The sequence below is a fragment of the Adiantum capillus-veneris genome, chromosome 23, assembly GCF_014529385.1.
Source record: "Adiantum capillus-veneris isolate H3 chromosome 23, ASM1452938v2, whole genome shotgun sequence".
Classification (NCBI taxonomy): Eukaryota; Viridiplantae; Streptophyta; class Polypodiopsida; order Polypodiales; family Pteridaceae; genus Adiantum; species Adiantum capillus-veneris.
In genome coordinates this window covers 55356482-55500660 of record NC_140953.1, presented here as the reverse complement: position 1 = coordinate 55500660, position 144179 = coordinate 55356482, and the positions used below count along the sequence as shown (strand labels likewise).

The 144179-nt window shown below is 42.3% G+C and overlaps 2 protein-coding genes across 2 annotated transcripts; both read left to right on the top strand.

Annotated features, from left to right (window-relative positions):
- The first annotated feature begins 1615 nt into the window (after positions 1-1615).
- On the top strand, positions 1616-2236 carry LOC147427808 (uncharacterized). Its single transcript, XM_086496775.1, has one exon. It carries the CDS (start codon positions 1616-1618, stop codon positions 2234-2236), a length of 621 nt encoding a protein of 206 aa, XP_086352901.1.
- Positions 2237-31895: 29659 nt separating this feature from the next.
- Positions 31896-70890, top strand: LOC147427807 (uncharacterized). The gene is made up of 4 exons (XM_086496469.1): positions 31896-33831; positions 68251-68339; positions 68429-68466; positions 69961-70890. Exons 1-4 carry the CDS (start codon positions 32446-32448, stop codon positions 70884-70886), a joined length of 2439 nt encoding a protein of 812 aa, XP_086352595.1. The 5' UTR covers positions 31896-32445; the 3' UTR covers positions 70887-70890.
- The last annotated feature ends 73289 nt before the right edge of the window (positions 70891-144179 follow it).

Below are 144179 nucleotides of genomic sequence, written 5' to 3'. Positions count from 1 at the left end.
ACATTCTGATATATTCTCAGAACGAGGCCGATCATGAAAAACACGTTCGTAAAGTACTTGATCTTCTTCGAGAGCACCAACTTTACGCTAAAGTGAGCAAGTGTACCTTCTACTCACCAAAGATCAATTATCTTGGATTTATCTTATCGGCCAAAGGGATTTCAGTGGACCCAGATAAAGTCAAGGATATTGCTGATTGGCCTCAACCATCCACCGTCAGCAAAGTAAGAGGATTTCTTGGATTAATGGGATGGTACAGGATTTTTGTCAAGGACTATGCACGTATTGCTGCACCTTTGATGGAACTTCTGAAGAAAGGAATGAGGATCGAGTGGAAGACCGAGCATGAGTCTAGTTTTTCTAAGCTAAAAGAATTCTTGGTCTCAGCTCCTATCTTAAAGCTTCCAAATTTCAGTAAGGAATTTGAAGTAGCGACCGATGCTAGCAAATTTGCTTTGGGCGGAGTTCTTACTCAAGAAGGAAGACCGGTGGCGTACACTTCACGAAAGCTGAGGGATCATGAGAAGAATTATCCTACTCACGATTTGGAACTTTTAGCGGTTATACATGCGCTAAAGTTGTGGAGACATTATCTTCTCGGACGCAAGTTTCAGCTAGTTACAGATCACAAGAGCTTAAAACGGATTTTTACTCAACCTATTCTCAATATGCGACAATGGCAATGGATAGAACTCTTACAAGAATAGGACCTTGCATAAAATATAGACCAGGGAAGGAAAATGCCGTTGCAAATGGACTTAGCCAAAAATCTTTTCTCGGAGCTATCTCTATTCCAAATAACCCTATCTGGGATAGAATTAAAGAAGCATCTTTGGTAGATCCAGAATACCAACGTATAGTATCATTAGTCCAGCAGAATAAGATGCCTGAAGCTAAAGATTACTCTCTTATGGGAGAATGTCTTTTCTTCAGACATAGACTTTGTGTACCCAGAGACCGAGATTTAAAGAAGACTATTCTGTATGAAGCACATGATAGCCCTACATCAGGACATCCAGGTTATGCTAAGACTCTTCATGCTATCAGGAGGAGTTATTTTTGGTCCGGAATGAAAGGAGACATACTTGGCTATGTGAGGCAATGTCTTTCTTGTCAACGGATAAAAGCCAAAAGAATCAAGTTACCAGGGAAACTTCAACCTCTTGACATACCCCAAATGAAATGGGAATGCATCAGTATGGACTTTGTTATAGGATTACCTTCTACAGGATGTTATGACTCTGTATTTGTGGTTGTTGATATGCTCACAAAAGTGGCTCATCTAATACCTGTAAAGACGACCTTTACTGCTTTGGATATTAGTCGAGTATTCATCAAGGAAATTTTTAGGTTACATGGTTTACCCAAACGTATTGTCAGTGATAGAGATGCCAAGTTTACATCAAAGTTTTGGACTTCTCTTTTCCAATCTATTGGGTCACAATTAGCCTTCATCACAGCATATCATTCGCAGACAGATGGGCAGACTGAAAGAGTAAATCAAGTCATTGAGGACATTCTCAAGGCCTATTGTTCGCAAGAGCCAAAGAAGTGGTTACAATATCTTCCTTTGGTAGAATATGCTTCCAATTCTTTTGAACACAAAAGCATTGGAATGTCACCCTTCAAAGCTCTTTATGGACAAGACTATTTAGCACCGCTTAACTTTTCAGACCCAACCATCAGGGTAGAAGTCTCTAAGAAGATGCTAGAATACATGGAAGCTCAGACTAAAGCCATTCGCCAAGATATTCAAGCTGCTCAGGATAGACATAAGCATTACGCAGATAAGAATCGATCAGAACGGACCTTCAAGGAAGGAGAAAAAGTTGTTCTACGAGTCCGATCGAAGAAAAGCAACTTATCATTAGGAAGGTACAAGAAACTAAGCCCGAGATATTGTCGACCCTTCAAAATCACTAAGGTTATCAGTCACCAGGCCGACAAGCTCAAGTTACCCGCAAACGTAAAGGTTCACGATGTATTTTACGTCAGCCTACTCAAACCCTACATTCCTAACCCCAATCAACTCTTGGACTCATATCAGATAGTTATGCCAGCACAAGGAGTTCTTGAACTAGAACCTGATTACGTCCTTGAATCAAGGGAAAGAAAGCTACAAAACGGGACAATTATCGAGCACCTTGTGAAGAGGAAAGATTATGTTGAAGAAGACGCTACTTGGGAGGACGAACCAACTCTCATAAAGGATTATCCTAATAAATTCTTGAGATGAGGACATCTCAAATTTTTCACGTTGGGGAGGATGTAAGATCTCTAACCCCGAGCTAAAGAGCTCCCCTTTACTACAAAATAATCATACTACAAAAAGTTACTATTTTTGGCAGTTTTTCTATATCTATCGGTGCCAAGATGTTTAGAATGTTATAGGGCTTTCAAAAATGAATAAAAATATTTTTTGTGAAAATTTTCCTAAAATAGTAATTTTTTGGTCACTCGACCCGTCTAGTTTTGACCGGCTCGACAAACTGCACCCGTACCCAGAATTTAAAAAAATGCATTTTCGAACATCGGGAGCTGCTAAATATGGCAGGTACTCAAGATGATGAACCTTAGTTCCGTCTTAGCACAACAAGTTTTGGAATTAAAATCCAAGCTGTAACGATCGTCTAAGATTAAAAATAATTTTTTTTCCAAGGCTAGCGAGAGCACCAGCACTCGGGGGCTGGTGTGTGCACAGGCTCTAGGCCACTGGAGGCTTGCTTTAGCAGCTAGAGGGCGCCCCCACTCATCTAGGAGCTTGTGGGAGAGTTACCAAGCATGAGAGAGAGTGTGAGAGGCAGTTGGAAAAGCTAACTGGACACTTTGCAAGCCATGCACCCAAGCTGCCTATGCAAGACCAAGTGCTCACTCAGATACATTTAGCAGCAGATTTTGATTTGCATGAGACTAAGCACGATATAAGGACCTGCTTACACACACACACACACACACTCCCTCACACACACACCTTGGGCGACGTGCTGTCGGCATACACAATCTCTAGAAGCGGATTAAGAGGAGGAGGTGCTGCCAATCTCTCGTCAATTAGGCTTCATCGGATCAGCATTTCTGGCCTAATTAGCTCCATTTAAGGTAATCCACAGTCAATTTTATGTTTTCATCTCGATTTCTCTTTGAATTCCTCATCTCCCACTAATTCTATGCAAAATCTAGCTACTCTATCTAGTAGTAAACTCTCTAAATCACATATGTGATTAATCTATTTCACTATCTTAATCCAATTAGTTAATTATGCATCAAATCAACTTCCTTAATCATCAATTAATCCATGATTAATAATAGTGAATTACCAGCTAATTAGATCAATGCATGAATGATGGAAATAAGTTAATCTCTAGCAAAGTAGCAATTTGAACGACTTCAATAGGTCATTGCATTAGGAATAAATTTAATTAACAAGGATTAAACTCTAATTACAAGAGATTAATGTGTAAATTAGAAAAATTTATCACCCTCTTAAATTATTGTCATTATAAAAAAGGAAATTCTTCCGCATGTGCACAAGTTAATTCTGTACTTTTTTGTTCATCTTAGAGAAGCAATTAGTATAGAAAATTCATCATTCATTACTTTGATTAAGCAAGAAATCATGGAAACTGAATTTTCCAATTTCGGAGCTAAACATCTAATTTTAAGGCCAATTCTCATAAGATCATGTGAAGATGCTGTCAATGTAATAGAAAACTTAGATCAGCTAGTGTTAATCTAAATTTTTTCCAAGATAGATTATGATAGAGGAGTAATTATCATACCCCTGAATTGATTCTGTTTCTTCCGTATAAGAAGAAATGCTTGTTAAAGTTAATCATGTTGTTATCTGACCAACTACACATTGTCATGGTATACCGTACTCTAGTCTCTTTTGCGAAATCATTTTCTTAAGTAGTGAGTAAAAATGGCCCCAAAGAGGACCCGTTTTGGTGGATCTCATGACCATGAGGCCGGGACAAGCAACACCAACGGAAAGGGGAAGGCTCCCATGGTCGAGCAAGTATCGGTCATCTCACAAAGCAATGAGGAGGAAATTATCGAGGTAGACCTAAATTTTAATTCAAATACAGTTTAATAACATTGCATTTTGGTAAGATAGGAAAATATCATTACCTCAAACATGTTGGTAATCCAACGGAGACCACGGCATTTTTAATTAGTGTATTTAAATTCAAGTGGGAAAGAATGTTTTTGGAATAAACTGTTTGAAGTAGGAAAGACTGTTTGCTAGGGAAAATTAACTTGGCCAGTTCATTTTTAATTCCAAAGTTGATTTAGTCATGATCCCCCTCTTGATCTCACAGGGGGCTGCTCGCGAGGTTCTCGCAGTAGCTAGGATTACCTAGCGTAGGGCTTTGATCCACATCGTGCGTTCTTTGCGGTGGATACCCACGACTTGCATTCTTTGCGGTGGGATGTCCATGTCGTTCTTTTTATATGGTGGACAAATCTAGTTGTATGGGCAACTAGGTGACAACAGGTGGAGTTAACACTCGTTGGGGGATTTCATGCCTCCAGGACATTACTAGTTTAAATGAAATGAGTTATTCAGTGAATTTTTACTAGAAAGATTGTTTTGGTGCCGCCTGAAAAACTGTTTGAAGGGCTGTCTTAACACAACCTGTGAATCAGAATTAATCAATGAATATATATGTTGAACAAAAAATGTGGTAGTAATTAGGACACACAAGACAAAGTGTGAGTATGGGGGTGGAAAGTGGGGGCTTGACTCGGGTTGCCAATGCCTATGAGAAGGGTGGTCCCGATTGGTTGGGAACTCTCTGTCCTCATAGTACCGTAAATGACGCTAGAATTGCTCATTGCACCAAGAGCAGTGAAGTCCCAAGTGTACGTGCCTCTGAAAGCAATGGGGAAAAAGGCACTCGAGACTTCTCACCTTCTGGAAGGTCTTAGGACCGATAATTGGTTAGACACTCTTTCCCTTGTGGGGTGGAACTAGATCTCGTTGCTAGTATGCTCGACTCAATTCACTTGGTGATGAGAGCTCGTCCGCTAGTTGATCCCTTAAACCACTTTGTTTGCTTCCACTATAGATCTAGTGGCCACCAGGTTTACCATCAGAACCGTCGTTTGAGATGACGGGGTGGGGACCTCACAGTGACCATGGATGAGAAAAGAAGGCAAAGGAGACCAAGGAAACCAAGAGGACTCGACGTCGTATCAACCTCCAAGACTTCCCACTTGGACATGGTATGGCTCCATACAACTTGTTGGAAGACATGAGAGGTAAGGGTCATGATATGTCATGGCCTCAGTTTCTTGCATTATGCCCACAAGTTAGGAGAGATTTAACGAAAACAGTTAGCACTAGGAGAAAGATAAAAGACAGTGTGCCTGTTGTAAAAATTGCACATGCTGAAATGAATGAGGATATTAAACATGTGCTAGATTGTTACATCAAAGGAAGATTGGTTAGGAAAGGTTTAGTGGATGGGGGTGCACAAATTTGCATCATGACAGAGGGACTCATGCAAAGACTAGGCATGCACATCCATGAAACACCTGAAATTAAAGTGAAAATGGCAAAGAATAGCAAGGCTAGGTGCATAGGCATTTGCAAAAAAAATTTGTGGAGGCCTTTGGCATTAAGAAGGCGGCTGATTTTTATGTTATCTCGACCAAGGGAAGTGGCTATCCATTTATCCTAGGAAGACCATGGCTAATGAAAATGCGAGCTTTGCACGATTGGAAAAGTGGAAAATTAATTTGTAGGAATGACAATCATAAGAAGGTTGACTTTGACATGAAGGAGCAATGCCAAGAGGAGCTCCATGAAGAATCAACTCAAAGTGAGACAGAAGAAGATTGGACCGATAACACTTCAGAAGAAGAAAGTAGCGGCAGCATTACTGAAGAGGAGTCTTCCATCGAAGTCATGGGGTAAGGTTTAAGCCAACCAACCAAGAGACCTCTTGTCAAGGTTTGGAGGAGGTAGGTTCCCAAGAGAACCAAAATGTGGAAGATGAAGGAATGTTAGAAGGTATGTTGTCTACAACACTTACAAAGGATGAAAGAGAGGAGTTCAAAAGTGTGTTAAGGAAATTTCCTAAGCTTTTTGCTAAAGACTACACCGATGTGCGTGGAGTAGATGATGTTCAACACAAGATCGAGCTAAATCCAGAGGCCAAACCTAAAGCTCAAAATCTACAAAGGCTAGGAGTCATCAAGGAAGCGGGCTTTACTTAGGGAGGTAAGAAAGTTTCTAGCAACAGGTTTCATTTATCCAGTGGAGAATTTAGAGTGGGTCTCTCCCGTTGTTGTCACTCCCAAGAAAAACGGCAAAAGTGGAGGGTGTGTGTGGATTACCGTCCACTTAATGAGGCAACAAAAAGATATCACTTTCTCCTCCCATTTTAGGATGAGATACTAAATGAGGTAGTTGGTCATGAGAAGTACATTGTGTGTTATAGCTACTCAGATTACTTTCAAATAGGGATTTCATTGGAGGCCCAATTGAAAACAACCTTCATCACTCTTTGGGGTTGTTATGCTTTTAGAGTTATGCCATTTGGCCTGACAAATGCTCCTGCAAATTTCCAACGTTTCATGAACATGGTGTTTCAAGCATTCTTTGGAAAGTACATTAGGGTTTTTATTGATGATTTTTGCATTTATAGCTCAAAATCATTGCATTTACAAAAGGTAGAAGAGGGTTTGAAGAAACTCTACAACATGGAAGGTCAACTCAACCCCGACAAGTGCCACATAGGTGAGGATGAAGTGATCTTACTTGGTCATAAAGTTTCTTAGAAAGGCATCGAGGTGGATCCTTCAAATTCAAGGGCTCTTATTGAGTTACCGTCATCGAAGAGTTTTAAGGAGGTCATCTCATTCATTCAAAAGGTGAAGTATATGTCACGCTTCATTTACTTAGCCTCAAAGTTACTTCGCCCTTTGCAAAATTTGAAACAACAAGTCGAGTTTGTTTGGTCTGATGACCTTGAAGAATATTTTTGTAACATCAAGTCATTCTGTCAGAGCTACCAACACTCATGCCTCCTTGTTGGGAGTACACATTCTTTGTTAGCTCTAGTGTTGGGAAAGAAACAATTGGTGTTGTTTTGCTATAACAAGATTCCCACAATACCAGGATGCGACCCATCTATTTTGCTAGTAGGGTCATGAATGCCTTGGGGAGAGTTTGCACAGAGGCAGAACTCGTGATGCTTTCTCTCAAGTTTGCGGTGAGAAAGTTTACATCCTACTTGCTACCAAAACCTTTTGTAATTCTCACTGCCGAAAATTTGTTCCCTTGGGTGTCATCTCAGATGAATCTTAGTACTAGGATCTCAAAGTGGATTATGGAGTTGCAAGAGTTTCAATACTCTTTCAAGGTAGAAGATAGTGTACGTGCACAATTGGCAGGGATTCTCACTTATAGGGTGCATGAAAAGGAGATTAAGGTTCCTGAAGTAAAGACCCTACCATTGCCACCACCTAAAAGTATTCCTAATTCTTTTACCTTGTTCTTTGATGGAGCTTTTCGACGAGTCACAGGAAAAGCAGGGGGAGGGATTGTGTTGCTCAACCCAAGTGGGGAGGTGGTCATGAAAGAGAAGTTCAATCTACCAAGTTCAACTAGCAACAATGTAGCAGAGTATGACACACTAACACTACTTCATGGTTTGAGGATATGCATTAGTCAAGGTATACAACATCTCATGGTAAAAGGGGATGCACTTCTCATTGTGAAGCAAATCTTAGGCATTTGGGCATGCAAGAATTAAAGCCTAAGGACAAAGGTTCATGCCATTCGTAGGTTGTTTAATCAGTTTGAAGAATTGCAACTATATCATATTCCTAGGAAACAAAATGAGGATGCTGATTTACTTGCACAACAAGTAGTTACATGTGTTGAGAAAGAAGTGCAGGTCATCATGGTGGCAGCAGTTGTCAAGGAACCAAGATACCAGGGATTGGAGTCATTGGCTCCCATTATTGGCTACATTTTGGAGGGTGAGTTTCCACAAGACTTCACAAAAGCTCAGAAGAGGAGACTCATGAAGAAGGCAAGTTTCTATCACTTCCTAGAAGGATCCCTCTATCAAAGAGGAAAGGATCAAGTGTGCAGAAGAGCACCAACTATTAAGGACATTCCAACCATTCTAAAAGGTTTGCATGGGAAGCATGTGGTGGTCATTTTGTCCAAGGGTTAACTGTGAAGAAGATTTTTCTTGCGGGGTATGCCATGGCCAAGCCTGCATGTGGATGTCCAACATTGGTCTAAAAGCTGTCACAACTATCATGTAAATGGAACTAGAAGACTGGTCCATGGTCCGAGGCAAATAGTGCTTGCAAATGGACCCTTTGAAAAGTGCGGCATTGATGCTATGGGTCCTCTACCTAGAACAAAGAATGGTAAACTCTACATTCTAGTGGCTATAGACTACATGACTAGGTGGGTAGAGGCTCAAAGTGTGACAAGGGTGAATGGGAAAACAGTGAGCAGGTTTGTCTACAGTAATATTTATTGTAGATTTGGCACACCTCTAGAGATTGTTTCGGATAATGGTCCAAGGTTCAAGAAGGGTTTACTACAAAATTTTGTGAAGAGCTTCGCATTCTACATCGTCATAGCACACCCTACTACCCGCAGTCAAATGGTTTAGTGGAGAAGGCTAATGGTGTCATTGCAGGCATCATTAGAAAGATGGTGCAAAACAAGACAAAGTTGTGGGATGACTTCTTGGATGGTGCCTTGTGGGCATATTGAACCACATATAGGGAAGCCATGGAATTCACACCATTTCACTTCGTCTATGGTCAAGAGGCTTTGCAGCCTATTGAGCTCAACATCCCAACATTATGGCTTCATGGCAGAGGTGCACAAGATGATCAAGAGGTATGGATGGATCGACTTCTTACACTAGTGGAGCTTGAGTCGAAAAGAGAAGCAGCTTACGAGTGCTACAAAAGAAAAGCTACACAATCAAAGGAGAAGCTTGACAAGAGACTCAAGGACAAAGGCATCAAGGAAGGAGAGCTTGTGCTAAGGTATGACAATCGACTTGACAATCGTTTTGATGCCAAGTTTGAAACTAGATGGCAAGGGCCATACACAGTCAAGAAGGCTTTCAATTCAAGTTACTATCAGCTTATGGACTTGAATGGTAAAGAGCACTCCAAGAAGGTAAACAGGTATTGCTTGAAGCCCTATTTGAGTCGCCTTCTACCAAAGGATCCACCGAAAGACTATCGGAAAGCGACTATCTCATGTAAGTTCTAATGCATGAAGCATGAGTGAGACAAAAAAACACACAATGAAAATCATGTCAAGGGACCAGATATCATAGAGGACTCAAAAGCACTCTCTTTAAGAAAAGATGCTTTATGATGGTACATGAATATACCATCATCCTGGGGGAGGGCTAATGATAGCTGTTTTTTGGCTCTCCGTAACTGCCATAGTGAGTTACCTCACCCTACCAAAATCACCTAAACACTGTGGCTATTCTTACCTTTTCATTTTACATAGGCGTGTGTGAATTAGGGGGCTTTTCCCATATCTTCTTAAAATCCTCAGCTAGCTAGTCACTGGGCTAGTTGAGCCAAAAAAATAAATAAAATCAAAAAACTAAAATATATTATGGTCCATATTGTGTGTATATATTTCATTGTACATAGGACCTAAATATAGGGAATTTTCATAATTATTTTGGTATTTATTTAAATATTTCTACTTATTTTCCTATGTATGCTATGTACATTGACTCACCATTACCATAATCTTTCTTACCTATGTATTCTATAAAAAATCATTTCATGCAATCTTCTCTTATTTTAGGGCGAGAATCCACTCAAAAGAAAAACCTCAAAAATACCTTTCACCATCAGTCATTGCCTTTCACTAAATTTCTATTTCCTAGAGGCATTTTTTCTTATCTCTTGTAAATAAATATACTTCAATAAAAACAAATGAGAGTCCCCTCATTTGATTCCTTATATTTTCATATATCTCTTTTTTCCATTTTATATTTATACATAGGTGACACTATTGTAGATTCCATGAATTGTTTATACACTAACCTGTTTTTTTCATCATATCCATATATTATATCTATGCATAATCCATAACCATGCATATTTTCAAACCCCTAAGAATTAATTAGGTCGTATTCTCATGCAAGGAGGGGCTCACCTTTGGAGCCATATGCAAATTCAACAAAAGGGGGGCCACTGAAGACTTTTTGTGAAGAAAAATAAGTATTTTGGTGAGATTTTTTATATCCATCTCCACTCTAAATTTGAAGCGGCAGTCACAAGAGAAAATGTGGACCAAGAGCTGAATAATTACCTCAAAAATCTTGGTGATTTTTGAACCAACCACCGGTGAGCTAGGATTTTTTTAGTGGACCCCAGTCTGTCCACTTTTCTCATAAGTAGCCCATAGTCTTCTCTCACTTTCTTCCACACTTCCACGCGCGCACACACACACACACACACTCATTCCTCTCAATCCCTCACTCAAACCTAAACCTTTCATGGTTTCTCTCACCTTCTTCACCATTAACCTCCCCTCTTACTCCCATAGCTCACATATAAGCTCTCGATGTACATACACCATCTCTATGTCTCTCTCTAATACTTCCAAAGTACAATTCCATCTTACCCCTTCTCTATATACATAAAATTTAGCATGTAAACCATGCTTAGCCTCTGCAAATAAAGAGATCTCATGAACTAAATTATCATTTTCATCGCGATAATCAAGCTTGGCGGCGGTGGCGTAAAGAAGAGAAGACGAAGAAGAAGATCGATAGTCATTTTGAGAACCTACACAAGTAAATTAAGAACTTCTTCAAGCTTCACCATCACAAGGATTTCCTCACTTCATTCAACCATCCACCCCATTCTACCCATTGTAAATATATCATTAAATTTCTAGTGATTACTAACACCAACCACTAACATACTAACACAAAATAGCCATTGACCTAACCATAAAAGACACCTCACCATAAGACATGTGTATAGTAACTCTCTCTCTCTCTCTCTCTCTCTCTCTCTCTCTCTCTCTCTCTCTCTTCCTTAAAACTCTACTTTCCCCTTATTTACCATCAACAATGCTCTCTTTTGAGCCCACATCCATGACTCAAGCAGACAAAGAAAGCTCGCAATGTTTTGATATTTACAAAAATTCATAATCCTGACTTGTTAGCTTGTAAACTAGGATTTCCAATAATCTTAGCGAGCTGTCTCCAACCTATAAATAGGCCCCTCTCCTTCTTGTAAAACAACCTCCAATATCTCACATAGCACCCCAACACTCTATGCGTGAGGAGAGACTTAGACGTAGCAACCACTTTGTCAGCTTCACGTTTGGTGTGAGAGAAGCTTTCAAGATACACATTGTAAGTGAGAGAGCGTGAGTTCAAAATCTCAAAATTACTATTGTATATGTTTCTCCATTGTCAATAAATTGAGGTTTGGTGCATCAAAGGCCTGATTCGATTTGAAATCTTCGTCCTTCCACTTGTGCAATACGGTTTGGTGAATTCAAGCTGACTTGTGTATTTTAAGTTTCTATCATTTGATCTTGTTTGAGAAAGTGTTTTAGTGTGTTTTCATTGCCAGTTTTGTGTCCATTGTAAAAGGGTATTGTGGTGAGAGGTCTCCCACACCCTAAGACGGTTGTGTGTGTGTGTGTGTGTGTGTGTGTGTGTGTGTTGGCAATGTTTAGCATTCACTAAGCATTGAGTTAGCTTTGTACAAGGTCTATAATAGCATCACAACAAACCATGTCCATTTGAAAGTCACAAACAAGGTATTATGCAAGCTCCATTCCTCTGTCTCTCTTCCCTTTTCTCTAGCTCTCTCTCTGCTCCATTTGGTGTGTCTCTTGGTGTGACATTGTTTCTGTGTGTTTTGTGGCGCATCTTCTTTGTTGTGAAAAAATCTCTCTTGCGTCCTAGTTCGCATACCATAACTAGGTGGTACTCCTATCTTGTTTGTGTTTGGCTGTGGGTCTTTTGTTGTGTTGTGCTTATGGTTGCCCTAGTCCCAATTGAGCAGCACGGGAGCCTTGAGGAGTGTTTAGAGGTCGCCTCTCTTGTTGCCTGCCCCGGACCACCTCAATAGCATTATCTCCAAGAGGTTGATGTCTGTTGAAATCTTCAATATTAAACTCACCTTCTTGTTTCTTAAACAACTTGACTCTTTTTCCTACAATAGGCACCTTGAGCTCAGTGCCATCAGCTCACATAGCTTATATGTTGCATTATCATAAACATGAAGTACTACATATGGTCCAAACAATCGTTTAACCATCTTTCACATAGCAGTGTACTGGTTCTCTAGGGTACTGTCATATACAAGGACCCAATCCCCATCTTTAATAGCATGAGGTCGTAGTCTGTGCTTACCATCAAATGCTACTTTATTCTTTAACCTTGCTTCCTTAAGGTTCACTTTAGCCTGTTCAATATCTTCCTGACGCATCTCAAGCTGGCAAATATGCAAAGAAAGCAAGTCTTCTCTAGTCGTACCTTCTTCCCATGGCATTATGGCCCAAGAAATAACCGCTTCCTCTGGGTTTTTGCCCATACATTAGCTCAAATGGCATAAAACCTATAACACAATTGTGTGTAGTACGACCATCCCATAAAGCAAATGGTAAGATCTTAGGCCAATCACCGATATTCCCTTGACATGCCTTTGCTAAGGCTTTAAAAATAGGTTGATGCTCTCTTTCACTTTTTCCATTCCCTTCTGGATTATATGATGAAGTGAGAGCTAGTTTAATGCCCAAACGAGCCAAGATATCCTAAGCTTCATCTGCATCTAGATTTCCTCTATCAGCAGTAATTCTACGAACACATCCATACCTGGAAATAACATCCTCAAACAAGAACTTGCATACAAAACTGGTAGCTTTGTTACGCAAAGGTCTACCTTCAATCTGGTTAGTAAGATCTTCTCTGGTAAGAACAATATACCTCATTTGCCACACTCCTATTGGCATTGTAATAAGGTCCACCACCCACTTGTAGTGCATAGCCAGTGGATATGTGGGATGCAATCCATCTCGCTGTCGCACATTAGAATACTGTTGGCATATTAAGCATGTCTCCACAAACTGAGCCACATATTTATGCATGCCTTTCCACCAGTAACGATCCTTAATCTTGACAAAAATTGCCTACACTCCTCTATGTCCAGCCCATAAACTTTCATGAAATTCTTTGATAACGTGCTTTTGAGTCGCTTTATCACAAACAACCCATTGCGGTTCCCCTCCTGGGTGCTTTGGTTGCTTCCATAAATGTTCGTCCTTCAGGAAATAGTAGTAAACCTGCTTTTTGATCCTTTTATACTCTTGATCAGTCCACCCTTCATGCTTAGTAAGAGTGTTAAGGTAGCGACGGATCAAAAACCACTCTCCATCATAGAACTCCTCAAAAAATACATCAAAAATATGAGAAATATTCCCACAATTTGCATGTAGATAAGAAGACGTGTATAACTTCAAGCCAACATCATCACTTGTGGTCTTTATCACTTCTTCATCTTCAAACCTAGCTCTTGATAACATATCTGCAACAGGATTATCTCTACCTGCAATATGAAAAAATCCAGATTAAGAGACTTATATAGGCTATCCATCGTAGCATATAGCAATATCGCCGTTTGCAATCATCCATATCAAAGGCAAGCAATCCAATGCCCCAAAGTTCTCTCTTGACTTGTGTGTAGCCCCTTTGGTGAGCATTGAGCACTTTTTCTCCAAATTGAGCCGCATACATGTGCCCTTCTTTATCATCCTGACCTATAGCCCATCATATACCTGTTGGGCTAGTGTCTACTATTAAAAATTACTGGCCTTCCACATTTGTAGTCGACTTTCCTCAAGGTAGGAGCCTCGAGAAGCATCTTCTTTAACTTCTTGATGGCTCGTGTGTGAACTTCTTCCCAAACAAATCTTTTGCCTTTTCTCAACAGTTGATAAAGCACTTCTGCAACATGAGCAAAATGTGGCAACCAAATAAGGTAGAATACACATGCGCCTAGAAATCGACGAACTTCAATAACTGAAGAGCACGTTTCCTTCATCTTTTGGATAGCTTCAACTTTAGCTGGACTTGGCCTTCTACCTTCTGGACTGCACATATACCCCACAATTAAAACCTCTTTAGCACCAAGAGTTAATTTTTGCCATGAAAGTGTTAAGTTAACTTATTCGAGCCTGGATATAGCATCACAGTCAGCAATATGTTGAGCAACAAACCGTCGGCACCCCCTCTGATCTTTTACCTAGTCTTTGGATCCTTCTTCACATCCTTTAATTGGTAGGTCATCAATGAAAGGCATAGTAACATGAGGGATAAATTCCCTTAATACCTTATTCATGCCATTCATCCTATGAGCTACAGAATTAGTTGCACCCTATGGCAGAGTGCACATCCTTACCAAATCGAGAGGAGTGTGCATCATAGTATCCGGCTCTCCAAAGCTAACTAAAATTGATCATATCTAGAGTAAATGCTCCACAAGACAAGCACTTCAGGTCCATGCACTTACTTCACCCTTGACCCTGCATCTGCACATGCCCAATCCGATACAGATCTACAATCGACTCAAACTTCAAACTGACATAACTTCCTCATCGTAGCTCCAATTGATGAGCTGCAAAGACAAGCCGCTAGAACACTTCAAGCACTACAATTCAAGATCATAATCTCCCATCTCCAATCACTTCAAGCATACTCCTTTTTAGCATCATCAAGGCATCTATTGGCCCTTTAAAGCCACATCTGACATATATTATATAAAGCCTAGGGTAGCTAGATGTTGGGATCCTCCTCCCAACCTCCCATTATGTCAGATTTAAGCTTATACGAGGGTCCCTTGGGCTTACCTTGCTTTTTTTCCTTTGGTGCCTCCTCCATAACCACTTCGGGAGCGGGCTTAAGAGCACGCCCTTCCTCTTTCTTGCTGCTGGATCTCGTTGCCCTTTTTGATGTCCCAATAGCATCTTCATCCCTTTTCCGCTTCTCTTCCACCAAAGCCTCGTTCGCTTGGGACTTAGCAATAAATGCGTATACTGAAAGAGACTCTATTGGATCGGTCCACCAAGTAGTTCCCCGAATTGAATTCCCTACCTGCCGTAGCTTCCCATACGTTACCTTACCTGCTTTTGCTGTCTTTAAAGAATACAGCCATAGTTGGCCCTTTGGACCTATAACTTCATCATCTCCCTTACCACAAACCTGCAGCCCATATGTAGCTGCTTTCACAAGAGCAACATTATGTTGTATTTCTTCCACTAGCTTCTTCATGCCGCCCCTCCCAAATTTAAAGCGAAGCATCTCTCCTGTTGCCCTGAGATGAATCTTCATGTCTTTCCAGAAATCCACATTCTTCTTGTAATCTTAATCAAACTTATCACACTCTTTCACATATGTATGGTCTTCACTATCTCACCCCATGCATTGATTATCCCAATTTTTACATGGTGGTTGTTGCTGCTTAGGTTCGGAAGTAGACGCCTTTGCAGCTAACCCTTCAAATTTGACAGTTTTGAAATTTAAATTTAGCTCTTGAATACCTTTCCAGATCGTCAAGAACACGCCCCTCCACCTTGGGTATTGTTGGGGGTGATTGAATCTCTCTAATCTCATCTTCAACGTCATTTATTACCTCGACCACGATCTGCATGTCAACTCGCTTCTATCGTTTTACAATCATATTCACCGCTTCAGTGACTATTTTCCAATCAGATGTCAACCCAGTTCTCCTACGGGTCCTCCAATAATTGCACCAAATTCTTTGGAAGTCTTGGATCAGTAGCTTGAATAAACAATTCCACCTTCTGATCCTTCAAGGAATGTTGTCCTACTCATGACAACTGATCAAACTTCTTTTCAAATTCTCGTAATAGCATCGTGCAGATAAATTTTTACTCTTCTTCTGAATCCACTTCATAAAACTCTGTCTGGTCACCCTCTAAGAATCTTTGAGAAAATATTCCTCTTACAGCACCTTCTTACAATCCTTCCAATTTGGTCCTTGAGCCGCCTAAATTTCTTTAATCCGGGCCCTAAGTTTCGGCACTGCACTCAGATGAAACCCTTCCACTGAGTTCTGGTCTTCGATTCTATTATCTTCCATAGACTGGTCATAAAAATGTCAAAATTCTGAAATATCTCGGCCTTCAAACCGCTGCAAATTATTTGTAACAGTTTGTCTAGCTTTACGAATCTGCTCTTGCAGATTATGTTGTTGTTGGGCAGCATGTTGTTGTTGCATGTAGGTTGTAAACTGCTACATCATTTGTTGCATGGCTGCCTCTTGCGGTGTAGACATAGTCTTCAACTATTTTCCCACCCTAGCTCGGTTTCACATCGGATTGACTAGGTTGTAGGGGGATATGGGTTCCGAACGTGAGCCACACCGAGCTGCTAGCTGTGGGAAAATTGAGAGCCAAGAGTTGTCGCACTGCACAACAAGGTAGTTATTACTTACTTGGTAATGCTAACGACACACAAAAACTGCTTGAAGATTGTTAACACTAACGAATTGTTGCACGATTACTGAAGCGGTGCCGTTAACAACACTTGCTAATTAATTCAAGCAATTCAAACTTTTTTCGAGCCATTAACGGCTCTGTGATTCATCAAAAAGATTAACTAAACCTAAGTTGTCGCCGATGAACAAAAATTCTTCTATGTCGGATTTCTAGAATTGATTGTCGTTCACATTACGTCTTCGGTTACCGTCGTTGACTCCCTTCTTTTGTTGCTTACTGAGCTCGACTCCCTTCAACAACTCCCCTTACCGAGTCTTGCTTACCCCTTTCCGACAAAGAGAGAGGAACAGAGAGCGAGGGAGAGAGAACCTCCTTGAGGTCAAGCGCGAGAGCAAGAGAGAAAGAGCCTCCTGCTTAGCTTCAAGAACAAGACAGAGAGTCTCATTGATTGCTCCTCCACGAGAGAGAGAGAGAGAGAGAGAGAGAGAGAGAGAGAGAGAGAGAGAGAGAGAGAGAGAGAGAGAGAGAGAGAGAGAGAGAGAACCTCCTTGAGATCGAGAGTGAGAGAGAAAGAGCCTCCTACTTAGCTTCCTTGCTTAGATTCAAAAGCGAGAGAGCGAATTCCAAGCGAGTAGAGAGAGAGAGAGAGAGAGAGAGAGCGAGCGAGAGAGATTTTGCCTTGTTAAGTCGAGAGGGAGGGAAATAGCTTCCTTCCTCTCCTTCTCAAAAGCCGAGTGAGTGAGAGATCCCCGAGTCGAGAGAGAGAGAGCAAGATTTGACCGCTTCCTAGATGGCTTTCCCCCTTCTCCTCGAACCCTCTTTTCTTTACTTTGTAACCCTTTCCCCCTCTTCTCTCCTTCGTTATGCCCTCTTCCACCCATGATAAGCGCTTTTCCTTTGTTCCTTTTTGCGTCAGCCCATCAGTAGCAGTGCCGTGACTGATGTGGCACATGAACCCGCGTGATGATGTGGCAGACGATTGGATGGAGCCGCACGAAAACCAGCAGGATTAGGACCAAAAGGCTATGTCACGAGCCGTTGAGCATGTTTTCTCTCATTGACGACTGCAATCAAGCTCTATACGGCCCTCTGCGAGCTCCATCGGCATCACTGTCGCCCTCGTACGCTACCTGCACGACATCCCTCCTTTTTCTTTTTCCCTTTTCACATCAAAGCCCTTCAAGTTGGTTTAATTTGGGCCCAATTCGGGTGGCCGTTGGCTTTTGACACGGGCGGCCATTGCTTTGGCCCTTGGACGGCCTCCCACATTTTGTTTACATGTAACCAAGGTATTGCCTAGCACGGTGATAGCATTTGGAGAGAGACCCTCATTCACATCCACTTAAAGAGCTAGAGATTCTTTGCAACAGCTAGGTTGGGCATATCTTGCAATTGATGTGTTCCAAGAGGCGACCTTTTGAGTTGAAAGCTCATCAAACATTTCATGTGCTTCCGTAAGGGCACCACATCTGACATACATAATGATTAAGGCAACATTGAGCATGACATGTTTCCTTTATAGCTCCGCTTGCCCTTGCCATATCTGGCATAATATCACACTCAATTGTAAAGAATGAGGATGCAAGAGAGCTACACAAGACAAGCACAAAGCACACAGAGATGGAAAGCTTCTTCTTCTTCTTCACAGAAAAGAGAGTACAAAATGACTAAGTGCTAAAGCTGAAAAGTAGCACATATGTACATGCGGTCACTAAGTGTGAACTCGCTAGAAGCGTACTAGGCTGGCACTATAAGTGTAGTCCAGCTGTAGAATCACTGGCAGAGATCCTCCGTGTCGGTCACCTAACGCGCCAGTGAGTAAATGTCGTAAGCGGCCAAGACCCGTAGTGGATGCCAGCTCAAGGTGTAGAGCTCGACATCTCAACACTCCCCCTCGAGCTCTGCATGTCGCAGAGTCCAAGCATAGTCCGGAAACGTCGAAGCTTCTCAGCTTCGAGGGCCTTGGTAAAGATATCCGCTATCTGCTCCTCTGTGCTAACGTAGACCAAGTCGATGTTGCCCGCAAACACTCGCTCTCGAACGTAGTGGTAATGGACCTCTATGTGTTTGGTCCTGGCATGGAACACTGAGTTCCTAGCCAACTGCATGCTGCTGAGGTTGTCACAATGGATGAAAATCTGTTGGTCCACCTGCACTCCCAAGTCCTCAAGTAATGTGCGTAGCCAAGCTACCTCGCACGCCGCAACTGCTGCACCTCTGTACTCGGCCTCTGTGCTCGATAAAGCAACCGTAGGCTGCTTTTTGCTGCTCCAAGTAACAGCAGCACTCCCAAAAGAGAACATGAAGCCACTCGTAGATCTCCTATCAACAATGCTACCTGCCCAATCTGCATCTGTATACCCATACAATGCTAATGGTGCATCTGCTGCATAGAAAAATGCGTAGTCAAGAGTACCTTGCACATACCTAAGTGTGCGTCGGACTCCATCCAAATGTGGCTTCCTCGGAAGCTGCATGAACTGACTCTCCAAGCCTACTGTGTAGCTCAAGTCTGGCCTCGTGATAGTCAAGTAGATTAGACTACCCACAATCTTCCTGTACATGTTGACATCCTCAACAACATCACCCTTCTCTGCACTCGGCTTTGCATTCACATCCAAGGGAATAGAAATTGGCTTACAATCAGCCATACCATACTTTGACAACATGTCCAAAGCATACTGTCTCTGTGATAGCCATACACCCTCTGGAGTCCTGATCACCTCAATGCCAAGAAAGTAGCGCAACTCGCCTAAATCTTTCATTTCAAACTCCTGTTTGAGAAGACCCTTCACATGGTCAATCTCCATAGCATTGTCACCAACAATAATAAGGTCATCTACATATATGGTAATGACCACAATCCCCACATCACTCTCACGTACATAGAGTGAATGATCAGCATGAGCTCTCCTAAAACCAATACTGACAAGATACTTGGCAATCCTGTTATACCATGCTCTAGAGCCCTGCTTCAAACCATACAAAGCTTTGAGAAGTCTGCATACATAATCTTGGTAACCTGGATCGACATAACCAGGTGGCTGATCCATATACACTTCCTCTTGCAACTCACCATTCAAGAAGGCATTCTTTACATCCATTTGATGCATAATCCATCCTCTCGATGCAGCCACTGCTATGACAGCTCTCACAGTCGTCATCTTTGCCACTGGAGCAAAGGTCTCCTCATAGTCTATGCCATACATCTGTGCATAACCCTTTGCGACCAGCCTTGCCTTGTGACGCTCAATGTTACCAGCAGCCTTATGCTTGGTTTTATACACCCATTTACAGCCAATAGCTTTCTTGCCACTTGGCAATGGCACCAACTCCCATGTGTCGTTTGCTTCCAATGCAGCCATCTCTTCATTCATTGCATCATCCCAATGCACATTTCCAACTGCATCCTCAAAACATGTGGGCTCCACATCCTGTATCACCTTAGCCATGTAGGCTTGGTGATGCGCTAGATACCCATCATAAGTCAATTTCTGAACTGGATTTCTGACTCTATTAGATCTGCGCGGTCCTGGGTCACTCCTTTGCCTTCTAGCATCTTCTTGTACTTTCCTTACACCAGGTGTCTTGACAACCGGAATTCCAAATTCCTCATCAAGACTTTGTTCAAAACCATCTGAATCCATGTCTACATGTGAAAAACCTGATGATACATCAGCCATAAAGGGAGGTTCATCAACATTTTCCTTTCCTTTTCGTGATACATTCCCTGTACCTATTGGTGGAGTAACCTGCGTACGTAGTCTACCATTCCATGGTTTCTCAACAGAGCCACGAGAAGAGGACTCTTGTGGTCCACTCAAAACCTGTGACTGTGGCCTCACATTTTGTACAACCACATCATCTTTTACATCATCCCCAATAGTGCCATGTGCATTACTGTACCAACTGCTCATCTCATCAAAGACTACATCTCTGCTCACTCGTAATTCTCGTGTAGTAGGATTGTAGCACCTGTACCCGTTTTGTTCAAGGGAATATCCCACAAGAATACATTTCTCTGCTTTAGGATCCAATTTCCTACGCAACTCATCTGGTACATGCACGTAAGCTATGCAGCCAAACACTTTCAAGTGTGCCAAATCAGGCTTTGTACCTGTAAACTTTTCCTCAGGTGTTACATCATGCACCGCAGCTGTAGGTGTCCTATTCATAATGTACACAGCTGTATTTACGGCTTCAGCCCAGAAATGATGAGGCATGTTCTTCTCATTCATCAATGCACGTGCAACCTCTGCAATGTGCCTGTTTTCCCTTTCTGCGACCCCATTCTGTTGTAGAATATATCTGCATGTAAACTACCTGCGTATACCATGCATTTGCAGAAAATCTGAAAAATCATTGGAGAAGTACTCTCCCCCTCCATCTGACCTCAATGTCTTGATTTGCATATCTGTCTCCTTCTCAATCATGACTTTGAAGTCTTGAAAGTGACCAAACACTTCACTTTTGTTACGCATGAAGTAGACCCATACTTTCCTTGTATGGTCATCAATGAAAGAGACATAATACCTGCAACCATGTATACTTGCAGTATCGGTTGGACCCCAAACATCTGTGTGCACCACCTCAAGTGGCTTTTTACATACATTGCGCTCATGTGGAAATGAGCCCTTTGACTGTTTTCCAAACTGGCATGCTGCACACACTTTATGCATACCATCCACCTTGAATTTGGGCAAACCTTTTACAATCTGTTTTGATTGCATGCTACGCAATCTCTGCTCATTGACATGGCCAATGCGTTTGTGCCAAATTTCAACATCAGCCACAACACCTGTGCCCTGTGCAAATAATGCAGCTTTTACCTCAGGCATGTCTACATTCAGCGTAAACATTCTGCCCACACATTTTCCCTCTGTGATCAGCTTACAGCCATTCTGGAAATCTTCTACATAACAGCCATTTGGATTGAAGCGAACCTGCAAACCCTGCTCAACCATTTTTCCAACAGAAACAAGATTCTTTGTAATGTTTGGGACATGAAGTACATCTGCTAAGTACTTTGATTTCCCACTCTTCGTATTTAGAGGTATGTCCCCTACATGAGAATTGGGGTGAGTTGTGTCATCTCCTGTCTGCACATAGCCTGACACATTTGGTTTGCGCATATCTCTAAACCACTCTCCACGAGACGTCATGTGATTAGAGGCATCTGAATCCACATACCAAACATCATCTTGGGTGGAATTCTCTGCAGCCATTGTATTCATTACATGCTGCATAACAAACATGCGCTCGTTTGTGCTGTCATCTGCATCTCTGCTAGTAGATGCATAGTTGCCATGTTCTCTCTTTCCACTTGCTTTTCCCTTTGGACAGTCACGTGACATGTAACCTCTTTCACCACAAGTCCAACATTCTCTGCTATCTGGAGTATGTTGCTGCCTGCTTGATCCTGCACCACGACCTCTTTGACTCCCCCTGCCTTGAGACTGGTTTCCCCTGCCACCTGTATTGTTTTGATTTGATTGACCTTCCAGAAATTGGCCCCTGCAACCCCTTGGGCCTCGACCACGACCTCTACCTCTACCTCTGTTGGAATTAGAATAGAAGGCATGTTCAGAATTATTTCTGCCATGAGAAGAAGATATGTCAAGGTTCTTCTCCTCAAGAATAAGCATAGAAATCAAATCTTGGAACACGGGGATGTCGTCTCTTGTATTCATGGAAGACCTAAAATGTACATACTCATCTCCTAGACCATCCAAGCATGCACGGACAATGTCATCGTCTTCCACTCAGACTTTAATAGATCCAAGAGCCTCAATGATACTCTTGATCTTCAAGGCATAATCATTGATTAAGAGGTTGTTCCTCTTAACCTGATTTAGCTCCGACTTTAGTTGAAGCTTCATGGCCTTGGTGTTCACCTCGAACACTCTGCCTAAGTTTCTCCATGCAATGGCGGGGGTTTCAGCATCCTGTAGATAGCCCATCATGCCATCTGTGATGCTCATAGAAAGCCAATACATCACTTTGCTCTGGCCTTGTTGCCAGTCCCTCAAAGCTTTCCTTTGTTCTGCTGTAGCATTTGCCTCGGGAATCTCTCGTTCCTTTTCATTGTCTCCTTCTACATAGTCCCAATAACCTTTTCCTTTTAGGAAATTTGTTATTCTGAACTTCCATGCAGGGTAGTTATTTTTCTCAAGCTTCTCAGTAACAATCTGACTGAAACCGTCAGACATCTTGAAGCACTAAGACAAAATAGCTGCAATCTGCAAAAACCTGCAAATCTGCTGAACCTGCTATTGTGGTACCTGTAACGCTTTCTACACTCAAGAGTGTCCACAATGAAGTGTACATACAACCACTGTACTTGTACAGTAAATCTCTGTATACTGCACTTTGGAGACCTGTTCAGAAACTTGTGCGAAACACCCCTAAAATTTTTTTCGCTGCGTGAGGCGCCTTCGGCATTTGGTCGTGGATTGCGAACGAAGGGATTGTGATGCTCTTGCTCTCTTAGCCTCTCTTGCCTGCACCAGGCTCTGATACCATTTAAAGAATGAGGATGCAAGAGAGCTACACAAAACAAGCACAAAGCACACAGAGATGGAAAGCTTCTTCTTCTTCTTCACAGAAAAGAGAGTACAAAATGACTAAGTGCTAAAGCTGAAAAGTAGCACATATGTACATGCGGTCACTAAGTGTGAACTCGCTAGAAGCGTACTAAGCTGGCACTATAAGTGTAGTCCAGCTGTAGAATCACTGGCAGAGATCCTCCGTGTCGGTCACCTAACGCGCCAGTGAGTAAATGCCGTAAGCGGCCAAGACCCATAGTGGATGCCAGCTCAAGGTATAGAGCTCGACATCTCAACATCAATAACTCCTCAAACACTTGTTGCACTCTTAAGTGCGCATTATCTGGCATGCATATCATTTAGAGCATTGCCCAATGCACCATGTTTGGCCTAGATATTGACCAAAGCAGTTGACGAGCACAACTCTGCATCATACCCCGCTATGAATGCACTGCATGAGATGACATTCCGAACAAGATTCCCCTTCACAACTTCTTTCCCTATTACGTCACCGCATTCTAGAACCTGGTCACACTCACCGAGGCGACCAAACTGGTATGGAACTGGCCCTCGCGGAAACTTAAACTGCAAATATCTTGGCAGCCAGAGCTCTGATTGCCAATGTGAAAAGACTGACGTGCTCCACAAGATGGGCACTTCAGGTTCATGCACTTACTTTACCCTTGACCCTTCATCTACAGATGCCCAATCTGGTACAGAGATCTGCAATCGACTCAAACTTTAAACTGGCATAACTTCCTCACCGTAGCTCCAATCGATGAGCCGCAAAGACAGGCCGATAGAGCACTTCAAGCACTACAGTTCAAGACCATAATCTCCCATCTATAATCACTTCAAGCATACTCCATTTTAGCATCGTCAAGGCATCTGTTGGCCCTTTAAAGCTGCATCTGGCATACATTAACCGTAAAACTAGCTCGTTAGCAAGCCTTAACACTGATCATTAATCATGTAAGTTTCAATTAAGCTCGATGTGTTGGGTATATTTGCACGGGTATCAGGCAAGGTATATTCGCACAGGTAAAATCTAACATTACGTTATAGATATGCAAATCGCAGTGTACTCTGTCAGTAGAGTGAGTGGCCGCAAAGCCATCAATCAGAACATGTAGAATAGCTAGCATTTGCTCAATCACTACTTTGAGACATGGAGTTTCTATCTTTGAAAGTTGCTGACTTGCAGATGGCAAATTCTTCCAGCCATATTGAAGTCGATTCATGCAACGCCTAAACGTGCCTTGCAAGAAGGGCACTTGGCACATCAAGTCTCCCAATGAGCCCCCGTTGTAGTATGGGAAGAGTGTGATCCAAGGGGCCTCTGTAGTAAAGCCGATGCATCTAACAATAGAGGGGTGCAATGTCTACATGCCCTTCTCTGTTTGAAAGCTATCAAACTTTGCTTTTGTCCCTCCTTCTCGTAGCATTTTCCTACGTAAGTGATATGATCTGGAAAGAATGATATGATTTTAATTGTATATAATTTGTAGACACCAAACGAGCCTGCTCCAATCCTAGCATCTTCGACCAAGGCTTTGTGACAAATGCCTATTAAATGTGCGTACTTGGTATTCAACGTTGTGCACATGAATGTACCGGTGCCGCTAGCATCTGATCGGCCACCAATGGCCCCTTGCGCATCTTGCACCATCTTGATTTGCTTCGCCAAAGTGGACTGACCTTGGACTTTTACTCGCTTCTTCTTCACCTTTTGTTCCTCCCATTGTTTATCCCACAATTCTATTTTGGCCATATTGCAAGTGGGAGGTAGGTCTTCTTTCAAATCTCTGCAACACACCTTCATACTACCAAGCACCATTATGATTTAATGATGCGGGTCAAATTCTCTAATTCCTGTTGGTATAAGTAACTCATACTGATCTTCTCCACGCAATCTACACTATGTGTTCTCCCAAATAGTGATAATAAAATCTTTAATAAAGATGTCACTCTCATTTACTTGCTGGATTCAGGCATCTGCACACGAAGAAATTGCATGTATGCACTCCTTCCAAATAGCCCGCATAATAAATTTCCTTTCTTCATGCGTCATTTTTGCATTGGACAATTAGAAAAACAATCTAAATACATATAACAATTCAAAACACTATTTCAAACGATTTAAATACAACTGCATAGCATGTTGACGATCTCACACATGTTAACTATCAAAAATTAGATTAAAGACATATAACACTTCAAAACACTATCTCAAACATAAAAATCATTAAAAAATATTGCAATTTTAACAAAATTTCATACATTGAATATAATTTCTCATCAAAAGAAGATTTTGCATAGATATCAAGACAAAACTTAAGGTTTGTAATGCATCTATCATCAACACCCATTAACTAAGCAATTTTCAAGGTTTCTAACTCACAATCATCTTGTAATTTAAGCCCATTTAAAAAGACTTATAGTGCAAGCTTTCTTGAAAGAAAACATTTCCATGAAAAATTAATGAACGTGTATATCTGAATTTCCTAATTGTGTCCATATGAGGTATTTGTATACAAATTTGTGAGATGAATGGAAAATTTCAAAAGTGGACTAAAACTAATCTTTGATAAATGAAAAATACAACATGCATAGTTAGTGGGATATGACATAAATCAATACATATGGCTTGCATAACCATCCAGTAGTACCACCTTATGTAATAGACTTGTAGATATTGTATATATGCAACATAAGACATTGCAAATTTAGATAAATTAAAAGTTTCATGCGGATACCACTTCTAGTAAAACATCAACTATTGTTTTGTGAAGCTGCTTTTCATAAGTATAGATACTATTGAGGGTACTCTGCTATACTTCCTCGCAGAGCACGCTCCCACGCGACCCCCTCACTCCCTCTCTCCTCTCGACGTACCTGTAGAGGTAGTCCTCTCTCTCTCTCTCTCTGTGTGTGTGTGTGTGTGTGTGTGTGTGTGTGTGTGTGTGTGTGTGTGTGTGTGTGTGTGTGTGTGGCTCTCGCTCAAAAAATGCCACCCTGTGGACCCGAGAGAGCTGGCCTTTTTATTAATTTGCAGGCCCACCGAGATTTTGAATATTCCCAAGGAGACCGTTAGTAAAGCTTATATTTAATCTCTCGTTCCACCTATGGATGAAAGGGACATATCTAGTGTCAACAATGACACATCCAGTGACGTGATGCGAGAATTTGAAGTGCGCAAATCAAAGTTGTACAAGCAAAAGATATGGAACAATTGGGGCTTTCTCAAGATGGGAAGATGACTAGCACGACTTTAGCATCTCCAAGAAAAAGATCTTGCTCCAAGGTAGTCAAGAATAATCAACAACAGTTGGGATAAGTCATCCAATTGCAAAACAACAAGGTAAGGCAAGGGTTATTGTTGGGAAGACAGAGCTCGTTCTATCATGTCTTTTCTTGACGAAGAAGGAAAAGATGCTCGATATGGCCGACTATTCGTTACAGTTCAAGAAGCCGGCATGAGTCTCTCTTTCTCCATCTTTGAGTTTTGGGTTTCAATTTTTGCTAGGGCATGGATCCTAGGCAAAGTTTTTTTGAGCTTAAGTCAATCAAGACAATTGTACATGGTGAAGCATGGCTTCTATACATATGAGGCATCCTACATAGTCAAACCACACTACACAGTGATACGAATCCCGATGCCAAGGGTGGTGATTCAAGTCTTAGCAAACAAGAGGGCATGTTAAGGACAACAATAATAAAGGCAAGCAAGCCAAGGATACCTGCTATGAGGCATCATTGGATAATTTAAGGTACAGTTTGGGAGTGCAATTAAGAGATACATCAATTGCATGTACTTTTTTGATCCTCAATAAGACATACAATTTGACAAGGTTGATTATATGTAAATGACTGACAAGGTCAATTTTATTTTGCCATGACATCTATATATCGACAGGAGCATCCATTAGTTATGTATGCAAAGGCTCCATCATCTTCTATCATTCCGGTGTACTTATATGAAGCAAAGCTTCAATTTTAGGCATGCATTTATCAAGTCCACTCTCTCAAAGGGGAAAGGGGGACACTTTTCCCAAGGCTAGCATAGTTTCTTGATATGCATCCTGCATGTGATTGGCTAGGCTTGTAGGGGTCCAATCATCTTCTAGCATGAGCTACAAGGGGGGGTCAACCAAGGAAGCTAGGGGCTAGCTTCAGGGATTTACTCCCACACACACACACACACACACATTGTGTGAAGTGCAAAGTGCAAGAATTCCGTCTCCTTCTCCAAGTTTGTTGAGAAGTTGAGAGCCTACACCAACACTCTTGGCTATGAAATGCAAATCCAACCAAGAGCCATGCTCCAATGCTTAAGCTCGCCATCTTCTTCATCATTATTATGCTATTATGCTATGCTATGCAAGAAGAGTGATGATAAGTGAGGAACTATCTCTTTCTCGTATGTTACTTCTTCGTCCTCTTCCCTACACTCATTTCCCGCTAGCTCTCTCCACCTTTGAAGGTGTTTGAGGTTGTGGGACTGAGGCCGAGGATGGTTAATGCTTTTACAAGATTATGTTATGCTCGTGATGCATGAAGCTTTACATCTTCATTGCATCACCTAGGTCACAAGGACCACAAAGATTGTATTGTACCAAGTCTCTCTTGATGGGAGAATCTATAATACAAAATCCTATTGGAGGAGGGACCGGCTCCACATAAATCCGATCCTCAACTGTTGTCAAGTTTGAAGCATTCAAAGTTTGGAATATGCTATGAGCATCCATTGGCTATGAGTACAAAGACTCCATCATGTTCTATCATTCCTGTTTATTTATATTAAGTAAAGCTTCAATTTTAGGCTATTGCATAGAAGCATTCAAAGTTTGGAATATGCTATCATCATACAAACTTGAGGAGAATTTTCAACGTGTCTAAATGGTCCTTCACTATAGCTAGGTGTTAGCACGAACCATGACAAGAGGCTACATGGTACATAAGACAACTCTAAGTATATCAAAATACATGACTACGAGCCAGATTTAAGCAAGAACAACAACATCAGATTGAAATTCACTCTTAAGCAAGCCTTTACTGTTGAAATTCAAGAAAATTATCCATAGAGGGATGACAAGGCTAGACAATTCTAAGTCATTCATGTTTCGATGTATTTTAACCTTTACTTTGGAAAAGATCTTCTGCTTTGCAAAGCAAGGTCTACCCCATGCAAAGGTACTACTCATTGACTTGGGATCAAGGGCAAAGGCAAACAGGTTTTGGCATTGGCAATATGAGGACATGAGTATCCGTGCTAGACAGGTTGTGCAAGACACACTTATGGTATCAGCTCAAATAGTTGAGACCGTCATTGTAGCCAAGGGCCTATCACTTTATATTTATGATTTGCATGCATGGCATGCTAGTAAGGTGGAATTAATTCCACCCCATCATTGTTTATACTTGCACTATAACGTCGGCTACTCTGTCGAGGGCATCCACTCAATGATGTCCACATGCATTGGACTCGCACAATTTTTTACGACAAGGTAAGATCTTATTTATGACCAATGATTTTTATTGATGATTCTTCTCTTGAAGTTGATGCAGGGGTTACCCCTTTATGTAACCTTCTACTCAATAATAGCGAGGATGGTATATTTGCTTGTGTTTGTTGTATATGACTGTAACGGAGGACACTTTACATCATTGGTTATATGCAAAAGGTGCATGCACTATAGATGATGATTTTCATCTATATAGCAGGCATGGCCTTGCTATCAAGCAACTAATTCATGGGATATCGTGAATCTATTAAGAGAATCTCAAGGTAGGTAATCTCTTGTTTTAAAAAGCCAAAGAATATCTAGTATAATTACCTGTTTTTTTGTGTTGGGAATGTTCCTCTTCTTTTCATGGGGAAATATGATTGTTTCCACGTCCGATTGTGAATGAGATTCCAACTTGAGAGGATCGCCTGTTTAGTTTATAACACTGATTGTGCCTATAGAAGTGGTATTTTCAAGGGTATGACCCAACCAATGAAAAATCACTCCATAAGCATTGATGGTCATTGATTGGGTAAGTGTTTAATACATTCACTAATCTCTCTTTGACCTATTAAACACTTAAGGCCTATGCTTGTCTCGGCTACCTTCGTTGCAAAATCTAAACAAGGGGTTTGGATTTCCAAGGCAACACTCAAGGTTATCAATTAAATATTGGTTTAATTTCACTAATCTCTCCTTAAAAATGTTTAATAGGTCAAAGAGAAATACTGTGCCTTTGAGGCTGAAATTTTGGGACTTGTTAAGGTTTTGTTATTGAAATTTGTCTCATTGTTTGTACGTAGATGTGATTCATTTTCACATTCTATTATGGTCCAAATGTTTTCGCAATGCTTTCACGTATTACAAGGGGATGTAATTAGTTTCTTTTCATAGAGCTATTTACGCATGTTATTCCCTTTTTTTTCCATGTATGCTATAAGCATAACATCCGCCATAAGTGTTGGCAACAATAGTCGTGAAAATGATGGTTCGGATCACTTTTTGTTAAATGCGTGCACACTAAGTGATATGGACCGAGTATGGGCCGTAGTGTTTAGTAAAGGCAGATTTGGAGCAACATTCAAATTCATGAAATTGATAGCTTATGAAGCATTTTGCACCAATATCTTTATGGAAATTATTGTGGGTCTATCAATCACCATACAAGGTCATGGCTCAGTATGGGTGCTTATAGATAAGTTGACTAAATTTTGTGAAGTTTATTTAGTTCACTATTCAATCTCGAAAGTTAACCAAGTTGGTTGTTCATAGTCTGTATCGATTACATAGATTATTCAGAAATGCTGGGAGTAATTGGGACCCACGTTTACCAATCATTTTTTGAGGACTGTCTATAAACACTTGGGGAGAAATAGCTCAATATTAGTACTGCCACTTACCTAGAGATGAGTGGCCGATAGCTTGCAAGTATTAATCTGTTGCTAGAGGATATGTTAAGAGAGTACGCTAGCGAGAAGCAACCCAATTGGATAGATTATCTCTCTAATTTGGAGTTTGCTTATCATGATGCAAAGCTTGTTGCGACTAGGTTTAGTTCCTGCATGTTTCTCTCAAGGCTACGGTGAGGTTGCCTACTGACGAGGAATGGCAACAAGTAAAGGACTTAATTTATGCTGATGAGATTTGTCTACAAGTCACTTTCATGGAAAGTTGAGAAGAGGTATTCTTACATGTTCCAACACCTTTAGAAAGTCTAGTCGACATTGGTCACTTGTTTAGTCACCTGTAACTCATTAAAATACTCAAGTGAGTTTTAAATCGAGTCTACACACTATTTTGGAGACAAATTGTTTACACAAACGTTTGCAAAGAGACAACAATGTAGACAATCAAGATGTTCTTCTTGGTTTCGTTGAACCTCCTCCTGAATCGTGTATCGATTAAATGAACCTCCTCCTGAATCATGTATCGATTAAATGGACAGCTGGACCCGTGAGGAGTACCAATGTGGAAAACAACATTCTTCTTGAGAAGATCTCACCACTTTTGTTTTTGAGGATGAAAACACTTCGCAAAGGAAGATTAATGTCAGGCCAAGGGCCAAGACACACAAGCGGTACAAGGGGCCTATATTTAGCGCGATTAAGGGCCTATATATGGCACAATTGGGTGGAGAAGAGCGTGTGGCTGTCCCTAGTCTCTCACAATGAAGAAGACCATGATGAATTTCCCTCACAAGCTTGGTTTCACTATTCCGTAGACAAAAAAAAGAATGTTGAATACATTATAAACTAGAAGTTAGTGAATGAAATTTATTGAAATGGACACATGAGCCAAAAGGACCAGAGTCCATCTACTCTTACCTATGATTATCGATCCCAAACAGACAACTATGAACCTCGCAACACCTCCTTGAGTTTTTATGATTGGACCAAGGACTAGCAATTTGACTGCTTAAACCAATCATCGTTTATATAACACCTTATAACGATTGAAGTGAATAATAGCAAAACATGGCACATGCAAGACATCATCAACAGAACCACGAATCAATAGAAATGAGAGAGATGAAAACACCTAGGATCTCACAAAGAATGAAACTTGTTCAATATACCTACAAAAGTGCAGGTAAAGTTTGTTAATTAAGTTTGGGTCACAACTTTAGAGTTTGATAACACCCAATCAACTACTCCAAAACTAAGGCGTGATCAAATTCACGACATAAACAATGTGTCCGTTATGCTGGTCCACCCACTATTTGAGTATCATATCGTGGCCAACACCCCGATAGTAGCAGACCTTGGCGCTAGGGTTGCCAAAGCGAAGCTGCGATTGTTGTAGCTTGCTTGGGAAGAGGGTAAGCAAAGCAACTCTCTACAAAATGAAGCGCACGTAGGTTTGCATGACAAATTAAGCTTAGCTGTGCAAGAGAGACAAGGACTCGAGGAGATTTCCCTGATCCTCTTCACACAGTACAAGACCTCCAATAAATTATGATAAAATCTATGACAACATAGAGATTAGTTACTGCCATGATGCCTTGTCTCTAAAGCCTACTCAAGAATTTACTACTTCCAGTGTCGTGACTCATAGACACCACTTCCAGTCATAGCTCATCATATTGAAGCCAAAAATCCAATTTCGACAAATAGTGGCTTTTTTTAAAGCACTCAAAATAGAACTCTAAATTTTTACCTGTTTTTCATTATCAGAAAAATAAGCGACCTTCGTCCTTCTAAATGGCCAAAAAGTGGCAAAGTTACCAATTTTCTTCAAGCTAAAAGTTTGCCAGGAATTATCCATTCGATCATGGCAAAATACTCTCTAGGGGTGAACCCTCCGTCCCATGCCACCACTTTATCAATTTGAGGGATAGGCCTGGGATTTGGCTGCTGCCCGAGGGCGAGAGAGAGAGAGAAGGAAGCAGCTGTGGGGATGGCTGTTCATCATGGAGGCCGCAATGTACTCCTCCGTGACCTAACGCATTTAGATGTATAAAATTGGGCTCATTACGGTACGCCTATAAATAAAGTTGGCGTGCCTGCTTCTTCCTCCAACAGTCTCTCTCTCTCTCTCTCTCTCTCCCCCCCCTCTGGTCTGCGTGGGCATCGCTGCTCTGCCTCCCCCTTTCCTCATTTTGCGTTGTTTTGTCTTGGGCATGTTTGCCCTCCGCCACTCCCAGCTTGATGAAGCTTCTGGAGCTTCCGTGACGTCCATTATTTGTCTTCGTTTTCTCCATTTTCCTCTGCTTGCTGCAATGGCAGTCCTTGCATTATCAAGCGATTTCTCCTTGCCCTTCATCGAAAGTAGCCCATCCCCTCCTTGTTAACTTCTCACGATGCCTGTTGGCCCTCCATCTTGTTCTCAGAAATCCAGGATATAAACGCTAGGGTTTCCAGTTTGCGTTTCTCCGTTGTCTTCTATCATTTCAATGAGGATTCGCAGACAACCTCAGCCTCCGTCCGCAACGCAAGTATCTCGAGCAGAGAATTCCAGCAATGGAAGCTTGTCCTCTTCTGCAGTGGCAGAGCCCAAAACCTCACCTGTACCTGAGCGTGATATAGAAAACGTACTGCATGCTAGCATCGAGGACCTTTCTATGATATACTCTGCATCAAAATTTAGGGCCTCTGTGAACTGGCTTGATAGACTCAGAGTTGCAAAGGGATTCCCTGTTGATCACAATCTTGGTGTTGACGAAGTTCTGTCATCGCGAGCATGCTCGCCTGAAGAAACACAGCGTTGTCGTCTTGAACAAGATGGTCCTCCCTGCCCAGAGCAGGAGAGTAACATTGGAGTAGATACGGCAGGGGGCACAGACAACAGGCGATGCAGAATTCCAGAAAGCTCGTCCTGTGGAACGTCTGTTTCCGATATCAGGCATGCGAAAGCCGCCCCCAAGTCCCTTTCTTGCAGCAATGGTGCTACAGAAGTGGAGTCTCTACATAGCCATACATTAGTTGAGCACCCATCAATGCCGCTGCAGGACGTGTCCTGTGACCATGGTGTAACGCAAGTGAATACTCCTTGCAGCCAAAGCTTGGAACACCCACCATCTTTATTGGTGATTGCAACAGGAAATAACACTGCCAGACGTAGTGCTGTGAGCAGAGACAAATGTTCTAGGAGTACTGTTATCCAAAGGTCATCGTGCCAAGATGGCGGCATTGAAACTGCTCTTTCCCAACTTTATTTCAATATGTTCGCAGATTTATTCTGCATGGAATCATGTGGCACAAATTCTCTGATCCAAGCAGATGCTAAGAGGCGTCAGCGAAAGCAAGAAAAGCCCAAAGTTTGTTCAACCTTTGCAGATCTGGATCCTCCGTCCGCTGCTGGCCCTTCAATGCAGCTCCAAACTTGTGAATTTGACACTTATCCTACAGATGCCATCGCCTCAGTGAATCCAACTGGAGAGTCAGAGGTGGCCGCCCAGCCAAAAACAGATGTTCCAAGCTCTTCACCAGAGGTGCAAGGAGCAGAACCCACATTGAGTCAGCTGAAGAAGGCACCAAACAACGTCTCTACAGCTGAATTGAAAAAGAAAAGGAATGTTGACCTGGATGGGGTATCTAAGAATGATTTATTTATCATTGATACAAGTCTTCCGGGATGGAGAACAGAGAAGCTCATATTTAGAAAAGGCAATGGTTGGAGAATAAGAAGTAAGGGGACCATTTTACCTGTTAAGGGGGCCTCCACTGATTCGGTACTGAAGGACACAAAGAAACAGGTAAAGGTGTCACTTTCTAGCAGCAGCAAGGTTGAAGCCACCAAAGAGCAAAAGCAGCGGGAGTCAGACACCTGCATAGAGAAGGTACATTTGGACGGTTTTCTGTCATCACTGCCTTTTACAACCATTAATCCTGTTTTCAGTTTAATACTATGCACTCTGCTCATAACGGCTTTTACTCTTTTGTGATTTTCTATGCACATGCACTTAATATTCAAGGCCAAGAAAAGTTTCAAGTTAAATTTCCAAGCCGTTTTTCCTTAAAACGGTCTTTTTGTTGTTCTCCTCAACACTTGTAGATGATTAGTAACAGTCGTGCTGAGATCAGTTGTACGATCTTCTATTATATAACGTGTGATCTGGGGCACTCAAGAGAATTTTTCACGTAGTTGGTCACGTAGTTGAAATGGCTTTCAAGAAACTTGCTTGTTGCTACTTTATTGCATAGAACCACTAATTTGGCTGCTGTCTTCTAAATACAGTCAAGTCCATAATTATAGTCCACTTTATTGTAGGGATTTACCTTCAATTTTGAGGTGTATAATCACTTCTGAGCACAGAAGTAATTTTGGATGGTTATGTTTGCAATTGTCTCTATATATGTGCTCATTGAATCGTCAAAGAAACCAGGCTTTCTTCATCTTGTGAATAGTTTCATGTTGCTCATGAATTGTGGGAGCTTACGGCATAGAAGCTGATTTGTAATTTTTAATAGTTCTGAAACGAAAGCCAAAAAGTAGGGTTAAATAGCTAAAATGTGCTGTAGTTAGCCGTTCCATCTTTATCTAACTTTTTGTATGTAGCAAGATTGAGAACTTATTGGATGAGGCCTCAGTCTTATTATCATTCTGCCATGTCGTATTGTTTGTGAGCAGATTCTCTCAAACAAACAACAAGATGTTTCTTTGCACTCCTCTAGTGATTGCTCGAAGTAGAGATGTCAGTAAAGAGTTTCAAAAGCTTAAGGTGTTTGTTGTAATGTTTCTGAGGAGATACTTGCAAACAAAAAAAAGGGTGTTTATTTGTGCTTGTGGTAGATAGTGGTTGCTCAAAGTAAGGTTTGTGCTTGTGGTAGATAGTGGTTGCTCAAAAGTAAGGTTGACATCTTGAGGTGCAATTTTGGGTAAATGTAATAGTAAGACACCTTGTCTTTTCGAGGCATCCTCACCGTGCTTACTATCTCCTCCTCCTTATTGAAGATGATGAGGTTTTCAGCTTGGTGACAATCAAGGCCAAGTATACAACCTCTTGCAAAAATGAGGGGGTGGGTCACGTGGTGTGCAATCAATAGTCAACATGCATTGATGAGATCTGTCACAAAATGATGACGCGTACCAGGCCACCCCACCAAATAGAAGAGAGAATGGGGATACGCGTTGAGGCGCCATTGTATAGTACTGCCCGCAATTTGTAGTGAAAAATTCGACGCAAAATCTTGAACCATAGTTTCTTCAAACGCCAATCAAACGGTTAACATAGATGAGTTTGAAAGTATGAAACAAGTTTGATTCGACCCTCTTCGTCGAATCAAATGTGACCTTAAATCTTTTTTATCTTTTTTCACATGCTTCGTAGCATTCAAGCCCAAAACAAGTCTTGAGCATTAAAGAAAAGAGATTTATGACAAAAAAAACAGTTATGTAAGTGTCACAAGTTGGAACTTAGGACTTAAACCTAAATAAAACCACCAAGCATGATACACTGGAAAAAGATACACACGAAACATGGAATCACAGATTAGACAAACACAAGTAGACTAGAGACAAGTTTACAGGTTGCAAACACTACCGCTATAAATTTGTAAACTTAAAAGTAAAGCCAAATCCATCTCTCCCTCCACCTCGTCCTCATGCAAGGAGCCATCTTGATCCTCCTTATCATCATCATAGTCATCATCAACATCATCCAAAGTCCTAAATCCCTAATGGTTGAAAAAAAAGAAAAGAAGGTCAAGTTTGAAACTACATTTCAAACTCCCAACTTTATCAAATGTTTGAAAAACATTTCAAACGAGTTTGAATCCAACTATGTCCGGTACTGTACGTGATGACATGGCACAACTTTTGAATTCTAGAGTTAATAAAGCAGTTGACATATGGCTTTTTGGGGCGACTGTTTTTAGCAGGTTCTACTTAACAATGATTCTAACAACGACAAATTGGTTGATGATCAACATGAAAAATCGTTGATTAAGGTTTCACAAGTTGCAAATCGCTGACAAAATCTGCAAGTTAGCACTTGTTAAAGTGAGTTGTGAAGTATTCGAAGGATCCTAATTTCTAAATATGCAAAATATGTGAAGGATCAACCGATCTCAGAATTCTATGCGAGGTGGTAGAAGGTTTCCAATTTCTCTCAAATAGGCAATGAAAGTAAAAAAAAAAGGCCAAAATCTACTATGAAGTGTCACAAACTGCTGACGTGTCAAGCCATTGAAGAACGGAGCCGACTTGCAGGTCCCGGCCAAAGGGCCTAAACCCTAAGAAGAACAAGCAACAACAGAAGAAGAAGTCCTACCAACTTATGGGACCCCGTCTGATGTGGGCCCACGAGACATAAAGGAATTAAAATAAAGTAGGACGCACATACACTTGCGCAGCAGAGCCGATGACGTGGCTTCCATACGGACGCTCCGGATTTTTTGCTGATTGATGATGTGGCACACTATACGGTTTTTCGCGTTTTTGCGTTGACTGTTGACGTGCAGTTGTACAGATTTTCATAAATCTCGCTGACAGCTTTTGGGCATTGCTTTTTGGACCAAATGCTTTTGAGTTTGAAGCCTTTTTATGTAAACTACTTTTGGGCCTAGGGCCTTTAAATATGAGGCTAGGGCTCATTCTCTGGTATGCTTCGTGGAGAAGGTGCAGAGTCTGGAGTACCGGCTTGTACTGTGTTGATGCTATATAAAGAAATACCGAAAGGGGTGCCAAGGTTTGGGGCCAATACTTTCTGGGGTGGAATACGGCCACTCCGTGTCGGGTGTCGTCTCTCTCTCTCTCTCTCTCTCTCTCTTTCTCTCTCAGTTCAATTGTTATTGAAGTGCTAAAAGTCTGTTCAGTCTGTTCTTTTCTATTGGCAAGTGGTGCCCGTCTTGTGACAGTGGTATCAGAGCATCAGGCGTGTGCTTTTTTGAAAGCATACCGGTCCTACAAAAGAGTAGACAGAGCAACCCAGAGACTACAGGAATTTTATTTGGAGTAGCTCGGTGCTCCGACCCTGGACCTATTAGCCACTCCCACCCTTACTTCATCGTACTTCGGACGCACTCCCGTCTTCATTGCTCATGTCTTACAGGGCATAAGCCATAAAAGATCGCTTGCAAGAGATGCAGATGTTCATGTCTATAGCTACCAAGCCATACACTCCAAGGACTTGGCAAGCTTTCAATAAAATTTTTGCCCGAAGTTATATGGTTTCTGACATCTTCCTTCGGAGTGCAACTTCTGGCAGAGTGGGGTATCCTGAAATGCTTGCCATGGAAACCCTAGCAGATCATAACTTGAAATTTCTCGACATCTCTTAGTAGATGTCTCTTCACGAGCTGATAACCTTGGATGCCCATTGCGATTGCTGTCTTGGGACTACCATCACCGCCAAAGAAACACTGTCTGTTCAATAGCGGATGGACCATGCTATGCTTGGTTACAACCTTATGGAAGGAATCTAACCCTAATTTTTGGTGCAGGTTACAGGATAAAAAGTCAGTCGACATTTCGAGCTCAAATGATGTCAAGATTGCTTTTTAAGTTTGAAATCTGTCTGAGAAAGTATTGTTTGAAACTTTCTTTGAAATTTGTTTGCAATGGATGGTATCTGTTTGAACCTGTCTTGGTGCCGATTTGAAATGTTTGACTCTGGTTTTAATACTGGTTTTTATGATTGGTGATTTTACTCCCGGGTGGAGTAGTGAGAAATGATGTTTGAGAATGCTTATTCATACTCATGGCTCGGACCCTTGCGGTTATTTATGGAGGAAGTATTGAATGATTGAAAAGTGCCGTTTTTACTCATGGCCCGGACTGTGGTTATTTACGGGGGGAGTATTGTTGTTGTTACTCATGGCCCGGACCTGGATGGTTATTTACGGGGGGAGTATTAAGAAGTCTGAGTAGTGGTTACTCTCAGCACCTCGAAATGACGCAGGCTGCGGTCTGGGGGGCGTTTGGTTGTAAAGGCCTCTATATCTCCCGGCCCGGACCTTTTTAGTTTATGCGGGAGGAGTGATGAGGGAGTCATTGAATATCTCTCGGCGCGGACCTTGTTAGGTTATGCGGGAGGAGTGTTCATCGGCGGCTTTATGTTTCTATGTCTTGTAACATGCATATGTGAGCATTTGTGTTGCATTGTGATGTGCCAACCACCGAATATTCCTAATTGGATGAGATTGCATGGGTATGTAATTTTTAGTGCATCAAGACACCCGTGGAAGATGAGTGCCGTCTGGGTGTGATGGCTAATTTTACTACGCCGGAATATCAAGAGTTCCGATCTAGACGAAAGGAGAAGCCAACTCCTTGATCAAAAGAGCCGATAGGAGAAGCCAACTCCTTGATCAAAAAGAGCCGAAAGGAGAGGCCAACTCCTTCACAAAAAAAACAAAGAGCGTCCTCAGAATGACCCTCGGAAATTTTTGAGCTAACTTGAGTTGTTTTGCAGATATGCTGTAATCGCGGACGTTTACTTTCTTTCAAGAAGGGGGGATGTCACAAACTGCTGACGTGTCAAGCCACTGAAGAACGGAGCCGACTTGCAGGTCGCGGCCAAAGGCCCTAAACCCTGAGAAGAACAAGCAACAACAAAAGAAGAAGTCCTACCAACTTATGGGACTCCGTCCGATGGGGCCCACGAGACATAAAGGGATTATAATAAAGCAAGACGCACACACACTTGTGCGGTAAGCTGATGACGTTGCTTTCGTACGGACGCTCCGGATTTTTCGTTGACTGATGACGTGGCAGACTGTACGGATTTCCGGATTTTCGTTGACTGATTACGTGGCAGTTGTACGGATTTTCGTAAATCCTGTTGATAGCTTTTGGGCATTGCTTTTTGGACCAGATGCTTTTGAGTTTGAAGGCTTTTCATGTAAACTACTTTTGGGCCTAGGGCCTTGAAAGTTGAAATATGAGGTTAGGGCTCATTCTCTGATACGCTTCTTGGAGAAGGTGTAGAGTCTGGAGTACCGGCTTGGGTCAATACTCTTTGGGGTCAAATTCTGCCACTCCGTGTCGCGTGTCGTCTCTCTCTCTCTCTCTCTCTCTCAGTTCAATTGTTATTGAAGTGCTAAAAGTTTGTTCAATCTGTTCTTTTCTATTGGCACATGGTGCCCGTCTTGTGACATGAAGTCTTCTCTTTCGACATGAGAGAAAATTGATTGAGCCATGGAGAGCAAGATTAAGTTCAGGAAACACTCTCGCAAGGGACGGAAGTCCGAGTCTTTTCTTCGCTATCTTCACCGATAATCCACTTTTTAGGATTTAGCTGAGAAGGGATCTAAAAGGAAACACCTTTCACGTGTTCGCTTTGAGGACGACTTCAGTTCTTGTTCTCCTTCTTTATCTAATTCCACTCTAGTGTGGAAGAAAGACAATAGTCGAGAAAAACTAAGTTTTGGAGCTGCGGATTAAGAAAGCATCACAAGAAATCACGTTGTTCAGATCCAAATACTCCTCCATCTTCCGTCGATTCTGATGATGAAACTTACACCTTTGGAACCACTTTTGGTATAAAGAAGAATCATTTGATTCAAGAACCGAAGTATGACAATTTGGAGTGGAGGAAGGGCTAGAAAGAATCTAAGGAGGGTGGTCAAAGCGTAAAGTTTTACACTTTTTCGGGCCATAAGGATAAACATAAAGCCTTGTCCTTTATTCAACAATTCGATACTGCTTTTTCACGAGGCAACTACATAGAGGCTTTCAAAGTTAGAAAAGCAGCTTCATTTTTGAAAGGCAATGCATAGACGTGGTAGTGAACGCTTTTGTTGCACGGCAAGGTTCCACGATGATCGGTGAAGTTCGAACGTATGTTTGCAATCATCTTATTGACACCACAATATGAAGCTGATGTATTGACGATGTGAACCACCTTCACATGAAGGAATACGACATCATGTCTACATATAATCAAAGATTTTGGGACACTTTCCTACAAGTAGCTTCTTTCCAGAAGGTGTCGCTAAAGCAACAGATGGAGAGAGTGTTACGGTCTTTCAATATTACTGTTTGAAGCCAAAAGTGGCTAGCATTCAACGACTTATGGTACATTCTATGGACAATTACTCCATTTTTCCTTGTTTTTTGACATATGCTATGGATGATCCAGTGTCCAAAGCTTTAGCTAAGGACTCTTCTAAGGGAAAGAAGGGGGCTAGAAAGATTGTTTATAGAAAGAAATCCACAAACCGCTAGTTATCGGCCGAGTAGAGGGCATAATATTATAAAGCAGGGAAAGTGCTAAAGGGACACATTCTTGCTAAGTGTCTAAAGAAAGAAGAGAAAACTGAAGACAAACCTAAAACTTCAAAGGCGATTGAGGACAAAGCAAAGACAAAAATAGGACTCGTACCAGTTTTCATGGAGAAGCCTCTATATCACGAGGTGAGAGTATGGAGCTCTAGAGAGCATGGGACAAAGGATGAGATTGATTGCATTGTGAGGGTTACTCCACATCATGTATTGGCTAATGTTGAAAATGAATAAAAATGATTTTTGTGCATATGGAATTACTATGAATTTATTGGAACCAATTGATCTAATAAAAGAGGGGGAAGTTAAAACCTAACCCCTAGTGACTTAGAGACTTGTAGAGCATCGGTTGTGCGGCCTAAAGGCTAAAACCCTAAAAACCGAAAGCTTGAACTCCGAGGTTGACTTGTGTAAATTGCGTTGACATGACACATGGTAGGCTGCATTGAATCCTGTGTTTTGCGCTTCTGTGCTGATATAGTAGGGCTATACGGATTTCCGTGTTTGGTGTTGGCTGTTGATGTGGCAGATTTTTGCAGCTGTACGTGGGGCTTTTTGGGAGCATAGGCTTTTGTGTGTTGTGCTTTTAGTATCGAAGCTTTTTGGGGCTTTGCTTTTGGGCATCCCTTGCAAGGTAGGATCCGTACGTACGTACGGGTACGTTTGTACAGTATGGTGCTGTTTGGATTCGTACTGTATGGTTTGGTGTGGTGTGTGTGGAAAAAAACCCCATCGTGTCGGCAAATTTCAGTTTGCCCTTCTTAAGCCTTATCCCAACGCCTTATTTTGCAGACATTTCGGCACAACTTTCATCTGCAAAGCACACATGAATGTCATTGCAGTGGTGAATATAGGAGGGCAAGGGTTCTATATAAATATCGGCCTGTTAGCCACGCTGTAGGTGAGTGTGACTGGTAGGGCCAGTAACCCGGCATTTGAGTAGGCTTGCAGTGTTCATTTGCATATCTAGCGTCATCATCTTGTGTGATCCCTCTCGGTTATTGTCTCTCGTGCCATGTCATCACTTTTGTGACGAGATGCGGTTTTTAATTACTATGCCAAAAAGGGGTGGGGGTTGTGTTTACTATGCCTTCTCTCACTATTGTGTCCTCATTTTTTGAGTGTAGGAAAATGGTAAAGCCTCTAAGTGCAAGTTTTTCTAATGAGCGTCTATATTTGGAATCTGGATCATATTATTACTTGTGAGCGAATTTTTGTTGATATTGTTAAGCTTGAGAGAGTGCAAAACTTGCCCATTCTGAAGAATGTCCGCCAAGTAAAGTTTTTTTTACGCTTCACTGGATTGTTCCGCAACTTTATCAAGGTCTCTTCCAAAGTTGTTGCTCCACTGCCACAACTTTTGAAAGGAGGGATGAAATAACTAAAGAGTTTGGGACCTCATTGTAAAGCTCTACGGCATTGAAACACTATTGCATTAATGGTACCTTTTGTGGACCCTAGCAAGCCATTCGTTGTTGAAATAGATGCTTGTGATTATGTGGGTTGGTGCAACACTTTATCATGATGGATGTACTTGTGCATTTGAAAGCAAGAAGGTTTCTAACGTTGAAGTGCGTTATCCACCTATGAGAAAGAGATTTATACCATGGTTGTGGTAGCATTATTTGTATGGCTCTATTTTTCGTCCGAGTTACGACCAGTTGTTATTGTGTTAATTCTTTCTATCTTTTGTGGTGCGTATGCCCTATCAACTACCTCATCTTTGTGCTAATTTTTCCGATTTAATGCTTCTTTTAGTGCTAGGCTTCATTATGGCTGAGTCTGCCCTTGATCTCCTGAGTCATGACAGAAACTCAGTACGTTGAACTTTGTGTTGATGTATGCTCGTGTGTGTGTGTGTGTGTGGTGTTGTGTTTGGGAGCATATGTTAGTACCCAGTTCTACACCCACTATTGGGCATTGACGACGTTAACGGGGATGTCGTGGTATTTAGTCAATACTATGCATGATGGAGCTGATGGTTATACTGTCTTGTGGGTGACTACCATGGGTCTATACCTTGTACTTTCCTTTATGGGTGAATCTGGGCTTATCCTGGATTCATCTAGGTATATTTTTTAGTTGTATAGCGGACATGCAAACTTCACATTGTAAAGTTTTCGTCCGAGTTACGACCAGTTGTTATTGTGCTAATTCTTTCTATCTTTTGTGGTGCATATGCCCTATCAACTACCTCATCTTTGTGCTAATTTTTCTGATTTAATGCTTCTTTTAGTGCTAGGCTTCATTAAGGCTGAGTCTGCCCTTGATCTCCGGAGTCATGACAGAAATTCAGTACGTTGAACTTTGTGTTGATGTATGCTCGTGTGTGTGTGTGGTGTTGTGTTTGGGAGCATATGTTAGTACCTAGTTCTATACCCACTATTGGGCACTGACGACGTTAGTGGGGATGTCGTGTTATTTAGTCAATACTATGCATGATGGAGTTGATGGTTATACTGTCTTGTGGGTGACTACCATGGGTCTATACCTTGCACTTTTCTTTATGGGTGAATCTGGGCTTATCCTGGATTCATCTAGGTATATTTTTTAGTGTATAGCGGACTTGCAGACTTCACATTGTAAAGTTTTCGTCTGAGTTACGACCAGTTGTTATTGTGCTAATTCTTTCTATCTTTTGTGGTGCGTATGCGCTATCAACTACCTCATCTTTGTGCTAATTTTTCCGATTTAATGCTTCTTTTAGTGCTAGGCTTCATTATGGCTGAGTCTGCCCTTGATCTCCTGAGTCATGATAGAAACTCAGTACGTTGAACTTTGTGTTGATGTATACTTGTGTGTGCGTGTGTGTGTGTGTGGTGTTGTGTTTGGGAGCATATGTTAGTACCTAGTTCTACACCCACTATTGGGCACTGACGACGTTTGTCACAAGACGGGCACCACGTGCCAATAGAAAAGAACAGATTGAATAGACTTTTAGCACTTCATTAACAACTGAACTGAAAGAGAGAGAGACGACACGCGACAGGGAGTGGCGGAATTCCACCTCAGAGAGTATTGGCCCCAAACCTTGGCGCCCCTTTCGGTATTTCTTTATATTTTGCATCAACATAGTACAAGCCGGTACCCCAGACTCTGCACCTTCTCCAGGAAGCATGCCAGAGAATGAGCCCTAACCTCATATTTAAAGGCCCTTGGCCTAAAAAGCAATTACAGTGAAAAGCCTTCAAACTTAAAAGCATTTGGTCCAAAAGCAAAGCCAAAAAACTGCCAGCGTAAATCACGGAAATCCGTACAGCCAACCACGTCATCAGCCAACGCAATTTTCGAAAATCTCCCTGTTGCCCTTAGGGTTAGGGTTTCTATAGTTTTAGGGTTAAGGTCTCCAGAATTAGGGTTTGCAGGTTTTAGGGTTAGGGTTTCCAGAATTAGGGTTTCAGCAGTTAGGGTTTCTGGTAGAAATTAGGGTTAGGGTTTTTGCTCTCGGGTAGCCACGTCATCTGTAAGGTGGCTCCATTCTTTAGGCTTTGACACGTCAGGAGTTTGTTACAACGTTAGTGGTGATGTCGTGGTATTTAGTCAATACTATGCATGATGGAGCTGATGGTTATATTGTCTTGTGGGTGACTACCATGGGTCTATATCTTGCACTTTCCTGTATGGGTGAATCTGGGCTTATCGTGGATTCATCTAGGTATATGTTTTAGTTGTATAGCGGACTTGCAGACTTCGCATTGTAAAGTTTTCGTCCGAGTTACGACCAGTTGTTATTGTGCTAATTCTTTCTATCTTTTGTGGTGCGTATGCGCTATCAACTACCTCATCTTTGTGCCAATTTTTCCGATTTAATACTTCTTTTAGTGCTAGGCTTCATTATGGCTGAGTCTGCCCTTGATCTCCGGAGTCATGACAGAAACTCAGTACGTTGAACTTTGTGTTGATGTATGCTCGTGTGTGTGTGTGTGTGTGGTGTTGTGTTTGGGAGCATATGTTAGTACCTAGTTCTACACCCACTATTGGGCACTGACGACTTTTGTCACAAGACAGGCACCACGTGCCAATAGAAAAGAACAGACTGAACAGACTTTTAGCACTTCATTAACAACTGAACTGAAAGAGAGAGAGACGACACGCGACACGGAGTGGCGGAATTCCACCTCAGAGAGTATTGGCCCCAAACCTTGGCGCCCCTTTCGGTATTTCTTTATATTGCATCAACACAGTACAAGCTGGTACTCCAGACTTTGCACCTTCTCCGGGAAGCATGCTAGAGAATGAGCCCTAACCTCATATTTAAAGGCCCTTGGCCTAAAAAGCAATTACAGTGAAAAGCCTTCAAACCTAAAAGCATTTGGTCCAAAAGCAAAGCCAAAAAGTTGCCAGCGTAAATCATGGAAATTCGTACAGCCTGCCACGTCATCAGCCAGTGCAATTTTCGGAAATCTCCCTGTTGCCCTTAGGGTTAGGGTTAGGGTTTCTGCAGTTTTAGGGTTAGGGTTTCCAGAATTAGGGTTTGCAGGTTTTAGGGTTAGGGTTTCCAGAATTAGGGTTTCAGCAGTTAGGGTTTTTGGCAGAAATTAGGGTTAGGGTTTCTGCTCTCGGGTAGCCACATCATCTGTAAGTTGGCTCCATTCTTTAGGCTTTGACACGTAGCAGTTTGTTACAATGTTAGTGGGGATGTCGTGGTATTTAGTCAATACTATGCATGATGGAGTTGATGGTTATATTGTCTTGTGGGTGACTACCATGGATCTATACCTTGCACTTTCCTTTATGGGTGAATCTGGGCTTATCCTGGATTCATCTAGGTATATTTTTTAGTCGTATAGCAGACATGCAGACTTCTCATTGTAAAGTTTTCGACCGAGTTACGACCAGTTGTTATTTCCTAATTCTTTCTATCTTTTGTGGTGCGTATGCGCTATCAACTACCTCATCTTTGTGCTAATTTTTCCGATTTAATGCTTCTTTTAGTGCTAGGCTTCATTATGGTTGAGTCTGCCCTTGATCTGCGGAATCATGACAGAAACTCAGTACGTTGAACTTTGTGTTTGATGTATGCTCGTTTGTGTGTGTGTGGTGTTGTGTTTGGGAGCATATGTTAGTACCTAGTTCTACACCAACTATTGGGCATTGACGATGCTAGTTGGGATGTCGTGGTATTTAGTCAATACTATGCATGATGGAGCTGATGGTTATATTGTCTTGTGGGTGACTACCATGGGTCTATACCTTGCACTTTCCTTTATGGGTGAATCTGGGCTTATCCTGGATTCATCTAGGTATATCTATTTTTGCTGCACGGGTTGATCATCACTCATTGCGCTATGTTTGTGATCAGGGTGATCTCAAAGGTCAGAAGGCTAGATAGGTTGAACTTGTGCAAGAGATTTGACTTTGAGATCTGCTACGGGAAAGGATTAAGCAGTCGATGCATTCAACATATTTTTGACATTAATTCTTTATTCATGGCTGAAATCTTGACCTATTTTTATCTCTCTTCGTGGGCTATGTTGTTTGATTGTCAAAAGTTGGCAAAATATGGAACAAGATTGAAATAAAAAGTGACTCGCATACATGTTTGGGTGATCAGGACACCCAAGTGAGTCATGTTGAAGAGATGAGATAGAGACAATATTCTATTAGTGGAGAATATTGTTGAGAGATGGTAAAGTATGTGTACTGGAAATTAATGAGGTTCGACAAAGGATTTTATTTGAATGCCTTGATCTTTATAGCGTTGGGGCTCGAGGCAACCAAAGAACTTTAGCATTAGGGTAGTACAACCTTGGCACTCCTCCCATGTAACCCCCTATTTGTAGAAATAGGGACTCCCATGCCATCTTCCCAGAGCTTTGTTGGAATGAGCCATGCTCCATAGGACCCTTGTCCTCACATTATCTGTAATGGGATGGCACCATGTGCCAACCAGAAAGAACAGATTGAACAAACTTTTAGCACTTTAAAGAATTAAAATGGGGAGAGAGAGAGAGAGAGAGAGAGAGAGAGAGAGAGAGAGAGAGAGAGAGAGAGAGAGAGAGAGAGAGAGAGAGAGAGAGAGAGAGAGAGAGAGAGAGAGAGAGAGAGAGAGAGAGAGAGTCCAACACACTCCCTTGGCATGCCAAAAGCATCTCACATGAAAAGCACTGCTTCTAAAAGCTACTGGTCCAAATGCAAGTGCCCATAGGGCTGTCTGTACAACGTTGCGACGTCATTGTAGATTTTCACAATTCTCGAGGTTGTCCATACAGCATGCCACGTCATTAGCTGTCCATGTGAATTGTGTGTGTGAGTGAGTTTTACTTTATTTTAATGTTTAGGCCCCTTGGCAAGCTTCTGTACATTGGTCGGGTTAGGTTTTTTTATCCGAACCCCTTATTTTATCTCTAGGCCACTCAACCGGACTTAGTAAGTTGGAGAGTCTTCTTCTTCTTCTTCTTCTTCTTTTGCTAGGGTTTAGGCTCCTTCGGTCGGGATCTGCAGGTTGGCTAGGCGTAGGATTAGGGATGTCCTAACCCCCTCCATCTTCAATGGTTGACACATCAGCAACTTGATTGTGTTTTGCAAATATAATGCGGACGATTACTCTTCATTCAAGAGGGAGGGTCAATCCGAAGGGTCATTTAGTTTTTGCATTCTATATCAAAGCGCTTGATATTTTGGCGTAGCAAATTTAGCCATCACACCCAGGCTGCACTGATCTTTAAACGGGTATCTCGATTCACTAAAGGTGCATACCTAGGCAATCTCACCCATTTGGAAATATTCAGTGGTTGACACATCAGGATGCAACACATATGATTACAAATGCATGTTACAGGACATAAAAACATACAATCTGCGGAAGAAACGACGACGAGAATTTGAGTAAAGTATCTACATTCTCACAACTGCGCTTTAAAACAAGCTCTTAAATCTGGGGTCTCTATCTTGACACAATAGATTTAGGCCTCCCATGTAATCGAAAGATGTGCGATACAAACAGATTTGCCAAATGGTTGGCCTTAAGGGCATGTTTGTTGAATCTATGTATGATAGTCCAAATGCCATGATGCTCACTTTGAGTCTTGAAAAGATCAATATGGAATTATACATTCCCATTGTCTATCTGGAATACGTAAAGGATGTAAGAGTCTTGTCGCTTTGTGCTTGCCATACTTCACTTTATGATATACCAAACAAATACGCACAAACTCGTCCACATCCTTCTTGAACTGATGCTAATAAAAGTAACTCTCAATTGCCTTGAGCATTGCCTCTAGTCCCCTGTGCCTAATAAAAGGAGGATTGTGACACTTCGTCAATACATTTTGCCGCAAACCGCGTGTAATAGGCAACACGATCTTCCGTATCAAATAACCTTCTTTAGAGAACTGTTTCCCGACTCAACATCCTATCAAATATCTAACCAAAATCTCGGTCCGTAGCATACTACTCTCACATCTCTCGAGCATTGCTGTAACAATGGATATTTGTGGCTTGCGAGACAAAGCATCCGCAAGTTCATTCTTCTTGCTCCTCAAGGATACTATGTGGAAGTGAAACTGTAATGACCTGCTGAATGGATGACTCATCTAAGGCACAAAATCATGACCGAAAAGACTTGAACAAAATCACGACACAAAATCACTTGTACTTCGTAGACAACATGAGAGTGGGGGAGTTTGGCCCTAGAGAGTATTGGCGCTCAAGTCAAGTGTCCCTTTTGATATATCTTTTATATTGATGAAGAGGATTTACAATTGTGTGATCACACACTTGGCCAAAGAGCAACATAGGCTAAAGACAGTCCTTCAAAAAAATTCACTTTTAAATTTTTTTCCCAAGAATGCAAAAGTCAATTGTTTTTAAAACTGGCACCCAAAACGTTGTACAACATCCCACAATTTGCGATAGAAATTGCGGGTCGCTCAGCTGTAGGTTGCATCAAATCCATATCGCTACATCATTGTACTGCCACATCATCAAGTTGTCACATACCCCTCTCCTAAAGAAGAACAATTGCCCACGATTACACGTGCGTACACAAATGCTCAAGCGACATGTTAACAATTTCTTTCCCATGCAGTCATGCGAACAATAGCGAATCATCTGACATATTCACATAACTTCAAGAGAATGTTGAAATCATTATCTTCAACACTCATCACACAAACCACAAAACATAGATCGAGGGATCGTTTGTATCAAGTGTTCTTGTGTGTCCCTGCACGATATATCAATTGTCACAAAGTGACGACGTGGCAATGAGCATGCTAAAGCAAATACTAGATGAGTGATGATGTGGCAGTTGACAACTTAAAACAAGCTACAATTCACGGAACATGATGTGGCAGTTGGCAGTGTAAAACACACTGCAATTCATGGAAGGTGATGTGGCATCTGAGCCGCAAATAGCAGGGGTGTCACAAATGGGTGATGTGGCAGCAGACCTGGACACACTCACCGAGTGGCCGGTAGTACACGTGGCAGACAATTCGGCAATTCCGAAAATTCCGGCCAAAACCCGCTGACAAGCTGACGTGGCATCCGTACGGAATTTCCGTAAATCACGGCACAAAAAGCGGGCAGTAAGGATCTACGTTGGTTGAAAAATTTACTGGCAGCTTTTGGGGCTTACTACTTTATTTTTGGGAAGCTTTTAAGTTTAAGAGCTTTTGATTTTGGGGCTCTGCTTTCTGGCATCCCTTGTACCAATAAATAAGTGGGCTAGGCCCTCACTTCTTAGAGCATCTGGACGTAGAGTGTGAGAGTGAGCACCTACCCATGCTCTTGTACTTTGAACACAGATCAATACAAAAAGAAATACCGAAAGGGGCGCCAGTCTTTGGGGCCATTATCTCTAGGCACGGAACTACGCCGGGCCGTGCCGACTTAATTGTGAAGTGTGAACTGTTCTGAAGTGAATCTTTGCTGTGTCGCGGTAGAATCTTGACTTTGGGTGTCCAAGTTTGTTACAGTGGTATCAAAGCGCGGCCAATTTCTCTTCTATCGGGAAATCCGATCCTTTTCTCGCGGCACTTACGGTGTGAGCGGGATGGAAACACACACGCCTCTATAATGACCCGACACACTCTTGGGATGATACACACACACATTATGGGGCACCACTCGGCTTACACAACCAGCCTGGCCGAGACAGGAAACACACAGACGGAGTGAGAAGAGAGAGATTTCCCACTTGCCCACTCAACACTCACACATACACACTCACACACACACTCTCAATTCAGCTTAAAGGAGGCAAATTGCTGTTGTTTAGACTCAATGAAGCTCAGCCCAACACCAATGGGGCAAATAGGTTACACAGTATTGAGGAAATACACCAGATACAACCACAAAGTTAAGCAGAGGCTTCACTCACCGGAGAAGATTACACAGAAAAATAGCAGAAAATCTGTGAGGAATTTGGCAAAATGGACAGCGCTATTGCGTCCGGAACGCCCAAAAACCCCACCCTACAATGTCACAGTGCTCAAATCCGACCTCGGATGAGCAGTTTAGGGCCAAAAAATGCTCCAAAAACAGCAAAAACACACTTGCGGCTGTTCCTCCTCTCTTCTCCACGTTTTGTTTTGGTCTTCTCTCTGTTTTTTCAGTTCCCACACTTAGCTTTATTAGTTGGGCACCCTTGGCCTTTTAGATGACCTCAAACGGACCCCGATTAGGCCAAAAACTGACCTCGCAGTGCATAGTTGTCACCTTTTTGCATCATCCGCACACCTGGCACTCAGTTTTTCCCAATAATGCATCTCGCAACCATGTGAAGTGGCCCCAAAAAGCGGTCCTCATGATGACCTTTCTGCATAAGTATCACAAGAAAACACCCAGGTCGTGTCCGTACTTCTCCGCGTGCAAGTATTGACCCCGTTCGACCTCCTGACGCCACTCGATGCCATCTGACGCACCTGCTTACCTCATGTCGTCAGCCCGCGGATAGCTTCCTCGAGAAGTTTTACGCGCTACCGACTCCTCCTTATTGTAGAAAAAACACACTGGTACTGATAATAGTGAAAATCGCTGCACTATGTACACCCTGTCCTACCTGTACACACGTGGGCCCCATGTAACCACCTGGCTATGGAAATTGGGCAATCCTTTATTCGATGCACCATGCATGTGTATGTACATATGCGCAATCCCTTGCTCCAAAAAACTCCTGACATAATTGGCCCATCCCCTAGCCTGCTAGATCATTCATGATCAGCAGTAGCAAAAAGCGATATGAGACTCGCCGCATCACAAGTCTCCTCATCCCTCACCAACACTGCTTGATCCACAGACAGCTCATCTTGCTCCACCATCATAATCTAGCATGATACAATTAAAGACGCAATCCATTTACCCTTGACTTATGTAGAATACCATCCAGGTTAGCCAGCTGATATGTGCCATTTGGAAAACACTCCACTACCTTGAAAGGGCCTTCCCACTTAATTTGAAACTTCTTTTGGAAGGTGTTGTCTAGCTTATTGTTGTAGCGCAAAACCAAGTCATGCTTCTTGATACCCTTACTTTTGACCTTTTCATTTATCTTTGCCAAAGCCTTATCCTGCATTTGCCCATAAGGCTCCAATGCGCTCATCCTATCCAACTGGACCTCTTGTAACTGCAAGAGCCTCTCTTTGAATGCATCACTAGGCGGCCCAAGCAACTTCTCTAACATCTTGACCGTAGGCAACTCTACTTCCACAGGCAATAGTGCTTCCTTTCCATACACCAAATGAAATGGAGTAAACCCTGTACCTGTCTTCACCGAAGTACGGTAAGCCCATAATGCACTAGAAAATTCCAAATCCCAATTCTTTCCTTGGTGCTCTGTCACTTTAGAAAGAATTTGTACCAACTCACCATTGAATCTTTCATTTAAGCCATTACACTGCGGGTAATAAGGAGTGGTATGCTGGTGCCTAATCTTCATCTTTGTGCATAAGAAGTCTAGCAGTTTAGCTCTAAATCCTGGTCCCTTATCTGAAAGTAGCTCTAATGGCACCCCAAACTTGCAATATATTTCATCATACACAAATTTTGCCACATCCTTTGCAGTGATCTGTTTTACTGCTATAGCCTCTGCCCATCTAGAGAGATAGTCCACTGTCGTCAAGATATAGCTTTTGCCCTTGCTTGTGATAGGTAACGGGCCTATTGCATCAATCCCCCACTTTTCAAACACATCAAACGCCATAATGGTTTTTCGTAGCTCTGGCTTCAACACTCTCTTCCCAAATGCTTGACACCTATTGCAAGACCTACACCAATGGTGAACATCCTTGTGCAAACTAGGCCATACATACCCCTCTTGCAAAATCTTATGCAAGGTGATCTTTAGAGCAAAATGGCCACCACATGCGCCTTCATGATTTTCTTCCAACACTCTGTAAAGCTCCTCCCGCCAAGGTACACGTCTCAACACGAGATCAGCCCCTTTCATGTATAAGACATCACCAATCAATTTGTACCTGTATGCTCTACGCACAAAGCCATACTTCTTAGACTTCTGAATCTCCTTTGGAATGATTCCTGTTAGCAAAAACTCCTCTTCTTGAGCCAAACTTTCCCGGCCATGATAAAGAGGTAAAGTGGTCCTCAACACAAATAGCTCCCCAATCATGCCTTGAGCTGCTTCATGTGCCTCTCCATTTAGAGCACGTTCAATGTGTCTGATGATCCATGCTTCAAACTTTTTTAACAGGCCTTTAATTCTGAAGCACATTTCCTTCAATGAGGTGTTCTTGCTCTTCCACACACCCAGCACTTGCTTCACCACTAACAAGGCACCACCTTTTATGCTCAACCTTCGAACCCCATGCTTCAAACAAATGTGTAATCCGGATTCCAGAGTAGCATATTCAGCCTCATTGTTACTATGAGCATCCAATTTGAATCCTCTCTTGCATACTAGCTTCCCCTCTGGATCATAAAGTGCTATACCCCCTGAAGCTGCATCATGGCTCTTTCTGTATGAACCATCAAAGAACAACACATGTGTATTGCTGATCTGTGGCACTTCTTCAACTACCTTTCTCACCACCTCTTCCTTAACAATAAGGGGATTCTTCTTGTAGGTCAACAAATCAGCTAGGGTAGTTATACTATCTTCCACTAGAAAAGAGAACTCAAACTCTTGCAGCTCAATTACCCATTTCTTCACCACATTTGACATGTTAGTACCATTAATTAACTGTGGCAAAAAGGCATAACTCGTCAAGAAAACAAAAGGCCGTGGTAGCAAGTAATGACGAAATCGTCGACAAGCAAATATTACACTGGCCATCACTAGCTCTACTTCCGAGAACTTTCTCTCCGCTACCAACTTCACTCGGCTTGCACAATACACTGGCCTCATATAATGGCTGCCCTTCCCCTTTTGCAATAGCATGGCTCCAATGGCATCATCCCCTACTGATGGATTTACATAAAACACTTTCTCCCAATCAGGAGCTTGCATGGAAAACAACCCCCCTAACACCTCTTTCACCTCTTGAAACACTTCTTCACACTTGTCATTCCATTGCAATGGATCATGCTTTGCCACTTGCTGTAATGGATAAAGAAGCTGCGAAGACAATGGAATAAACCGTGCCATGTACTTCACTTTGTGTATAAAAGTTGCCAATTGCTTCGTACTCGTAGGTGATGGAAGAAGAATAATAGACTTAACCTTATTTGGATCAGCCTCAATGCCATTTTCTGACACCATGTGGCCCAATAACTTCACCCTTGGCTGTGCTAGATGACATTTCTTTGGATTTAGTTGTCCTCCACATTCATCATATCGAGCCAATACCATCTGCAGCTTCTCATGGTGTTCAGCCCTACTGCTATAAACACAGAAGTCATCCATAAAAGCTTTAACACAACTACCAATGAATGGTTCCAACACCCAATTTGCTCTCTCTTGATAGAAGGAAGGTCCATTTGACAACCCAAATGGCAATACTGTGTAGCAATAGCAGCCCCATGGCGTAATAAAGGTGGTCTTTGTGCGGTCTTTAAGAGCAATCTTCAATTGAAAATAGCCTGAAAAACCATCACACACACTGTACCTCTCATAACCTGCCACTGAATCCAAGATCTGATTGATGAATGGAAGAGGATATGGGTTCTTCTTAGTGGCTGCGTTTAAGGGTTTAAAATCTACACAAATTCTCCACTTCCCATCCTTCTTTGGACTGACTTCAACTGGACTCACCCATTCTGTGGTCTCCACAGGGACTATGAACCCTGCCTTCAACAACTTGTCCACCTCTTCTCGCAAGGCTTCCATTTGCTCTTGACCCATCCTTCTTAGCCTTTGCCGCAATGGCTTAGCACCTTCTTTCAGCTCTATATGCATCTCTTCGCCCTTGAACCCTCTGATCTCTTCATATGAAGTAATGAACAAATCAGGAAAACTAGCCAGCATGTGCAAATATATATCCTTCTCCATAGCTGAGAGGTCTCCACTGATCATTTGTGTCATCAATTCCTGCTTCTTTGACAACTCAACCTTGGTTTGCATCAGCCCTTCAATCACTTCATAAGGCCCTTCACTTTCATCTTCAACCTCATTCGCAAATGCAACTAAACCAAACTCCTGGATTTCTTTGTCCATCAAAAGAAATACAACATCAGCATCCTCATCACTGCTGGTAGTGCTATCACTGTCCTCATCTGTCACCGTGGAAGAGTCTTCATCACTAGACTCATCCTCATCTTCATAAAGCTTCTCTAATCGTTTCCTTGTGTCCATATTATAAAGCTTCTTGGTACCTGTCTTTCCATAGAGGCTAATCGTACCATGTCGCCAATCTTGAACAGCTCCCACTGCACGTAACCATGGTCTGCCCAGTATAATAGGATATGCTTCCAACCTTGCTGGCATCACATGAAAATCAACCACTGCCTTTGCATCATATGCCTCCACTTCTAAGCTCTTTACAATACCCAAGCATTTTACTTTTTGATGGTTTGTCAATCTGATCCGAAAACCTGACACCCCAGTCACTGTGAGACCCATCTTCTCAACGCATGAGTGTGTTATGACGCATATTTGGGCTCGGCCATCCACATAACCTTGTCCCAAATTTTTCCTTTTATGCCACACATCTACTATTGGACAAATGTTTGGTAGCTCATCCATTGCCAACACCTTTACTGAACCTCTCTCTGGCTCTTTCTCCATTGGGTTAACCATCCTCTTCCACTGTCGCTTTAGCTTAGACACCATCTCTATAAGCTGCCCAAAAGTAACATCTGCCTCCTTCTTGTCAGATCCTCCTTCAAGTCATAGCTTAATTGCCCATCCCCTAGAGGAAAATCTGAAACATGAAACTTTTGACGAGATCTCCTTTTCCTCTTGGCCTTGACATCCTCGCCTTCATGGCTCTTTCCTTTCTTCTTACTAGGACCAGGGGCACTTCTTCCTTCCTTATCCTCTGTGGTCCTCTTCCCAATAGGCATCACTAATGTATCCTCTAGCTTTGATGCCTTCTCCAAGGTGACTGCACTTAACACTTTTGTCTTTCCCTTTTCCTCTTGGGTTAATCCACTGGTTCCTTCTTCTCCTTTGATTTCGATGCCATAATCATTTGACCTAGTTAACACCTGTCTTGGCAATGGATACATGTCTCCCCCCATCCTTGGTGGCTTATCACATTGCGGGCTGATGTGACCCAACTCTCCACAATTGTAACATGTGGGCGTCTGCCTCCAAAACCTACCATTGCTTTGTCCAACACCATTCCTAGGTCTTTCTTCACCTCTTGGTTGATTTGTATACCTCCCTCGACCTCGATTATTTCCCACTTGACCTAGCATGTTTAGGCTGAGATTCTTCATTAAATCTACCACTTGCCTCATGTCTTGCCTTAGCCCATCATCTTGCACTGTTGTAGTGACCACTGCTGGCATAACCTGAGTAGTAACAGGAATCACTGGTTCATGATGAACCCCTGACATGCGACCTTGTAAAGACTCTATAGGCTGAAATTCAGACCTCATGGGCAAAAACTCCACCCCTAACTGGCTCATTTTCCTCAACTTCCACTCGTTGTTCCTTGCTACCTCTAGTGCATCTTCATATGTCCTAGGCTTCTTTAGCTCCACTCTCTAACATATATTCTCCCAAAGACTTCTTGCCACACTTTGTCAGGATCTTCTATCTTCACAAACTCCACTTCCAACCCATGCCTTAGATTGTCCCAACTCAATCTTAGAGGTAGATCCGCTGCACGCAACTCCTCTTCAAATGCTTTAGACCAAACTCGTGCATCACTCTTCAAACAAATTTGGAGAAGGCGTAACATGTGCGCAGGGTCATGAATCTGGTTGCTAATGCAGGCAACCTCCATCTTTTCCAAAAAATCTTCCACATCTTCATCACTTCTTCCATGAAACTCCGGATAAGAGAAAGCCATGGCTACCCAAGCTACGATGCTTTGAGAATCCCTTCGAACATACGTGCAAGAACCCAAAACTTTTCACTACCCAATCCCTAGAAACTTCAATGGAGCTCAACTTTAGATAAAGACAAACACATGCACATCAAATGAGTTTTCATAGTTGATCATCGGAATTACAACAGGCAAAGGACATTCCAGTATCTCCCTTAATCTTCTTGGCCTGAACATAAAGACTATGCGCTGCTGGAAAAAAATCTTTCTGGACACATGAACATTTATCTGGATTCTTTGAGTTAAATGAAAAGGAGTGAATTGAGGTCCATTTTGATCATCCATTAAAGCCAACCATGAAGCTCCCAAGAATGCACACCTGTCTTATCCTCTGATTTTGCCAAAATTTCAGCAGCATAACAACATAAATGGCTCAAAAGACCAAAAAACTAGCCGTCACAATTTGGAAAAATTTTGACAAAGTTTTCCGAGAAGTAGAGCAGTAAGAACCCAAAATATAGACTGTATATGTATGCATAAACTGTCAACAATAGAACCCGGGCATCAAATAGGACTCAGTAGTACATAGCCTATGGCGAGGTCACGAAAAGGGTGCTCCAGTTACCTGTATCACCGAAAGGATCTCCACATTTGAGAACCCCCCAGCTCAATAAAACCTCACGCTATCGACCCTCACACAAAGGCTAATGCAAATCGCGTATAGTCAAGTCTCAGAAATGACTATCTTCCAGACCAAGTCTCAGAAATGGCTGGGATTGCCAAATAAAACCATATATGGCTCCACAAAGGCGTACCATGGCAGTTTCCACAAGTAACGTACAATCCAACAGACAATGGGCTCAAACAGGCGCCAAGTGATGCATACCCACAACAACTGCAAGTGACACCAATGCTAGTATATCACTGTACTCTAGCTACCTGTACCTGTGTGAATCACCTGTACCTGTACCTGTACCTGTACCTGTACCTGTCCCTGTAACCTGTAATCTGCAACCTGTAATCCTGAATCCCGAATCTCGAAGCTCGAAGCAGAAGGTATTCAAAGAAGATCCTCCGTGGGGGCGCCAAAAGAATGTGAGCGGGATGGAAACACACACAACGCCTCTATAATGACCCGACACACACTCTTGGGATGATACACACACACATTATGGGGCACCACTCGGCTTACACAACCAGCCTGGCCTAGACAGGAAACACACAGACGGAGTGAGAAGAGAGAGATTTCCCACTTGCCCACTCAACACTCACACATACACACTCACACACACACTCTCAATTCAGCCTACTCAAGCTGAGATTGAAGAGATGGAATGTCGACAATTGGTTGACGACGCCACAAAGATGATGATTAACATTGCGAAGGATCCAAAATTTGCAAAATTTTTGACTCGGCAATCCTTCGAAGAAGTGCACACCCAGTGGCAGAAGGCCACAAAGCCACCCATCAAACAGACACTCAAGAAACCTCCTTCTCCGAGGATGTTTACAGAGAAAGAATTAGAAGAGGTGGTTCAAGACATAGATCAACTTGCTTTTGGACGCGAACAATAAAGCCAAAAAGCACGACGAAAAGCAGAAGAAAGGAACTGACTTCTTGGGTTATTTGGGTCGTCAATCTACTTTTGCAGTAGCAAGAAATCAGAAGAAGCGTGTACGATTTGAAGGACTACCCAGTTCTTCTTCTTCTTCTTGACAGTTCTTCTAGCTCTTTTGACTCGAGCGAAGAAGACAGAAAAGGGAAAAGGCGAAGCAAAAAGCAAAGCTTCGGAAAGGGGAAGAAAAATTCAAAGAAGCCTAAATTTCGCCCAGTTTCTGACAGTTTACCACACACTACTTGAGTGCTCAGCTTTTGACCACATTAGGTCCTCTTTTCCCCATATATTTAGCCATGAGCTCTCCCTACATACCTTCCTCTCCCAACCATGATGTGGACTCTCTATTGCAACGCTCATTTCAACCATTTTTGAGCATCGAGAGTCACTTATGACCTCCACTCACACCACGTGACATGTTCATTTGGTCCCATAGGTCATATTTGACCTCCAAGGACGATAATAAAACTATCTCTCTCTCTCTCTCTCTCTCTCCCCCTCCCTCTAGACAAGGATTCACGACCGGGCTCACTCTTTGATAGAGGGCCAACTACATCGAAGAGGGGAAGTGTTTTGGATGCGGGGAACATGGGCATGTCTCCGCAAAGTGCCCTAAAAAGGCACAGCAAGAAGAGAATGAAGACATGCCAGAGAGCTCGAGAGCAGTCGAGGAACGTGGATGGAAAGGCAAGATGAAAGCAGGACTGGTTCCAGATTGCATGGGTACTGACCCAAGCACGATTGATGAAAGTACAAAACTTTGCTGAGCTTGGGGCAAAATCAAGAACAAGAAGCCCTGATTTTCTTTGATGGAGGAGCCAAGGCCAACTTCATTTCACCTGAATTGGCGGCATGGCTCGAGATTGCACCCGATCGGATGGGACCACAAGCAGAGGCAATTCTAGCGGCACGTGGATGGGACGTGGCCATTACACCTGTCATTGGCAAACTTCGGTTGCATTGTGTAAGGTGCAACGGAAGCGGAAGTTGAACTTTGCTCAAGATAAGTGCTCCGAATTGTGCTCAAGGTTCCTTTTATTTACGGAAGGGAGAGCCTTCCATTCCTTTAGTGAGAGAGTGCAAATGATCACAAAACAAAGTGGCAAACATTGTGAATGAAGGTGCTGAGACTGGGAGATAGAGGGAGAAGAATACGACACCAGAACGTTGTCAACCCTCCTTCGAAGGCCCCACTCTCTATGGCGAGAGCAGTTTACTATTGATTGCACAAATCTCTACAATGCAATGGACTTGCCAACGATGTCGACGACGATGACGACGACGACGAGACGGGCTGAAATCTGAAAACGCTAATGGCTGAAATCTGCAAATCTTTATCTGTTGAATTCTGACTCTATGTCGGTGACGACGACGATGATGACGATGCGACGACGACACGCTGAAAACACAGATGCTGAAATCTGCGTTTTCCGGGCTGAATCTGCAAACAGTGGTTGATGTAATCGTGCAGCGAGGATCTGCTGCGGGAAGGTAAGATCTTCGAGGTTTGGGGGCTATTTTGCGGTGTCTCTATGCTGAAAACTAAAAACGCTGGTCTATCTGCTGGTCTTGTTGCGGAGAAATTGCAAAACGCTAGGTTGCTTGCTGCTCCAAAAACACTAGGGCTGAATCTGTGCTTGATGCAAAAACGCTAGTGATCTGATGTGGAAATCTGCTATCGCCAGGGTTGATCTGCAATTGCAAAACGCCGGGGATGAGTCTTGAAGCAAAAACGCTATGGTATCTGTTTGGGGGGGGGGGGGTCTTGCTGAGAAGGTGCATTGTCGGATGTCTGGTCCTTGCTACCTCTTCTGCCAGAGAATGCTAGCGCTAGGTTTTCTTATATTCTTGGTGAGTCAAATTGCCCTACCCAGTTTCCCAACAAAAGTCACTTAATAATAATAAGTGAAAAAATGGCTAAAATAGGAAAAATAGGTCTATGCACCGTAAAAATGTTCCTGATGGGTTCTAATGGTAATCTGATTATCATGCTGTGTGCAACTAGAGGATATGCATCTACTCAAAGTGCCTGTACATGCACGGTCTACGAACAGACTCACAAAAGTGCCAGAACACTTCCTAATCTAGCTGAACTTACCCATGTCATGAAGTAGCTTGTCCATGTACACATAGGGTTAAATGTGCACGTGACACATTGTCAGGGGTATTTGGGGCACGAGGACTTCTACATAATGCCCTTGAAAGGTTGTGATGTTCTCCTCGGAGTCCCTTGGTACCATAAGAACAATACCGTGGTCAATTATCGGGCGAAGAAAGCGACCTTGACTATTGAAGGGCGAGTCTTTTTGAAAGAGTTGAATGATGAACATAGGACAAATATGTTTGAACTTGATAAAGAACGCCAAGATTTTCTCCACACTCATGCCGATTGCTTTTCTGAGGGCTTGCCAAGCGAGTTGCCACCAGCTCGTCGTGAGGTTCATACTATTGATTTGATACCTGGAAGCACACCATCGAACCGGCCACCTTTTCGTGTGAGTCGAGCCCGGAATAAAGAGATTATGAACCAAGTGAAAAACCTCTTGGAAAAGGGTCTTATCCAACCGAGTACTTCACCTTACTGCTTTCCGGTGTTGTTGGTATTAAAGAAAGACGGATCTTGGAGAATGGGCATTGATTATAGAGCTCCTAATAAAATCACCATCAAGAACAAATTTCCGATTCCGAGGATCGATGATATTCTTGACCGACTACAGGGATCCTCTTGTTTCAGTAGGGTCGATTTGAAGAGCGGACGAATCTTGCCGGGGTGTGTCTACAAGACAGCTTGCATCATGGCGCTCTGACCAAGGCTCAGCTGACAACAGAGTGCGGTAAAAGTCAGTAGCAACTGCACGCATATCCTCAGGCTTTGAAGCAATTGATCCGTAAGGTCTCCTTAACTGACTAACACTAGTGTGCGCATGGCGTGGCCCCATTGTCTCAAAAAACTCCCAAGTAACTCTGTCACCCACCCGGGTCCATTAAGATCCTTGTCGATGGAAGGCAAACTCGTGCCGCTGCTCCTCAATGCTAGTCAACTCCTTCCTAGCCTATTGCATCCGCTCCTCCAACGAGGGGCTGTCTGGATGCTGCTCCTGCATCCTTTGTAAGGAAACAGTGCCTCGTCGAAGACGCTTCTCCACCTCCTTGGCTGTAGCAAAGCGAGCTGAAGCCTCCCGAAGGAAGAAGCGACTAAGCTCTGCTAGTCTAGAGGCCACTCTATCAGCAGGGTTGTCTTGCATGTCTAGACTCTCAATCCAAAGTGCCTCCACTCGCTCTCTAAGCTCTGGATCCAGCAAGATCCTCTGGGGGATGCGTAGAATCGCACCCCCCTTCTCTCTCTGTCTGTCACAGTGAGAATCATTGGCGCGTGGTCGGAAAAAATAGTCCCTGCCAGGATGCAAACAGATCCCCCCATGTCACAAATGTGGTTGCTAGCGTAGAAGCAATCTATCCGAGATAGATTCACTCCTCCTACCTTGCGGTCGGAACAAAGAGAAAGATAGGTTGTCTAGGGCTCTCACATAACCTGAGTGTTGCTAAACATCAGAAACCCTCATAGTCATACATAGTGCTCCCAAGCTGTCAACTCAGCCTCGTGCACCATAGCATGGCCACCTCCAATCGTGTCAGAGGGGTCCTCCAGCTTGTTGAAGTTCCCCCCAACACACCTCTGCTCTGCATGCGGTAAAGACTCAACAACATGAGACCAAAACTCTGCTCGTGCACTTGCCACATTGGGCACATACATGTTCAGGAAATCCATGAGGCACGCCTGAACGTGCATAGTAATCCACTGAGCTCTGCTTGGCACAATAATACCTCTGTCCAGAATGGCCTGTTGCCAAGAAGCCGCAATAGTCATACATACCTCTCCCTGGATACCTCTAGGTCCAAATGCAACTACCAAAACGTCTCCCAGTGACCACACAAAATCTGACCTCATCGTCTAATGCGGCTCTCACACAGATGATGCTCCTGTAGCATCAAAATATCAATCTCACCACCCACAAGGCATCGCTGAAGCTCTTGATGGAACCGACCCCTCTTATGTTGAAATTGGGGCCCTCCTAAGCCTTGCACATTCCCCTCATGGAGTCAGTGAGAAAAATCAGATGTTGCCACATCAGCCAACCTCGCTATCTTTGAGGCCGGTTTGGATGGGGAGTAATCCTCATCCGAACGACCTCTAGACAAGCGCGTTTGAAGTGACTGTCCTATCTTGGTCCAGATCGAGCGTGCAACTCGTAGGGCTACATCCTCTGTCCAAGAATCCTCATGTACAAATACATAGCAAGGGGGGCTCTGAGTGTCAGCAAACAAATGCACCACAATGTGCTTGCAACCTGTTGCATCCGGCGGCGTCACGCTAAACTTGGCTAAAGGCCAAAGTGTCTGTACCAGACCTGTCGCCCCTAGGTCCCCTGTGTGGTGTGAGAACTCAGTGGCATAAACCTAGAGCCAGTCAAGAACTGTGTGCAAGGTCCACTGTAGGATCCCTGTCACACAACGGAAAGGAGATGCCTACCACTGTATCCAAAGCCTCAATGTCTCGGGCTGCTAGAAAGAGGAAGTGGACTCAAAAGCAAGCATCCTCCAGATTGGGAGAAGAATCGCCTAAGAAGCGTGTGAAGCTATAATTGAAGAAGTCCCATCGTCTGTGAACGTCAAAGGTGGTCAACCCCCAAGAGACTGTTGCAAAAGGAGAGGTCTGACCATAAGTGGCGGCCTCAGATGGGGCTGTCCCTCGCGAGCCATGCGACTCGTAGCGAAAGCACCACCAAGAGATCGTCTCATTGCAGATGTGTGCCCAGTCCCATGCATCTGAGGAGGAGTGTGGGATGGGTTGGGAGATGAGGCTTAGGGCCCCACCTGGGAGAGAGGAGCGGGAGGTGGGGGTGGTGGTGAGGGTGGAGGAGGGGGAGGCAGTGGTTTGGGGGGGGGGGGGGAGCCTCCCCAGGGGGGTCCTGTTGAAGGGGGTCAAAACGGTTCCCTGTCGGAACACAATGTTGTTGAGCTACAGGAGGTCGGCCACCAAGGGGAGCAGTTTGGCGAGCCAGTCCCTGTCGGCGGCAGTCAGGCACCTGTTGTCGATAGGCCTTCGCTAAGTGGCCCATCTGTCTGCAAATGAAACACGGGTTCGGGAGAACCGAATACTCCACACTCTGTCTGATCCAACCTCCACTCACCCAAGGCAAGAGTATCACCTTCGTGAGGGAGTGTCGCGAACAAGAAACCGCACAATAGGCAAAGCTGCGGCCTTGGCCACAATAGAAGCTACAGTGCGTGGTGACTCCAGAACCGTCCCGAACATGGAACCAATCTTGGGAAAAGTAAAGGGAGATACTCTCTCCTCTGGCCTGGGAAGCGGACCGAAATAGGCAAATTGGCCTCCTCCTCGAGCACATCAGTAGGAGGGTCGAAACCATGATGCCATCGTCTGAAGTAAGCTCGAGCTGCTCGGATGCCAAGTGGGCTCATCGATATTACCTTGGCCGTGATCTTTGGAGACTCGAACTCTATCTGGTTATACCCTCTCCCGAGGATCTGGACATCGGTGATCTTGCCCACATCGGAGAGAAGTCGGGCCTGAAGTAAATCCCGAACCTTGCCTCGGCTGGGTCGAGTACCAATGATCTTGCAGATAACCAAAGTGGCTTGCAAGCGCTCCACCTAGGCTATCAAGCTCTCTTGCTCTTATGGCAAAAGAGCAAGTCGCAGGGTCGGCTCGACGGTTTCGGGCAAGGGGGCTTTTGTGAAGTTCCTCTGAGGTGGAGTTGAGGACGCCATTCTGTGTCTATTGGTGTAAAGAAGAGGGTGTTGCGGGCTGGGGCAGCAAGGGCGCGCGGGCGCAGGGGTAGGGAGATGTGGAGGAGGCGGGCTGGGGCAGCGAGCGTGAGCAAGGAGATGTGGAGGAGGGGGCTGTTGGGGCAACGAGGGTGTGCGGGCGCAAGGGGCAGGGGGCAGCGCGTTGGTGGGGGCTGGGACAAAGCGAGCTAAAAGGGAGAGAGGTAGCGATGGCGGGGAGGGGGTGTGCATAGGCAGTAGCGAGCTCGCAATCAGATTAGTATATGAACGCGCTGACAGCTTTTGGCGCTAGTGATTTTGGGACCATATGCTTTTGAGTTTGAAGCTTTTCGTGTAACTGCTTTTCATAGAGAGCCAAGGGCTCATTCTCTGGTAGGCTTCTATGTGAAGGTGCAGAGGATGGTCTACCGGTGTTGTACCAAGTTCAAGCAACATAAAGAAATGTTGAAAGGGGCGCCAAGGTTTGGGGCTAGTGCTCTCTCGGGGCGGAACTCCGCCACTCTCTATCTCATGCGTCGTGCATCTCTTTCAGTTCGATTGTTATTTGAAGTGCTTAAAGTTGTTCAATCACTTCTTTTTTGTTGGCACGTGGTGCCCGTCCCCGTGACAGTAGCAAACATCTATAAAACATCTCTCAAGCTTACAATGGTTGTGATCTTTCGATACAAGAGGTTATCTTGAAACATCAAGACTTCTATAAGTCTTTTAGTTTCAAGCGTGAGCCTAAATTACCTTTTTTATATACCATTTGGAAGCTCCACAAAAATCCTATAAAACCTAGATTTATAGCTGCTTCTTGGAACCCGTCTTTGACCGAGGTTTCCAAATGGCTTAGTTATTGTTTCAAAGCCATTTTACCTAGGGTAATTAAACAGTGGAAAAATTTGCTAAAGGAAGTAGACATACCTACCCATTCAAGTTGAATTTTAGATGATTCAATAGGTGTGATTCTGGTCATAAAGTTTTTGAACTCTTCGAGAAACATTAAGGAGAAATCTTCTCCTTTATATTTCCAAACTTTTGACTTCACAACGCTATATACAAAGCTAAATTTGGAGGACCTTAAATTCAGAGTCAAGTCTCTTATTTCAAAAGTTCTCGCATGCTAGCTTGAGAAGGATAGGTATAAGGCATTGCTAGTAGAAAAGTCAACCTTGATTTTGAATTCTGATGGTTAAAAAGTAAAAGTGTAGACATAGACAAAGGAAGAAAGAGATTCACCAGGATTGTAGATGACATTGACATCATATCTTGGCTAGATTTCTTTGTGGGTGATTACCATGGGTCTATACCTTGCACTTTCCTTTAAGGGTGAATCTGGGCTTATCGTGGATTCATCTGGGTATATTTTTTAGTTGTATAGCGGACATGTAGACTTCACATTGTGAAGTTTTCGTCCGAGTTACGACCAGTTGATATTGTGCTAATTCTTTCTATCTTTTGTGGTGCGTATGCCCTATCAACTGCCTCATTTTTGTTCTAATTTCTTCGATTTAATATTTCTTTTAGCGCTAGGTTTCATTATGGCCGAGTCTGCCCTTGGTCTCCGGAGTCATGACAGAAACTCAATACGTTGAACTTTGTGTTGATGGATGCTCATGTGTGTGTGCGTGTGTGGTGTGTGTTGTATTAGGGAGCATATATTAGTACCTAGTTCTACACCCACTATTGGGCACTGACAATGTTAGTGGGGATGTCGTGGTATTTAATCAATACTATGCATGATGGAGCTGATGGTTATATTGTCTTGTGGGTGACTACCATGTGTCTATACCTTGCACTTTCCTTTAAGGGTGAATCTGGGCTTATCTTGGATTCATCTGGGTATATATTCTTGTGGATAATTTATATACAACTGTCGGTGACTCCCTTTTCAAGCAAACAATTGGTATCCCTATGGGCACCAATTGTGCAGTTTTTCTTGCTAATTTCTATGTTTTACTTATGATTTTGATTTTATGGAGCGTTTTGTCTGGTTTACGCTTGCCCAATATTTTTGCACAAGTTATGCAATGTAAGACGCTTTGTAGATGATCTTTTTGTTCTTGGCGTTCCTCCTTTTCAAGATTTTATGTACTTGAATTCGAGTTCTGTAGGTGGAGTACTTTATCCTAAGGAGTTTTGTGAACTTATTTGTACTACAAATAGTGATTGTTGTGCCTTTTTAGACCTTAAGATTTTTTAGACTCCCTTGAGATTGGAAGTAGATATCCATGATAAACGCCTTGAACTAGAATATGCCAATCGAAATATCATCCGTATATCTCACATTTCTTCAAACATTTCTCTTTCAGCTAAGTACTGTGTCATTTGCTCTCGAACTATTTAGATTTTCTCGTCTTTGTTCTAGTAAATCTGCTTTTGTTGTTCAGTCGTGCCATCTTATTTCCTTGCTCGTTGAGAAAGGATACGCATTCAAAAGAATCATGAAAACCGTTCGTTCATTTTTGCATCGTAGTAAGTTTATTTTCAATGTTTCTTCCTTTGGAATGCTCAAAATAATCAGTAGTAAATTCAATATAAGTGGGGAGCTTAAAAGCCCACTTATTGTTTTGACTTAGTAACACACTATTTGGATGTTTTGATCTCTAGCGTTTCTAGTATTTTTGCTCTAGCTTGACAAATGCTAGCCTTTATCATGGCTGAGTATGCCCATCACCTGCGGAGGGTGATAGAAACTCAGATCGTTGGGTTTTATAGAGTATGTTCAAAGCACGAATGACTTGTATACAAACTTGCACCTACTCTTGGGCACTGATGACCTTAGTAGGGATTTCATATCTGTTGTCCAAGCTATGCATGATAAAGGTGATAATTTTATTCTTCCTATTCGGACAAGCAGCGACGTTGAGGTCACATGTCGTCAAGTTTGGATCTTTGTACTTCTTTGATTATTTTCAGCCTCTTCTTCGTAGGTTTATAGTAGTATTCATTGCTACTAATTATCTTACATTAGGTCTTAAAAATTTCTTCCTTTTGAAGTTGTGTGGAGTCTGATTTCTAGTATTAAGTCTTTGAGATGTCTTATTCTTTTTAGTTTAAAGCTGAGTTCTTGTTTCAAGTTTTAGCTAAGCTGCTTCAACTTATATTGCGTATGCCTTTTCTAAAAAAAATTCAAGTAGATAATGGTTATGAAGGTATATCTGTGTTGTGTGAGCGAGGGTGAGTGATGTGAAAACTACCGCGAAAGAGGAAAAATGAAGTAGGACTAACATGTGCTCTATAGCACAACCCAAAGAGGAATGTAAGGGACCTATTCTGTAGAAAATTGCACTGATAGAAATTTTGCACAAAACGATGAAATTGCTTGCGTAGTATTGCATGTGGTAGAAACTGTCACACCTCAATAGAAAAGAACTCGTATCCTTTTTCTATTAATCTTAAATTTTACGAGTGCGTTTTCCTTTTGTAAAACAAGATAGCTAGAACAGTGCACCGTAGTATGATCACCGATGAGTAGTCACAGGTTAAGGTGGACCCCGACAGTGGGTTAGAACATAGATAGTGCACACTCCCACCTAAATAACCCAATAGGGCGCTTGTGACTTGTAACTTATGCATATCGGGATCATACTTGCAGATAGAAAGGGTTGATGCCTTGGAGTGTGGGCTAGATCCGCCTGAAAAGACAGTTACAATTAACAAGATGGCATGATCATGAAGATTGCTCATTATGCATATGTAGGCCGAATGCAATGAATGCTTTATCTCCTCATAGAGATGTTAAATCCATGTTTTGAAGCAAAAACCGTATTGTACTCAGAAAGAGCTTTCAATTGATACCCATATTAATGTGTGTTTTAAGGAGTTGCAAGATGGATTCTAGAAGGAAGGTTCCAAAAGGAGGACATGTGGTGGGACACTTGTCACAAACTTTCCAAAAAATGAGACACTTGTCAAAAAGCTTTCAAAGGAAGAGACAAGTGTGTGGATACTTGTCAAAAAGCTTTTAAAGGAAGAGACAAGTGTGTGGACACTTGTCATGCCAACTTTATCTTTTACTAAACACTTGTCACAATCCTCTTCAACTTTTCCCTTTTTCTCTTGAAACAACGTCTCTATAAATAAAGCCTCTTTCCCTCTCATTTCGCCATCTAGTTGCTGAATTTCCTCTACTATCAGCCCAAGAAACCCCCTTCATTACCATCACTATCTCTCTCTACGCTTACTATTCTTTCATCCTCAAGAAGCCCTATCTCTCTCTCTCTAGCTTGCTGTTTTTCAGGGCAGCATACCTATAAATCTGAAAATTCTGTTGCTTCCCTTCAATTTTGCTCTCCTATAAGCCAGACACTAGATCTCTTCACTAGCATATGCAATAGCTAAATTTTATCTTTGTACATATGTTTGAGAGTCTACTTATGTTTACTTTTATGCATGTGCACATGGCATCTTGCATGATCTACGAGTGTGAGTCTACTTAAACTCACTCTCGGGTTGATTGTAACTGAGCTCAATCCTGAGGTACTTGGGTTGAGTAGAAATCTATTTCCTTTGCGGGAGGGGGGAGGGTGTGTGTCCGTTGTGATTAATATTTTGTCAAGTTCTTTAAGCATTAAGCACTCTTAGTTGTACGGGGCTCTTACAGAAACGGAGGTCGAAATGAACCTGAATGAAAAATATGAGGGCACCAAGCTCTATGAGCTTACCCGAAGTATTGGTCGACCTGCTGACGCTCATCAAAAATCATAGAAATCTGAGGTGCTGGTGACAATGCTAGGACGACGTGACCTGCTCTGATAACGATTGTTGGAATTAGGGTTGCAAGGATGCAAATGGAAAGATAAATTAGCCCTAGAGTGATGGGTGTATATATAATATATAATGCATAGGGGAAAAAACCCCTTAGTGAGGGAAAAAAGTGGCCCGGTGGTCCTAAGTGTGTTCACACACATCTACCACATATATGTTAACAGTCTTCTATCTATCGGGAAAGGACTGAAGTACAAAGTAACAAAATGTGGTCCTATGGTAGGGGCGAGGGTAAAGATAGGAAATTGGCAGAAGGTTGGATGCAGAAGTTTTGATGAAACAGGAACAATTTACCATGTGATAGTCTATGTAAAGTCGAATTGTTTTTCCTGTGATGTTTGTTCCTTGTGCTCATTTTTTTTCCCTTTGTGACTCTTTACAGACTCAAAAAGTTGATGTTAATCATGAACAAGTACCCAATGCTGATATGTTGCTCGAATTTGGAATATTGCTCGAATTGTTTTTCCTGTGATGTTTGTTCCTTGTGCTCATTTTTTTCCCCTTTGTGACTCTTTACAGACTCAAAAAGTTGATGTTAATCATGAACAAGTACCCAATGCTGATCATGTTGCTCGAATTTGGAATATTGCTCCCCACACTCACATAAGGTACTCCGAACCATCTGAACCTGTATCAGTTATAATCCGGTTGTTTCTGTTGGGGGTCTGATAGAATGTAAATTTTTCACATATTTCAGGTCTTCAAGAAAACGGAGAAAAACTACTTTAGCCACAGGTATGCAAATTTAGCTTTAGTAGCACAAAAAATATGAAAGTAAAAAGGCAGGCTCTTTGTTTTCAAGTCATCGTATTCCCGGGCTTGTCAGTTTGTCATTTAGTGTGGCATAGTACAAAGCTCTTTGTTTCCTCGGAACACAGCCATAATTTTGTGCCCCCAAAATGCCACAAATCAATGTTGACAGATAGCTAGAATTTTACGTTTACGTAGCCATTAAAAAGTTCCAACTTATCACTCTTGCAACGCATGAGAAGCTACTGCTCTTATTATCAGGTCTTTGATCGTGCCTCTAATACCAAATGCTGCAAGGTATATAAAGAGATCAGAACCTTGAGAGCTTGCTAAAGACTAGTTATTCTGTTAAAAGTAGTATTTGAATGACATCAAAACTTTTCAAAGCATGGTTTAGCTATTAAGCATAAAAGTCATGTATATTGTTATAAATGTTCCTTCAAGTATAACTATTTTTCCAGACCCTGCATTATCATAAGCCCAGTCAAAACTTCTGATAACCTTGGAAGTCTAAAGGGAATCCTGCTGATATGCTCTTTGGCAATCAAGATCCATGGTTCCTATAATTTCCTGTTAACACAATGCATTATTAAGTGTGAGCATGAGTCATGAGGACAGCGAGAGACGCCGAGGAGAGATCTTTTTGTTGGGCCTTGAGGGCTGTATGCCAGTGATTTTAGGCTGTAATCGGGTGATTGTGCCCTTTGTAAAGCTCATTTCTTTTGTTACAATGGAACCCAAATTCTTAACATGATTTTGGCGTCAGCATTTATAGCACTTAAAGCATAAGTTGGTGAGCCAATCAGGGGCCTCTCATCTGCTTTCTTTGGATGTAAGCAGGCCACATTCCAGGGTAATTCCTTGCGACGTGGCATAAACTGTTCATCTATTGTGGAAGCTGGTAGTCTCTCAGCCATGCTTTTATGGAGATTGAAATTGGCCTTCTCTTATATGAGTTGGGCAGTGGATTCAGAATTCACAAGCAAGGACTCTTGAAAAAAAAAACGATGAGAGTGGGGAGCTAGAACTATTTTACACAGATGTCGGTGTTGCCAACCGGGTGGGATTGCTTAAAGTTTTTGATTATCGCAATGTGTTACTCCGCAACACCCGGTGCTGTCCAACTACCTTGAGCTCAAAATCATGACAGAAACGTACTCTTGGAAGGCTTTTCTTCACCATGGTGAACCATTTTGCTCTTGAATGTGTGCTCTCCTTTCAAGCACTAAAAGAGTAAGACACAAAACTTTCTGCTTTTGAATTTGCACTCTTCTTTGAGACAATCAAGAGTAAGGATTTTCCAACTTTGTGCAAGGTGTTATATTTAATGGTCAAGGACTAAAATGGTACATATTAGCCGGTCGATCAGAAATTTTATTATTATTTATTTATACAATTTGTGCTGCTGTGAAGCAATATATAACTGGGTTTGTGTCGGCGCCCATTTATTTATCTAACATTTTCTTTTTTATTCAACAGAACCCTCCAACGCTATTTCTGAGTCTGCATATACTGATCCTGAACCTGTAAAGAAGTCAAGGGGTTTTGCTCCTGACCATCCAGCCAATCAGCCTAAAGAGGGGCTTGTCTATTCTATCTACCAAGTTTTTATGCAGGCGGGGAAATCCGGCCTTACTCCTAGAGAGGCTGTTTCAAGAATTTTGGAACAAGGACTCCCTGGTCTGCACGAAGGTGGTGTTGTACCTAGGGTAGAGGTTTTGAAAATCGTATCCAACTCACCTTACTTCATGCCCCTCGAAGAGTCCAAATATATTTTGTGCAGTGCACTAGTAGGAGACGAAGATCCGAAAGTTGACTCCAAGCAGGATAGACAGAATGGTGAACAAAAGGATAGCGAGAACGGATTCAATTGTGTCGACAACGGCAAACCATCGAAACAGCACGGAATGTCTCAATATTGGGCTGCATGTGCTGCTATTCGTCGAGCCAGAACTGGTACCACCCGCAGAAAACCTTCTCTCGAATCTTATTTTTTGAACACCTCAACACATGAAACGCAGGAAGAGATCGCCTACCTTGCCAATAAGAAGAGGCTTAAGTCTGTGAAGCAGGATGTAACTGGCCTTGGGAATCCTTGCAACAGGTCCGACGGAAAAGGTTGGCATTGCCCTCTTCGGGCGAAAGTAGGATATTTATTATGTGATCATCACCTTGACAGGCTTCGCACCCGGGTCAAATCACACATCAAGTCTAAAATGCTGTCTATAACTAAATCAAAGGAAGAGAGAAAGCGTGTAATAACTGGGTCTTGGGTGGTGAAAAAAGTTGTAGAGAGGAGCCGTACTGGAAGGCCCTCACAAGTTTCTTTGGGCACCGATGTACAGGACAATTTTCCTGTCCATACGGCCCCAGGATTATCTGGCTCAAAATTCTCTCAAATTTAGTGGAGCTTGATGCATGGTAACGAATAAGTGTGTGCTGGCAGGCCCTTGTCCCCACGATGGTGGTTGCATGTGGCCATTTTGAGGGCATGTGTTCTTTAGATGCTTTTCATTGTCTCCTGCTTCCCTGTTCTTAGATACTTAATTTCTCCTGATGCTTACATGTGATAATGCTTCGGATGTCTCCCTTCCCCAGTTCAAAGTTGCTTCTTCTGTAGGTTTTCATCGGACTATCCCTGTCCAGCAGGCTTTTTCTATGTGCAAGTCGTGAATTTTGTTTCATTAAAAAATGTAGGTGGAAAATGTGCAGGCCTCTGTCATAGTAGAATGTTTGCATTAGTCAATTAAGTGAGACTGGAAACGTGGTCCAAAAGAAAACTTTATTGCTTATCATCCTCCGGTGTTGAATGGTGACACTATGAGTGTGCGTCAAGTGAATCGTTGCTAGCAAAGCACTCTCGTGATAGACAGGAGGTAATCCTTGACCATTGAGCATGTGACGGTGTTCGACTATGGCGATGGAATATGTTTCTTAGAACCAGCACGGTTCTTTTGTAAGTGATACATTTTGTATTTTCCGTGCTTGTGTTTGGATGAGTATTGCTAATTTTTTCTTTCGTTTTCTTTGCCTGTCTCTGCTATATCTGCCTGTGTTGTATTAACATTCTCCTCGTCAAATCTTTTCAAAGTTTAACTCTGCAAAAGCTGCTACTTGATCCATGTACTTTGTTCTGTGAATGCTAATTTTGTAGAATCTATAGGGAGCAAGCAGAACCGCTTCTCTCAAAAAGTTGTATGCCCTTGTGGAGGCCTGTGGCTAGATGTTGGCGTCGGCAGACCCAAGGACTAACAACACTAGAACAACTAGAAATTCTAGAGCAGCTCATGCATCATCAGCCATTTTCCAAGTTGACGAGTTCGGATGTGCAATCGAGTAGGTAAAGTGAGTCGGTACTTTACCTGTGTCATGTTGCAGGTGAGTTTTTTTTGGAGGCTGGCATATTATAACGTCAGAAAGTTGTGTTGAAAAGACAACGGTGTAGCAGTCTTTAGAGTCTCTATCTTGAAACTCCCAAGGAAGGTGAAGGCTCCCATTGGCATTCTAAAACAAAGAAAATATAAGAGTCAAATGAGGCCTTAAATGAAGGGATCCAATTTATAAAAGAAGGCATACATAAATTGTATCCCTTGCTACCTTTCTAAGACAAAATTGTATGCCTTAAGGCTTGTCTTAGCATGCCAAAACTGATGTGGAGCCTCTCCTCTTTTAATGGTAGGGCATTGGGATCGCATTTTGCAGAGGCATTATTTCACGGAGAGGTTAAATAGCAATGCTTGAGCCAATTGCCTTCCTGTGGCTTCTTGGTCAGCTTACAGCAGATCTCCTGAACTTCAATTTGTGGTGTGTCGTAGCTTGTATCGTTTTTGCAGAAATCAAGTTTGTGGTAATCTGTGGCAACCTGGAGGTACTGGTCCAAAACCTACATTGGTCTGCCAAATGGTAGGCTTGCTAAAGTTCTGTAGGTCGATTTTAGTGCCAGTGTTTTAGCTAGTACTTGAGCAATGAGGTTGAGTATGTCGGTGCTATTTCCACCACCATTATGTCAATTTTGTGTAAATTTATGATGATTAGCTTGATGTATATGGAAATGGTAATGGCGATTTTTTGTTTAAGGCTGATTGTGAGCGCAATAACGATGATGTTTATGAGATGGTAGAGCTACATAAGGGTACTTCATGGGTTAAATCTTATGAATGCACTGAACAAAACCATGTTATATTTGTCTGACCAAAGTTGTGTTTTCACAATTATTGGAGAGACAGTTCTGAAGCACGAGATTGAGTTTTCCCTATTTGTCGATGCTTGTTATACACCAAAAGATACATTTTGATGGTATGTCATAATCATCCATTTATATCACCTTTCAGGTTGCATGGTCTTACCCGTGAAGTTTCAGCTCACTATGAAATTTCATTCCCTAAACACAGTATATAGACCCATCCATCCAGGTTGGCCTTGTGGTTAATTATTGACACTAGGGAGCATACACTGTTTTTTTGGTTTTGAGGAGTTCTCTTGCAAGTCCCATGTCTTTCACAAAGCACGCTTTGGCATTCCATTTGTCAGTGGACCTTTCATAACTGTGGTGAGGTTTTGCATGTGCATTTCTGACTTTGTTCCTTAAATGTCATTTCAATCTTGTGAGATAGGTGCCTCTTAAGTCCATTCTTTAATTGCGCCAACACTGTGATGTTCTGTACATTTTCTTCATCATGGAAAAGTAAGCCAAATTTCTTTGTGTAATTAATAGATTTTAACAAACAACTCATATGCTTCATTTTGGTCAAAAAATTATGTTGCAGATGGAAACACATATCACCATGGAGTATACCACAAAAAACTCCAAAAAGCACACCACAAAACATGATACTATAAGGTTATCAATCGTGCTAACATAAGGAATTTCCCCACTGTGAGTTTGAAAGGGCTCAACACAATCAATCCCTTCTACCTTGTAAACATTGCTCAGGAGGGATATGATATGAATGGTGAAAAGGCCAAAAATTGATGGAGAGGAGCAAGGAAACCCTCCCAAGATGCTTAGGAAATATTTGGCATAGTCTTTAAGGCACTTATTGTTTAGGCCTCCACTTCAAATTTTGAACATCAAACGTTAGATACTAAACTTGTTTTGATGATGTGATTCAAATCTTCAAGTAATAGTCGAGTGCCAAATATTATGCAAAAAAATTCCATAACAGCGGTATGATTGAAGATAATAGCGGTATGATTGGACAAGATTGACCCCTAGAGTCTTTGTTGTGCATCCCTCAGATTTATGTTATGCCTCTTGGACCTATATCAAAACTTTGGGTGTATTGCGACACTTCCCGTGATCGCCTTTCCCTCTTTTTTTCTCTTTGAGAGTGCGCTGTTGCTTTCCTTGGTGGGTAGAACTAACTTTTATAAAAAGGCATCAAGTTATCCCTAGGAGAGTTGGAGTGGCAAATGATGTAGAGTGTAGCATGTCTAACATAAACCTTGAGGCTCTCTCTCTAGAAGGGCTTTATTTGCCTCTTGCCCTTCAGTTGCTATCCACTTTAGGAACTTGACCATAGACTTTTTTAAGGAATCGACTGCAGGAAGAAGATAGTGACCTTGCGTATGATAATCCAAAGGCCATGGTCGAGTCAAATCGTAACACATTCATGTCTATGCATGCTTCCCCTTCTCTCCATAAAGTGATCATATCCACACTTGATGAAATAGTGTATGGACAAGCCAAGTTTTTCTCCACCTTGTCTATCACTTAAGAGGTGTAAGTTGGCATCCCTTGTTAATTGGGAAAAGTGAAGCAAAATTACCAAAATCTCATGCTTTTTGGTTGAGTCATGAACCATGATTTCCAACAACCGATTAGGAATATAGGGCTTAGTGTAAGTCTATTTTGGGTATGAGGCTACTAACAGGGTTGATATGAGGAGATAGGGGATATTGAGAGGCCCTTGTAGCATCTTTATTCTTTGGCATATGGGAGAGTTGTTCCTTAAGTCTTTTGCCATGGAGTTCCATGAACCTCCTTATCCTCCATTCTTTTTCTTCCCCAGAATCAAACTCAATAATAGCATTGAGATAGAAATGATGTCCTTTAACCTAGATATAGCCATAGAGGGATTTTCCTTGGCTAAAGCATACATGCGGAGCCTAGCTGGGATATCTAGGAGAGAAAGGAGCATCATCTCGCAACTGTCCGAAGCTTCCATGCACTACATGTCATGCTCCTTGATAGCCACATGGAAGCAAGGGTCTTTGATATAGGGGAGCAGTCCTTGAATCAAATTAGGGACAATGGGCAAGTGGTCACCATAGCCTAGCCTTTCCAACTCTAAATGCAATAAGGCCTCAATTTCCTACAGGTAGAGTTTTGAGTGCTTAATGAGCAAGGGCAAAGGGTTGTAAATAGTACTTCTTCTAAAAACCATGAGTGAGTGAGTGAGTGAGTGTGTAGGTAGGCAATGGATTACATTTAACACCACAAACAGAGATGGTGGAAGGTTTTCACCGTATCTCAATTTTACACTTATTCCATTACATAGGGAGAGTTCTTATGCCTCTAGTTGTCATGATTATGGGGTGTGTGAGAGAGAGTCAAAATGTATTCCTTGCCCATCCCTTCCTAACAATGTACCCAGTAGATAGATGTTGATGGTCTTGTGTCTCTTCACATAAGATAAGTCTTTAGAAATGAGACCTTGTCTTGTTATTTGTGACCTTGTCTTGCTATAACACAGCGTTCACAAAAAGTGTGCCTTAGCTTAGCCTTGACCCGGTTGCAAAATCAAAGTAGCCGTTGAGAGGAGGGCAAGAAGGAGAAAATTCCGCTTAAAATACATGAAAAATAGTGTAATTTTGCAAAAATACTGGCTAGTATTGTAAATATTTGAGTTCAGATTGGTCTTGGAGGGAATTTTGTATGTTTGTGAAAATGATTTTTCCCGAACACTGCTATAACAACACTAATATTCGTGGCCTTTTGAAAAATGTTGTCGAAGTGTTTAGACTCTCAGGCCCTTGGTAGGGCCAGGACACACATGCAGTATGGGGTTTATATATAGCTAAGGACAAGGGCCTATATATAACTAGTACGGTTGGGTGATGACGAGCATGTGGTTGTCCCTAGTCTCTTGCAACTGGTATCAGAGCGAGGTGAGAGTTTTTGGGAAACGAAGGGCGTGGATGAGGCTTGCATGACATTGCATGTACATGCACTCTTGCTCGATCGAAGCTTCCATGGTGGAGGAGCCGTGTGCGGGAAGGGCCTCTTGTAGACTTGGCGACCTTGTTGGTTTGCTATGGCTGTGGCTTCAAAAGGGAGCGCTACAGCATTGTCAACACTATAAGCCATGCTGAAAACGCTCCCACATGCCTACGTGAACACACACACACAGCATTGTTGACAGCTCGTCTGCCATCGTTCGATGCTTGATTTTCCCTTAGGGGTTGGTTAAGTCACAAGAAGTTTTGGACAAATTCTCTCTCTCTCTCTCTCTCTCTCTCTCTCTCACTCACTCACTCACACACACACACACACACACACACACACACAGCATTGTTGACAGCTCGTCCGCCATCGTTCGATGCTTGATTTTCCCTTAGGGGTTGGTTAAGTCACAAGAAGTTTTGGACAAATTCTCACAATAATTCCCACATTGTGACTTACCTCAACATCATGAGCTTCTGATCGGGAGGCACCGCATACCTAGCTAGGTACGATTGGGGGTAGGGGATCGCATACCTAGCTAGGTACGATTGGGGGCAGGGGACCACCGAATCGTACCTAGCTAGGTATGCGGTGCCTCCCGAGCAGAAGCTCATGATGTTATTCATTATATGATAAACACTCGAAAATACTTGTTTTCCTACATGAGAAAATTTCTAAATCTTCTTGTGAGTGGAGCCAAAGCCCTTTCAAGAACTTGTTGCCATGCCAATTGAAGAACAATCCATGGGAAGAGGGGGACGCGGTCCTTAAGCAAAGCCGTGCACGATGGTGTAGGTGAAGCCATGCACCATCATTGTGCAGTTGTTGCAACGTTTGAAGATGGCCCTTCGACAATGCCATGCACAATCGGATCAAGGCCATGGCCAAAACTGTATCATGCATGAGCGAGAATTGACAAGAAAAATCCATATACTTAATAACCATGAAAAGTCAAGGCCAACATGCAATGCTTCAGAATCTTAAGAAGAAAGATCTTGCTTCAGGGCGGTCAAGGATAATTGGCAACATTTGGTAAGTCATCCAATTACAATAAGGAAAGGCCTAGGCAAGGTAGAGATGTTTCCAGAAGCCTTTGCATGGCGAAGGCGGCAAAGATGCTCGACATGATCGACCATTTGAAACAGTTCAACAAGCCAGCATGAGTCTCTCTCCATCTCCAAGTTTTGGATTTGAATTTTCGCTAGGGCATGGCTCTTAGGCAAATTTTTTCTAAGCTAGATGTAGTTGAAAACAACCATGGTTCGACTTCTTCATAGAAAATAAATCAAACTCGTTCAGTCTGCAATTGTACATGATGTAGTCGACAACCATGGTTCGATTCTTCATGGAATCCAAACTCATTAAGTCTGCAATTATACATGATGACACATGGCTTCTACACATGTGAGGCATCCTGCATAGTCAAACCACACCACATGGTAATACAAATCCCGATGCCAAGGGTAGTGGTTCAAGCCTTCACAGACAAGAAGGCACGTTAAGGATGACATGTGGGAAATTTTCAAGTTTTACAAAGAATCATAATGTGGTACCTAAGCTCTTTTCAAAGCAATAAAGGCAAGGAGTTCAAGGATACCATTGAAAAATTTAAGGTCAAGGTCGATTTTATGTTGCCATGATATCTACATGTTCACAAAATCATCCGTTTGCTAAGCACAAAGGCTCAATCAAAGTTTTATTCTTATTATGTCCTTATGTGAAGCAAGGCTTCAATTTTAGGCATATTGCATAAAAGATTCAAAAGTTTGGAATTGCTATCAGCATACGAACCTGGGGGGATTTTGCAATGTGTTTCAATGCTATTTTATCGGGTGTCAGTAATACATGGTATATACGATAGCTCTCAATCTATCAACATACATGGCTCTGAGCAAGATTCAAGCAAGAACAACAACATCAAACTAAAATTCACTCCCAAGCAAGGATTTACTTTCAAATTTCATGACAATTGGCCACATAGGGGCGACAAGGTTAGACAATTTTAAGTCGTTCTTGTTTTTTTTGTATGTTTTATAGTTATTTTGGAAAAGATTTTTTGTTTTACAAAGGAAAGTGCTTTGAGGACTAGAACGGCCAACAAGGCTGCTACCCCATGTCAAGGTATTGCTCAATGACTTAAGATCAAGAGCAATGGTAGACATGTTTGGGGCTTTGACAATAGGATATAAGCTCTTATTTTATGTATGGCAACATCAAATTATGATGTTTCCATACCAATATAGATCGTGCAAGGCACTTATGGTATCGGCTCAAACTATTGAGGCCGTCATTGTAGCCAAGGGCTTATCAATCTATTTCTTGCATTTACATGCATGTCATGCCAATAAGGTGGAATTAATTCCACTCAATCATTGTTTACACTTTTGCTATAATGTCAATTACTCTGTCATTATTATCCACCTACTGATCACGATGGATTCAACTCGACGTGGTCTCCACATGCACTGGACTCCACAGTTCTTTAAGACGAGATAAGATCGTGTTTGTTGCCAATGATTTTTATTGATGATGCTCCTGTTGACGTTGTTGCAGGAGTTACATATAATTGTGATCTTTTACTCAATAGTAATGAAGTCTGCTTGTGTTCGTTGCGTATAAATGCATCGACAGTCACTCTATATCATTGATTATATGCACAAGGTGTATGCACTACAAATGATGATTTCCATTTGTAGAAGACAAGCATGGCCTTGCTAGCGAATTAAGCAATTGATTCATGGGATAACATGAATTTGCTAAGAGAGCCTCAAGACAGGTAATCTCTTGTTTCAAAAACCAAAGAATATATAGTATGACTACCTTCTTTTTAGGTTTCGAGAAATTTTTCTCGTCTTGCGTAAGGAGATATGATTGTTTCAATGATCTAATTGTGAATAAAATTCCAACGTAAGAGAATCTCATATTTAGTCTATAGCACTGCTTGTGGCTATAAGAGTGGTGCTTTCAGGGGTATGACCCAGCGAACGAAAAACCATTCCATGAGTGTTGATGGTCATTGATTGGCATCTTCACACTTGTATTTTCAATGATAGAAGTTCTCAAACACTAGGGGGTAGGGCTAAGTTCCTTTTAGCAAGCTGCTTACAATCACTATTGGTAGCACGGTGGCCTATGTTGGTCTTGGCTACCTTCTTTGCAGAATCAGGGTTGCCAAGGCAATACCCAAGGTTATCATCCAAATATTTCTTTCTCTACTTTAGTGTTTAACTGGTCAAAAAAATACTAGACCTTTTGAGGCTAGAATTGTGGTAAGGTATCTTTGAGGTATGAAAATTGCCCTTGACCTCCAAGTAAGTATACGATACTTTTTCACCTTATAATGAAACTGAGAATATAATTTGGTTTTGTTTCTTTTTTAAGTATGCTTTTGTTGAGATTTACAAGTGGGATGCATATGCTAGAATGCTTTCATCCACTTTGCTTTTCAGACACACAACAAGCCCATGTATGAGAAGAGGATTTTGGGAAATCAGTGTACTAGGTACCTTTCCTGCAACCTGGTACTTTCTCTCTTAATTGTTCATTCTGGCACAATCAAGGGTTCATGCCTTATTGAAACAATTATAGGCCTACATGGTAGGATTTTTTTTGGCACATGTTAATTATTCACAAGAGGTGCAACATGGTGTAGAAACTCATGGAGTTTGATTCAGCCAGTTTGGGGCAAGCTTCATGAGAGTCCCTCTCTCTCATCATTGAGTGTTTATAATTACCTCCACATGCAAGTACATCTTGGACTTGATGTTTTCATATTTCTTGACATCATTATATGAGACATATTCCACATGTGGAGAATATGAGTGTTTGGGACTGAGATTGGCGTATGTTTCTCCAAATATTGTTGGAAATAAGATTGCAAGGAAACGCACATAGCTCGGAGAAGACAAAGGAAACTCAAGGCACAAAATAGAGAGTGTATTACTTAATGTGCAATGCAAATATGAGATCTCCCCAGAGTGATGGACGTATCTATAATGCACAGGGGGAAAAACCTCCTAGTGAGGGAAAAAATGCTCCGACGATCCTAAGTGTGTTCACATACATCACTACCACATGTATATGGTAACAGATCCCCCCTGGGAGTGATGCGGTGAACGAGAGATGACACATAGAGTATAGAGAAGTGCCATGCCCTGAGGACATGATCAGTCCAGAAACGGGAGTAAGCCCAAAGATTTGTGAAAAGCTTCAAACTTTTCATGAGACAATGCCTTTGTGAAAATCTCTACAAGGTTGTCGTGTGTTGGCACATAAGCCAAGTTAATCTCTCCTGTTGAGAGCCTCTCCCTGACATAGTGGTAATGCACCTCAATGTGCTTTGTGTGAGCATGAAAAATTGGGTTCCTTGCAACTGCCAATGCGCTATGACTATTAGTGTAGATAGTGTTAACAGTGTCATGTCCAACACCGAAATCAGCCATAAGGCATTTGAGCCATACACTCAATTGTAGCTGTGAAAATTGCCCTGTACTTAGCCTCAAATGAAAGTGGCCACAATAGGTTGCTTCTTGCTCAACCATGATATGCATGAACCGCCGAGCATGAAACAAAAACCACTCGTGGACACTTGCGTGTCAAAACGACCAACCCAATATGAGTCCAAAAAAGCATGTAAATCGACGGTAATGATCCCCCTTATTAAGTATGGAGCCTGATTTACCCCTTCTAATTTTTTGTATTAAAAACACAAATTTGTAAGGCCCCCGTTATGAGGAGAAGCCATCCTGCGTGAAGAAAAATCACTCGCTGAAAACCAAAATTTTCATGGCCATCGGAATATTTCTTTTCGCCAGAATATTATGGGCGGACGGCAGCCGAAAAGTGGTCGAAAAACGACTGGCCAGTTGGTCAATGGCCAGTAGTCAATGGCTAGTGGCCGATTTCAAAGGAGGACTTGTCTTCTCAAGGGCGGCCACACATGGGCGGATTGGAGGGTCCAATTTGGACCTATCTACACAAGGGCGACTACACATGGCTGCCTCTCATGAGAGAGGGCAACCCTTTTGGCCTATAAAAGGAGGCCTCTTCTACACACAAAAACGGATTTGTGAAGCATTGTGGTGCATTCTGAAGTTGATGTGAGGTGGAGAGTGTGAAGCAAGGCGGGAGCTCCAAAAGGATATAATCCCTTTGTAATCTACTTCTTGTTTTGAAGTACTAAAGCCATTGAGTGGCTGCTTTCCCGTGGACATAGCCCACATTGGGTGAACCACGTATATCGTGTGTACTCTCTCTCTCTCTCTCTCTCTACTCTATAATCTTTCGTGTATGAAAATTATCTCTCTCCATTAAATAATCTACTCAATTATCTACTTAGCTACGTCATATTTCCTAACACCCCCTTGGGATAAAACAATCCAAGATGTAAAGTTCTACTCAAGTAGAAAAAAATCTTCTTGATAGTCTGCCAATGCTTAGAACCTAGGCTATGCATAAATCTGCTGACCTGTGAGATTGCAAATTCAATATTTGGCCTCGTGTTGCATACATAAATAAGACAAACCAACAACAGTTTGGTAAAGAGTGATACCGACAGGATCACAAGCATCATGAAGACTCAATTTCAAACATGTTTCCTTGGGAGTGGCAATAGGTTTGCAATCCTCATGTCCAAACTTACATAGCAATGTCTCTACGTAACTTGTTCAACACAAGGTAGTACGCCCATAGCACTGTTTAAATTGTATACCCACGTAATGGTGCAACAGTCTCAAATCTTTCGTCTTGAAAGTAGCATTGAAATCAGCCTTAAATTCAACAATATGTCTCGTATTTGGTCCAGTGATCAACAAATCATCCACATAGAGAACGACAATGAGAAGTACATCAGCCCCACACTTTACAAACAATGTGCTTTTTGTTGGACTATTATTACGAGAGCCTTGTTGACCAAATGAGTAGCATTTTTCTCATATCAAGCACGAGGAGATTGCTTCAACCCATACAAAGATTTCTTACATTTGCACACTTTATCCTTTCTTGACAAAACCGTGAGGCTGCATTACACAAACTTCCTCAAACATGTCACCATTCAAGAAAGCAGTAACAATGTATGATTGATGTACATCCCAACCAAAATGAGCTGCCAATGCACATAGAAAATGCACAGTAGTCATACAACAAGTGGGAGCAAAAGTCTCTTCATAATCTATATGTTTTTGCTATGCATAACCCTTTGCCAACAAGTGAATCCTTATAACGATCAATCTCACCACCCCGCTTGCGTTTCAACTTGTAAATTCACTTTGTACCAATGGCCTTTTTGCTAGAAGGAAAATCACATAAAGTCCATGTGTCATTTTCTATAAGTGCATCATATTCAAATTGTATGGCAGCCATCCAATTTTCTAAATTATGTGCTTCATCAAAAGAGAGAGGTTCCTCAACATCACATAAGCTAGACATAGCCAAAGCATAACAATCTGATGCATAAGATGCATGGCAAGAACTTGAACGAGTACGACTAGACAAAGGTGCATCCAATTTACTATCACCCAAAGTATGTAACATCCATTTTGGCATACCTCTAGCCTGCTCATTCTCAACCCTTTCCTCATCAAGTACATCATGTACATCTGCATCAATAATAGACTGATCTATAACATTTTTTAGAAATCCCCATAGGCTATAGATTTGCCTCATTTGAATTTACATTCGAACTTCCACTACTGATTAGAGGCAACAAACTGTCATAAACATTCATGTCTTCTCTAGTACATGACAACAAAGGCTGAACAGAATCTTCCACAAACACAACATTTCAAGAAACCAAGATAAGCTTTTCTTGAGGATGGTACAACCTGTAACCTTTTCTTTCAACATGATAACCAACAAAAATGCACTTGATAGCCTTATCATCCAATTTTTGGCGCTGCGTTTGTGGCACCAAAGCATAAGCCAAACAACCAAAAACACGCATGTGCTCAATAGAAGGCTTTCTATCATGCCATGCTTCATAAGGATTCATAGACTGCAAAGCTTCGTAGGACACCTGTTTAGTACATAAGTGACACACATGATAGCCTCAAGCCAAAACAAATGCGGCAAAGCTTGAATTTTGACCATACATCATGCCATTTTCATGAGAGACCTGTTTTTCCTCTCAGTAACACCATTTTGTTGAGGTGTATACGGCACTGTACATTGGTGTTTCATCTCACGACTAGCCAAAAATGAATTAAATTCATGAGACATATATTCCCCCGTTCGATCGAAACGGAGGGTGTCCATAGTACATATTGAGACATTTGAGCCATAGCCAGGAATTGTTTGAAGCATGCCTGGAGTAATCATCAATGAAAGTCACGAAGTAAAGGTAATTGCCCAAGGATGGAGCTTGCATGGGCCCACAAATATCGCTATGAACAAGCTGCAACCTGCATGTGGTCCTAACACTAAACCATCCTTTGGAAACTTCTGACGATGCATCTTACCCAAATATAGCCTTCACAAACATGTTTGACAAGTGCTTCAAGAGGCGACAAAGAAGCAACCATATCAGATTTCTGCAAACGCAGCAAACTGGAAAAATTCAGATGCTTAAAACGTGCATGCCAAAGTTTTGCATCTGAAAGAGCCTTTGAATCCACAATAGCATGCAAAATTATTCCCCCACTTGTCATACAAAGTGAGCTTATACAGCTCATGGCATAAAATGCCACATGCAAAAATTTCACCATCAAAACTGAGATCATGTATTGTACATCTATCATCCACAAATTTGACTACAAGACCAACTCTAGCAAGTGCAGATAAATACAAAAGATTCTTCTTGATCCCAGGTACATACAATGCATCAACAAGTGTAAAAGAATTTCCATTTGCAGCAGTCAACACAATTTTTTCAACTTCTTAACTGAATAAGAGGCATTGTTGGCACAAGTGACTGTATTCCCATGAGGGACATCCTCGAGAGAGGTAAAGAAGTCACGATGAGACGTAATGTGCTTTGTAGAACCACTATCAAAGTACCACACATGAGCAACTAATAGACATGCATCATGGACAAAAGGATCATAAGTGCACTCTGCACTAAAAGCCCATTCTGCATCAACATTAGCATCACAATCTCCTTTCAAGAAGATTCAATAATAGCTGCACTTGTAGTGGAACCAACCTCTTTTTTCTAAGCCTCTTTTGCCTTCAATTTTAGACATTGCTTGATCAAGTGATCATTAGCTTTACAATAATGGCACCGCATCTTCTTTTTGCCCTTTTCATCAAAATTTCCAGACGAAGTGTTGCCCGCAAAAGAATTCGGAACAGGTGCCTTTCCACTCGTAGAAGAACCATGAGAAGTGGGTGCATTCGGTTACCACTTTTTCTTTGAGCAACAATAAAGGCATATTCAACTGCACATTGTTTAGCCTTGTTTTTACTAAGTGACTCTTGCAATAGCAACGTGTATAATGCATCAAACTTGAAAACTTCAGGATTTCCTTGGTTCAGAAGTCTCCAAGTACTAGCAAAAGTTTGGCAAAGCATCAAGAATAGTTTTCACAAGGGAACTATCAGAATGACTTCACCTACAAACATTAGGTTGCTGATTTATATCCTTGACACCAGTAAGGAAAGTGTCATTTTCATATTCCTCATGCATAATCTTTGACTCCAGCTCTTTACGGAGCAATGCAATTTTAGCCTCATTGCGACTTGCATAAAGACTAGCCAGAATATCCCAAGCCTGTTTTGCAGATTTTGATGAATGAATGTGAGTAATAGTGCACTTCACAGACAATGCAATCAATGCATGAGCCTAGGCATCTCTTACATCCCAAGGAGCCTGCTCAACGGTAGGCAAAACAATTCTAACAACAGTAATTCTACTAGCAAAACCTGCATCCTCAACATCGCCTGTATCCACAAAACCAAGACGTACATCAATGACCTACACAATATTCCAAATGCCCTTTCACACAAGGACATGTTGCATCATGTAATACCACATAGGATAATTGTCACCATCTAATCTGTCCTCAACAACAAACATCTTGAACACATCTGTGTTGTTGTTGGTCATGGCGAATGCCTGCACCCGATGTGAAAACTGCTCAAAAAGAGGAGAAATGAAGTGAGACCAACACGTGCTATATGGCACTACCCGTAGAACACGTAGAACACTGTAAGGGTCATGCTATGCAAAAAATGGCACTAATAGAAATTCTGCATAAAATGACAAAGTTGCATGCGCAACATTTCCTATAGTGGAAACGAAGGCTGAATCAAAAATCTGAGCAGACCAAGCTCTACAAGCTTATCTGAGGTATTTGTCGACCTACTGATGCTCACCAAAGCTCACAAAAATATGAGAAAGTGAGCAGGCGTATGCTGGTGACGCTGACGACTAGGTCCGGGAGGATGCAACCTGCTCTGATACCAATTTTTGGAAATATGGTTACAAGGAAACACACACAGCTTGGAGAAGACAAAGGAAGCTCAAGGTACACAACAATGAGTGTATTACTTAGTGTGCAATGGAAAGATGAGATAGCCCTAGAGTGATGGGCGTATATACAATGCACGGGTAAGAAAACCTCCTTGTGAGGGGAAAAATACCCCGGTCATCTTAAGTGTGCTCACACACATCACTACCATATGTATATGGTAACAATTACGTGTCATAGCAGAGTCTCTAGATGCTGATAACTTCATTTATTAGACCATTTTAAGCATGTAGTATCATGAAGAATTTCAGTAGCCAAAAATTACAGGATACCAAGTAAAACTTGTTAAGATCACAAGTACTATAAAACAACATTAATGGATGGCTGTTCATGCATATAGCAAGGCTAGTATGTTCTGTTCATGAAAATGTTTCATTGTTTATACCTCGATGTGATTGATTTTCACATTCTATTATGGTCCTCTCCTACTCTGTTTCACAAGTGTGCATGCCTTTTATCATTTTATTAGGACGAATCTCTTCAGATCCTCTCCTACTCCATTTCACAAGTGTGCATGCCTTTGCTTGGACAGAATTCCCACATGCGTTGCCACGCTCACACAGAAACATCAAGGCTTCATCTCCCTTGTCATCGTGATGCACCCTGCCTTGTTTTGCACTTGCGAGGGGTTTGCCTATGTGGTAGATCCTTGCCTTGTTTTGCAATTGCGAAGGGTTTTCCTATGTGGTAGATCCTTGCCTCTGGCCCAAGATACGTATCAATCCTCCCTTACGTACAACTTAGCCTTTGTCCCCAATTCCCAAGAGCACATGGATTCTGCTCCCACCCCTGCTCGCCACTCTGGATCCCCCTCGGTTGTGGCATTGGCAGGGTTGAGACTCCTTGAGAGGGCTGCTGCCTTCCTGGGGAACGGTGGTCCTCTTGTAGATTGTAACGAGAGGAGAGAGAGACTTTGCAACCCCCCTATTATCTTCCCAAGAGGAGGAAAGCCCATGACATTGGAGAGAGAGACTGCATCTGAAGCAATATCAATCTGTGATTTCAATCAAAGCAAAGAGAAAAGAAAAATTCTCCCCTCTTCAGTTAGCACTTGTATTACTTCTACAGTGACTTTGGCTCGTTGCCAGTCGTCATTCTTCTGGCCCACCATGCCCATTAGAAGAAAGTTGGACTCACTTTTGGGCCTTTCAGTTCTAGAGAGAGAGTGGTGCTCGACCAATGAGGAAGAGGCTAACGTTACGTTGAAAATCGACATTTTGGAGCCAAGCTCTTTTAGAAAAAAGGGAGAAAATATTATTTTTGTTCATCAAATTGCACAATTTCACGCTTTCAAGGCATAAATTCCATAAGTCGTACTAACTCTGTATCGAGGAATTTCAGAACTTTCATTGAAGACTCTATCTGGTATTTATGTTCCCGCCCAAATATGACTTTGAGTAGATCTACTTCCCTCTCAAAACTTCTTCCCTTTTTCATATTTGCGCTAACCTTCCTGTGTATTCTAGTGCACACCATGACTACTTCTCGAAGTCCTAGCACTACCATTGACTCTGTTAGCATTTTTAATAGTTATACTACAGATGATCAAGCATGGATACCATCTCGAATAACTATCGGAAGTTGGGTTCTACTGCAAACTAGGAGGAGGAAGAGGAGGCAACGCAATGATTTCGTGGAGGCTTTCAAGGGACAAGTTAAAGAGTTTAAAGTGTATGCACAAATCAAGCAGGTGAAAGAGGTCCTCATACAACATGCTTTCTAGCATGCAGACTTAAGGTTGCAAACATCTCCTCCAAGTTTTCCAAGGCATTGACCAAATTATAAGTTATATTGAGCGTCTCACTTAGTGCATGATTATATTCAAAGGTTTAGTGGTGGATATCATCTTTGGTATGTTTTAGATATTTATCCATCGAATAGGACAGATTGGCAACCAGTTGAGAGTATAGTTGGGATTTTTGATGCTTTCCATGCGTTGATTGGTGAGCAAATGTAATGAGGAAGAAAACATAAGGAACTTGCAGATAATGGGATATTCTTTTATGATATGTCATATGTGGAATCGAGAACTTCCATTGGTTGGGGTCGTGTAGCTCCTTTGTCACCTCCATCTTTCGACAGCAAGGATTGGTCTTTGCTAACTTCGCAAACTAGTGAAAGCTTTAGGAATAAGTTGTTTTAGGATATATAAAAGTCCCTCAAGTTTTCAATTGCCACAAAAATAGTTCGGCTCACACTATTTATGCCTCTTGAAGTGTTCGTAGATTTTTTCTTCGATGAGCAAATAAGAACTACCGCAACAATGTTCATTTGCAAGTCTGAGAGCTGTTTGGACTTTTTAGATGATAATTGGGATAGGAAACAATCACAGAGCAAAATTTGTATTTTGCAAAAGAAGTCCATAATTTGCAAGTTCATTATAAGCTCTCAAAATTTCATAGTGTCGTTTTACTATTTTCGATATCATCTTCTTAGTGGGCAGCTTATTCCACTCGACCAAGATACAGAGTCTAGCCTCGAGAACAAACCTTTATCAATGGAGCTCTACTTTTGAGACACCCTACTTACTATGATAAAGACAATGTCAAGCACAACTCTTGCACAACTCAGGCTAGATCTTACATGTGAAGAACTTCCACTTTTGCCGGAATTGTATGCATTCAGTCTCAACAACAGAAAGGTGCTTACTAAATGGATGAATTTTGATTGTCTTCAATACATTAAGACATAGAATCTAACTTTTTCTTCTTTTCAGATTCCAAGACGCAAGGAGAAAACAACATTGTGCAAGGAGTCACTCACAAATACACTTCACTTAATTGCTTCCATCAGAAGCTAGGTCACATACCTTGTGCACGCAATGAGCTTTGATGCCATGCAAACCATGATGTACTCTTCAAAATGACTAATACAGAGACATTTTATGGTGGTCAAACAATGTTTCAAAAATGTACACTTTTCATTGTCTCAAAACTTTACAAATTGTGTTGTTTCCTTCAAGATTTGTACAAGTTATTGCTCCCTTTTCTTGCTAATGTCCTCTCCCCCGATTTGTGCCATTGGTTTCCTGTCCTCTCCCCCGATCGCTGCCACTGGTCCCCTGCCCTCTCCCCCGGTTGCTACCACGGCTCCCCTGCCCTCTACTCCGGTTGCTGCTACTTCTGCCTCTGGGGACGCTGGTCTTGGGCATCCTTTTGCGTCGTTCGAAATCATGGGCCTCTTTCATGGCTTCCCATGCATCTTGCACCTGTGAAGCTTCCCTCTGTTCTTGCTCTTGGTGTTCACGTGTAGCCCATTCCTCTACTTCTGCGGCGTTCGCATAATATTGATTTATTGCTTCTTGCATATTTCGAACGTCTTCTTGAGTCTGATTGTAGCGCTGCGTCATTTCGTTAATGCGAGCCTATTCGAACTCCTCAACTCTCACCTTTTCCTCTCTTGTACGTCTGTTTACCGAGGTTATAATATGGTGGATGGCCATTACAAAAAAAAGTCACACATCGTTGGGGGTAAACAGACGAAGTTCTTGTAGAAGCGTGATAATAGGAAAGTAAGTAAAGATGTTGCTTCTTTTAATACAAATGTTGCAACAAACAATGAAACAGCACAATTACTTACGTTCTGTACATCCAAAATTTGACTGAGCAGCAACAAGGCATTCAAACAAGTTTGCCAGCCACATCTATAGTCATCAACCTGCATGGGCACGGTTACCCGTGTTACCATATACATGTGGTAGTGATGTGTGTGAACACACTAGGACCGCCGGGGCATTTTTTCCCTCTTTAGGAGGTTTTTTCCCCCGTGCATTGCATATACGCCCATCACTCTAGGGCTATCTATATTTCCATTGCACACAAAGTAACACACTCTCTATTCTGTGCCTTGAGGTTCCTTAGTCTTCTCCAAGCTGTGTGCATTTCTCTGCAACCCTAATTCCAACAATCGGTATCAGAGCAGGTCACGTCCTCCCGGGCTTAGTCGCCAGCTGCTCCAGCACACGCCTAGTCACTTTCTCCAATTTCAGTGAGCTTTGGCAAGCGTACACAGGTTGACAAATACTTTGGGACAGCTCGTACAGCTTAGTCTGCTCAGATTTTTGATTCGGGATCATTTCGGCCTCCGTTTCCACTATAGGCAGTACTGCACAGGCAATTTTGTCATTTTGTGCAAAATTTCTGTCAGTGCCATTTTCTGCATATTAGGTGCCCTTTAGTCTTCTGTGGTTTGTGCTATATAGCACGTGTTGTTCTCGCTCCGTTTCTCCTATTTTTGGGCAATTTTCACATCAGGTGCAACATTTACCATGGCTGACAACAACAACACAGATGTGTTCAAGATGTTTGCTATGATAAGGACAGGTTGGATGGGGACAACTACCCTATGTGGGCTTATATAATGCAACATGTTCTTGTGTCAAAGGGTGTCTGGAAAATTGTGCAGGGCATTGATGTACGTCCTGGTTCTGAGGATGTAGGCGATGTTGAGGATGTTGAAGGTCTTGCTGCAAGGATTGCAGCTGTTAGAGTTGTTTTGCCTACGGCAGAACAAGCTCGTTGGGATGTTAAGGATGCGCAGGCTCATGCATTGGTTGCGTTGTCTATGAAGCGCACCATTGTTCCTTACATCCGTTTAGCAAAATCTACAAAACAGGCTTGGGAAATTCTAGCAGGTCTTTATGCAAGCCGCAATGAGGCAAAAATTGCTTTGCTGCGTAAAGAGCTGGAGTCAAAGATTATGCATGAGGAAGATGATATGGACACTTTCCTTGCTAGTGTCAAGGATATCAATGAGCAACTCATTTCTGCAGGTGAAGTCATTTCAGACAGTTCCCTAGTGCAGACTGTTCTTGATGCCTTACCAGATTCCTACTAGACATTTGCTAGTACTTGGAGACTTATGACCCAAGGAAATCCTGAAGTTGTCAAGTTTGACGCATTATGCACATTGCTGTTGTAAGAGTCACTTTCCAGAAAAAACAGGACTAGGCAGCGTGCACTTGAACAGGCTTTTATTGCTTCTCAAAGAAAGGGTGGTAACAGCAATGCAGCCACTTCTTATGGTTCTGCTGCGAGTGGCAAAAATTCTGTTCCTAATGCTTCTGCTGGTAGCACTTCGTCTGGTAATTCTGGTGATAAGGGCAAAAAGGAGATGCGTTGCTATTATTGTAAAGCCAATGATCACTTGATCAAGTCGTGTCCTAAGCTGAAGGCCAAAGAGGCTAAGAAAAAAGAGGGTGGTTCCACTGCAAATGCTGGTTCCACTACAAATGCAGCCATTTTTGAGTCTTCTATGAAAGGAGACTGTGTTGCTGATGTTGATGCAGAATGGGCTTTTAGCGCAGAGTGCACTTACAATCCTGCTGTCCATGATGCATGCTTGTCAGTTGTTGTAGATTCACATGTGTGGTATTTCGACAGTGGTGCTGCAAAGCACATTACCTCACATCTAGAATTGTTTACCTCTCTCGAGTCTGTCCCTCATGGGAATTCAGTCACTTGTGCCAACAACGCCTCTTATCCAGTTCAAGGAGTTGGAAAGATTGTGCTCACTGCTGCTAATGGCAGTTCCTTCACACTTGTTGATGCACTTTATGTACCTGGGATCAAGAAGAATCTCTTGTATGTATCCGCACTTGCTAGACTTGGACTTGTAGTCAAATTTGTGGATGACAGATGTATAGTTCATGATCTCAGTTTTGGTGATGAAATTGTTGCATCTGGGCTTTTGTGCCGTGGGCTGTATAAGCTCACTTTGTATGAAAAGTGTGGACAAAATTTTGCAAATGCTGTTGCAGATTCAAGGGCTATTTCAGATGCAAAACTTTGGCATGCACATTTTGGTCATCTGAATTTTGCCAGTTTGCTGCGTTTGCAGAAATCTGATATGGTTGCTTCTTTGCCGCCTCTTGAAGCATTTGTCAAACATGTTTGTGAAGGCTGTATTTTGGGTAAGATGCAGCATTCTAAATTTCCAAAGGATGGTTCAGTTCGGGCCACATGCAAGTTGCAGATTGTGCATAGTGATGTTTGTGGGCCCATGCAAACTCCGTCCTTGGGAAATTACCTGTACTTCATGACTTTCATTGATGATTACTCCAGGCATGCATGGGTATTTCCGCTTAAAACGAAGTCCGAAGTCTTTATGTGCTTCAAACAATTTCTGGCTATGGCTGAAAATGTCTCAAAATGTACTATGGGCACCCTCCATTCCGATTGAGGGGGGGGGGTATATGTCTCATGAATTTAATGCATTTCTGGCTAGTCGTGGGATAAAACACCAATGTACAGTGCCTTATATACCTCAGCAAAATGGTGTTGCTGAGAGAAAAAATATGTCACACGGAAATGGCACGATGTATGGTCAAAAGTTAAGCTTTGCCGCATTCTTTTTGGCTTGAGGCCATCATGTGTGCCACTTATGTACTTAACAGGTGTCCTATGATAGCTTTGCAGTCTATTACTCCATATGAATCATGGCATGATAGAAAGCCTTCTATTGAGCACATGCGTGTTTTCGGTTGTTTGGCATATGCTTTGGTGCCACAAGTGCAGCGCAGAAAATTGGATGATAAGGCTGTCAAATGTATTTTTGTTGGTTATAGTGCTGAAAGCAAAGGTTACAGGTTGTATCATCCGCAAACAAAACATATTCTGGTTTCACGGGATGTAGTGTTTGTAAAAGATTCTGTTCAGCCCTTGCTGTCATGTACTAGAGACAGTAATGTAAGCTCACAGGACATTTATGACACTCTGTTGCCTCTTTTCAGTGGTGGAAATACGAATGTAAGTTCCAATGAGGCAAATGTACAGCCTATGGGGGTTTCTGAAAATGTTTTAGATCAGCCTATTACTGATGCAGATGTACATGATGTACTTGATGAGGAAAGGGCTGAAAATGAGCAGGCTAGAGGTATGCCAAAATGGCTAGTGCACACTTTGCATGACAGTAAATTGGATGCACCTTTGTCTAGTCGTAATCGTTTAGGCTCTCGCCATGCATCTTATGCATCAGATTGTTATGCTTTGGCTGTGTCTAGTTTACACATTAGGAAATTTCAGAGGTCATTTGGAGGGCCATATGAAGAGAGAGAAAAATAGAGCGCGTCCAATGAACACGAAGGCTACGTTACGTAGGAAAGTACGTGGAAAGACTCAAAAAATAGGAAAATAGCATAAAACTTTCACGAATCTATGATTGTAGCATCGTAATTTCCTTCCTTTTACCGAGCTTTTAGGTGCTTGCATGTGGTCCCACTTCTGATATTCTCTTATGGTCATTAACGTATTGGAGGGTGACCATTAAGCCCGCACAAGATATTGGAATTCTAAAACACTTTCCCTCCATTAGAATGCTTTCAAAGTGAATCGCCCTCCACTAAAGCTTTTCTCTGAGAGCTATGGCTTCCACGTCTTCTCGCCCAAGAAGCTCCAGGTGTTTACTGTCTCTCACACCAACAACCAACAGCTGCACTTTGCCTAGAAGGCCAAGTAGTAGCATATCCTCAATTACAATATCAACTTCAATAAGTGCAGAGAACCAATGGGTTGGACAAAGGATAAACAAAGGTTGGTGGGTCCTCATGCAACCAAGAAGACCCAAGAGGTCTAGTGGTATCAACGTTTACCGCTCAGCATGGAAGGCCAGAGTGTTGGATTTCAAAGTTGAAATCGGCAAACGATCTGTAAAGGAAGTTCTTGTTCAGCATGTGTTTACCCATCCAGAGGTGATAGCAAACGGTGGAAATGTATCAGATATACATCAACCACGTTGCAATTGTAAGTACTCTTGACATGTGAACTTACTGATACTCTCATTATAACTTTTCTTATATATTTTGCAATGTTTCTCCCGCTTGTTATGAGCAATGTCTCCATTCTTCACAGCTCAATTACATTAGATTTGTCATTTTTACTTATTGATACTCTTAGTTTAACTCTTCTTATGTATATTGCAGATGTTTATCCCTCTTCTTATGAGCAATGGGAGCCTGTGGAGTGCATAATAGGCCTCTTCCATGTTGTTCATGCCCACATTGGTTCTCTACAGTATTCAGGGAGGAGCAGCAAAAGACTGGCTGATAAGGGAATATTTTTTTATGACCACTTCTACCAACTCAGCTCAGGGAATAAGAATGGCATGTTGGTGAAAGTGCCTCTACCAACCGATTGGAACACTGTGGACTGGCTATTTCCCGAGGAAACAATGGTGGAGGCAATGCGAAGTAAGCTCTACAAGGATATAGAGAGGTCTCTACGTAGCTCTATTCCCACCAAACTGGTTAGAATTGCAAACTTTTGTCCTGTTGCACTCTTCATAGAGTTGTTTCATAGCTACAACATCCGTGTTACGAAAACTATGTTCATGTGTAAGTCATTTCAGCAGTCATCCTGTGACAAACTTCTTGACGGAGGATGGTATGTAAAGGAAGAGATTGGTTTACGGTGCAAGGAAACGCTTGATACTCTAGTTGTCAAGTACATGATTGCAATCCAATCACTGTTACTCTCGTTTTGGTATATGCGATCACAAATGCTCAATGGTAAGTACATTCCTATGGACCAGGTTTCTGCAGGTTTGGAAGATAATCTTGCTGTGGATGTGGAAGTGATTGATAAAGATCATGGCCTACTGTTGGTGGTTACAATAAGGGATCTATGCAGTCTTCAGCATTTGCGGCATGACATAATTGAAGAGTCAATGGACAAGGACCTATCAGATTTTTCCTTTTTCCTAGCTGGCCGTAAGGTGATGCGGCGAAGGGAAAAAGATATTTTGTGCAAAGAGTTGGATGGTCGGGTTGAAGTAGTGTCAATGTAAGAGATATTCTTGTGAACCCAAGTGTATACAAATGACTTTCAATACATGAAGTTTATTGAGCTCATTTGTCAATTGTGCCCTGTGAAAAAGTGTGCTTGAAATACATTTCTTTACCATGTCAAATCTCTCTCTCTCTCTCTCTCTCTCTCTCTCTCTCTCTCTCTCTCTCTCTCTCTCTCAATGTTAGACAAGACAAAGACATGATAGAAGAGTCATCTTAATTCATTAGAAAGTACAAACTCGTCCGTGAACAATGGACTGAGATACTATTTCTGTAAGTATGGAATCAGAATGTCTTCAAGGTAAAAATCGAAGGAATGCCCCTCGAAAGAAGGTGGTGAGATAGTTGTTCCCGGCGGATTTAGTTCTCCCTTTTCAGAAGTATCATCAATCAGTAGTGTATTAGTTGCATCAAAGGTACACCGATTTGGCTAAACGGTTTGTACAAAAGAGGTAAGTGTGGTTTTTTAGGGTGGTAGTGGCCCTCAACGGTAACGCATTTTCTTTGATCATACAAAAAGGCAAAATCTGACGTGTGAGCGTCGCATACACTGCAAACTATTGTAACTAGTGTGGCGACAAGTTTTGCCTTTGCATTGAAGACCATATGGCAACTCTGAAGCGCGGAAGAAGAAACTGAATAAATTCCTTGGTTCCTGGACGAACCACGACTCGACAAGTTCCCATTCGAAACGTTTGCAAATCCTCAAAGGGTCCTGTGTCACCGAGAGGCACGCGCATCAGCAGCAATCCATTGACATCCAAGATAATCAACCTCTGTAAAAGTTGACAAGTACATATAAGTAGTTAGAAGCTGAACATATTTTGCCATACTTGAATAGACATTACCGGAACAACCGTATCTACAGGTAGCAAGGGTCCATACTGGGTCTCTGTAGTGTTGATGTCGTTGTTGCTCTCCTCTGCTTTAGCTTCATCATTCACATCTTCATAGTCATCATTCACATCTTCATTAGGGGTCTCCCCCATGGCTCTTTCTCCCTCATTCAAGGTTTCCTCCAAGGTCTTTTCCTCTCCCTCGGTTGACCGGCTTGCCTCATACATCCTTGCCTGATCCATATCAGTTTGCTCATCCCTAGGCCTGCTTTCCTCATCCATATCCTTTTGCTCATCTATAGGCCTGCTTTCCTCATCTTGGGTTTCAGCCATAGGCTCTTTTGGCTCCTCCACTGGCTGACTTGGCTCTTTCATTGTCTCCTCTGGTTGTACACTAGCACCTTCCATATGCTCATTTGACCTTTCCTCATCCTCGGCTCTTTCATCTTTTGCTGATATGACCCCCTCGGCCCGTTGTGATTCCACTGTATCGGATGCAGGGGTTTGTCGTGGTGGCACGTTATGTATTGTTAGATCAATAGTGCGGTCATCCAAGCCGCTATCTTCAAGCTCTCTGGGGCTAGACATAGTAAGCAGGTGTTGTATTAAACTTACCTGGTATCTTTGCAAATAATCATATGTGTAGTTTTTTAAAGCACTCTGCAAAATTGAAAGACCACATGGTGAGAATTCTTTTATAAACTAAACCAAAACTAACTGAATGCATTGCCAAATGGTTACCTTAGTCATGAAAGGTTTTAATGCAAAGTAGCTTTGCAGGACATATTCTGCATGGAGAAGACATCTCTAGCCGCAAGAATTTCCATCGGTTTGATTTGGGACAGGTACACCTTTGATTGGGGCCTTGTATAGTTCATACCTTCCACATAGCTTGCCATAGGCAAGCAACAACCTCTTTATACAACTGCACAAAGCAATGTCAAGATGTTAGCATGAGGCTTCAAATTTACATGGATATCTATAAGAAACACTTTCTGATACAAAACACTTATAGCCTAATTTCAGGGTGGGTTCCTTTTATTGAATTGAACACCCACACTGCTGGTTGGTCAACATCAAGGTATATGAGACTCCAGTGATGGTTGTTCTCATATGGAAAGATGATGACAGTAACTTCCAGCATAGCACAGTGGAGAAACCAACTCTCAAAGGTCCCAGATGGACTGTTCTTTTGTCTAATAATCACTGACATTTGTGGATCAAGAAGAAACACCTCTGTGTGGGTGTGCAATGGGAGTTGACTTTTGATCAGGTTGCAGAGACTTTACCTGAGTTAGCAAACCTATTATCTGAGTTTTCAAAGCTAGCAAGATAGTAACACTTACTTAAGACAAGCATAGATAATTGTGTCTGAAATCTGAGTATCTGGATTTTGCAATAAATTAATGTCCACTTTTTCCAGAGCTAGCTTTCTGGCTCCATCTACAAATGGTATCTCTGCAAGCAAACCATCCTTCATTGAAAGTAGAGTTTCTTGATTGCTTGCCTCTATGGACAAGGTCACATTGCATTCTGTTTGCCTCTGGGACTCCACTGCTACTTTTGCTTTCTCCTTAAGCTCTGCTTCCCTCATGTCCTCTGTTTGGCGAGCAATAGTCTCTACCCTTGCCCTTGTATTCACATCATGTGTGACATCTACAACTGTGAGTTGTGGCACTAGCTTAGGGGGGTATAACAAAATTTCCCTCATTTTCTTATCCCTGCAGACATTGGGGACCAGTAGTTTGTCATACCTCCACCTTATTCTTTTCAGTGTCTCACTATCTTTGTCCATTATAGTAACCCTGTGGGCATGGGCTGCAACAATGGTCATGTCACTGAAGTACTCCAGTAGTAAGTCCTCTGCTGCTTCTTGTAGAGCCATTAATGCCACCACCTTCCACCTTTTGGTGCCCCAGGTAGCTTCTGCACATATGGACCTCACCATCCTCTGAAAGGGCAGCTTTGGTATGCATAAATCTACACATTTCTGTGCCTTTCTCATTTCTCTGAAAAGTCCCATACAGGTTTGTAACTTCTTCACCCTTGGACCTTTCAGAATTTTATTGGGTTTTCCAGGTCTTTTCTTTGGGGTTGTAGATCTGCTACTTGCTTTAGCTGCTAATCCTGGTCCCTTGCCTGCCTTCCTTGCAGTGGCTTTTGTTCTATCCATTTCACTGTATACAAAAAGAGGATTCTCTCTCTCTCTCTCTCTCTCTCTCTCCTCTTTCTATAGCTTAGCATATTTAAATAGAGAGAGAGTGAGTGACTCCCATTACTAAAGGCGCGCGTGGAACATGTTTTGACCTAAAAAAACACCTCCGCGCGCCGTTAGTATAAGGTAAAAGAAAGACTCACTCTCTCTCTCTCTCATTCCCCCGCCTTACATCCTCTCTCTATAACACTCACACATACACTGGTCAATGCACAGTACTAACGGCGCGCAAAGACACATGCACACCGGTTATGCCGCTCTACGCGCGCCTTTAGTAGAGAGAGAGAGAGAGAGAGAGAGAGAGAGAGAGAGAGAGAGAGAGAGAGAGAGAGAGAGAGGCTCTGTGTGTGTGTGTATTTGTGTGTGTGTGTAAGTTATATTTGTGTGTGTGTGTGTGTGTGTGTCTATATTTGTGTGTGTGTGTAAGTTATATTTGTGTGTGTGTGTGTGTTTGTGAGTGTGTGTGTGTCTCTGTATGTGTGTGTGTGTCTGTGTGTGTGTATGTTATATTTGTGTCTGTGTGTGTGTATGTTTTATTTGTGTGTGTGTGTGTGTGTGTGTTTTTGAGTGTGTGTGTGTGTGTGTGTGTGTGTGTGTTGTGTTTGTGACTGTATGTGTGTGTTGTTTGTTAAGACAGAGCTAGATATGCAATATACTGTGACAGAAACAGAGAGAGAGAGAGATAGAGGCAAAGGCAGAGGGAAATTTCATAAGCAGAGGGAGAGAGAGAGAGGGCCAAACCTCCTGAGGACGCAGACCTTCGTTATGTCGATGGGTCGGCTTGCTGTCGGAGACGCAGACGACGGCTCTCTCTCTCTCTCTCTCTCTCTCTCTCTCTCTCTCTCTCTTTCACTCACTCTCTTTCACGAGGTGTGGTTTTTCTCTCTCATGACCTCTATATATGACGTACAAAAGTATACGGTCTCAATAATGACCGCACGTGCGACAACATGCAATTATACTCTATTTTATAGTAACACGTGGGGCGCCGCCGTGTGTATCCGTTATAAGTGTGATTTAGAGAGAGAACAATAGAGAGAGAGAGAGAGAGAGAGAGAGAGAGAGATAGATAGATAGATAGATAGTTCTATTATCGTCCTGGGAGGTCAAATATGACCTATGGGACCAAATGAACATGTCACGTGGTGTGAGTGGAGTTCATAAGTGACTCTCGATGCTCAAAAATGGCTGAAATGAGCGTCGCAATAGAGAGTCCACATCGTGGTTGGGAGAGGAAGGTATGTAGGGAGAGCTCATGGCTGAATATATGGGGAAAAGAGGACCTAATGTGGTCAAAAGCTGAGCACTCAAGTAGTGTGTGGTACTCACTCTCTCGCACTTCACGAGGGCATAAGGTGCAAAGTCGATGACACTCCTCGCCAGTGCCCCAACGTCCTGTCTCGCAGCGTAGAGAATGGGAGCTAAGACGAATGGAGGCAATGGTGCGGATCGCACTCAACGGGATGGGCTCAAGGATGTAGGAATGGGTTCGGTTACCTCGTTCCGAGAAGAAGAGAGATTTGTAGTTTGGGGCAACGTGTGTGGTGTAATGGCTGAAGCGAGAACCTCCGGATTTCTCCCAAGCCATGATACATTGGCGTTGTAAGAAGGCCTCATTAACTTGGGAGTCGATCGACGCATCCTTGACCAAGTGACATGCATCCCATCTTCCAAACCATTTCTTGATATCAAGCATCCACCCCGAACTTAGTATTTTGCTCTTGCATGTCTTTTGAACCTTTTGACTTGCTTCATATGCGATTCTAGGAAGTCGATGCAAAGGGCTACGTTGTGTCTTACGCATGTACTCCACAACCCTTTCCATGCTCAAGACCTCAATGGGAAGCGATCCGGACTCAAGAAGTAAGAGCATGTAGGGTGTTTGTGTCTTGACTTGGAGAAAGTTGGTGAGAAAACGCTTTTGGACATTCTCAAACTCTTTCCAAGTAGACTTCCCGATGCTTCCACCCCACACCTCCACTCCATAAAGAAGCACCGGTGTCACCAATGTGTCAAAGAGGTACTTTTTGAGAGCCCAACACTTGATCTCTCCTGCATTGCACATGTTCTCAAATGCATAATAAGCCCTCTTTCCGGCTTCCAAGCGACGCATTGCACAATCCTTCCATTTATGATTGGATGGAACCTCAAGGCCAAGGTACTTGAAGTGATCTACCACTTCAAGTTTCTCATTGTTGTATACAATGCATGGATTTTCGTCATTGAGGGTCTTTACAAGCATAACCTTGGTTTTGGATCCATTCACGATCAGCCCGCTATGTAGGCAAAAGCGTTCCAAGACACTCATAAGCTTTTGTGCATCTTCTAAGGTATGTGCCAAGAGCACTACATCATCGGCATAAAGCAAAAGCATGATCACCGCATTTCCAATCTTAACCTCTTCTATGCCTTCTTGCTGCATAAAATCAAGAACCATGTATTCCAATTCATCAATGAGTAGCCCAAAGAGGGTTGGGGAAAGTGGGCATCCTTGTTTGACACCAATAGTGCTTGCAAAAAATTCTGAAATTCCGTCTCCCATACGTAATCGACATATCACTTTTTGGTAGATGCGAAAGACTGCATGCATAAATTCTCTCGGCACTTGAAGGCTTTGCATACGTCTCCAAAGATTTCCTCGCGGTACCATGTCAAAAGCTTTCTTGAAATCCACAAAGCAACAATACAACTTTTTTCCTTTCAATCGAGACGCTTCCATAAGAACTCGAAGAGTGACAAGGTGATCAATAGTGCTATGATACTTTCGAAAACCTGCTTGGCCAAGCGCACGTTTGCCATTCTTTTCAGCCCATTCACTTATCTTCATCTCCATGAGAGAGAGAGAGAGAGAGAGAGAGAGAGAACCATAGAAAGAGAGAAGGAGAGAGAGAGAGACAGATTGAGAGAGAGATAGAGAGAGGGACACCTTACTCTCAGAGAGAGAGAGGGAGAGAGACAGAGTCAGTTTGACAGACAAAAAGCAATGGAGGAGACACCTCCCTTGGGGTTTCTGCAAACCCCACCAACAAAAGGTGATCTCTCACCCTTTCTCTCTGTATTTCCAACAGTTGGTACAAATTGTGTGTGTGTGTGTGTGTGTAAACAAAGAAAAACCCAGACTGTTGTTCAACACACACACACCTCAAGACATACTTCCATAGACAGAGACACACACACACAGACACACACACATACACACATACAGACAGACACACAGACACACACACAGAGACATACACACACTCTCTCTCCCTCCCCTCTCTGTCCCCGTTACTAACAGCGTGCAGAGCCAACCAAACACAGGCTGCAACGCTCTCCGTGCGCCTATAGTATAGTTATGACTCTCTCTCTCTCTCTCTCTCTCTCTCTCTCTCTCTCTCTCTCTCTCTCTCTCTCTCTCTCAATTGTACTAAAGGAGCGCGTAGAGAGTTGAAAAAAGTATGTTGTCGTCCTTGCGCGCCTTTAGTACAAAGAGACACATACACACACACACACACACACACACACACACACACACACACACACAGAGAGAGAGAGAGAGAGAGAGAGAGAGAGAGAGAGAGAGAGAGTCTATGTGTATTTTTTTAATGTTCTTTGGAGAGAGAGAGAAGAGAGAGAGAGAGAGAGAGAGAGAGAGAGAGAGAGAGAGAGAGAGAGACTATGTGTGTTTTTGTTTGTGCTTTGGAGAGAGACAGATATATATATATATATATATATATATATATATATATATATATATATATATATATATATATATATATATATATATATATATATATATATATATATATATATATATATATGGAGAGAGAGAGAGAGAGTGAGACTTGTCATGTTTCCTGATGAATAGGATTAAGGTCCAGTAGGCAGAAGAGGCTGAAACCAGACCCAGAGCTTGTGCCAGGATTTCAACCTTTGCAGGCTCAGTTGCTTAATGTTTTTGCCAAAAGAACTGTTGACTTTTGTCAGGACATATCTGAAGAAAAGTCAATTGGTGAAGATCAATCAGAGAGGTCACCAGGGCAAGAGGATCCCTCACCCTACAAGGCTCCCTCACCCTGTACAGTACTTGTCAAGAAAAATATAAGAAAGAGGAATATAGACTTCTCAGATGATGTAGATGTGCTAGAAAGTAGTCCCTTTGCAACTAAATGTAAAGCCAAAGAGGATGTGTCTTCTCTGGAAGACCCAATTGCAACTGATGAGAGGCTGTTTGATTTTGTAGCATCTTGTGGTGCTGGGGACAAGTTTGATCTAGTTCATTCTATGTTTAATCCAAAGTTTGACATTGAAGACCTGTTAACTCAGCACAGTAATTTCTTGCAGTCCTACAGAGATAAGTTTGAAGTGATGGTGCAGGTAGGGAGGGTTGTTCTGCCCACTATGACTCTTGTGCATTTAAATGACTGTGGTGGAAAGGGACAGGGACTGAAGAAGTATAGGGAATTACCACCTTCTTGCCGACATTCAGCCTGCCCTTTGCACCAAAAAGAATGCAAACTCATTCAGGAAGCCTTTGGCTTTATGATTTACGTGAACAGCCTATTTGGATTCCTCATGCAAAATCCTGATGAGGTTTTAGAGGAGCAGGATGCAGCACCAGATGAAGAATGCGAGGAGACAACTCATATACAAGAAGTCAAGGAGGTTGAAGATACAGCCGACCTTGAGGTTGAGGCAATTGAAGTACAAATAAGTAAGATGCTCTCTGTGAAAACCACATAAATCAAACTTCCATTGGATGTCAGTAACTTCACTGAGAAGCATGCTCAGATGATGTTGCCTGCTGTGCCTGACTTCAAGATTGGAGACAGGACCTATATCTTCTTACATGATGTGCAAAGCGTCTTTTATTTAAGGGAGGATTTCTCCTTGGCTATTATTTCCAGAGTCCAAGAGGAGAGGAGTGGATTTGTTTCAGAGGATAGTAGTGATGATGAGGCAATGGAAACATCCAGCAATCCAATGGAATGCCTCCGAAGATGCTTTGAGAAAGCTGAAAAATACAAGGAGACACTACCTGATGAAGCCACCTTCCAAGCAATAAGACAAAGCCTAAGGCCATCAACAAGTAACAAAGAAGTGGAGGATTGGTTTAACCATTCAGGTCAGGGGTCAACTACATCTGTAGACCTGTGGCAGGAAAACCTCTTTCTGCAGGATGAGAGCTTCATGGTAACTCTCTCTCTCTCTCTCTCTCTCTCTCTCTCTTTGTGTCACTTCTGACATGATATGTGCAGTCTTGGATTGCTGACAAGGATGACTTCCTTTGGCGGCGGACTCGAGAGTATCGTGGAAGGGATGCGGCCCTAGCGCAGTACCTTTCAAAGCTTTGCGAGTCGCTGATAGTAGTTTTTCACAATTCCATGTCACAAGAGGGTTCAATAGCAACTTACACATTCAAGACACTATCACACTTCTTGGGTGGACCCGTGCTGCCCAAAAGTGCAGATAAAGTCATTCTTGTGGACAAAGTGTTTGCTAGAGATATTTTTGGTTACTGCCCGGGCTATACAAGTGGTCGGGCAGCGTATTACTACACCTACACAACAATGGCACTAGCTCTTGGTAGACAAAACCCAGATGAACTTTTAGAGTATGGCAAACATCTCATGATTCGTTACAAGGGTGACGTGCCAAAAAACAAAATTGAACCTTCAAAATCTTGATACACTTAAAGTAGCAATTGTATAAGATCATGTATTACATAAATTTTGTACAATGTCATCCACTCAGAGTATCTTTCTCCACTTGTGATTCACATACACCATTGTCTCTCTCCACCTTCGTTGACTTTCACGAGCTCCGGAGTTGTTGTATGCCATTGATCTTTTAACTTTTTGTTGTTGTAAATGTCTGATGGCTTGTGCTGTTGCTGAATTTTCCAAGACTTCTTTTGCCTGCATTCGATGAATGATTCTACGATAGAACCATTCAAATAGTTCTCTCAAACTGTTGGCCTTGATTCGAGAGCCACCATGTCGTGTGTGCCTGAAATAAGCATTTCTCGCCATGTAATGAGACTTTTCCATCCCTTGGGTATTCCATATTGCTGGGTTCCCATACTTTTGTATAAAATATGGTAAATGATTGAAGATGATGTGCTGGATATGAAAACAGATTAGTTAGAATGTTTTACACTCACATATTTGCACATAAGAGAGAATGAAATACACGATAATACCATGTAGTGAGTAATCTGGGTGTCTGTCCATGCTGTCTTGAATGATTTTTTCAGAAGGTTGAGATTCTCCTTGAACTTGTTCATATCACCTTGTGACCAGTCATCTTTGTCGCACATCAAAAATAGGATGTCTATTGATCGCCAAACCTCAGCCTTCGCGTTACGAGTAGTTGGTTCTTGGTCTTTGACTGCAATATGTAGCTTTTTCCAGCTCTGATACTCTACCTTGCTAACATAAGATGTGTTATATATTTTTCCATGTTTTGTTAGCTTCGGATCTCTTGTACCTTGGGGTTTAGATAAAAACCTCCGTGCCTTCACCCCACCGATGGATGGTTTGCATGGGACATCCTTCTCAGCAGTTGATCTCTTTTCATCCCGCTGGATTTTCACATTGCCACCATGAAGCCCCATATCCGACAGTACCATTTCTAAGCATTGCAGGGCTACTTGTCGTTCTACCGAGTTCTTAATCTTCCAAGCAAACCCGATATATAAGTAGACCAATTTCTCCACAATTCTACAAAGGGCATGCATTGTACAAATGTGGACATTCACAAGTGGTATTTTCAAAACCGGTCGAAAAGCAGGATCCTCAATGTGACGTGTTGGAGCTTTTCTCCACCACTTTGGGTCCATGACCTTTGCAGGCTCCATGCAGAACAAACACGGCGCCTTTTCCATTGCACCCATTCCACAATTATACATGCACTTTAATGTTTTGAGGTCACCTGCAAGATGCCACTGAACTTGAAAGTCTCCCCTTCCATCTAGACGTAGTACCTCTCCCTGGTTAGTCTGTCGATCAATCACCTCCAGAATATTAGTTCGATGGAACACCCAATATAGAATCTCATGATCTTCTTTCTTTACCTGCACCACAAAATAAATGAGAGTTAAGTAGATGTGAACATTTGAGCTTACCTGAGAATCTCGCTTACCTCAAACGCACCAAGCCACCATATGTTAGATTTTTATTGAACACTAAAATATAAAGGATCATCACTGGGACACTTTGAGAGGGCTCTATTCATTAAAGTAATAGTAACATGCTCTAGCTTTTTCTCTTTAACAAGCTCACACTCATCCAGTTTTAACACAAAATGTAATACCCCTCGTGACTCTTCAAATGTGATGTTGTAAAACTCCACCATTCTCTTCTGTAATATCCGCAGGTCCATAAAAATATTATTGAACTCATCATATGCCATGTTTGCTTCATGGCCACTGTAAGTTGCTTTAATATGAAAGGGTTGTCCAAGATAGTCTCCTTGTGCCTCGTTAAGCTGAAGCCTCTCTTTCCAAACACTTGAGGCTGATGGTAGAAGTTTGGATTTTATACCCTTCTTAACAAAGATGGATGAGACAGACTTTTGGATAGCCGAATATCCTCTTTTGCTTACACCAAGTGAATCAAGTGTGCCTTGTATCTCTTTTGCAGGCACTGAGTTCTCTGAAATAAAGCGGTCCACTACATTTCGTTGTAGGACCTTAAAATTCTTGTCATGTACTATATCTGCTGCCAGGCTTCTACTTATAAGTGGCTTCAATCTCTTTCCTATATTGGCTTTGGGATCAATGTTTTCCTTGTCAGGATAGATTGAATCTCTACATGAAGACAATGCATAAGTAAATAACAGAAAATTTGCTTCACTAACACTATTTAGGCACATGAAAATAATGCATAACAAGAAAAAACAAAAGGATTACTTAACTAAGACAATGTAGCCAACCAAAAAGCATCACCTTAATGCTCGGATTTTTTTCTTGAGACCTCCTAATGCAACCTGCAATGTTTCAAGATTGCGCAATTTCTTCTTTCGGGTACGACCACCCAAGATGGTGTCCTTCATTTGAGAACTTCTCACCTTTCCTTTCAGTTCTTGTACCTCTGTTTTATGTTGCAAAATGGTAACCTGATCTGTAGAATGTAAATGTGAAAGGCGAACAATCTCACATTGTTGAGCTTGGAGAATGCCCTTGTAAGTTTCAGCTTCTCTTGTAAGAGATTTACAATAACCCAGAAGGCCCTTTTCTCCATCACCAACAAAGGTCAATAAGCTTGTAGGATTGACAAACGGTGGAGACGCATTAGTCATTGGATTCTTAGGGTAGAGAGAGCCTCTTGTCCAGATATCTATGTGTTTAGCTCCCTGAGCTCTGAGCGTGTCTATGGAAGCGGGAGGTATATGTGTGTTTGTTTTACTGCGCTTAATCAATGGTTGGTACTCATTGTCCAAATCAATGTGAAGGTGATATTTGGCTCGTTTCTGGGTAACATTTGTGCGATTTGAGGAGTGCGCCATTACCCAAATGTGCAGGTTTAATGGAAAGTGAATAGCGGCTGCGCCTTCGTCCCTCCATGTTAGCCTCATTCCCTCCATATTGACGAGGTTCATTCAATGCAACTGAAAAGAGGATTATCCCTCAATCACTACGAACGAATGTTCAGAAGAGTAAGGAATCTACTTAAAGTACACTTTTTGAACTTTTACTATGAAAGACCCAGCTCTATTATTTGCCATTTTTTCTAGAGAGAGAGTGCAAAAAATACATTTTCTTAGAAGGCCCTCCAAATGACCTCCGAAATTCCCTAATGTGATGTTGAGGAGCCTCTGTCTTTTGACGAAGCACAGAATTCAGAAAATTGGATGGCTACCATGCAATCAGAATATGATGCACTTATAGAGAATGACACATGGACTTTATGTGATTTGCCTCCTGGCAAAAAGGCCATTGGTACAAAGTGGGTTTACAAGTTAAAACGCAAGCCGGATGGTGAGATCGATCGCCATAAGGTTCGACTTGTTGCAAAAGGTTATGCACAGCAAAAAGGCATAGATTATGAAGAGACTTTTGCTCCCACTTGTCGTATGACTTCTGTACGTTTTCTATGTGCATTGGCATCTCATTTTGGTTGGGATGTACATCAATCAGACATTGTTACCGCTTTCTTGAATGGTGACATATTTCAGGAAGTTTATGTAACGCAGCCTCGCGGTTTTGTCATAAAAGGACAAGAGGACAAAGTGTGCAAATGTAACAAGGCTTTGTATGGGTTGAAGCAATCTCCTCGTGCTTGGTATGAGAAAGCTGACACTCATTTGGTCAAACAAGGCTTTCGTAACAGTCCAACAGAAAGCACATTGTATGTAAAGCGTGAGGGTGATGTACTTCTCATTGTGGTTCTTTATGTTGATGATTTTGCTGATCACTGGACCAAATGAGAGACATATTGCTGAATTTAAGTCTGATTTGAATGCTACTTTCAACATGAAAGATTTGGGGCTGTTGCATCATTACTTGGGTATACAATTTAAGCAGTGTGATGGTGGTATTGCCTTGTGTCAGAAAAGTTACATAAAGACATTGCTATGTAAGTTTGGACTTGAGGGTTGCAAACCTATTGCCACTCCCATGGAAACAGGTTTGAAGTTGAGTCTACATGATGCTGGCGATCCTGCTGATGTCACTCTTTACCAAACTGTTGTTGGATGCCTCATTTATGTATGCAACACGAGGCCGGATATTCAGTTTGCAGTCTCACAGGTCAACAGATTTATGCATAGCCCAGGGTCTAAGCATTGGTAGGCTATCAAGAGGATTTTCCGCTACCTTAGTGGCACTCTACATCTTGGCTTGTTTTATCCCAAGGGGGGATCATTTCCGCCAGACTTACATGCTTTTTCGGACTCAGATTGGGCTGGTTGTTTTGACACGCGAGTGTCCACAAGTGGTTTTTGTTTCATGCTTGGCAGTTCATGTATATCATGGTTGAGCAAGAAGAAACCTACTGTGGCCACTTCGAGTTGTGAGGCTGAGTACAGGGCATTATTCATAGCTATGGTTGAGTGTGTATGGCTCAGACGCCTTATGGCTGATTTGGGTGTTGGACAGGACACTGCCAACACTATCTACACTGATAGTCATAGCGCATTGGCAGTTGCGAGGAACCCAATTTTTCATGCTCGCACAAAGCACATTGAGGTGCATTACCACTATGTCAGGGAGAGGCTCTCAGCAGGAGAGATCAGCTTGGCTTATGTGCCAACACAGGACAACCTTGCAGATCTTTTCACAAAGGCATTGTCTCGTGAGAAGCTTGAAGCTTTCCGCAAAGCTTTGGGCTTACTCCCCTTTGTGGACTGATCCTGTCCTCAGGGCATGGCACTTCCCTTTACTCATGTGCCAGCTCTCGTTCACCGCATCACTCCAGGGGGGATTTGTTACCATATACATGTGGTAGTGATGTGTGTGAACACACTAGGACCGCCGGGGCATTTTTTCCCTCTTTAGGAGGTTTTTTCCCCCGTGCATTGCATATACGCCCATCACTCTAGGGCTATCTATCTTTCCATTGCACACAAAGTAACACACTCTCTATTGTGTGCCTTGAGATTCCTTAGTCTTCTCCAAGCTGTGTGCATTTCTCTACAACCCTAATTCCAACAACCCGTTCGTGCCGGATGGTATTCCCTAGATCATGTTCTAACAAAACATGCTCTACACAGCATACAAGTTTTTTCGCGGCACTACATACATAACCACTTGAGTCAGGAACACATTACAAAGAGACACTACTTCTAAATGTACCTAGATGTGCCTTACATTTTTACACGACCGTGAAACACTCTGCTTTGCCCGGAGTTTGCGTAGTAAACAATCTTATCTTCAATGTCAAATAACAACGGACTCCAATGATCTCTACACCAAAACCATCAAAGATGAGAAGAAAGATCCTAAATGCAGCGTGGTTTTTACAAGGCAAGAAGAAACTCACGATTGATTGTATGCAGTGACCAGAAAGCGCGTTAGATCAAAATTGACTCTGCTAAACCAGCCCATCAGAGCCAAAAAGGAAACTCCGCTGTTTTACAGCATAGGCGATATCAGCGGATCTATTACGTATATTTTGTTTTGAACCTCAGGGGGCAGAAGCGAGACAGCGTGCCTAACATGAATCAATGGTAGAGATTAGACTTAAGATATTTCAGCGGGCTGTCACTGGCACAAACCCATGGGTCAATACCGAGCGACCGGGGCAGCTATCGAATTCCATAAGCCACTGACTCGCTTGGTATTGACCCATGTCTTAGTGCTAGTGAGCCATCTAATGAACCAAGCGTGACTTATAAAGAAAAACTGCCGGGAAGACATGGGTCAATACCGAGCGAGTAGTATCACTATCCAATTCCATAAGCCACTGACTCGCTTGGTATTGACCCATGTCTTGGTAGTGAGCTATTTAATGAACCAACCGTGATGTTTAAAGAGCTTGAGAAGTACCACAAAGCAATGTTGACGACCCCATCCGTTGCGTTGGAGTTGGTGAAATTGCGCATGCACAAGAAGTCTTGTTGATCGAGGTTGAAAATGCAGGCCTCCTCTGACCTTCAAGGCAGTAGTATCTATGCATGCAGAGGTGCTGCGCTGAGCAGAACTTGCAACTCCTCTTCGTTCTCTTCCTTGATTTGCTGTAAAATAATCGACTCATCTCATAAAGGCTCCTCGTTGGATGGCCCTTGTGAAGCAGAGCCTTTTTGTTGCCTTTCTTGAGATTTATCCGTGGCTGCCTCAGGCTCCTCCCTAACAGGCACAGGGTCCTCCCTTATAGGCACAGGCTCCGGAGCCTCCATGCCTTGCTCATTTTCCTTCAATATTGGTTCCTCCATAAATGCCTCAGGGTCCACCCTGGCCTGCTCATGCCCCTCATCAGCCTGCCCATTTGTGTCATTCCTCTCGACCCTGGCCTGCTCATGCCCCTCATTGTTATCCTCCCTTACTGGCTCCGGATCCTCCATGACTTGCTCATTTTGGGGTCTAACTGGCTCCTCCATAACTGTCTCTGTTTCTTCCATGACTGCCTCGGGGTCCACCCTGGCTTGCTCATGCCCCTTGCGGCTAGCTCATCCTGCCCATCTGTGTCGTTTCTCTCGACGCGTGATCGTGTCCTTCTGCTGTTTAATTTAGCCCTAGATGGCTCTTTCGTGCACGAGGATGGAGAGGGGGGATGCTAAGAATATCCATAGTTCTCGTATCCCGGATAGGTGTTGGCTGAAGCAGCCCATCATAGCGGAAGCGTAGCCTTCGAATAGTGTCAAAATCCCGCAGCATGATAGTAACGTGGTGTGCATGGGCATCTAGTATATATCCATTGCTGAAGAATTCAACAAGGTAGTCTTCTGAAATTTCTTGAAGGCAGAGAAGTGCATTGTTGGCCCATCGCATTCCTACTGCTCGCAAATCTCTCGCACTACTCGCAAGAAAGGAAGAAGTGGAATAGCCGGTTGAACGTGTCCTTCGATCCTTCGTAGCTCTTGCAGTACACCTCTGTGCGCCTCATATTGGCGTCTTATTGCTTGAGCATTCAAAGAGTCACCTGTTTCCCTTCTATGCGTGGCCTTTGCATGAGGCATCTCTACAAATAGCATAATAGAAAACAACATGTCATTTGTCAGCACAAGGGACTTAAGATTTTAGAAAAGGTCAGTACCAAGTGAATAGGTGTATCGAACAGAGTTTGCCTTCCCTTATTCGCTTGGTACTGACCTCAGAAAAGTTTAACAATAGATATCATTTATATTTTTTGAGGTCAGTACCAAGCAAACAGGTGCATCAAACAGAGTTTGCCTTCCCTTATTTGCTTCGTACTGACGTCAGAAAAGTGTAATAGCAAACATCGTTTATATTTTTTGAGGTCAGTACCAAGCGAAGAGGTGCATCGAACAGAGTTTGCCTTCCCTTATTCGCTTGGTACTGACCTCAGAAAAGTGTAATAGCAAACATCGTTTATATTCTTTGAGGTCAGTACCAAGCGAAGAGGTGCATCGAACAGAGTTTGCCTTCCCTTATTTGCTTGGTACTGACCTCAGAAAAGTTAATAGTAGATATCATTTAAATTTTTTGAGGTCAGTACCAAGCGAATAGGTGCATCGAACAGAGTTTGCCTTCCCTTATTCGCTTGGTACTGACCTCAGAAAAGTGTAATAGCAAGCGAACAGGTGCAACAAAATACCAATGTGAAGAAGACGTTTAAGTCCATGCTGACCTAACTGTCATGTCGTGCCCTCCCATCACCTCCCCTAATCTAGGGGGGGTGGTACCACTGCTTCTCCCTCCCATGTCTACCTCTCATGAAAACGCATGGTGGTACTCCAACCCACCGCCTCACAGACCACTCATCAACCAGAACCTAGGCCCTGCTTTTCAGGCATGTCCGTCTAGTCTATTTAACCAACAATTTTTTCAAAACCTCCCTCAAGGTTTCGCAGAGCAACTACAGGAAGCTTGGAAAAGTGGTGATGCCTTTGTAAGGGACACTCCCGCAGCGCCAACATGACCGCATCCGAGCCCTCCTCATGAGGTTCCCCCTTGGTCCTCCCTCGATGGTACCCTTAGCGTTCTCCACCGACACAGCCCGGGAGTGGATGCTGTCAACACCAGAGTCAATCGTCAAGGTAAGCCACTGGTAATACTGCCTGCCTCAACTGCCAAACCAACACCCCCATCCTTTCCCCGTCAGTACCAACCCTTGGAAGCTCAAAAATTCTTTCCTTTTTGTTCCCAATTTTCAAGCTCCTAGTTTGAAGATCTTATTTGCTGGATGCTCTGTGCAGGATGCTAACCTCAAGCTGGAACAAATGAGGATCTATAGGCACAGAGTCTCAATCCTCAAAGACTCTTTGGATGCAAGAAGGACTGAAGACCTGCAGGGATTGCTCCCCGAGAATGGCTCTCTAGATGTCATCTATAATTGGGTACAGGAGATGAAGGATGAAGTGCTTGAGCTAGCCAGTAAATATGAGGAAGCCCTGAACTTTTCCAACAAGCTTCAAGAAGAGATAGACTGGCTGTGAATAAAAAGGATTAACTTCTAACTGTTTATTGCCAGTTGTATCCCCATGAAATTAATAGACCACTTTTTGTAAAGTCCGAAACTTGGCCTTTGGGCCTGTCCCTCGTGTTTTCTAACTCAAAACTCCCTACATGGGTGTTAAGTTGTAATTTTGCTTCTCCCTTATAAATTCAAAACGCGTATCTAGTATTAAAAAAAAGGTGCAACAAACAGGGTTTACGTTCCCTTATTTGCTTAGTACTGACCTCAAAAAAGAGTAATAGAAAACATCATTTATATTTTCTGAGGTCAGTACCAAGCGAACAAGTGCATCGAACAAAGTTTGCCTTCCCTTATTTGCTTGGTACTGACCTCAGAAAAGTGTAATAGAAAACATCATTAATAAAGACGATGGTCAGTACCAAGCGAACATGTGCAACAAACAGGGTTTACCTTCCCTTATTCGCTTGGTACTGACTACACAAAATACAAGTGCACAAAAGTGTAGTAGCATACCTCTTCACTGTGTGTAGAGTTCTGCGTCATTAAAGCACTGCAGAAGAGGAGGATGTGCAAAAAGGAGGAGCACTAGAGAGTAAGAGGAGATGCGCAAAAAGGGTTGGGAGCACAAAAGAGATGGTTTGCTTACTGCGTAGCGTCGACGGGGGTAGAGTTAAAATGATGGGCAATAGAGGATGCAAAAAGAGGTAGAAGAGCGCTCAGCTGGGGCGAGGGTATATATAGTTAAAATGTTTGGCGGGGATACTGCCTCTAAACTTAGAATTCTTACCTCGACGAGGGTTACACCCGAGATTGTGGTTGGTAGATTGTAATGCATGGAAATCTGAGCCATTTATTACTGGTTGTCCTTTTGAGCGCAACCCATGTGCCTTTTTTGAGTGACCGTTTAGAGTCAGATGATCGCCCTTGCACTCGCCATCTCCATCTCCAAGTAGAACAAACAGATTGCCATTGCCTTTGCCTTTTCTGTGCTCTTTTCCTTGGCCACCTCTCGTGATCCTGCATTTAGAGTCAGACGCCGATCGCCCTTGCAGTCGCCATCTCCATCTCCAAGTAGAATAAACAGATCGCCATTGCCTTTGCCTTTTCTGCGCTCTTCCCCTTGGCCACCTCTCGTGATCCTGCATTGAGCGACCTCCACTGGTTTGAGTCCTTTGCTGCCACATCGCCATCACCATCGCCACCTTCTGGTTCTTGCTCTCAGTGGCTTGCGACATCACCATCCAACTCGGCGCCATTGGTTATTGCAGAGACAGGTTCTTTCTCCCTCTCTCTCCCCCCTTCCTGTGTGCTGTTAACTGTGTGCGCATCAAAGCCACTGCTTTACGGGGTTAGAGCACAATGGGAACAACACTCCAAGGGCCAAAGAGTGGTCATTAGGGTAAGATTAGAAGTCTTGCACCGCATGGTTGGAATAATTACTCCTTATGTGACTGTGCCTGAGTTATTATTCAATGCTATGTTTGGGCATAGTGAGTGAGTAGGCCTACATATCTATCACTGATAACATTAAATGCTCTATTCTAATCCACGTGTTCCAAATGGACATGGGTACATCGAAAATTCAACTTGGGTCAAAACCAAGCGAATAGGGCCCTTCGGAGATTCTTGGGGCCCCTACTTGCCTGGTTCTGACTCAAGTGACATCACCTATTATGACATTAGTGCATGGGACACAACCAAGCGAATAGAGACCTTGAGGGATACTCGAGGCTCAATATTCGTTTGGTTATGACACCAAATACAGGCCAAATTTTGAATAGTAGTTTTGGCTTGCTTTTTCTTTCAGTCATGGGGGACCGTATCCTGGAGACAGATGTTGTGGGTACAACGAAAATTCAACTTGGGTCAGAACCAAGCAAATAGGGCCCCCTTCGGAGATTATTGGGGCCCCTATTCACCTGGTTCTGACTCAAGTGACGTCACCTATTATGATATTAGTGCACATGACAGAACCAAGCGAATAGAGACCTTGAGGGATACTTGAGGCTCAATATTCGCTTGGTTATGACACCAAATACATGCCAAATTTTGAATGGTAGTTATGGCTTGCTTTTTCTTTCAGTCATGAAGGACCGCATCCTGGAGACAGACGTTGTGGGTACATAAAAAATTCAACTTGGGTCAGAATCAAGCGAATAGGGACCTTTGGAGATTCTTAGGGCCCCTATTTGCCTGGTTATGACTCAAGTGACGTCACCTATTATGACATTAGCACACGGGACATAACCAAGCAAATAGAGACCTTGAGGGGTACTTGAGGCTCAATATTCGCTTGGTTATGACACCAAATACATACCAATTTTGAATAGTAGTTTTGGCTTGCTTTTTCTTTCAGTCATGGGGATCATAGTCCTGGAGACAGATGTTGTGGGCGAGGATACATGTGAAGAAAAACTATTCACGTTCTTATACAATGCCCATGCTCATCACTGTGCACCAGAACTATCAGGAATGTCTAATGCATAGTTTTCTATACAGAGGATTATAGATTGCTCATTTGAGTACCTACAAACCCATTTGCAACAGTATGAGGCAGTCATTTGTGACAATTCCATGATAGTTGATGGCATGAGATATGTGCACCCAGCCGACCTTGACCCTGACAAGAGTGCTTCAAGGAGACTAAATCGCTGTCTAGAAAAGTGTCCCTCCAATGCATTGCTTGTACAAGACAGGTGTATGAAGCACTTCAAAAAGTGTCGCTTAGTGGAATTCTACCACGGGTTTGTCTGTTACTTATACTTGCAGATGGATGGTGAGTCAGAGACTTCCGAGTCAACAACTTTTGGTTGTTGTCCATTGGTGCCGGAGGAAGAGGTAGAGGATGTGGAGGTGCAGTTTGAACCAGAAGAAGAGCGGGTAAAGGTATTAAAGGAAACATTTGATGTGGGCTTAACTCTTTCTTCTCTTGCGGATGCAGCAATAGGGTGCAAGCAAGAAAGCCCAAATAAGGAAGTGACTTTGCCTCTGAAGTGCGCTCCCAGCTTTGCTATGGCAGGCGACACCCACTATGTTCTGCTCACAGATATCATGCATGAGCTGAATATACGGGAGGACTACTACCTAGCTGCAATTGCAAATTTTTGTGAAGCAGACATGGGATTTGTGGATGATGATGGAGTGGGCCAACATATTATTGCTGACACAGCTATCCATGACTCACAGTTTACTTCAGGGTGGCAATTGATCAAAGTTCGGAGAGGCCAATTTGCCAACAGATGAGAAATTTCAATCGACAACAAAACAATTCGGCTTGGAAAACATGGGTAGGCCCGTGGCACCCAAAACTCAAGTAATGAATAGTTGGTCTATTCACTTGTGGGGAAGGTCGATGCTGGAAATGGACGAGAATCAGATGTAATTTTTAAAGGCATTCAGATCGTATTGAAGATGGCCCAATGATAAAATATCATGATCAATTTTTTTGTCAACAGGTGCTAGTGTATGACAATAGTCTCCTTAGAAGAGCGGGAGGCTCACGGCAAGGGCTTGTCACTGGAGTCCAAGGCAAGGATGCGGCGTTGTCTCACTACATCGGGCGTTTCAACCACGAAAAGGTTTGTAGAAACAATTCAAGTACTTGGCAATTGTACTCATCTCACTTATGGCCCATACATTCATTACTATTTTTTTGTAGAGCATAATATACCACAAGGAATACTCCGAGGACAATGCAAAGTTCCCACTGTTTGCAATGAAAATTATTACAAGATTGTGTGGTGGGCACCCCATCCCACTAAACGCAAAAAGACTAATTCTGATTGAGAGACAGTTTGCTCTACGCGTCTTTGGCATTGGGTATGGGTGCCAAGCACTCACAGCCCCCTATTTCATGTCCTACACAGCTCAGGCTCTGGCTACAGGGGTTGAGGACCCGGAGAGCTTAGATCCATACAACAAGCAACCGTTTTTGAGGGAAAGAAGACGCCTGATGCCCGTGGGAATGCTGCCATCAATAGAGGAACGAGCTCGTCTACAGAGCTTGCACATCGAAGAGGTACAAAGTGAGGAAGAAGGAGGTGCATCGAAGAGGATAAAAACGACGGGCTTAGGTCCATCTTCTCCTGCTCTTGACTCGTGATTGTCGCCACCTCCCATGGCGCTCCCTCGCATTCGAATTTCCGCAAGCCATCTGTTTCTTCTCTTTGTGTATGTGTTGTAAAGACCGTGTAATTTTTGAACTCTTAAGAATCTCCTTCTACCTTGCTCTATGAATTAGTCGTCTATAAGTCCATCGGTGTAACTCTAATAGGCTATTGGCCTTATCCTTTCCTCCCCATCGGTCTGTTTCTTCTCTTTGTGGATGTGTTGTAAAGACTGTGTAATTTCTGAACTCTTAAGAAGCTCCTTCTGCCTTGCTCTATGAATTAGTCGTCTATATGTCCATCGATGTAACTCTAATAGGCTATTGGCCTTATCCTTTCCTCCCCCATGTCTAGTGTGCTTAAAATAACCCGTTCTTGCCATGTAGTGGGTTTTTTCCATGCCTTGTGTGGACCATATTGATAGTGAGCCGTATGTCTTGGCAAAACATGGACCATGGTTGAACAATATGTGCTGCATTGAAATAAAACAAAATGGTCAGTAGAGTACAATTTAAAATTTTGTTTTGTATACGCAGAATGCTAACCCACCATGTAATGTGTGATATGTTGCCCACCCCACCCTGTAAGGTAAGCCTTCTTCCAATTCAGCAAGGCTGCTTGAAATGATGTGAGCTTACTTTGGTCCCAAGAATGCTGCTCAACGTAGTGGAAAATTTTATCTAGTGATTTCCACACATTCGCCTTGTGATTCTAGATTGCCCCACCACCAACATTGTCTTTAACCACTTTATGTAACTGTTTCCATTTATTGAACATGGTTCTCCTTTATTTTCTATCTGAATCTTTGAGGCTAAACCCAAGAAACCTTCTTGCCTTCACGCCGCCTATCGATGCTTTCCTAGGTACCTTGTAACAACTTTGAGACATCTTAGGGTCCTCTTCGATTTTGACATTGCCTCCATGTAAACCAATGTATGAGAGCACTCCCTCTAATACTTTGACCACTCTTTTTGACTCACTCTCTAGCTTTAATGTCCATGCAAAACATATGTACAAATGAACCACCTTTTCAATTATTCAACAGAGTGCATGAAGTGTATAGACGTGAACTCTACTTAGAGGAATATCAAGCACTGTCCTAAAAGTTTTATCTTGAAGATGTCTGTTGGGAGCTCTATTCCATTGCACACTCTCAAGAGACTGTGCATCAGCTATGTAATATAAGCATGGATTTTCCACAGCTGCTCCGTGTGTTATGTTGTACATACACTTAAGAGTCTTTAAGTCACCTGCCATGTGCCATTCCACTGTATAGTCACCAAATCCTTCAACTGAAAGAACGACTCTATTTCTTTGTTCACTGATGATAGAAGGAATTTGGGTTTGACTAAAAACCCAATCGAGGAATTCAAATTTTTTCTTATCAACCTGCAGTGAAAAACCAAAACACAAAATCAACAACCAAATAATCAATATTTTTGTTATTATAGAGTGAACGAAGTATACTTGAAATGATCCTAGAGTTAGAATGTTGTTTTCGAGTTACACGCTGAAGTATCGTGGATCCTCTTTTGTTATTGATGGATCTAGAGATTCATGAGGGTAATGGTGACTCTCTCCAGCATCTTGTTCTTCAGGACCTCGCACTCGTCGAGCTTCAAAACAAACTTGAGAACCCCACCGCACTCCTCTTAACTGATGTCAAAGAAGTGAACTGCATACCTTTGCAATGCTTCAAGATCAACGAAGAGGTTGTTGTGCTCGTTAAATTGTACCTCACTACCACCCTTGCCTAAGAACGTTACTTCAATATGGAATGGTGACCCAAGTTTCTCAAATACCTCATCGTTTACGTGCCGGCGAGCAGCCTTTACATGTGATGGTTTTGGCAGCAATGATCCTCTCTTTAGTTTATTTTGAGACTTTTTAGCTAATGCTTTGAAGAGTGCCCTGTATCCCATCTGTGAGATGCCACTCTCATCAAGTATTGCTTGCACTTCCATTGGTTCCAACTGATTCTTGTTCATGAAGGAGGTAAGGAGCCTCCCTTTCAACTTACAAATTTTTTTCTGAGTTATCATCTCTTCAACTACTTCTTTTGGAACTAGACGACTGTAATGCACTCCGACATTGAAGCCTGCACCGTTCGAGTTTGGATGCAGTAAAGACCTGCCAGAAAATCACCATGCGTTATGATCATGTATAGGAAAGTGTATCCATTTCTTAGTGAAGCACATTGAAGATACAAAAGTAGAAACAAACTTCGAGTTACCTTAAAGCTCGTATTCATTTTTCAGGCCACCACTACCAATCTTCATGTTCTCAATGTTGCACAGATCTCGTTTTCTTTTCCGACTACCAAGCACGATGTCTTTCTCTCGCAAGCTTGTGATCTTCTTCTCAAGGCCTTGGATTGTCTCTTTGTTTGATGAAATCTTTTGAGATCATGCTTCAATTAAGTTTCTTCAGCTACATGTTCTCCATTGCCAGGAAGTTTCTTTGCCTTTCCGCATTCAATCCTCTCATTTCCAAATGTTCGGTGTATCCCAATAGCCCATCCTTGCCATCGCCTGTGAAATGTAAGAGATTAGTGATACTAGAAAAGGGAGGTGGCACATTTGTCATAGAGTCATTTGGATAAATAGACCCATCGGTCCACAAATCCAAATGATGTTCCTTGTTCGTCCTTCTAAGTTCCTTCTCCCATTGAGATAAGAAAGATTCCCTCCTACGTTTTTGCAACTGTGCGTACTCTTGCAATACATCAACATGAAGATGATGCGTGTTCTTTCTTTGGGTAAGTGTTAAAGATGAAGGGGCTGAGGATTGCAAGTTCAAATTGGTGTTTTCATAAAAAAAAGAAGCGTTCTCCATTCCTAGAGTTGATAGAGAAAAAGACAAATACTCGAAACTCATGAAATATCTCAGGTTTTGGGAGGGAAGTCCATATTCTCAAGTTTAGAGTTGATAGAGTTCGTGTGGCTTATGTTTCTAGAGGGAATGCTTGTAAGTTGGCATTTCAAATCATTAGTCATATGGTTAGTTGGATTCCTGACAAGAGAACGAAGGATAAGAATGATAAAGACAGCGGCTACCTACCAAAGAATGTCATTTTGGCTTTTTGTTGGTGCAAAAAAGTATCAATTAAAATGCACAATTTAACATTTTCATTTTCTCTCTCTAAGCTGACGTGGCACTTTTTACAGGACCCAAAAGTGAGTCCAACTTTCTCCTAATGTTTCATTTTCACCATAGCCTTGTTTCCCTACCTTGCGCTCGACCTGCGTCAGGACATTATCCACTTGCTCGTTTGCCTACGTCACGTAGCTCCTGGCTGCCAATTAGGGGGAGAAAGCTCTCAAAGCCACGAGCTTGCCAAAAAGAACAGAAGGATGGTGCCTTCTGAGGGGAGGCCCATTATAACAAGGTGGCAGGGTGCTGCAGCTCAGGACGGGGGTGAAGGCCGTTGGGTCCTCCCATCGTACTATGGCCATGCGCGTGTGCGTTGCCCCCTCGTCAGCTTCCACCTATTAAACACACACACAATCCTTCTTCTTTCGTTATCCTTTTCCTCTAGCTTTCAAAGAGCATCTTAGCCAGATTCCATCAAAACAAACTCTCCAAAAATGTACCACATATATGTTTTAGCAAACCTTTCAAACTATTTAGTTTCCGTCGAAACTCACAAAAACTGTTTAGTTTCTTTTCGTAGAGCTATTTACACATATTATTCTCTCCTCTTCCATGTGTGCTATGAGCATAACATCCACCATAACCATTGGCAAGTATAGTCATGAAAATGCAAGTTCGGATAAGTTCTTGCTAAATGCATGTATACTAGGTGGTATGGGTCCTAGTGTTTAGCAAAGGCAAAGTTCGAAACGGCCTGTAAATTCATGATTCTAATGAAGCTTTTTGCACCACAAGTACAACACCTCTATGGGATTTAATTCAATTCACTATTCAATCTCTAAAGTTAATCAAGTTCTGTATCAATTATATGGATTACTCAACAATATTGGGAATAATTGTGACGTACGTTTATCAATCATTTTTGGAGGACTGCCTGTAAACGACCGGGGAGAAACAACTCAATATCAATACCGCCATTCATCAAGAGACAACTTGTAAGTGTTAATGTAGTACTAGAGGATATGTAAGAGCAGACATTAGCGAGAAGCAATCCAATCGAAAAAATTACCTCTTTAGTGTGGATTTTTCTTATCATGATACAAAGCATGTTGCGATCAGGTTTAATCTCTTTAGGTTAAGTTAAGTTTTCAACCTTGATCACTATTTATGATGGATTTGCCTATTGATGAGGATTGACAAGTCAAGAACTTAATTTGTGCCAATGAAATATATAAGTAATCACTCTTATAGAAATTTGAGAAGAGGTATTCTTACATGTTCCAACATCATTCATTTAGTCATTTCTTAGTTATAGTAACTTATTTAAAATAGTCAAGTAAGTTATCAATTGAGTTAATGCACTATTTTGGATATAAGCCGTTTACACATACATTTGCAAAGGGACAAAAATGTGGACAATCAAGATATTCTTCTTGGTTTCATTGAACCAACTATAGGTCAAATGGACAGTTGCAAATGTGAAAAAGATTAGTGTTCTTAAAAAGAAATCACCGCTTTAGTTTTTGAGGACGAAAATGCTTCTCCAAAGAAGTAATATCAGGCCAAAGGTAGGGCCATGACACATATGCAACATGAAGGTCTATATATAGCTAGGGTCAAGGACCTATATATAATATAGTTGGGTGGTGTTGGGATAAAGACGTTGTGCCTTTGCCGCGGCCGGACGTCCGGCCGTCCACCTACCATGTGTATATACCCTTATTCAATGTATATGAAGAATAAGGAGCTTCTCATTCATCACTTCCTGTGGTTGCTCCACCACACTCTCATGTTTCTCCCCTTCCTCGCACGCACTGCACCGTGCACACGTGCCCTAACAAGTGGTATCAGAGGCAACTGCTTGGTGGCAAAGGCAGTCTCTCAATGACGACGGAGCTCGTACGGAGCTCGACGCTTCACGAAACCAGATCGGAGTGGTTCGAGGTGGATCGAGTGAGATCACGGATCTCAGCACCCCAGCACACCAACCCCTCATGCATGTAGATAATCTTGAAGGGATTTAGGACATCTCTGCAATAAACAAGGGAAGGAAGGTCTATAGAATCGGACAGTTGGCATAAGAGGCAGTAGACTCGCCCCTCCAAAGCTTAGGGCAACTTGGTGAGAAACACCAAACAGAGCAAGTCTAGCTTGTAAGCAGGGAAAATTTGAAGCAGCTCTCGGCATTCAATCTGATTCTGCAGCTGGATACAATTGAGCAAGAGAGTAGCGAGGCAAGTGAGTAGGCTTGTGTGCAAGCTTTGCAAATGAACCAGATCGAAGCAGGAAGTGGGCTAAGAAACTCTATCCGATAGGCCAAGCAGAGACAGTGCTGGATAACAAAGAGCCTTGAAGGCCTGAAATCGGCTTGCAACAGTAAGAGCGAGCTTGGAAAATCAAGTAGTTGAACAACATGTAGGCAAGACTTGCAAGCCCAAAATCACGCAGTGTTATGAGACTGGGCATCCTCCTATTGTAGTGGTTAGCTGCTATTGGGATAGCTGGCGTAATGGTTAATTATGTGCTGTCTATTTATTTTCTAATTGAGTTGATGATGATTTTGTAGAGTGGAATGTGGGGAGTTGATGAAGAGGCGTCGACAATTACTCTTGGCCATTTTATATTTGCATAGTATTTTAGAATTTCATTTCAATAAGCCACTATGGCTCTGTAAATAATTGTAGTGGAAACCTCCTTATGGGTCATGCAAGAACTAATGAGTTTCACTCATTTACAAAAGTGAAGTGGTTGTAAAAAGAGAGGCCTCAATTTTTGGCACCTTAAACTCAAAAACAATATATTAAATACCAACTCCACAAGAGAGGTGCCCTGGAGTTTGGGGCTAGATTTAGGCATTTCTCTTGCAGATTCTCTTCTCTACTCTCTTATCCTATGGTTATTTGCTGTGTACTCTCTAATCTAGTCTCCATCTCTTACAATTCTCTTACACACTCTTACAAGCTTGTCTATGTCAATTTTATGTTGTGTGTGTGTGTGTGCTTGGAAATTGGGAAAAGAAGTGGACAGGTTGATGGTGATGTTTGTGAGCATGTGTTGAATAATCTAAGCAATCAGTCTCCCCAACTCTTCTCCCAATAGTGGTATCAGAGCTTCAGGTTCGAGAAAAAATTGGCGGGCTAGATTTCAATCTCAAGAAGGAATTCCTCAAATCGACAAATTTCAAATTGCAATTCATCGAATTTTCAATTCAAAGATTCAAGGATTCGTGGAAAATTCAAAATTTCATCGATCGAAATTGCGAAACAAATTTTGATTGGTTGTTAATTGGCGGCAAATCGGCCACTAATCGGTAATCAATTTCCAGTTTTGGCTTCATGACCCTCTCGATACGGTATGTCGAGTCTCAAATTCCAAATTTAAAGCCTAATAAGTGCGGATTTTGTGAAGGCGAGAAAGAGAGCAAGGGTCGAAGAAAAATGGAAGAACTTGAAATTTGGAAGAGTCTTGATTCAACAAGATTGGCACTTGAGGTTGGAGATTTATGACATCGACTTCGTAAGCTAAAGCAAAATTGTCGGAATCAATTAATGAAGAGGTGATATGATTGACACGGTACACGTTTTTGAACTCGGGGCTTCACCGTCTCACATCAATATTTAATTCCTGCATCGGATTGAATTCCTCGACACGCTGTGGGAACCCTAGCTTACACACAAAAAAGCTATGTCCCCGACTACTGCAGAATCGAGCTCATTCAGACCAGGTAGATTCTCCCTGGAGTTGGGAGTACTTTTGCCTTCTTGCACTCTGGCCAAAACTGTCTGTTGAACTTACCATCTTCAACTTTCCCCTAGCGCTGTCGGTCTCAGCTTGTGAGCTCGCTGTCTTCATCTTTTTGCCATGCAATTCTCAATTCACACCTTTTATTCAAAGGTGTGGCCATTGAGAAAGCCTCAAAAGTTTACGTATTTAATAAGTGTGGCCATTAAAAGGTGTGGCCATTAAGCCCCAGAAAAAAAGAATTGTCTTTACAAAGTTTGGCCATTAAGCCAGCCTCAAGGGTTGAAGTACAATAAGAAGGTTGTCACTCCGCCCTAAGCCGGCAACCGAGCATCAAAAACAAATGAATAATACCTGCTCCATTGGCCTAGAGGTATAAGGAAACTCGGAAATAACACTCAATTTAATTCGATGGTGACCATAACGTAAAATTACCAATTGTATTATGATTATTTTTGGGGATATGAGAGATCGGGCGCCATGAAATTCGATCGACTCGCAGACATTTGTCGGACCGCTCACTTTTCTGACAATTTCCTAGCGCATCGCCATTTCGAACTGAATGCCATCGCAATTTCTCAGCTAAGTACATTACATTTCTGTTCTTTATTTTACTTTTTAATTCCACATATTGCATCTGTAACTATCACCAAATAGCCCTTTTAAGCATTACCATTTATTTTTCATTATTTTTTTAAAAGAGAGAAAAATATAAAAAAGCACGGAATCATGGCACATCTTTCTCAGGCCCCCATGATTGCTGAACAAGTTCTACATTTGCAACACTCCCTCACATATGAACACATGCGAAGGCAAGAACTTGAAGATAAATTATTGCATCCTGTACGCATCGAATCTGCAACGACACCCAAGAAAAACAAAATTAGTAGAAAAGCCTTCACTTTCAAGGATATTGATGGCACTAAAGATGCTAGCACGGTTCTAGCATGGGTTAGTCAACTAAAAGACTATTTTCATGATGAAGACTTTCCCGAGCGTGAAATGGTAAATGTGCATCAAATCATCTCACTAGCAGCACTGCATTGTGGTGGAACGCCACCAAACAACATGGGAAAAGACCACGTACCTGGCATGCATTTAAAAAAGTGTTTTTACCCCAATTTTTATCCACACAGTACAAATCTAAAGCACGACATCAATGGGATTTAATTCGACAGGGTCGAAATGAAGATGTACAGGGTTACACTGATCGTTTTTGGAACTGTTTAATTCAATTGCAAGCTATTGAACATGTTAGTCGCAGAAAATTGAAGCATAAGTACATATCATGCTTGGCATTACAAATTGGTGATGAGGTACATATGCTCAAACCATATTCTCTGTCAAAGGCTATTAATTTGGCTCTCAATGCAAAAAAGAAGAAAGGTGGACAGCCCTCTCACATTGATCAACCTCCTAACACTAACCGTAACAAGAGACCTCCTTTCTCTACTAACTTTGACAGAAACAAACACCAAAGCCGTACTTTTTTCAAGAGATGCAGATTCGACAATTCTCCTACAACTACTCAACCTCATACAAGCAACAACAACAACAAAACACAGCAATGAGGCAACCAAAATTCTTTCAACCAACGACCTACTCCAAACTCTAATGGTAACAAAAAGGTGAAGTGTTTTAAATGCTTTCAGTATGGTCATTATGTAGATAAGTGCCCAAATGGTTCTGCTAAGGGCAATGGTCAATCCAATGGCCACTCCAATGGAGTCAACAAAAATTCAAGTCAAAAACCCCCTTCAACAATAATCGCCCCAATGGAGCTACTCTTAACCTCATTGAAGATGCTACTCCCGACGACAATGAAGTGGAAGCTAACTATGGTGAGGGATATGATCCTGATTATGATAACGATGGTAACCCATCCTCAGGTGCTCTTATATCTCCTCATACTTTGTTTAAAGTGCAAGGCTCTATTAAGGGTGAAAGTGTCACCATTCTGTTAGATGAGGGTAGTAGCCATGATTTCATTTCTACACGCTTGGCACAACAATTATCTCTCTCTGAAATCTCATCACACAAGGTGTCATAATAATCAATATCTAATTCTCCTAAATGATTTTCTCATGTTAAACTGATCATTTAATATGGGGAAGTGCCAGGGGAGAAAAAGCTAGAATATTGGTTAAGCTAGCAGACCGGCCACAGTAGGGATCCAAAGGAGGTAAAATAGGGATCCAAAGGGGGGGCCATCTGCAAAAGAGCCATGTGCAACAATGGGCTTAAAAGAGCCTAAGGTTCAGCCCATTAAGACTTCCAAAATGCTAAGGTTCCAAAATTCAAAGGTTGTGTCCAAAGGTCAAGCATGGGGGGAATTGGATGCTTTATGTGTGTCCCAAAAGTCTTTACAAATCCCTACATAGGAGGGGGTGAGCCTTGGGAGTAGGGGATGATAGAGAAACTCACACACACACACACACACACACACACACAAGCTCCCTTTACACAAAGGGAATGATGGCCACATGTCAGCTCCCTAGCCCAGATGCCCACAAGGTGTATCCAATTCCTATTGGATGGCCTTGGAGGTGGACCAATGAGAATTAGGCTAGAGTAAATCTAGTTTAATTAATTTAAAAACACTTAATAAAAGAACCAATGAGAATTAAGCTCTCTAGAAGACTATTGGACAGTCTCCCAAGGGGTCCAATGAGCATTCAGCAGCCCAATGGCTTGCCTGATTCCTATTTGCCAGGAGGCAAAGGGGTCCAATGAGAGTTTAGTTGCAATTATTAATTACATAAATCTCTCAAAAAAGGGGAAAGGAGGACACATGTCAGAAGGATATCACTAATACTGCTTAATTATCATTGGCTAGCCCTAGGGAGGTCCAATGAGAGTGGAGCATGAGCAAATAGCAAGAGGGGTCGACCAAGAGAGAGAGGGGGCTGATTTTTGCAAGGCATTATCACACACACACTCACATAATCTCATGTGTGAAGTAAAGAAGACTCTCTCTCCTTCTCAAGCTTTAATGGAAATCTTACCATCTACTCCAAGCTTGTGAGAAGGGAGGCCTACACCAACAGCTCTTGGCTTTGTGATGCAAATCCAACCAAGAGCCAAGCTTCAATGCATGCTCATCTCCTCTGCCATGCTAATTACTAAGCTAAGCTATGCTAATATGAGTGATTATGTGAGGAGATGTACATATTTCTCGTAAGACTACTCCTTCTTCCTCTCAATCTACTCTCATACCCCGCTAGCTCTCACCATCTTCGAAGGTGTGTGAGGTCTTGGGTCTGAGACCGGAGAGAATTGATGTTGTGTTTGATAAGTGTTTTGCTTAGTGCATGAAGCTTTCATCTTCATTGCACTAGCTAGTCTTGAAGAAACACAAAGAATTTTATTGTACAATGTCTCTCTTGATGGGAGAAACCATAATACAAAGCCTTTTGGAGGGGGGACCGGCTCCATGTAAATCCGGTCCTCAACTATTGTCAATAGCTTAATTTCTCTCTCTTTTGAAAGTATTGTTCATGCTATATAACTAGGTGTTATGCTTTTTGTTGCTCTCTCCACCCAAGCACTCTTGTAATTCTCATTAGGAATCTATTCTAATGAAATGCCCACTATGTTCATGCTAATTTCCGCTACACACAAGTTTTTAGGCTATAAAATGTTACACAAGGTTAAAACTGTTTTTAATAATCATTATTTTAATTGTAAAACCCAAGTCACTGTTGAATTTTGCATTGGTGAATTTACACAAGCATGAACATTTTTGGGAGAACCATTGCATGGTCTTGATATGATTTTGGGAATGCCATTTCGTCATGAATTTGACCCGTTGATTAATTATAAAACACGTACTATGTCTCTCACTCCTAATAATAACAATTTATCCATCCAAGCAACACTTGTACATCAAAAATTTCCACTCCTCTCTCACACTCAAGCCAAAAAGAGCAATTCGAAAACAGGGAAAAACATATATAGTGTTGGTAAATCAAATTTCTGCTGAAACTGAAACTTCATGTAACTCCACACACAATGAATTTCTCTCACAAGTTAAAGATTATTTCATGCATGATCTGCCACCTGGAATTCCACCTTCACGCCCAAAAGACCACAAAATTGACATTATACCGGGTAGTGAACCTCCTTGTAGAGCACCTTAGCGTGTAAATTCAACTGCACACAGGGAGATACAAACTCAAATCACTGATTTACTTGTCCGAGGCGTAATCCAACCTAGTAGTTCACCATACGGAGCTCCGGTACTTCTTGTTAAGAAGAAAAATGAAACCTTTCGTATGTGTATCGACTACAACGCTTTAAACAAGATCACCATTAAGAATAGATTTCCTATTCCTAGAGTGGATGATCTGTTAGACAAACTGAAAGGGGCAAACATCTTTAGCAAAATTGACCTTAAATCAAGGTATCACCAAGTCAAAATGTTTGAACATGATGTCTACAAAACCGCTTTCAGAACACAAACTGGACACTATGAATTTCTTGTCATGCCATTTGGTTTAACAAATGCACCAACCACATTCACACGCATGATGAATAGAATTTTCATTGACCATTAAGATTTTGTGATTGTATTTTTTGACAACATTCTGGCATTCAATAAATCTAAAGAAGAGCATAAAGAGCACTCATTAGGAAAGAAATAGACTCATTTTTGGGCCTTTTAGCTCTAGTGAGAGAATGCTCCTTAGCCAATAGGAAGAAGGCTAACGTTACAATGAAAAAAAAAAATTTATCATTTTGAAAAATGTCCATGAAAACCATTTTGGTGAAATTATCACTATCATAAAAAAAGTAAGGTGCTTGATAATGACATCTTGCACAAGCACCGAACGCCTTTTTATGACCCCTTGTTGCTATCCTATAAAGTGAAGTACTTGTACTTGTGCATTTCGCACAAGTATCAATCACCTTTTTATGAAGTACTCGCAATTTAAATTCAAACAGATCGTACTTGATAATGATTGATAGGTACTATTTAAGACTATGAGGGAGTGAGAACCAAGCGAATAGAGGCCCTTGAGGGGTCTTTAGGACCTCTATTCGCTTGGTTCTGACCTCATGAGACCCTAGGATTAAGATATAGCATTTTTAAAGCCCACGGATGTATCCGGAACGTAAAAAAACCTTAGGATAGCTCTTTAAAAGCTGGAATCTGACGTCTCTAGCTCAAGATATATCATTTTTATGCCTAGGGCCTCATGAGGTCAGTACCAAGTGAATGATACATCATTTTTAAGCCTAGGGCCTCATGAGGTCAGTGCCAAGCAAATGATACTGACCTCATGAGGCCCTAGGCTTAAAAATGATATATCTTGAGCTAAAGACGTCAGATTTCAGCGTTTTAAAGAGCTATCCTAAGGTTTTTTGGACGTTTCGGATGCATCCGTGGTATTATTTTTGTATTTTCAAAACAACTCTTATGTGTTTTGTCTTATCGCACATCACATCACTCATTAAGATTCACAGGCCCTAGGCTTAAAAATGCTATATCTTGAGCTAGAGACGTCAGATTTCAGCGTTTTAAAGAGCTATCCTAAAGTTTTTGGACGTTCCGGATGCATCCGTGGTATTATTTTTGTATTTTGAAAACAAGTCTTATGTGTTTTCCCTTATCGCACATCACATCACTCATTAAGATTCACAGACATGGATTTTTGGCTACACTTAAGTTGGGCTCTCGAAAAACATTTTGTACGAGCATGCATTTAAGTGATTGAGCAAACTTTTACGTATGTACTATGAGAAATAGAATTCCGAAAAAAACTTTGCTTTTTTCATAATTACCTCTCTCTATGTTGAGTTGGCGTTTCTTACAAGGCCCAAAATTTAGTCCAAGTTTCTCCTAATGTAACACGTGTATTTGATCCGCTGGCACAAAATCACCTGTATTTAAATCCTGAAAAGAGTTCATTTTTTCAATCTGAAATTGAATATTTGGGACACATTGTATCGGTAAGGGAATACATGTAGACCCCAAGAAAATTGAAGCCATTCAGTCATGGCCTGGACCCAAAAACTTACATGAGCTACGTTCTTTTATTGGTGTTTGTAGCTATTACAGGAAATTTGCTCATAATTTTTCTTACAAATCACATTTTTTGACTCTCCTGTTGAAGAAAAACATACCTTATGAATGGACTGATTTACAAAAAAACTCATTTAATGCACTTAAACATGCTTTGACTAATGCACTTGTATTGCAATTGCCTGATTTTGAAAGACCATTCTTTGTGGTAGTCATTGATGCTAGTGGAAAAGGTATTGGTGCAGTCCTTATGCAAGATAACCATCGACTTGCTTTTGAAAGTCGTAAATTCAAACCTTTTGAAACAAAATTCAGTACTTATGATAAAGAGTTGACTGCTATGGTACATGCATTGAAAATTTGGAAACACTATGTAATGGGTACTGATTTGATCATAAAAACTGATCAACAAAGTATCAAATATTTGATTTCTCAACCCTTAATAGATGATAGACATATTAACTGGGCCGCTTTTATTCAAAGTTTTCAGCCCAACATTCAATACCAACCTGGTAAAGAAAATGTTGTAGCTGATGCGTTGAGTAGAAGACCCTCATTTAATCATCTATCAACCATTACGGGAACCTCATTTGACACTATGCCTGACACTTATGCACATGATGATGACTTCAAAATGACATGGTTGCATATGCTTGACAATTCTGTGCACACATTTCTCAAATACACTATTCAAGAAAACTTCCTTTATTTCAAACAAAAATTGTGCGTGACTAAACCTTTTCGTACATTAATTATTGAAGAATTGCACAAACCACCCTATGCTGGACATAGAGGATTTGCTGCCACTTTTCAAAATTTATGTCGTGATTTCTATTGGCCTACGATGAGAATTGATGTTAAACAGTATGTCTCAACCTGTTAGATTTGTCAAAAGATCAAAGCAACTACAGGTAGGAAATTGGGACTTTTACACCCTCTCCCCATTCCTGAAAGACCTTGGGAACACATTTCAATGGATTTTGTTACTGGTTTCCCACTCACAGTGCACAATCATGACATGATTTGGACTATTGTTGATCGTTTTTCTAAACAAGTGTATGTCATTCCTTATAAGAAAACACTCACAGCACATCAAGCTGTACTAATGCCAAATGGATGCCTGAAAAGTTTTTTCGCATCTTCCCCGACCTTCTCCACAGTTTCCATCACTCACGGTCCAATTGATTTCTCTATTGAGCAACTGAGGACAGTTGCTATCCCTGGTGGGAGAGATGGTACGAGACTGGGTACCCTCCTGTTGTAGTGGTTAATTGCAATTGGGATAGCTGGCGTAATGGTTAATTATGTGCTGTCTATTTATTTTCTAACTGAGTTGATGATGATTTTGTAGAGTGGAATGCGGGAGTCGATGAAGAGGTGCTGACAATTACTCCCGGCCATTTTATATTCCCACAGTATTTTAGAATTTCATTTCAATAAGCCACTATGGCTTTGTAAATAATTGTGTGAAAACTTCCCTTATGGGTCATACAAGAACTAATGAGCTTCACTCATTTACAAAAGTGAAGTGGTTGTAAGAAGAAGGGCCTCAATGTTTGGCACCTTAAACTCAAAAATAATATATTAAATACAAACTCCACAAGAGAGGTGCCCGTGGAGTTTGGGGTTAGATTTAGGTCTTTCTCTTGTAGATTGTCTTCTCTACTCTCTTATGCTATGGTTATTTGTTGTGTACTCTCTAATCTAGTTTCCATCTCTTACAATTCTCTTACACACTCTTACAAGCTTGTCTATGTCAATTTTATGTTCTGTGTGTGTGTGTGTGTGTGTGTGTGTGTATGTCATAGCCTAGGTGTGTGTGTGTGTGCTTGAAAATTGGGAAAAGAAGTGGACAGGTTGATGGCGATGTTTGTGAGCATGTGTTGATTAATCTAAGAAATTGGTCTCCCCAACTCTTCTCCCAACAGGCATCGCTAGGGGCATTGAGGGCTTGAGCAAGGCAAAGTGCGGGCACACACACACACACACACACACACACACACACACACACACACACACACACACACACACACACACACTTTCCATCTACAATTTCGAAGAGCCCGCATCTCGTCAGTTTCTGCAGGTTTTGACAAGGAGTCAAGCAAAATTCAATTTTTTTTTAAAAAAATGAAGATTGACTCACACACATTTTGTGTGCAAGGGTGTGATCCCACCACTAGCCCTCGCAACATCGCAAGCCCTCGACCATCCGGCCCCGACTCTTCGCCTAAATCTTGAGAGAGCTGTGAGAGATAGAGAACCGATTTGTTAGGCCAAGGGCTAGAGGGCAGGGCTCGACTTAGGGGAGTCAAGGACTTAGGCCAAGGTCCGGACTGAAGGTGTGGACAGAGGATCCGTTTAGGGGGAAAGGGCCATTGGCTCTCCTATAATAGGTTGGCTGGGAGGAGGATTTAGTATTCAGTCTCCTCTGGGTTCTACATTGGTATCAGAGCTCGGGAAAGGAGAGCTATGGAGGAGGGTAAACTTGCTTTGCATGGTTTTGCAAGTTCTCTCTCACTCTCACTCTGTGTGTGTGTGTGTGTGTGTGTGTGTGTGTGTGTGTGTGTTTCTTTCATATGAAGAGGCATGGCTGCTCGAGTTGTTTTTCTCCCTCAAGCTCATCGTGGTCTTCAAGGAAACACACATGCGAGAACCAAGGCTAGGACGGGGGCTGAGTTTGCTTGTCGAGTAGCCAACACTGTGGGCAACAACCCTTGTTGAAGGGGGAGGTCGAGAGCCGACCTCAATGAAATCACATGTAGAGAAGTGCAACAAGATCGCGTTGCCGAGGGGAGCACATCTCGACCCTGGCGTGCTGCAAGGCTAGCACTACATAAGCCGGGGGTAGCCTCTTTCTCTCTTGTGCTGCTCTCTGTGCGCCATGGTCGACTTGGTGCTTCTTTAATTTCATACACAGGCGCCCAAAGGCCTTTGGCCTTAGGGAAAGAAAATAAAACTAGGGCAGGTGCCCATAGCTTTCCACCTCGCCGGATACGCATATGTACATAAACCCTCAATTTCTTGCCGATCTGAGCAAGCTGATGGCAGTACACAAAGCCGGCATGGGTTTTAAGCCGTTCCAAGTACGACAAAAATTTCATATTATGAAAATTGTGGACTGGCTATGACATATCTTAGACACTCCAGCATGCTTCGAGAATCAATAGGGCGAATCGCCATGGTTGCGAGCCCTCTTGAATTTACAAGAAATTTGGTATGGATTGTCAGGAAAAGGGTCCTGTACCCTAAGAACTAGGATAGTCATGGACTACGGCCAAGGGTCGGGCTAGGCAGTGTGGACAGGGGATCCGTCTAAGGCAAGGGGCTAGGAGCCCGCCTTTATAAAGGGAGGTTGGGAGGAGGATCTCAGGTCTAGTTTCCCTAGTTCTTACACTCGTATCAGAGCTTAGGAGTCTCTCTTCCACTCTCTCTAGGAGTGGTCACTTTAGGTTCCTAAAAGCAGGGTCTTTAGGTGAGAACCATGGCCTTTGTGAGCCTTTTCCAAAAATAGCATTTTTTCTTGCCAATTCGGGCAGTCTTTCGTGTTTTGGAAACCACTGTGTGGTGCACGAAATCGGGAGGAGTTGGGCTTGAAGGGAGCGCCCTATGGAGGAGGGGGAGGATATACGACCTCACGGCCATAGCCGGCCTGAGCAAGCACACCCACACCATCTCCTTGCTGGCGCAGAGCCAGGCACGCTTTCTGCGTTTTTTGACTTCAAAAAAAACGTGAATTTTCATGTTGAAGGGCCAATTGGCCATTAGCTCTGAACCTTGGCCACTGTTAGTGGCCCTTCCCACAAGCAAGTTGGAAACTCAAGGCGGCCAAGCATGGCAGAGCAAGCTACAAGCCGTCGAACCTTTTCCCTCGAGCTTCACGGCTTAAGATTTTACTCAGTTACTGCAGAAAATTCCAGAACCTGCATATTTTTCCGATTGCGACGAATTCAAGTGGCGTTCAAGCAACATCATAGGCAAAGCTTTCAATAATTGTGCTTCTTTTCAAAGGTGACGCTTCAACCATCTACACTGCACGCGTTCGGTCATCTTTTGAACCACGGGCGATAGTGCGGAGTTCGATTTGTACGCCGCCAGTGCAAATTCTTGTTTATTCGACGGTTAAGTGCTACGATGCCAAAGGGGAGTTAGCTATACTTGGCAAGTGCTACCAAAATCATGTATTTTTTTTCTGAGTACTTCTTTCACTGCACTGTGTAGCCATGGATTCGGATATCAACATGACATTCGATTTTGAGCAAAGTACTCCCGATCCTGCCAATGAAGGCTCGCGGCCAGATCCTCTCAAGGAGAGTACCCGCGACGCTACGGCAGGAGAAGATACTTATGAATTCTCGATATTCAAGAATTTCGTGCACTTCAGACACGCATGACAGACATGGATGAAAATTTTAAGGCTTTAAATGAAAATGTTACTAAACTTTTCACATTAGTCATTCAATTGAGCAACAACAGACTAAGAGTACTACTGACACCCACATGCATGAGCACGTTGGAACACAAGGGAAAGGCCCAATTAATGAAACACTGCATACTCTCACTGCCAAAGAGGTAGATGATTTGTTGAAAAATTTTAAACCACCAATTTTCAAGGGCGAAGACCGGGACCGCAATAAGGATGGAGTGAACATCTTTCTCAGTAAATGGGATAAAATTCACGCCTTACGGCGTACTCCGGATGTAGTAAGAGCTCTGCAAACAAGCTTAACTCTGGAAGGCAAGGCCTACAAATGGTGGATGTCTCTCAAGGAGAAGAATATCATACCACAGAGTTGGCAGCCTTTGAATCAATGTTCAGCAAGGAATGTTTTCCTACAAACAAGGCCGATCGGAATTGGACCACTTAGGACACGTGTTCCATGCGCCAATATCCATCACTCCTTGAATATATATCTCACTATAGGGATGTCATCCTCAAGTTGGAAGGCTTGGATACCTTTCAACAAGTACGAGGGTTCATACGAGGTCTGACTCCAGAACTTAAGAAGTATGTCAAATCCCAGGACCCTAAAACACTTGAGGAAGCCATAGTGAAAGCACATATTCATGATGACCCTGATGATAAGAAAACACATAATAGTAACGTGCCTGCTAGTATACATGGTAACACACGCACTCAGTACAAGCACAATAAAATAAAATTTATAGTTGCTAATTCAGATGCATCTAAAAAACCCAAGGGGTCTAGGGGTCCTCTCTCTCCTGAGGATTTTGATAAGGCCAAGAAAGAGAAGCTATGTTTTCAATGCTTAGGAAGAGGCTATGGCAAAGATTGTCCCAAGGGGAAATTTGCTGCCCAGGGGAAGGAGAAAGCAGTGCACACTATGCAACTACTGCCTCTTGAGTCTTCCTCAAATTTCTCTACAGTGGAAGTAACTCACACTGAGGTGGTGCATGAATGTTGTCTCACAGCTTCCATGTGGCAACAAACCTTTGGACCACATGAGTTAATACGTATGCACGGATATCTGCAAGGACACAAGGTGCGCATCTTGGTAGATGACGGTGCTATGCACAATTTCATCAATTATGGATTGGTGAAAAAGCTCAAACTGCCTCAAACTCCGAGTACCCACCGCTACAAGGTAGCAATGATGAATGGACATGATAGTGAAATATGGGATACTCAATGCCGAGCTGTTCCATTGGAAGTACAAGGGTACTCTACTTGTTTGGATTTTCAAGTTATGAACATGGAAAGGGCTGATGTGGTTCTTGGTAGGGAGTGGTTGCATAGCTTAGGACCATCACTGATGCGTAGCTATGAGCACAACATTTTGATGTTTGACTCCCATGGCACACATGTGTTGTTGTTAGGAGAAAAGGATATACCATCATCACCACCGATTTGTACTGCCGAGCTTATGCAGCTCGTTTCTGATAATGCAATAAAACAAGTCTTACTCACTGTCTCATTTTCTTTCTAACATTGAGTCTGTTGAACATTCCTCAACGCCGCATGCTTCTCTCTCCTCTATTCCACCAATGGCTAATTCTACACAAGCAAACGTTGCTAATCAATTACAAACATTATTAAAGTAATTTCAAGATGTCTTTCCTAATGATTTGCCATCAGTTTTACTGCCGACACGCTCAGTACAACATGGTATTGATGTGACTGCAGGATGTAAACCTGTTAGTAAACCGCCTTACCGTATGAGTTACTCAGAGGCTACTGAGGTGGAAAGTCAGCTTGCTGACCACCTTAGCAGAGGGTTTATACAACCCAGTTCTTCACCATGGGCTTCGCCTATCCTTTTGGTGAAGAAAAAAGACGCCAGTATGCGCATGTGCGTAGACTACCGGGGTTTAAATGTGGTTACAGTTAAGAAAAAATACCCATTGCCAAGGGTAGATAAGTTATTTGATAAGCTAACACATGCTCAAATTTTTACGAAAATCGACTTGCGGTTAGGATATCACCAAGTCCGTATTCGGCTTGCCGATATACCTAAGACTGCATTCCGAACACGGTTTGGACATTACGAGTTTTTGGTGATGCCCTTTGGGTTAACCAATGCGCCCGCGACATTCATGACACTTATGGATAGTGTCTTGAAACCATATTTGGGCAAATTTGTCATTGTGTTCCTCGATGACATTCTAGTTTATAGTGCTTCTGAAGAAGAGCACTTACAACATCTCAGGCAGGTGTTTGAGTTGTTACGTGCAAACAAGTTATATGCCAAGGAATCTAAATGTTATTTCTGCTAATGGCCTATACATGGATCAATCCAAAGTGGATACCATCCGGAAATGGCCACCTCCTAAAATTTTGGAATAATTACATATCTTTTTAGGCTTTGTAGGTTTTTATCGAAGGTTCGTTAAAAACTATGCTCACATTGCTATACCTATGACGGACCAACTAAAAGGCAAAGGTAAGGCTTTTCAGTGGGCTTCCGCTCAACAGCACAGTTTTGAAACACTCAAAGACGCATTAGCTACAGCTCCTTTGAAAGCATTCGTTTTGGAAACGGATGCCAGTGATCTTGCTATTGGAGCAGTCCTGTCATAAGACGGACGGCCAATTGCATTTGAAAGTAAGAAGCTGGATGCAGCTCAACAGAATTATTCTGCTTACGAACGGGAACTCTATGCAATAGTGTGTGCCTTAAAGACATGGCATATGGTGCTCAATTCGAGATTGTGTTTGACCATGAAAGCATTAAATGGTTTACACAACAAACATATTTAAAGGGTCGAAAAGCCAGGTGGGACGAGATCCTTCAGGAATATGACGCCAAGTTAAGGTATCGCAAAGGCCGATACAATGTAGTGGCAGACGCTCTCAATCGAATGCCAGAGATCAATTCGCTCTTGTTCACGGAACTTTGTAGTGAATTTTTAGACTCTCTCAAGGGCAAATGTGAGCAAGATGAAACATGTTCCAAAGTGTGGAGCCATGTTCAAAAGAGGATTCTTCTCACTCCAATGCAGGTAGTGTACAGTTAACCTCCACACCTAGTTCTCCTTTATCAAGTGATGAACTACAGTGATGGAAGCATTTTACCATCGACAATGGATACCTACTCCACAAGGGGAGAGTTTGTGTACCGACGGACACAAACATTCGGTGCCAAATTCTTTATGAATGTCATGATAGTCCAAGTGCAGGGCACCCGGGGATTAGAAAAACTTATTCTCTCGTACGAACGACGACAGTTTTACTGGCCAGGTTTGCATGGCTTTGTTCAAGCTTATGTCTTGCATTGCCAAAAATGTCAAGTTAACAAAGCAGAGCACCTGAAAGCAGGAGGACTCTTACATCCTTTGGAAATTCCCAATGGAAAATGGGAAAGTATCTCCATGGATTTCATTGTAGGTTTACCAACCACTATACGAGGTCATGACTCAGTATGGGTGGTCGTAGACAGGTTGACTAAACTATGTAAGTTTATTCCGACCAAATCAACGGTTAAGACACCGGAACTAGCAAAGTTATTTGTGGACAATCTATACAAATTGTATGGTTTGCCAACTAACATTGTTAGTGACCGTGATCCCAAGTTTAACAGCCACTTTTGGAGAGCTGTATTTAAACGATTGGGTACACAACTCAACCTCAGTACAGCTGATCATCCAAAAACAGATGGTCAAACGGAATGGGTTAACCAGGTGCTAGAGGATATGCTAAGAGCATATGTCGGCAAAAATCAGACAGACTGGGAAGAATACTTACCTATTCTCGAGTTTGCCTACAACATTTTTAAGCATGTCACAACAGGTTTTAGTCCTTTCATGCTCATGTACGGGTTTCAACCTAGGTCACCAGTTACGGTGGGGTTGGCAACCAAAAAACTCCAACAAGTTAAGGATTTCCTCCAAGACCACATGAATATGCTGAAACTTGCTCGTCAAAATGTCCGGCAAGCACAGGATCAGTATAAGAAATACGCTGACGAGAAACGTCGGCAAGTTACCTTCGAAGAAGGGGAGGAAGTATTTTTACATGTGCCAGAACATTCAGAAAGTCTGAAAACTAGACTGACACCTAAATTATCTCCTCGATATTGTGGGTCTTTCAAAATACTCAAGCGAGTTGGTGATCGTGCCTACAAACTATTACTACCACCACATTCTCTCATTCATCCGGTGTTTTATGTAAGCCGTCTACGAAAGCGGTTACATGGGGACGACAACGTCATTGACAACAGGTTTTGGTCGATTATATTGAACCTCCTGCTTTATCGCATGAACTTGAACGTGTTATGGATTATCATGAGTTGCGTACACGACATCATGTACGACAACAAGCCTTAATCTAGTGGAAAGACCGACCTGAAGAAGGTGCCACTTGGGAAAACATTAGTGTTCTTAAGAAGAATTTTCCCACTTTTGTTTTTGAGGACGAAAACTCTTCTTTAAGGGGGGATTAATGTCAGGACAAGGGTCCTGTACCCTAAGAGCTAGGATAGTCATGGACTACGGCCAAGGGTCAGGCTAGGCAGTGTGGACAGGGGATCCGTCTAGGGCAAGGGGCTAGGAGCCCGCCTATATAAATGGAGGTTAGGAGGAGGATCTCAGGTCTAGTTTCCCTAGTTCGTACATGGATGGGCAACATGCAAGATGTTGCATTGTGTCTACAAAGACATGTTTTTTGCAACTACGAAGGAATGTTTTTTGCCTTTCAAAGCGGACTTGTAATAGTAATTTTATGTTGGCAAACGCATGTGGCAAATTGGATGCATGCAAGACATGAGCCAGAGTTCATGTGGAGGCTTCATTAAAGGAATTCAATTTATGACCGTATAAATGACACTCCTGATACGATCCAGGTATGACCGTTCATTTTTTTAGTTTCTTAATCCATGTATGAACTATTTTTACAGATTTCTACAAACGGATCTTCAAAGCCTAAATTTTGATACGAAAGTAGTTTTGCCTAACAATCACGGCAAGTTCAGGCAGGGCTTGTGGCAAATAAGGCAGGGATGTTGGGCATGAAGTCACAAGAAAGGTCTGTGACAAACCGAGTACAATTGATTTTTTTAGGAGAAATTGGCAACAACTTAACGCCACCACTACTGCACACCTCATGTAGGCTTTGTCTAGTGATTTTAAGCTTCCAAGTTAGTTGTGAATTCGGCAAGGCCCTCGGCAATAGGCTCTATTGCCACCAAGTAATAGTATCTGGCAAATTAATTCTCGATTTTCTTCTTGATTGCCACTCATTCAATTTTTGTGATGGAAAGATTCGTCAACAGGCGTACATAATAAGCTATGAGCAATGGTAGCATCCAAAGTGGGTCTACTGAGATGTATCATGCAAAGATAAGACTTCCCACATTCGGAATATGCTAGGAGCATACGAACTTAGGGACACTTGCCATGATGTCTGCAGTTTTAAAATAAAAAATAAAAAAAAATTACACGAGGGCGTGTATTTGATACATCTACTACCTCACTCAAGGAGTACATATGGCTATGAGCCAGCTTCGAGAAAACTACCAAAAACCTCGCCATAAGTGGGCAACAACGTTAGTACATTTCAAGTTATGTTTGTTCTTGTCTATTTTATTTTTTATTTTGGAACGGGCAGACTCCATACAAAGCAACTGTACAAGAAAAGTGCTTTGCCTATCTTCATGTGAAGCACGAATTCTCTTATGTGCCATAGTCTTATCGATTGAGTTCGGATGAATGATAATGACACACATCTTTGACACTATGTGGATATAAGCTCATAGTTGACGCAACGGCGCACTGTGATGTATCCATGCCAGTGTAATGGTGCAAGGCATGTGTATCGATAACTCACATGTTTGAGACTGTTATTGAAGCAGAGGGCTTATCATTTCATTTTTTGACATGTACGCATGGCATACTAGTATGATGGCCGTACAACACCCATCATTGCATACGCTTCTGCTATAACACTACACACTCTGTCAAGGACAAGGTAAGTAACTGATCTCTTCAAATAATTTTTACGTTATTCACAGGAAACGTGCCGTGTTTAAAGTTACCCTGGTATGGTCACGCTCACATACAAGGTCAGTAGATCACTATGTGACTTCTGGTACCTCTCTCTACAAGGGTGTGGTACAAGTACACATGTGTACGCTTATAGGATACGCTACGTCTCTCTCTACGAGAGCGTATAGTTGTACGCTTATAGGATAAGCTACAACACAGCCATGATTTGTACAAGATCATATGCACGGGGCATACAACACAATTGCCTCAGGGGATTTCCTCAGCCCAATGTGCTCTCTCTCTCTCTCTCTCTCTCTCTCTCTCTCTCTCTCTCTCTCCAACTTCTATGTGGGAAAGGTGAAATTAGGCATGATTTTTCTAAAATCTTTCTATGTCGATATGGTAACAAGCAAGGCTAAGAGCCATCTGTTTTTGAAGGGCTATGAGCCACCTATTTTGAAATGGCTAAGAGACATCTGTTTATAATCCATCAGTGATTTCTTTCAAGATCGAACGAATCTCTTCAATTGAGTATCCATTGATTTCAATGGACAAAAAAGAGGGCATCTTGCCATTACTATTTTTTTGGGTGTTTGTCTCTCTACTAAGGTGTATAGATGAAGCAAGCAATTCAGACAGCAAGGCTTTTCACAAAACTCCTCAATTATAGATTTTGAGTCTAGACAAGATCCGGTCGTGAACACGATTCCAACTTGAGTGGATCTTCTATTTTATCTACAACACTATGAGTGTCTGTACAAATCTAGTTTTGGGGTAAGACCCAACTCGTGATTATTAAATCACTATTTAAGTGTGATGGTCAACTATTGGAATCTTCACACCTTAACTTCCAAGGACAGAAATCCATAAGCTGCCAAGAGCTTGTGGATAACTTCAGCTTCCATAGTTGACTTAGGATACTATCGGCTGCTAGTTGAGTAGTTTTCGTGCAACGTTTAACCAAGGGGTTTGACAATGCTGATTTTAACCAAGGAATCTGGTTTGCAAAGGCAACACCCACTTGACTTTCACTAATTTTCAATTGGTGTTCATAGGCCTTTGCCGACGGGAAATTTGGGTAGGTGCTTTTCACTTCGGATAAGTGGACACTATGTTTAATCTACAGGTACGCATCTGTTTTGATTTTGTTTCTTTTGGTTTTCTTTTTTACGTAGGATGCATAAACTATGTTTGGTCTTCAAAGAAATGAGAAGATCGTGTAAAAGCCAAGGAATTTGGGTTGTGGTGTCCAAAACAAATTTTTACATTATGCAGTTATAGACCCACTTGTAGGGTTTATTTGGCACATGTTGTCACATGGGATACAACATGGTGTAAGGACTCAAGGAGTTCGGTTTAGCCAATGTGGAACAAGGCTAATGAGGGTCCCTCTCACTCCTGTCGTAGAGTGTTTACATTTACCTCCACGCACAAGTACATTTTGTACTTGAAGGATGTTCTTTTTTTAGACATTCTTACATGAGACATATTCCACATGTGGAGAATATGAGTCTCTGGGACTGGGACTGGCACTGGCGTCCCCTATTTCAAGTATGTGTCACGTCAAAGTCCCTAGGTGTTGGTCAAATCTGTTTTCTAGACCATTTTCAGTACGACGTATCAGGAACAATTTTGGTGGCCAAAAATTGTCGGATACTCAGAATGACTTGTTCATGTACAAGTACTGCTAAACAACATTATAGATGGTTGTTTATACATATAGAAAGGCTCTGAGTTGTTAATGCAAAAGTTCCATTATTTGTCCCTCAAAGTGATTAATGTTTCACCTTCTATTATGGTTCAAACTTTTCAGCAAGGCTTGCAAATGATTGCCGCAGATAGTATTTAGTTTCTTTTCAGAACTATTTACATTCCTCTTTAATGTGTGCTACGAGCATCACATTTTCCATAAGTATTGGCAATGATGACTATGGATATACGGGTTTGGATCTGTTTTTTGCTAAATGCATGAACACTAGGTGTTATGGGCCCTAGTGTTTAGCAAAGGCTGATTTGGTACGGCATGCATATTCATCCCATCAGTGATTGCTTATGAAGCATTTTTTCACTCTATGTGCAGTATCTCTATGAGATTCCTTTGGGTCTACCAATCACCACTAGAGGTCATGGCTCGGTTTGGGTGCTTGTGGATCTTCCAAGATAACCACGATGGTTCTTCAAGAAATTTTTGCTTTCTCAACAAGGTTGTACTATATGGTGAACCCCATTTACCAATCATCTGGGATGACTGTCTGTAAGTGGTTGGGAAAAAGTACCTCACTCTTACTGCTGCTATTCATCCCATGTTCGATGGGCAGCTTATACGTATTCTTTGCTAAAGGATCTGCTAAGCGCATACGTTAGCACAACGCATTCTAAATGGGCGATTTTCTCCCTATTCTAGAATTTTCTTTGGTTAGTTTCAACTTTGAACACCTATTGTGGAGGGGTTGGATACCATTTCAATAGTTTCATAAGTCAAGGACTTAGTAGGTGTGAAGCCAAAGTATGTTGGCATGTAACCTACATTAGGGGTGAACATATAGTTCTGTGTGTTCCAACATGTTTAGAAGTCTGACATGAGGACACTCACTATTCTATCCCTTAATAGCATGAGCTTTTGAAATCTGGCTCACAACTTCATGGAAAGTTGCGTTAAGGTTTTCTTGCATTATTCCAGTACCTTCAAAAAGTCTGCAAACTAGTTATGCCTCTTAGTTGTGTTTACTCCTTTAAAGTACTCAAGTGAGTTATAAATTGAGTTACCATTTAGATACAAGTGGTTGCAAACGGACAACCATGTTGAAAATCAAGATGTTGCTCTTGGTTTCATTGAACCTCCTCACTGTACCAAGTATCAGTCATATGGACAATTGGCCTGCATATGGGATGCCAACACGGAAAAAATCAGTCTTCTTATGAAGATACTACCACGTGTTTTCGAGGACAAAAACGCTTCTTCAAGGGGGGAGTAATGTCAGGCCAAGGGCTAGAGGGCAGGGCCTGACCTAGGGGAGTCAAGGACTTAGGCCAAGGGCTGGACTGAAGGTGTGGACAAGGGATCCGTTTAGGGAAAAGGGCCATGGGCTCTCCTATAATAGGTTGGCTGGGAGGAGGATCCAATATTCAGTCTCCTATGGGTTCTACACAATATGTGTGAGAGAGAGAGCGATTGAGAGAGAGAGAGAGAGAGAGAGACAGAGAAGAGACTTTATCGACATCGACGAGACTCCCATCCAGCGATGGGAGGTGGCCTCCACATCAGGCAATTTCTCTATTTCGACACTCTTCTAGACACCGGCGTTAGGCTCCCTGCTCCGGCAAGCCCGACATTGGCCTAGAGCATTGGCTCTTGACATTAGCTTGGCATCGGTTTCGACACTAATCAGGCGGCTATTCGGTTAGCATGTTTTTGCCGTGACACAGAGCATTTTCATCGGCTTCGATATAGCGAGAGCAAGAGAGAGCGGTAGGGCTCTCCTTCAACGTAGCCTCGCCATCGCCCTCCCTTCCATGCGCTCATTTTGGAGCAGTTTTGGCTCCGATGTACATCCTAGACACATCGGTTTTTTGACCTCGACACAACAGGAGACGATAGAGCGAGAGTGGTATCGGCTCTCCTCTAGTCCCCCATCCAGAGCGGCTAGACTCCGACTAGTCTCCCGGTGCTTTCGACCTTCAACGGTTTTTCCCAGTTTTTGGCTTCGAGGCACACACCAACACATACGACTCCGACGGCCCATTTCGGGGCAGGTTTTTTCCTCGAGCGCGCTCAGCTCTTAGACTGTGTTTTCGATCAACGTGTTTATCGATGAGGTAGTGTGTCAATTTCCCGACGGTTTTGCTCACAGGTTACACAGTATTTCCAATACAGCTGATGCATCACATGTAGAGATCATGTACAATTGTATGGAGAATTCGAGAGAGCTTTTGGCACGGTCTTCTGGAGTTTCATGCTATGTATTCATTTGTGGATATAGCTTGAGATTGGCATAGCTAACAGGTAGCACGTTCGCAGGTTTATAGGTGTTTTTGGACAGATATACGTCCATAGAGCCACTTGGTAAGGAATGAGTTGTTTTGCCAGGCTTTTGACAGCATATGTAGACCAGTCTGTGGATCTGTTTACGGAGACACTGAATGTCTATCTTTATGCAATTTGGTGAGATTTTTTGAGTTTTTGCTCAGTTTTCAAGGGGTACTCTGTCGAATTTTTCAAAGATTCTCGCCATGGTTTATACGTATCCACAATTTTCTTTCTGATGTTTAGTGGTTGAGTTTACTCCCACTCTGACAGGTATTTACAGTTTTTTGACTTGCGGGTTGCGTTGAGTTTTGGCTCATTTAGCAAAGGAAACTCTGTTCGTTTTTCCCCGTCTTCTCGCCATACAAGTTTGCAGTGTTATGCCATCTTGTACAGTGGTCGATATATTCTCACTTTAACAGTGATCGAGTGTTTACTCTCACTTTGAGAGGTTTTGTGTGCTTGGACACAACTTGGTGTTCTTGTACCCACTCTCCTAGGAGTGAGGATTAGCGTACGCTTGTGTGGCTATAGATAGACAATCACAGGTTTTTGCAAATTTTTGCTGGCAATTTCTCTTGTGGGATGTGTTTTAAGCTAGTTTGCTCTCTACTTGCATACATGGTTATGCGCTTTACGCTCAATTGAGCTGTTCGTTCAAGTTTATGGGTTTTATGCATATGCGATCATCGATTTTGATGCGATTGGTCATGGTTTTCCTGATTGTGTAGTGGTCAACTTATCTCCCACTTTGTTGCCATTTTGGCATTTACTTATGGGCAGTAGAGATGTGTAACAGTGAGAGACGGCGGTCTCGTTATTGCCGATACGTACGATGTTGGCATTGTGGTCACACATGACACATTAGACGCCGTTGTTTCAGATGTATGAGACAACATCGGAGATGTATACTTTCATGCCAAGGGAAAACCCAGGCGAGTAGGACTCGGGCCAAGGGACGGTTGCTAAAGGCGGACAGGGAAATTCTATTCAATGGCCAAGGGATATATAATGGGAGGTTGGGTGGAGAATTTTCATTACCCAGCTCCTGGGTCTTACATTGGTATCAGAGCAAGGTGGAGAGGAAGTAAAAGAACGAGCTATGGAGGAGAGGGGAAAAGCTTGCATGACCTTGCATGTTTTGCATGTTATCTCTCTCTCTCTCTCTCTCTCTCTCTCTCTCTCTCTCTCTCTCTCTCTCTCTCTCTCTCTCTCTCTCTCTCTCTCTCTCTCTGTCTCTCTCTCTCTCTCTCTCTCTCTCTCTCTCTCTCTCTCTCTCTCTCTCTCTCTCTCTGGTCAAGCCATCATGTCGTGGTGAAGAAGTGGATTGCCATGGGCAGGAGCCCTTAGCAGTCGAGGACGGGAACGAGGTCGAGGACCGCGTGCACGGCCTCTCGAGGCGAAGGGAGGAGAGGACCCACCCGCTCAGAACCCGGAGCTGTGGAGCTCTACGGGAGCGCGAGCCTCCCCTTTAAGTGCCACGGGGTCCCAAAGCATGGGATCAATGGTCCCAACTGAAAGGCGGGATGGCGATCGATCTGGATCGTTGATCGATTAAAATCTAAACTCGGGATCTCGAGTTTAGATTTTGTTAACCCTCACGGCTCACGGACACCCCATCACCTACGACGGACGTGTATTATGTATTTGGTAAAGTCAAGTACCGGGCTTGTCGGACCAATAGGAAAAGGGTAAGAGTGATCACCGATGAGCGGCGCACTCTAACTGGGACATTCAAGGGATTAGTTGGCTAAGCATGGGCGCCCAAGTGTGAATGGGGTGAGCT

What these genes read in the sequence shown, in the direction of transcription:
- LOC147427808 (XM_086496775.1), top strand. Translation starts at nt 1,616, where the DNA reads ATGTCACCCTTCAAAGCTCTTTATGGACAAGACTATTTAGCACCGCTT.
- LOC147427807 (XM_086496469.1), top strand. Translation starts at nt 32,446, where the DNA reads ATGAGGATTCGCAGACAACCTCAGCCTCCGTCCGCAACGCAAGTATCT. An exon ending in CAGACACCTGCATAGAGAAG is followed by an intron (nt 33,832 to 68,250) that starts GTACATTTGGAC and finishes GACTCTTTACAG; the next exon opens with ACTCAAAAAGTTGATGTTAA. An exon ending in AAAAACTACTTTAGCCACAG is followed by an intron (nt 68,467 to 69,960) that starts GTATGCAAATTT and finishes TTTATTCAACAG; the next exon opens with AACCCTCCAACGCTATTTCT.